This window comes from Saccopteryx leptura, chromosome 3 (genome assembly GCF_036850995.1).
Source record: "Saccopteryx leptura isolate mSacLep1 chromosome 3, mSacLep1_pri_phased_curated, whole genome shotgun sequence".
Taxonomy (NCBI): Eukaryota; Metazoa; Chordata; class Mammalia; order Chiroptera; family Emballonuridae; genus Saccopteryx; species Saccopteryx leptura.
Genome location: NC_089505.1, coordinates 211,732,871 through 211,850,952, shown reverse-complemented (window position 1 = coordinate 211,850,952; position 118,082 = coordinate 211,732,871). Strand labels below are relative to the sequence as shown.

Below are 118,082 nucleotides of genomic sequence, written 5' to 3'. Positions count from 1 at the left end.
GAAGGGCTCACTGCCCACAGGATGCCCTGTATGGACCCTTCCTTTGTCAGATCCGCCTCAGAGCCTACAGACCAACATCTTAGCAACTTCACTGTAGATCTCAGTTCCTCCACATATTAACTAGTGAGGGATGAACTGCCAGTTCCATCAACAAGGAAAGTCAGGGCAATATATAAGATATGACCTGTGAAAGTCCTTTAAAAAAATATAAGTATTGTCCTCTAGGGCTAATTATTAAATATAATAATAAATATCCAACGCATTGCTTGGCATATGGTAGGCCATAATAACCACAAAATGAATAAAAATCTCTGGCACAGAGGAGAAGGGTGGGGTGGGGGGAAGAGCCCCTTTCCAAGAGATGTCTCAGGGTGAAAGTGTTAGCAAAATTTGTGGTATTGGAATGGTCTTGGCTTTTTCTGGTATCAAATAGAGGAGGGGGCTTCCCTCTTCTCCTTTATTCCCCTATCCCCTAATCCAGTGATATTCCTCTTAACCTCTTTTCATTTACCATACTAATTAATTACTCTATATTAGACATATAGAAATTTATCCTTTCAAAATACTTTTTTTATTTCTTTAAATCTTTAGTGCTACCTTGTAAGGTATATAGAAGAAATAAGGACATACAAATTAACTGACTTATGCAAGTTTCCACAGCAAGTTACTGGGTAAATGGATTAGAATCCAGGTTTTCTGATTCTAGTTTACTGTTTAGGCTTCACACACACACACACACACACACACACACACACACACACACACCCATACACCCACACACACCTTCTTCCCTTCCCACTATCTCTTTCCTACCCTCTCTGTTTATAGTGATTTTAAAAGAATGAGAAAATCCATCATATCTTCATAAATGAGGAAGCAAAATGCCTTAATGAGTTGATGGGAAAATGAGCCTACAATGATCTTTTGAGGACTTGATGGCCAGGCAGATAGGAGTGTTTGGATTTATAGTTTCAATAGATTCTGGTTTTGGGGGGAAAAGTATGTAATTCATGACTTGCACCATCTTCCTCCTTTGCCCTCCTTTTAGTCAACAACTGTTTGAGTGCCTCCTCTCTGTGAGGTGCTGGGATCCTGGTATGCTGTAGCAGGCAGGGGCTGCAGCTTTGTGGAACATCAGACAGAGAGAGGGACTGCTAGAATATCAACTCTCCAAAGTAATTTTCAGATTCCAGAACAGATGCATGTGGGCTGGAGAACCTTCCCTGCCTATCTGCTCCTTAAGATGTTACATAAATCTGTTTTATTTCCTTCCCCCTCTTTCTCTCTCTCTCAACCTGCATTGCTGCACTGCCTCCTCATCCTGCTCTGACCTTCCCTCACTGTGCATCCTTTTGTCCCATTTCTCACTTCTCTTTCCATACTCCATACTCTTGCCCTGGCCTGTTCTTCAAGCTGACTTCTCTCTCACCAGGAGAACCTCATGGCATCTGAATGGGGATCTATGAATTGGGACTGTTTCCAGCGACAAATTCTGAAGTGAGAAATCTCATTGTAAGAAGTTATGGGTTCCTTTACACATATTCATAACACTGTCTCCTTGGTGAGTTTGACACTTCCACACACACAAACCACAAGGATAACTCAAGTCATTTTTTCTTCGGTGGAGATAAGATACTGGGAGGACTTGTGATGGGGTTACTCCCTACTGCATCACCATCGATAAGACACAACTGCCAGCAGCTTTATTCTCCAGTTGACTACTTTAGAAGTAACTCCTCGTAAGGGAGGGAGAGGGGTGCTATCAGAGATAAGGACTTGTGAATTGCTGCTTGCAAGTTTACTGGACAGGAAAAATTATCCAAACATTTGTTTAGCTAAAAACAAGTACCTCAGCTTTTATAGAATATTTGGGACATTGAAGTCTTGACCAGGGCATTTCAATCTATGTAAGAGAGGTTATTCAAAGCATATGGAACTTTAGTTAAAATGTTTTTAAAGGGAAAATTAAAGGGCTAGTAATAATGTAATTAGCTCAGTAAATCTTAAATAAAAATGTGAGTCTGTGACCCTTATACAAAGAAATGCCCACTTCTGCCATCCAATATCTGAGGGTAAGACTCATTGCTTAGATTCCTTAGTTGGGTAGGCAAATAATGAGAAAAATAATACAAGAAGTCATTATTATTATTCCAAACAGTTATTTTGCCAAAAGGAAGGGAAGCACAGATACCCCTGCTTGGAGAAGGGGGTTTCTTTCTATTTGAAAGACTATATAACTTATAAATGTTGCATTCAAAATACTGCCTCCCTAAGTAGAGGCTGTTTTACTATTATTAAAAAACGAATCACCCCATTAAAATTAATTTTAAAAAAAGAATTTTTAAAAAGTATCTAAATGGACCACAACAAAAAGAAAACAAGTTAGATCTTAGCTATAATAATGATAAAAACCTAGGGCTTCCTATGAGTGGAAGGTAAAGAAACAGCTAGTTAGTGCAGTTGGAAGGTTAACAGAAGTCCAACAATTTTGAGTGGTGATTTTGTATCACCAACTTGGAGGAGGAATAAGTCGTATTTACTATTATTAGTTAATTTCATTGAGTGTTTAGATGTTCTAAGTGCTTTATATGTACTATCTGTCTCATTTAATCCTTATAATCTGATGAGGAAGGTACTTTATTACTTGTTTTATATTTGAGGAAACTGAGCCACAGAGGCTAAAATGACATGCCCAAAGCCACATAAATGTGATACAGATTGAAGGCTGGCTATCTGATGCTTAAGGATGTTTATCAACATAAAAGAAAGGTTAAAAAATATAAAAGACAGAGAACCTGGGGGGGGTTGTGCCCTGGTTTTTGCTATGATTTGAGGATGCCATAAATTGCTGGCATTAATGGCATTGTCACTTTCCATTGCTTTCAAGAGAAATGAAATTGACACCAGAATTTATTATTTGCGTTGCACACTTTAAATACCCCTTGGGTAGAGGTGATGCCTTCTCCATGTTTGGTGTAAAACCAGCGCATGCCTCGTTCATGGATTCCCATAAATAGTTATTAACCCCAAAGAAACAAAAACAAGTCACTTGTATCTTTTCACAAAATGGATTTCTTTTTATTGTAGTCATACAGTTTCTCAATGCACAGAAAATTGCAATGTAGGAACAAGTTTTGGATGGCTCTCTACAGAAACATGGTGAGTTTTCAGAAATGACTTGTGCAGGAATGTGGTTAATGAAAAGTAAAAGGGGTCCAGAGGAGAGAGGGTAGCATGTACATCAAACAATCACTTTTTAAAACTCCTCTCAGCTCTCACCACTCTTTTGTCAAGTAAGAGCCCAACAAAATTCATCAGGAACAGAATCATGATTGTGGTATTAAATACAAGGACTACATTTATTTATTTGGTAAAGAAACCATGAGAAAAGTGGGTTGGAATGGGCTTAGACTTATTGTCCACTCCACTGGGAGGCTTGGTGTCTGTGTTCAGGAACCAGAAGGCTGCCCGGAGATGGGTTATAAGGACAAGCACATAACCCGAGGCTCTTCAACTCCAGCGCTTCTGGCCTGTGGGAGAGCCTGCACCAGGCAGGAGGGGAGCTGCGCCGTTCTCCTGGCCCTCCATCACCCCTCACCTTCTGCTTGCTGACCTTGCTGTAACCTGAGAGCTCTCCTTGCTTCGGCTGTGCAGTCCAGAAGACAGAACTTCCTCTAGGAAACTGACCAGTAGATTGGAGGTTACTCAAAGGAAAAAATTAAAAAGCATCTTCCAAAATAAAGTATCTTCCTCATGACATCTAACTAGATGGAAAGATATGAGTAGTATGCCAGATGTACTGGTCTGATATTGAGTGTGGAAGAGAAGCATCAGTTGAGGATCCAACATCCAGACAGGAGGGAGAGCCTCCCCAGGGTCCTCACTGTGCTTTTGAGCATTAAACTCATATAAGATCCAGTAAGACTATTATTATTTCAAGTTTCAAATTTCTAATTAGAGAGTCAGAATGTTTAAGGGCAAGGCTACTATATTAGCTGAGAACCATGTTACATCAGCACCTCTTATCCATATGTACTCTTGTAACTGCCTCAGAGCTTGTATTGGGCCTCTAGTCTCTTCTCTGTCCAATCTACTTTCCAAAGTGGCACTATGGTTAATTTTCTACAATGCAGACTATAACATATTGAATATGCTCCCCTCATTTTATTCTTTTTTTAAAAATTTTTATTTTTTTGTATTTTTCTGAAGTTGGAAATGGGGAGGCAGTCAGACAGACTCCCGCATGCACCTGACCGGGATCCACGTGGCATGCCCGCCAGGAGGCGATGCTCTGCCCATCCGGGGCATTGCTCTGCCACAACCAGAGCCATTCTAGGGCCTGAGGCAGAGGCCACAGAGCCATCCTCAGCGCCCAGGCCAACTTTGCTCCAATGGAGCCTTGGCTGCAGGAAGGGAAGAGAGAGACAGAGGAAGGAGAGGGGGAGGGGTGGAGAAGCAGATGGGCGCTTTTCCTGTGTGCCCTGGCCGGGAATTGAACCCAGGACTCCTGCACGCCAGGCCGACACTCTACCACTGAGCCAACCGGCCAGGCCCCACATTTTCTTCTTTTAAAATATTTTTTAAAAATATTGACTTTAGAGAGAGGAAGGGGAGAGAGAGAAGGAGAGGGAGAGAAAAGAGAGAAAAAGAGAGAGAGAGATGAACATCAATTTCATCCATCCAGGCACTCACTGGCTAATTCTTGTATGTACCCTGACTGAGGATTGAACCTACAACCTTGGCAATATCGGGATGATGCTTTAACAATTGAACTATCCAGCCAGGGCTCCTCTCTTCTCCTTTAAAACCTTTCTTTTGCTTATAGAATAATGTACAGCCTGGCCTGTGGTGGCGCAGTGGATAAAGCGTCGACCTGGAAATGCTGAGGTCGCCGGTTCGAAACCCTGGGCTTGCCTGGTCAGGGCACATATGGGAGTTGATGCTTCCAGCTCCTCCCCCCTGTCTCTCTCTCCTCTCTCTCCTCTCTCTCTCTCTGTCTCTCTCCTCTCTAAAATGAATAAATAAAATAAAAAAAATTAAAAAAAAAGAATAATGTACAGATTAAAATCAAGGCCATTCATAATGTGGCCTAATAATAAGTAATACTTGTATTTATTTTGTTCTGAGAACCATTTTAAGTCATTTGTGTGTGTATGTATATATGTATGCAATAGATACTATTATTCTTATTTAAGAAACAAAGAAACTAAGCTATAGAGAGGTTAAGTGACTTGCCAAGGTCACAACAGCTAGTAAGTGGCTTAGCTGGGATTCAAACCCAGCCTCCAGAATCCGCATCCTTCAGCATCACACAATACCGCCTCTCACTGGTCTGGTTCCATCTCCCACCATGCAGCCCACATACTGTCCATGCCCAGCTTCTCATTGTTTCTTAAACGTGTTGTGAGCTTTCATACCTTTATGTTTTTGCTCTTATTATGTCCCATGTCCAAAATGATAGACTACCCATCTCTGTTGGATGAAATCCTTTTTATCCTTTAAGCTGAGGATTAAAAGCCACCTTTTCTATGAAGCCTTCCCAGACTCCTTCATGCTGGCCTAATCATGGCCATCATGGCCATCACTTAGCCCTAGTGCTATTTTAACATTGTATTAATATGAATGAAGTGGTCTACATATTATTGTTGCCAAAATAGGGTGGGACCATTGCTCCTTAGGGGTCTTGTTGACTAAGACTTACTCAGCTTGGATCTCCAGGGCTTAGCACAGAGGTGACACCTAGTAGGTGCTCAGTAAAGGTATGCTGAATAAATGAATTAATTAAAATAGCTACCTACTGGCAAGAGAGTCTTCTTTATGATGAGTATTTTGGGCAGTCTTTTTAAGGACTTACTCTAAGGAGACAGATTTATAGCAAACAGAGTGTTGGAAATGTGACCAAGTACCTTGTTATTATCATTGTTTTGCAGTTTTAGATCTGGAAGATTCTGAGCTAAGAGGATTTAAATTCCAAACTCCTTTGCAAAAGAAAAAAAATGGTGGAATACAGAGAAAAAAGTAGAAGCTACATTTATTTATTTCTCTACAGATATACGAGCACCTTTGTCTGGCCTAGCTTTTTGGCCAGTTGGACTGGAGACCCTTGGAAGTCAGAAAATGACTTTTGGTAAGAATGAAACAAGTTCTGGGAAATGCTCTAGGAACTTAACAGGGGATCTTTGCTTTACCGCAGACTCTGCCACCTGTAAAAAGGAGAGGAGTAACATTCCTGAAATTATACTTAACCCTCCTCTGTGTATCAACAAGACCCCACATTCTTGACTGCTTGACTGCAGAAGAAACACTATATTTTCCAAGCCTAATTTTGTTTTCTGGGGCCATTGTAGCTTTTTAAAAAGTATCTGTTTGGGAACTTTGATGAATCATTGCAGAATGCTTCAAAAAATGATTTCTTTTTCTAGGGTTGTTTTAAATCAGTCTCACTTAAAAAGCAGAGTCAAAAATCCCCTTCTCCTGTGGTACTATCATCCAATTCAATTCTGCTCAGTTCAATTTAACAAGTATTTACTGAACATCTATTATGAAGTAGGCACTGAACTAGGTGAACGAATGAACACATTGTGATTCCTTCCTTTAAGGGGCTCTCAGTCAGAGACATACACACAATCACAACTCAGTGTGAGACATGGTATAAACAGACGCACCAAGAGTTAATGTAGTGCATTAATGCTATTGCTGGTCTTGGTTTGTGCTGTCATCACGGTGCTTTCCCAATACGATGGAAGGAAGGAAGGTCAGCAGAAAAAAGCCCTGGTTTTTAAGTCCAGCTCAAAAAAGTCTCACATCACACATGGAAAAACAGGTTTCACTTTTAAGTTTTTGTCCAAGACTAGACACTAACACTTATAAGATTTTAAATTTTAATTACTTAAGTAATTGAGCTGAACAACTGTGTATTACTTAAGTAATTGAGCTGAACAACTGTGTTCCTAAACAAAGCTATATATTATAACAAGACAAAACTACATCTATTTATCTCTTCCTCTCTTTTTGACTCTACTCCACAGACAGAAATTACATGTGAGTTTCTTATTATACCAAAGATAACAAAGAAATCTAGACTCAAATCTGAATAGTGCAACAATGGGGAAAAATGAGAGAATTTCCGGGAAACAGAAAAATAGAAGACTTTCAGAAAAATAATGAGAAGGCTCCTTCCCAAATACTAATTAACAACCCTTTGCTAGAGATGCTGGAATATGGGAGTGAGTGAGAGGAGGGTAGGATAAAAGGTGTCATAGTCATAGCTTAAAATACTGAAAACTCCTCTCAGTTCCCACTGTTTCCAGTTTTCAAAGTCACTGCATTTCCTACCCCTCTGCTTTTGCCCAAAACTATTTCCTCTGCCTAGAAGGCTGCCCTACCCCTCTTGTACTTTAAGTAGTGAAAATCTGCATATATTTTTTATAAGGAAGAGAGAGAGAGAAAGAAAGAGAAAGAGAGAGAGACATATCAATTTGTTGTTCCACTTATTTATGCATTTGTTGGTTGATTCTTTTTTTTTTTTTTTTTTTTTCATTTTTCTGAAGCTGGAAACGGGGAGAGACAGTCAGACAGACTCCCGCATGCGCCCGACCGGGATCCACCCGGCACGCCCACCAGGGGCAACGCTCTGCCCACCAGGGGGCGATGCTCTGCCCATCCTGGGCGTCGCCATGTTGCGACCAGAGCCACTCTAGCGCCTGAGGCAGAGGCCACAGAGCCATCCCCAGCGCCTGGGCCATCTTTGCTCCAATGGAGCCTTGGCTGCGGGAGGGGAAGAGAGAGACAGAGAGGAAAGCGCGGCGGAGGGGTGGAGAAGCAAATAGGCGCTTCTCCTGTGTGCCCTGGCCGGGAATCAAACCTGGGTCCTACGCACGCTAGGCGACGCTCTACCGCTGAGCCAACCGGCTAGGGCTGTTGGTTGATTCTTATATGCGCCCTAACCAGGGATCAAACCTGCAACCTTGGCATATCAGGATGATGCTCTTACCAGCTGAGCTACCTGACCAAGGCCAATTCTGCATCTTTAAAAATCCAATTTTATATTATTACTCCTCTAAGGAATTCATTTGTCTGTGTGACCATTTTCATGTGAGCCTATGAGTTTTTCAAGGGCACAAACACTATATGGATACATTCTTTTTGTTAAAATTTTAAAATAGTATATACAGAGATCAGGTCTTCCTTAATTCTTCTCCTCATTACTCAGAGATAATAATTTGATCAATAAATATTTATTAAGTGCCTACTATGTGCCAGACACAGTTCTAGAAGCTGAGAATATACTAATAAGGAAAGTAAAAAAATATTGTCCTCAGATAATTTATATTCCAATGGAGGAGGGAAGAGAAACAAAATTAACAATTAAAATATAACAATAATAACACAATAATAATGGTGAACACATTTCACTGTATGCGAAGTACTAACAAAACAAGAAGAAATCAAGGCACAGAGAAGTCAAGGTCTTATAGCTTTTTGTGTGTGTGTGTGTGTGACAGAGACAGAGAGAGGGACAGATAGGGACAGACAGACAGGAAGAGAGAGAGATGAGAAGCATAAATTCTTCATTGTGGCATCTAGTTGTTCATTGATTGCTTTCTCCTCATATGTGCCTTGACTGGGGGGCTACAGCAGACCGAATGACCCCTTGCTCAAGCCAGCGACCTTGGACTCAAGCTGGTGAGACTTGCTCAAACCAGATGAGCCCATGCTCAAGCTGGCGACCTTGAGGTTTCGAATCTGGGTCCTCTAGGTCCCAGTCTGACGCTCTATCCACTGCGCCACTGCCTGGTCAGGCAGTCTTATAGCTTTAAAGTGACAGAGTTGGGATACAAACCCAGACAATTTGGCTTCAGAGTTTGTTCTTTTTATAAAAAAATATTAAAGTTATTAGGGGGGGTGACACTAGTTAATAAGATGATATAAGTTTCAAGTCTACAATTGTATAATTCACAGTTTGTTGTCTTAACTGTGATGCTTACACTGCCTGTCAGTAGTATGTTAGATGGAAGAAAATGCTATGGAGACAAATAAGGCAGGTTTGAAGGGCAGTTGAAGGTGTTGGTGGTGTGAGATTTTTAAATTTAGTAGTCAAGGAATGCCTCACTAAGAAACTGACATTTGAGCCAAGAGCTGAATGAGGTGACAGAACATAATCTGGGGAAGAGCAAGTGCGAGGCCTGGTATGTTCAGGGACAGAAACAAGGCCAGTGTGGCTGGAGCGAAGTGAATAAGGGGCTGGGTAGTAAGAGATGAGATTAGAGATGTTAAGGATGGAGATGGAGGGAAGTGTGAAGAGAATAGTCCAGGATTCCAAAAATAGGAGAAATAAGCAAGAGAGACAAAAAATGGCCAGTGAGGTAGGAACAAGTAGAGCTTAGTTTCTGGAAGCTAAGTGATAAAAGTGTTTCAAAATAAAGGGACTGATCAACTGTGTCAAATGCTTTATAGGTCAAGTGAAATGAGTACTAAAAGCTGACTCTGGGATTAGCCAAGTGGTGGCCCCTGTGGACCACAAAAAGTACAATTTTGGGGAGTGATGGGGGTGAAAGCCTAAAGGGAGGGGCTTAAGATAAGAGGCAAGGTTTAAAAGAAATGTGGGTTTAGGAGAATATGCAAGCAGAAGAATTAAAGACAGGGAGTATAAACATTTAGTTATAAAGAGAACAGAGAAATGCTGCATGTGGCTAATAGACGGTTTTAAAGCTGGGGAGAAATAGCATAGAAATAGCCTAATTTTCCCTATAGAGTAGGGAAAACTGATTCAGGAGAGAGGGAAGGTTGGAGTGACCTCAGGGAGTACGTGAGGGGATGAGATCTGGTGCCAAGGGGAAGGGCTGGGTTTAGCTAGGAGCATTCATCTACTGTGACCAGATGGAAGGCAGTGGGCAAGAGCAGAGGTAGGAGCTGTTGAAGTTCTCTTCTAATGGCTGCTCTTACCAGTTAATGCACATTTTGAATTAAATATTTGCTGAATGAATACATGAATCATACTCATATTTTTTAAAGAAGTTGAGACCCCAGCTTAAGTGTCACCTTTCATGCTAAGGTTTCCTGAATACCCAACAGCAATTTTATTAGGAACAAGGCAAAAAGTTGGCATTCAACATCTATGTCTGGAAAAACTAGGAATCTCATGCTCAGAGATCATATTGCTTCTCACTGGATGTCTACTTTAACTGTAAAGAACTTATTATTTCTCAAATATGCTGTACCATTTTTCCTTCCTTCCTGTCCTTAATTATGCTGTTTCCTCAGCCCTGACTGCTCTTTCCTCCTATGAAAATCCAGCTTATTCTTTTAAGGTCTAGCTCAAATCCTCTTTCCTTTGTGAAGCATTTCCTGATTAGTCTGCCAGAATTAATTATTTCTATTTAGGACATGTTTTATTTAACTCACATACATTAACACTTCCAAATCTTTGTACCTAAAAATCCCTAACAGAAGAGTGAATTTATTAGTCTTGAGGATATAGTCCAAATTGGTTTATGGCTTACATCTTTCTTTTTGGTCTGGTATTCTGTTTTGAAAATGCACAACAATTTTATTTTTCACAAAAGAACCTTTAAAAAATTTTTTTAAGTGAGAGGAGGGGAGACAGAGAGACAGACTCCCGCATGCGCCCTGACTGGGATCCACCTGGCAACCCCTGTCTGGAGTTGATGCTTGAACCAGCTGAGCTATCCTCAGTGCCTAGGGCCCATCCTTAAACCTATTGAGCTACTGGCTGCAAGAAGAGAAGAGAGAGAGAAGGGGAGAGGAAGGGGAAGAGAAGCAGATGGTCGCTTCTCATGTGAGCCCTGACCGGGACTTCCGCATGCCAGGCCAATGCTCCATCCACTGAGCAAACTGGCCAGGGTTGGAACCTTTAAAATGTTGAGATAAACATATTTTAAGGTATTTAGTTAAATTATTTAATTCCACCCCTGAAAATCCACCCAGATTATATGAAAATGGACACTCTAAAACATATATCATGTTCATTTTGTGCCTTTGTGAATCCCTGTGACTAATTATATCCAAATTTGAGAAATACAAATTTGTTTGACTCCCCCACTGGACCATAAGATCATCAAAGATAGGGACATCTTATTTTCTGCTTTTGTGGCCCTACTTCCTCTCCTACTGAGAATAGGATAAAAAAAAAAAAAAAAAACAACCAATGGGATTCTGCATGTAACCAGCATTGTGGATATATCATTCACTGAAGTATCTCATGTGAGTGGAAAGGATTACTCAGAGTCCACAGGGCAAAAGATTCATTCCTCAGGTGTAGACCCACCTGTACTATCAGTTACACAGAGGTCTGAAAGGAGGTTATCATCTGAGACTAAAAAGAGATAGAGATGTACTTTCTCACCACTGGGAACTTTTGTTGCACTTTGTCAGAGCAACCACAATTACAGGAATAGAACAGTGACCACCCTAAAAAATATACAAGAAAGAAAGCCCCAAATAACCTAACTGTAGAAAGCCTGGAGGCTGATGACTCTACACAAGTCTGTGAATTATAGAGGCACTGACTCTGGGGGCCTCAAAGGGGAAATTTTAAATCAGCACAAATAGAAATTGAACTACTAAATAATTTCTCCTCACAGACTACAAAGTCATCTGGCAACTGGACAACCTTCAGAGTAAATTTTATCACTTCCCCAATATATTCCTACTTGGGATACTAATATAATTAATTCTGCTCTTGAACTATGTGAGAGTGTGGGTTTTCAGAACAAGTTATATAGAAGTACAAGCGATGACACAGGTGGCGATGATGAATATCCAAAGCCTTTTTTACTTCGTTTCCTCCAAATGTGATGTGAATGGCGGCTGTAACAAGTAACATGTGTTGAGTGCTAACCCTGCGCCAGATTCTCCTCTAAACATTTGGTATATATTGAGTCATTCAATCATCACAATAATGATATGAAGAAGCTATTATTATCTCCATTTTACAGTTGAAAAAACTGAGGCACAGAGAAGTTAAATAATTTGCCTAAGGCCATACAAGTGGGACTTAACAAGTCCCAATGAAACCCTGGCAGGGTAGCTCAGTTGATTAGAGCATTCTCCCAAAATGCCAAGGTTGTGGGTTTGATCCTCGGTCAGAGCACATGCAAGAATCTACCACTGAATACATAAATAAGGGAATATCAAATTGATGTATCTCTCTCCCCTCCTCTCTAAAAAATAAAATAAAATAAAAATCCTAATTAAGAGCACTAAGAGCCCATGCTCCTAATTGCTATACTACATTACCTTTTAAAAGGCCAAAGAGTATGGAAAGGTAATTTATAAATAACTGATCTCATTCTAGCCCAGAAGCTCTAGTGATGATCTGAGTGAAGGAACATGTGTCCTGAGGCACGCACCATTCGGTAGGGAAGGTAATAGAGTTTGGCAAAGGAATGACAACTCAGGGCTGTGCTGAGGACAGGTACTTTCCTATTTAATAATCCCAGTGGCAGCACATTGACGACACTTAAAAATTTGTAAAACATTATTTTGTGATCATAAAAAAACATGGGAATGTAGATAATATAGGAAATAAAGAAGTTATTGAGTCACTTTTTTGTCACTATACAGCATTTTGAGCTTTTCCTTCCATTTTTACCTTCTTTTTTTTAACACAACAAATCCTAAAACAAATATGCATATACTGTACTGGGTCTTACATACTACACTAAAAGGCATAGCCCACAGACTTGTAAGAGATGACAACATTTTCCTAACAGGCAATGTTCCTGCTGCAAGAAACAGAAACCCATTCAAACTAGCTTAAGCAAAAGAAAAACGTGTATGGATGGCGTGATGGTTGGGGTGGAGTCTGTCACTGAACTAAAGTTAGAAGGAGATCAGTGGCCTGACCAGGCAGTGGTGCAGTGGACAGAGCGTCGGACTGGGATGCAAAAGACCCGGGTTCGAGACCCTGAGGTCGCCAGCTTGAGTGTAGGCTCATTTGGTTTGAGCAAAAAGCTCACCAGCTTGGACCCAAGGTCGCTGGCTCAAGCAAGGGGTTACTCAGTCTGCTGAAGGCCCACAGTCAAGGCACATATGAGAAAGCAATCAATGAACAACTAAGGTGTCTCAAGGAAAAACTGAGAAAGCAATCAATGAACAACTAAGGTGTCGCAAGGAAAAACTGATGATTGATGCTTCTCATCGCTCTCAGTTCCTGACTGTCTGTCTCTGTAAAAAAAAAAAAAAAAAGAAGGAGATCAGTGCCCCATAAGGGCCTGGGATCTGGAGCCAAAGCTGCTTTGAAACCAGACAGTACCTCTCTGACTTCTCTTCTTTGTCTCTCATTTATTGGCTTCTTTTAGTTTCATACTGTTTATCTGTTTTGTTTTTTTCTGCATTTGAGTTGAAGTGACCTTTTTAAACCAACCTTTCCCATACAAATTGATGATTTTTAACTTTAAGTTGAATTTTAAGAATTAGAGGAGGCCCTGGCTGGTGGCTCAGCATTGATACGGAGTATGGATGTCCCAGGTTCAGTTCCCAGTCAGGGAACACAGGAGAAGCGAACATCTGCTTCTCTCCTCTTCCCCTTCCACAGCTAGCTCCATTGGTTTGAGCATGGTCCTGGGCGCTGAAGATAGCTTGGTTGTAGAGCCAGCTTCAGGCACTAAAAATATCTCAGTACTCTAGCTTCAGCTTGAGACGGGGTTGCCAGGTGGATCCTGGTCGGGGTGCATGCAGTAGTCTGCCTCACTATTTCCCCTCCTTTCACTTAAAAAAAAAGAATTAGAAGCAGCTCACCTAAGGGTTGACAAGGTCATGATTTGACAGTACAAACTGGTAAAGCTTTTCTGGCTAGCAAATTGGTAATTTACATCTTAAAAGTGCTGCAGCAATTTCATCTCAACATTGCTAGTGATGCACGGAGTCTGGGATCACCCAAATTTGAGCTTGGATTCCAGCTTTGCACTTCCTTGCTATATGACTTAAGGCAAATTACTTAATTTCTCCATGTTCCAGTTTCTTCTTTTGAAAATTGGGATTATAACAATATCACCTCTTGGATCATGAAGATTAAGTGAGATAATATATGTAACGAAGTCAGCAGACTATCTGGAATAGAGTATATGCTCTATTATTAGTGTCCCAAGTGAACTGAAAAAGTATATAAAGTATATATACAATATGTTTATTGTATTATTATTTATAAGAGCAAAAAATTATAAACAATGAATATCAAACAGTATTTGTTTTGGTCACCACTGTATATCTAGTCTCAAGATAGCTCCTGGAATATAGTAGGTGCTCAATAAGTGTTTGTTGAGTGAACATACTGAGGACTGGTTAAATTGTGGTATAATCAGACAAGAGAATGCTATTCAGTCACTAAAAATGACATATGGGAAGTATTTTCATTGAAAGTACATGAATAGTATATTCCTTTTATTTAAAAATATATGTATAATACTAATAGAAAAAGGTCTAAGAGGCTATATATAGAGATGTTGATAATTCCTATGGTGAGATGAAAGCAACATGGATATTTATATCATTTTTTGCTTAGCTGTAAAATTTTCTCCTACAGGGATTATGCATTGATTTTGTATGAAGATCTATTGAAAAAATGTATGTTCCAGCACACAAATAAATTAGAATCCAGGGACACATGTAGATTTGAACCATGGGTTAAATTAAAAAAAAATTAAGTATCTTATTAGAGTTATTCATTTTTATGCCTACTTTCCCATTAGACACTGAGATACTTAAAGATATATAACACATCTTCATCTTTCTAGAACTTTGCACAGAACCTTCACATAATCAGCCCTCAGTAAATGCTTGCCAGGGACAGTGATACACTCCATCATAGCCCTTGCAATGTGTCTAATACTTTGGTTGCAGGAGGGAAGCAAACGTCCCCCCAAATCTCTACAAAGATGGCGATGATTCCAGGTTTCACGACTGATCCTGAAATGCCCATGAGTGAAGAAGAGTCTCCTCTAGATTCCTCTTCCTTTGAAATGCAAATTCTGTCACAGGATCCTAATTTTTCTGTAAATAATTCAGAGATCGTACCAACTCATGGTTACAGGAGAAGGTCCAAGTTTCTAGTGTTACCTGTTTAGGTAGAAATCTGTAAGTACCTGTTGATAGTATCAATCAGTCCCTTCCCAGCTTCAAATTTATTTAGAAAAATTCAAAGTGACAACTGTTTTCTAAGCCCTAAACTGTACTCTCTACCAAAACATTCACATTACTGACTGACTTTGTTAGAATTTGTAAGATCATCAGCACTTAGGTATCATCTCAGGTAGTGATAAAACTAACAGCTGTCACTAGTTAATCAAGTTAATTTTTATTCAAAGAGCAATATTGCCTTAAGTCTCATTCTTAACTATCTTTGGGTGGCAAAAATCTTAAAACTAAATGGATTCCTCACTTTTGTACTATTTTTTTCTCTGCTTTGATTTACAGTACTTCCCAGTAGGCAGAAGCTTCACATATTGGTCATTTGGTAAAACATATTTTGCCAATCTTATAAATGATATTTATAAGCAAGGGATTGAAAAAAAATTATAGCTAGATAAAGCTGCCTAAAATATTATTTCAACTAAGTGCTTAGGTGCCCAGAGACTGGAAATTCTTAATATTGAACTTGAGTTCAATTTCAGTTTTACCACTTATCAGCTCTACAACTTTGGACAAGGTACTTAACTTCTTTATACTTCATTTTCCTTATCTGAAAAATGAGGTTGATAATAATGTCTGCCTTGTGAGAATTAAACAAAACTGAATGAATAAATCAGCACTACACAATAGAAATGTAAAACAAGTCACATATATGAGCTGCTATGTAATTTTAATTGTTTTAATGACCATATAAGATAAAAAGAAATACGTAAAATTAACTTTAATAGCATATTTTATTTAATCCATATATCAAAAACATGAGCAATTTAAAAAAATGATTAATGAACTATTTTACACTTTTTGGGGTACTAAGTCTTTGAAATCCAGTATGTATTTTATATTTGTAACACACCTCAAATTAGCTACATTTCAAGTGCTGAATATGTGGGCAGGGGCCACCTTATTAGAGAGCAAAATTATTCAGTATTAAAATAGTGTCTAGCACACAGTATGTGCTAAATAAATTTTAGTTCTTAGTATCATCATAACCCTGCCCCCTTAGAAAATGCTGTGGATCAGTGTTTCTCAAAGCATGTGGCTTATGATACCAGCTAGTATCAGGAAGTTCTAGAGCACGGCATTAAATAACACTGAATTACATAGTGAAAAACTATTCCTTTTTAAATTCTCTTATCATTCTGACTATATCAAGGAAAAAGTATTAGTTTGGTACTACAGTGCTTTGTTCTTGTTACCTTTTTTTATTGAGATATAATTCACAGACCATAAAACTTACCAATTTTTAAGAATATTGTTTGATGATGTTTTTTGGGGGAGAAAGCAGATGTTTGATCTGGCACAATTAAATATATTTATATATCTCATACTGGAAGGTTCCTTTTGAACTATAGGAAGTTAGAAATTACAAGTCAATATATGCTTCCTATATTCAGATAAATTAGTTTCTATTAATTATTTAGATTCCAGATAAAGAGAAACAACTTTGGGGGAAATTGCAGCTATATTACAGCAGATAGACATGACAATACCATTTAGGACACAAACAATGTATTGGCATCTTTCTCCCCATTCAGCGGGTCACTTTCTTATTCAATGTTTGAGATGTCACATCTATTTAGGATGAGAATGGTGTGCAGGAGTGAAGGGGATGGATGTTCCCCTTTGTACCCAACCCTAAAATGAAACCCACAGGGCACAGAGCTGCCTTCTTAGATGTGATCGCTGTGAATTGAATGAAATGAATTCTGTTTCTGGGGTGGGGTGGCCAGTCAGACGCTCACGTCATTTTGGCAAATCCTAACCACCTCTATCTGCTCATGTCTGCATGATGTCAGACAAGTGGTCAACCTGTGACCCAGGCTCTGAGCCCGGAGAGGCCCTGGGCTGTCTCTGTCTCACCCTCACTTCCTCCCAGGAGTGGGTGAAAGCATTCATGGTCTTCCTCTGGATGCCAGCACAGCCCAACATGCCCCCAGAGGGACCACTGGTGCCTGACGGGACCATGAGCTCTTTGATAATTTTGACAATATTTTTGTTTTTTGTTTTTTTGTATTAAGTGAGAAGTGGGGAGGTAGAGAGACAAACTCCTGTATGTGCCCGACTGGGATACACCCAGAAAGTCCACTAGGGGGCGATACTCTGTCTATATGAGGGTTTTGCTCTGTTGCAACTCGAGCCATTCTAGCGCCTGAGGCAGAGGCCATGGAGCCATCCTCAGCGCCTGGGCCGACTTGCTTCAGTGGAGCCTTGGCTGTGGGAGAGGAAGAGAGAGACAGAGAGGAAGGAGAGGGGGGAGGGTAGAGGAGTAGATGGTCGCTTCTCCTGTGTGCCCTGGCTGGGAATTGAATTCTCGACATCCACAGCCAGGCCAACCCTCTACCACTGAGCCAACCGATTTTGACAAATATTAACAGTCATTTAACCACTTCCCAAATCAAGATAGAGAACATTTTCAACACCTGAGCCAGGACTTCTTAAAAATCAAGAAACTAACAAAACCTTAATAGCAATAAGAGGCAGGAAACCAACCCATATCTTTGAATACATAGTGTCAAACTGCCTTCCAGTACAGTTATGCCAGTTTATACTTCTAGCAATATTTGAGGCTGCCTCACTGCACATTTATCTTAAGGAACTGACCAGAGATGGAACAAGGGTTTATCAGTATACAAGATGTTTACTGCAGCATTATTTATATCAAACAAAAATTATAAATAATATGGGTCCAATAGTAATGGTTAAAGACACATCCTTAAAATGGAAATTATAAGCCCTGGCCAGTTGGCTCAGCGGTAGAGCATTGGCCCAACGTGTGGATGTCCCAGGTTCCATTTGTGGTCAGGGCACACAGAAGAATCAACCATCTGCTTCTCTAACCCTCCCTCCCTCACTTCTCTCTCTCTCTCTCCTCCCCTCCTGCAGCCATGGCTTGATTGGCTTGAGCAAGTTGGCCCTGGGTGCTGAGTATGGCTCCATGGCCTTGCCTCAGGTGTTGAAATAGCTCGGTTGCTCAGTTGCTGAGCAACAGAGCAGCAGACCCAGGTGGCAGAGCATCACCTGGTAGGGGGCTTGCCAGGTGAATCCCAGTTGCAGTGCATGTGGGAGTCTGTCTCTCTGCCTCCCAGCCTCTCAAAAATTAGAAACAAAAAAATTGAAATTATAGAACCATTAAGGTTATTTTAAATAATTATTAATTACATGGGGAAATGCTCTCAATATAATTAAAAGTGAGAAAAACAAGTCTAGACAGTGTGATTCTCATCATGGCAAACACAAAATATAAACAAAATTCAAAACCTTTAGGTTAAAAAAATAATTAGGAGGAAGTATACCAAAATAGTAACAGTGGTTACCTTTGAGTTGAGGTATTATGAATAATTTTTATTTTTATATTTAATTTTTTAAAGGAAATAAACATGAATTACTTGGGGGAAATGCTCCTTTATCTTCATTTGATTTTGCTACTTAGAAAAATAACTGAAAAATGGGACCATTAGTGATCGTGCAGCCTTAGCTCTAATGCGGGCTTACAGAGGACCTACTATGTGCAGTCATTAGTACTGGTGGAAAGGAATCTGGCGGTGAGAGGACTGTTGATCTGGAGTCACCTTCTAGCAGGATGCATCCCCCTCCTTGTCAAAAATGTTAAGAAGTACTGAACCGACAGCACTGTAGACCCAGGTGCTCTCTTCACCTACAGTTCAGGTGGGGCTCAGGCAACTGCAGCGCTGTTGGCTAATACATTCGCCTTGCCTCCTTTTTCTTCTCCACTTCTATCCTGAATTTCCAGAAGGCAGAGAGATTTCTTCTACTGGGAAAACAATTCCATCCATATGGGTCTGTTTCTTGGCCTCTCCACTCACACAGCTAACTTAACGTGTCAACTGCTGCCAGCAGGGACTAGAACGCTTTAATATTGATTACCTTGTGAAGTGATAGGCAGGCGAGCTCAAACCAAGATAGATGCTCATTTATTTGCAAGGCAGGATCATGTACATCAGAAATATAACTAGATTAAGAGCTCAGTCTACTGTAGGTGAATAAATAATGGGGATACTTCATTTATATACATCTAAGAACTTGCTTTTCTATAACAATATAGTTCATTTTGAACATTTAAGAGAAATAATACTCTTAGTTCATATTAGCTTTGATAACCAAGGTGATTCTGCTAAAATATAAGTCAGCTGTCATGGTTCTTCTCACAACTCCACAATACACACAAAAACTTGTACACAAAGGTTTATAGCAGCATTACTCAAGACAGTCAAAAGATGGAAACAGTTCGAATGCCCATCACTGACAAATGGATAAAGAAAATATGCTATATGCAAATATACCATTCAACTACAAAAAGAAACGAAGTATTGATACAGGCTACAACATGGATATAGCATGAAAACATTTTACTAACTTAAGACTAACGGGTCTAGAACAGGGAAATCTACAAAGACAGAAAATTACGTTAGTGGTGGCTCAGGGCTGGGTGGGGGGAAGGAGGATTCTTTCTGAAGTGATAAAAATGTTCTAAAATTGACTGTGGTTATGGTTGCAAATGTCTTTGAATATGCTAAAAATGACTGAACTGTATACTCTAAAGGGTGAAGGGTATGATATATGAATTAGATCTCAATAAAGCTGTCTGTAAAAGACCCAAATCCTACAATGCTTCCTAACTCATAGTGAAAACAGGTTCTCATAGTCTACAAGGCCCTCCATGACCAGGCCCAGATGCCTCTGACTGCATTCCCTCTGCTCACTGCACCCCAACTCTTGTCTCCTGGACACACTGCATGACCCTGCCTTAGGCCACAGCTCTGCTGTGCCCAGGATACTCTTTTCCCTGTTTGTTTGGCTTGCTCCCTCACTTCCTCCATGTCTTTGCTCAAATCTCTTCTTCTTCTTTTTTTGTGATAGAGACAGAGAGAGGGAGAAATAGGGACAGACAGGAAAGGGGAGAGATGAGAAGCATCAGTTCTTCGCTGTGGCATCTCAGTCTCACATGTGCCTTGACCAAGTGGCTACAGCAGAGTGAGTGACCCCCTGCTCAAGTGAGCGACCCTGTGCTCAAACCAACGACCTTGGGGGCTCGAACCTGGGTCCTCTGCATCCCAGGCCAATGCTCTATCCACTGTGCCACCACCCAGTCAGCCTCAAATCTCTTTTTAATGAGGCCTTTCCTGATACCATATGGGTAGTGTGACTTACCTCCCTCCCCTATTACCTGCCCATTCCCCTTTACCTTGCTCTGCCTTTTTTCCCCATGGTATTATTACCTTCTGATTTGCTACCACATTTTCTTATTTATTAAGTTTCTTGTTTATTTCTGTCTCCCTCTGCATGAAAATGTAAGCTCACAAGGGTTAGGATCTTTTTTTATTCAGAGGTCTTCCAATGCTCAGTAAATATTTGAGGAATGAATAAATTAACTATTGAGTTTTATGCTGTTCTTATTTTTTTCAATATTTACCTATTCTAGAACTGATAACTTGGCAATATGATTTCTGACTTTTCCACATGGATGTTGGTGAAAGTATTTGTGGTGCTATAGAACTCATCTCATATATAATTCCCATAAATTGAAATCTGACTTATTCCTCCTCAATGTAGGATATATTAGGCCCATATAACTAATGAGAAAAGTTGTGAGGAGGAAAGCAATTTCATAAGAAGTGCAACACATGAGGCAGGAGACGACAGTCCACACACTACAAACCTGCGTGGGCCCCAGAGACAAATGGACTGACTGCTTAACTGGGCATTGCTGAATCCATTACCCACATCCTTTTCTAGGGTAGTTTCTCTGCCTTCAAAAAAGCATGACAAGCCCTGGCCAGTTGGCTCAGCGGTAGAGCATCGGCCTAGCGTGCGGAGGACCCGGGTTCGATTCCCGGCCAGGGCACACAGGAGAAGCACCCATTTGCTTCTCCACCCCTCCGCCGCGCTTTCCTCTCTGTCTCTCTCTTCCCCTCCCGCAGCCAAGGCTCCATTGGAGCAAAGATGGCCCGGGCGCTGGGGATGGCTCTGTGGCCTATGCCTCAGGCGCTGGAGTGGCTCTGGTCGCAACATGGCCACGCCCAGGATGGGCAGAGCATCGCCCCCTGGTTGGCAGAGCGTCGCCCCTGGTGGGCGTGCCGGGTGGATCCCGGTCGGGCGCATGCGGGAGTCTGTTTGACTGTCTCTCCCTGTTTCCAAGCTTCAGAAAAATGAAAAATGAAAAAAGAAAGAAAAAAAAAAAAAAAAAGCATGACAGTTATCCCTTAAAGAGGTCCCTGTACTATCTTTTATTTCTTTGAATCATGTACAAAAGGAAAAGGGAAAGCAATAAAAAAATTCATATTAAATTGTATATGGCTATGAAGAGAGAAGAAAACATTGACTGCCTCTTTATTCATAAGGCAATTTTATTAAGAATGTTGCTAAGGAGAGGGAGGCCCTGGTCGATTGGCTCAGTGGTAGAGAGTTGGACTGCGTGTGGAAGTCCCGGGCCTGATTCCCGGGCAGGGCACACAGGAGAAGCGCCCATCTGCTTCTCCACCCTTCCCCCTCTCCTTCCTCTCTGTCTGTCTCTTCCCCTCCCGCAGCCAAGGCTCCACTGAAGCAAAGTTAGCCCCGGCACTGAGGATGGCTCCATGGCCTCCGCCTCAGGTGCCAGAATGGAAGAATGGAGCCGATTGCAGTGGAGCAACGTCCCAGATAGGCAGAGCATCGCCCCCTGGTGGGCATGCCACGTGGATCCCAGTGGGGTGCATGCGGGAGTCTTGCCTCCCTGCTTCTCACTTCAGAAAAATACAAAAAAGAAAAAAAAAAAAAATAATGTTGCTAAGGAGATAATTAGCTTCTGCAAAGTTCCTTGGTGTCTTAGCAGCAAATAAACACCTTCTATTTTAAATAGTATTTAAATCTAAACAAAGATAATCACAATTACATCTAATCAGAGGAGGCCCTCCCTATAATCAAATCAAATGACTGCAGAAGGCATATAGAACTCTGCTTCATTGTGACAAGTGCTAGAATCACTGAAAAGTATTGTCATAAAAGACTGGTTTTAAGGGAATACGGTACTTAAGAAAGAGCAGCTTAAATTATAAACATAAGCAATAAGTTGAATTTCATATTCAACTATATATATTTCCTTTTAAAATCTAAGAGATTTATGCCCTGGCCGGTTGGCTCAGCGGTAGAGCGTCGGCCTAGCGTGCGGAGGACCCGGGTTCGATTCCCGGCCAGGGCACACAGGAGAAGCGCCCATTTGCTTCTCCACACCTCCGCCGCGCTTTCCTCTCTGTCTCTCTCTTCCCCTCCCGCAGCCAAAGCTCCATTGGAGCAAAGATGGCCCGGGCGCTGGGCATGGCTCTGTGGCCTCTGCCCCAAGCGCTAGAGTGGCTCTGGTCGCAACATGGCGACGCCCAGGATGGGCAGAGCATCGCCCCCTGGTGGGCAGAGCTTGGCCCCTGGTGGGCGTGCCGGGTGGATCCCGGTCGGGCGCATGCGGGAGTCTGTCTGACTGTCTCTCCCTGTTTCCAGCTTCAGAAAAATGAAAAAAAAAAAAAAGAAACCATCCATGTGTTACATAGGAAATTGCATAAATAAATTCCTCACAAAAAATAAACACTAACAATTCACAGAAATAAAACACTCAACATTTCTCCCCTGTAAAATGTTTTCATTGCTAGCTCACAGCAGCCCCACTATACCCAGGTATAAAACTGATTATTTATTTATCTATTTTTGTTTTTAGAGAGAGAGACAGGAAGGGAGAGAGAGGAGGAGAGAGATGAGAAGCATCAACTCGTTCATTGATTGCTTCTCATATGTGCCTTGACTCAGAAGCTCAAGCTGAGCCAGTGACACTCTGCTCAAGCCAGTGACCTTGGGCTTCTAGCCAGCGTCCTTGGGCCCAAGTCAGTGACCTTGGGCTCAAACTAGAGACCTTGGGATCAAGTGGATGATCCTGTGCTCAAGCTAGAGGCCCTGTGCTCAATCTGGCAAGCCTGTGCTCAAGCTCATGAGCCTGTGCTCTAGCTGGTGACCTCATGGTTTCCAACCCAGGGCCCTCAGCGTCCTGGGCTGATACTCAATCCACTAAAGCTACCACTTGTCAGTCTAAAACTGTTTTTTAAAAGTCCAGGTATAAAACTGATTAAAAAAAATTATTACTGGTATAGGATTTCAATATGTATTAAGAGTTGTGAGCTTCTTCAAAACACTATTAACATCCAAGGTAGCCCAATTGGGCATTTCCACTAAAAGCTGAAACTATGCTGCTTTCAACTCTGAAATATAAAATCCACAATAGTTTTATTGATTTAATTATGACTAATTTCATTGTTTACTTATTGGCTGGAGGTGAAATATTTATGAAACTAAATTATAAGAAACTGATATTGGGTCATTTATGCATTGCAAACATTAACTTTTTCCAGATGGCAGTTATAGCAACTCCCTCTTCCTAAAACTTTCATTGGTCAGGGGCCGGTGAACAATTAAAGATTTTAGGCCCTGGCCGGTTGGCTCAGCGGTAGAGCGTCGGCCTGGCGTGTGGGGGGCCCGGGTTCGATTCCTGGCCAGGGCACATAGGAGAAGCGCCCATTTGCTTCTCCATCTCCCCCTTCCTCTGTCTCTCTCTTCCCCTCCCGCAGCCAAGGCTCCATTGGAGCAAAGATGGCCCGGGCGCTGGGGAATGGTTCCTTGGCCTCTGCCCCAGGCTCTAGAGTGGCTCTGGTTGTGGCAGAGCGACGCCCCGGAGGGGCAGAGCATCGCCCCCTGGTGGGCAGAGCGTCGCCCCTGGTGGGCGTGCCGGGTGGATCCTGGTCGGGCGCATGTGGGAGTCTGACTGTCTCTCCCCGTTTCCAGCTTCAGAAAAATACAAAAAAAAAAAAAAAAAAAGATTTTATTGACCCTTCTATTGCTAAGGATATCTACTCAAATGTAATTCAGTAAACTACTATTTAGTATACCGTTAAGTCAAACAAAGATATACCAAAGCTGGCTAGTTAGAAGAATCTAGATTAAAGCTTTTGCAAAACTGCTGTATTTTCTGTATTTTTACATAAAAGATTTTCTCAGGAAGTAGGACATTAATTTAAGGAAAAACCTAGATGTTTAGGCTTTTTTCCATTTTTTTAAATGGCAAAATGCAATTTTATTTACAATACTATTAATTAGCCAAATACATCTAAAAATATATGCATTTTTTGTTTAAATGTAATCTATCTTTCCATCTAAATCCAACATTTTTTTTTTTTTGTATATTTCTGAAGTTGGAAACGGGGAGGCAGTCAGACTCCCGCATGCGCCCAACCGGGATCCACCCGGCACGCCCACCAGGGGGCGATGCTCTGCCCATCCGAGGCGTCGCTCTGTTGCGACCAGAGCCATTCTAGTGCCTGAGGCAGAGGCCACAGAGCCATCCTCAGCGCCTGGGCCATCTTTTGCTCCAATGGAGCCTTGGCTGCAGGGGGTGGGGGGAGAGCAAATGTGTGGATGAATCTAAACAAATATTGACTATTGAAAATAATAATAATGATTAATTTGGGGGTTGTAAAAACAAGGTAGACCCAAAATGCTGGACAATGATAGCTTGGAAATTGGGAGGAAGGTGATTAGAAATCCTTTTAAGGGTTATTCTAAGATTCTTGTATTATTTGTGAGAAAGAGAGAAGTAGATTAATTTTAACCTGTTTCTTCATTCATTCAACAAGTATATTTTAAGGAAAGGTAAAACTGTAGTCACAGATGCCATAATAGCAATTACTTGTGAGAAGAAGGGGGCCTGAGGCCTAAGATGGGCTCCAGGATTTGCTGGTCATGTTGTATTACTTGATCTAGGTGATAGTTACATAGATGTATTAACTTTGTGACATTTCATTGAACTATCTGCTTATCATCTGTCTACTTTTCTGTATGTAATGAACTATGTGTGTATATGCAATATTTCTGTAAAAGTTATGAAACTACTGCACAGTTTACACCAAAATAAATTTTTTTGTATTTTTCTGAAGTGGGTAGGCAGTGAGACAGACCTCTGCATGTGCTGGACCGGGATCCACCCAGCATGCCCTCCAAGGGCGATGCTCCGCCCATCTGGGGTGTTGCTCCCTTATAACCAGAGCCATTCTAGTACCTGAGGCAGAGGCCACGGAGCCATCCTTAGCACCCAGACCAAATTTGCACCAGTGGAGCCCTGGCTACGGGAGGGGAAGAGAGAGAGAGGAAGGAGAGGGGGAAGGGCGGAGAAGCAGATGGGTGCCTCTCCTGTGTGCCCTGGCTGGGAATAGAACCCAGAACATCCACAAGCTGGGCCAATGCTCTACCACCAAGCCAACTGGCCAGGGCTCAAAATAAAATTTTGATAGAATATAAAGATATAATTCGGTGACGTCACGGAAATGGCGCCGTGAGCAGTGTGTCCGACAGATCTCCCCAAAATCTCAACAAATTTATCAACTAGAAACAGAAAAATTTATCCTTGGAGCATTCCAGAGTTCCACACAAACTGAAAGCGAAAGGACTGTTATCACTTGAATCTGAGAGACGAGTCAGAGCTGAGGGTGTGGAGGAAGCTAACTACCGCACGGACGTTCATTCAAGCCGCGGAGGGAGTGCGCCTGTGGTGAGTCGGCCCACGCGTGCAGCTGCCCGCCCACACTCGGGGAGCGGCAGCCTGGGCGCTGCGAGCAGCTGCCGGCGTGTGGTGAGGGACTGCGTGTGCGCGGTGCCACGGTCCGGTCGCAGAGTGAGCTCCCTTGCACCGCCAGCGTCCCCAGCGGCCTGCGCACTGCGAGTGAGAGTCCCCAGCCACCGGTGCCCGGAGCACCCCATTCGCGCACGTGCCCTGGGCATCCCACTGGCCCGCACACCCAGGGTGCCCCATTATCCCGCGCACCTGGTGCGCCCCAGCCGCCAGCGGTGGGGCGAGCGGGAGAGGCGCCAGGGCTGTCTTTTCTATTCTGGAGATTCTCTCCGTGGGCGGGGCGCCTCACCCAGCCATTCAAGCTAATAATCAAGTGTTGGGGGAGGGGCGCGTGGGCAGCCTGAAATACCTTCTGGAGCACAGCTGCAGATCCAATCACTGAAATTAGCTTAACCCACGAAATCTGCGCACCCACGGGGCTCTAATTGATAAGATCTCTCTCAGTTCAGCGATCCAAGACAAGAGGCGTGATATTTTTTAGTGCCTCTCGCTAAAGGGGCGGGGGCAACTTCTGATTGACAGAGCCTTCATATTCAGGGATATACGCTAACAAGAGGGACTTGGCAGATATTAAGATCTATACAGCAAGCAGCGACTAGTGCCTCTTCTTCCCAGCCAAAACAGGCTACAAAGTGTGGAAAGCCTGGGTTGAGTGGTTCCAACTGAATGCTAGGCGCTGAACAGTCACCTTGACAACAATTGACTCCCAGCTCCGCCTGATTACGCTGGAGGCTCTGACTGCCAGAGCCTTTCCCAAAGCCTTGCGCTGAGTGGGGATAGAGTGGGGATTTCCTAGCTCTTTGAGCCTCTTACTCCCCAGGCAGAAGCAGTAGCAGCCTTATAGCTGGATCACCAGGCTGCTAATTCAGGAAGGGGAGACTAGGAGAGAGATTCCAGGAAAGCAAACTCTCTCATTGTTGGACCCTGCAAACGCCAACAAGCCTTGACTACCAGCGAGACTAAAGCCAATTATATGACATTGCCATAGAATCCCATCAACTGCAAATCCCTACCTAAGTGTGACACAGGGGCAGAGCCTGGGGTACAGAGTCACCGAACAGGAAGAGGGAGAGAAAAGAAAAAGGAAGAAGTTAACCTCTCAAAATCAAGAAAAATCCACAGACTTTATAACTTGTTCCACTAATTTTTCGTTGTTGTTGTTTGTTTCTTCTATCTTATTGCCTTTATTATTATTATTTCTATTTCCTCCACCTCGGTCCTTTTATTCTCTGCCCATCTTATGCTTCCCTTTTCTTGAACTACACTACCCATGAGTGTTACATTTTATTTCTTTTCTTCATCCTCACTCTCCTTTAGGGTTACACTCCAAAACCCTTAACTCTCACTCTCTCCCCTTTTGTTTTTTTTCTCTTCCTTTTTTTCTTCCTTCGTTTTTCTCTTTTTCTTATTTTTTCCTTTCTATTCGTTTCTTCTTTTCTCCTTTTACTTTTCCTCCCATTCAATCCTCAATCACAAACAAATTATTTAATTTGGGACTCAAGTTTTTATTTCTTTTTGCTTTTGTTTGTTTATTTTTGTGGCATTTTGGGTACTTTTTACGTTGCTTTTTAACTCACTAGCATTCCTCCTAACCCAAGGTCTCCATTGTATTTAGTCTTCGCTCCACTTAATACAACAGATTTTTACTTATTATTTTTATTCTTTTTTTCTTTCTTCTTTATTACTTTTTTCTCCTTTTTTCTGTTTCCCTCTTATCCCTCTCATTATATCTCTTAGTCGACCATCATTTACAAGCAAATCATTTTATGCTTGTCTAAGATTTTCTTTTTTTTTTTGCATTTAGTAGGTCCCTACTCCCTTTCTTTGCCCCTTGAACTCTTCACCCCAAATCAGGCCCTCCATTATAGGCAGTTTTTGTTCCATTTAGCATAATATAATTCACAGGTCATCACAATATTTCCCTGAGGAGGGGAGAGGAGGGGAAGAGAAGAAAGAAAAAAGGGGGAAATAATAAATTATTACTGTTTTTTTTTTTTGTGGGGTGTTTTACCTTTTTTTTTTTTTTTTACTTTTTACTCTTTATTAATTCTAAGTAGTGCTATCAACAAGACCACCCTCAGATGCCAATAAGGAAGAGGAAATCGAATATTATGGATACAAAAGATAGAGAGGTAACACAAATAGATGTGGAAAAAAATCTATGGAGAAAAGATTTAACATATTGGAAGCCTTGGAGCTAAATGACAGAGAATTTAAAATAGAAATCTTAAAAATACTCAGAGATATACAAGAAAACACAGAAAGGCAATTTAGGGAGATCAGAAAACAACTCAACGAACACAAAGAATATATTACCAAGGAAATTGAAACTATAAAAACAAATCAAACCACCTATGGCCATACCACCCTGAACGCATCTGACCTTGTCTGATCTCAAAAAACAAATCAAACAGAGATGAAAAACTCAATTCATGAGCTGAAAAACGAGGTAACGAGCTTAGCTAACAGAACAGCCCAGATAGAAGATAGGATTAGTGAAATAGAAGACAAGCAACTTGAGGCACAACAGAGAGAAGAAGAGACTCAAAAATAATAAAAACCGAGAAAGCCCTACAGGAATTGTCTGACTCCATCAGAAAGAATAACATAAGAATAATAGGTATATCAGAGGGAGAAGAGAAAGAAAATGAAATGGAGAATATACTCAAAACAAATAATAGACGAGAACTTCCCAAGCCTGTGGAAAGAACTAAAGCCTCAAATTCAAGAAGCAAACAGAACACCGAGTTTTCTTAACCCCAACAAACCCACTCCAAGGCACATCATAATGAAGATGACACAAACCAATGACAAAGAAAAAATTCTCAAGGCAGCCAGGGAAAAGAAGAGTACAACATATAAAGGAAGGCCTATTAGATTATCATCAGATTTCTCAGCAGAAACTCTACAAGCTAGAAGAGAGTGGACCCCAATATTTAAAGCCCTGAAAGAGAGGAACTTTCAGCCAAGAATATTATACCCATCAAAGCTATCCTTCAAGTACGAAGGAGATATAAAAACATTCACAAATACAGAAAAGATGAGAGAATTTATCAGCAGAAAGCCCCCACTCCAGGAAATACTAAAGGGGGTTTTCCAACCAGATTCAAAGAACAAAAGAAAACAAAACCACAAGTAACAGCTCCACCAAGAACACAATAAAACCAAACTTAAACTGTGACAACAAAAGAAAAAAAAGGGGGGAGAGGATGGAGATTAACAGTAGCAAAGGACGATGAAGTGCAGAAATACTCATAAGATAGAGTACTACAATGAATATGGTAGGTACCCTTTTCATTACTTAATGGTAACCACCCTTGAAAAAACCACCACAAAAACACTTGACTTAAAAAAGGTAGCAACAGAGGAAAGAAGTATGGAATACAAACAAACAAAAACAAATGATAGAAAAACAAAAGAGAAGAATCAAACAAAATACAAAACTAACAGAAAGCAATTTATAAAATGGCAATAGGGAACTCACAAGTGTCAATAATTATAATAAATGAAAATGGATTAAACTTACCAATAAAAAGACACAGAGTAGCAGAATGGATTAAAAAAGAAAATCCAACTATATGCTGCCTACAAGAAACACATCTAAGCAACAAGGATAAAAACAAATTCAAAGTGAAAGGCTGGAAAACAATACTCCAAGCAAACAACACCCCAAAAAAAGCAGGTGTAGCAATACTCATATCTAATAATGCTGACTACAAGACAGAAAAAGTACTGAGAGAAAAATGGTCATTTCATAATGATTAAGGGGACACTAAATCAAGAAGACATAACAATCCTTAATATATATGCACCAAACCAAGGAGCACCAAAATATATAAGACAGCTAATTATTGACCTTAAAACAAAAACTGACAAAAATACAATCATACTTGGAGACCTCAATACACCGCTGACGGCTCTAGATCCGTCATCCAAACAGAGAATCAATAAAGATATAGTGGCCTTAAATGAAATACTAGAACACCTGGATATGATAGACATCTACAGGATGCTTCATCCCAAAGCGACAGAATATACATTTTTCTCTAGTGTACATGGAACATTCTCAAGAATTGACCATATGTTGGGCCACAAAGACAATATCAGCAAATTTAGAAAAATTGAAATTGTACCAAGCATATTCTCTGATCATAAAGCCTTGAAACTAGAATTCAACTGCAAAAAAGAGGGGGAAAAACCCACAAAAATGTGGAAACTAAACAACATACTTCTAAAAAATGAATGGGTCAAAGAAGAAATAAGCGCAGAGATCAAAAGATATATACAGTACAGACAAATGAAAATGAAAATACGACATATCAGAATCTCTGGGATGCAGCAAAAGCAGTAATAAGAGGAAAGTTCATATCACTTAAGGCCTATATGAACAAACAAGAGAGAGCCCAAGTAAACCACTTAACTTCACACCTTAAGGAACTAGAAAAAGAAGAACAAAGACAACCCAAAACGAGCCGAAGAAAGGAGATAATAAAAATCAGAGCAGAAATAAACGAAATAGAGAACAGAAAAACTATAGAAAAAATCAATAAAACAAGGAGCTGGTTCTTTGAAAAGATCAACAAAATTGATAAACCCTTGGCAAGACTCACCAAAGAAAAAAGGCACAGGACTCAAATAAATAAAATCCAAAATGAAAGAGGAGAGATCACCACAGACATCATAGATATACAAAGAATTATTGTAGAATACTATGAAAAACTATATGCAACCAAATACAACAATCTAGAAGAAATGGATAAATTCCTAGAACAATACAACCTTCCTAGACTGAGTCATGAAGAAGCAGAAAGCCTAAACAGACCAATCAGCAGGGAGGAAATAGAAAAAACTATTAAAAACCTCCCCAAAAATAAAAGTCCAGGCCCAGACGGTTATACTAGTGAATTCTATCAAACATTCAAAGAAGACTTGGTTCCTATTCTACTCAAAGTCTTCCAAAAAATTGAAGAAGAAGCAACACTTCCCAACACATTTTATGAGGCCAACATAACCCTCATACCAAAACCTGGCAAGGATGGCACAAAGAAAGAAAACTACAGACCAATATCTCTAATGAATACAGATGCTAAAATACTAAACAAAATACTGGCAAACCGAATACAACAACATATTAAAAAAATAATACATCATGATCAAGTGGGATTCATCCCAGAATCTCAAGGATGGTTCAACATACGTAAAACGGTTAACGTAATACACCATATCAACAAAACAAAGAACAAAAACCACGTGATCTTATCAATAGATGCAGAAAAGGCTTTTGATAAAATACAACACAATTTTATGTTTAAGACTCTCAACAAAATGGGTATAGAAGGGAAATATCTCAACATGATAAAGGCCATATATGATAAACCATCAGCCAACATTATATTAAATGACATAAAACTGAGGACTTTCCACCTTAAATCAGGAACAAGACAGGGTTGTCCACTCTCTCCACTCTTATTTAATGTGGTGCTAGAAGTTCTGGCCAGAGCAATCAGACAAGACAAAGAAATAAAAGGTATCCATATCGGAAAAGAAGAAGTAAAGGTATCACTTTTTGCTGATGATATGATCCTATACATCGAAAACCCGAAGGACTCCACAAAAAGATTACTAGAAACAATAAACCAATATAGTAAGGTCGCAGGATACAAAATTAACATACAAAAGTCCATAGCCTTTCTATATGCCAACAATGAAATATTAGAAAACGAACTCAAAAAAATAATCCCCTTCACGATTGCAACAAAAAAATAAAATACCTAGGAATAAACATAACAAAGAATGTAAAGGACCTATATAACGAAAACTACAAGGCATTATTAAGAGAAATAGAAAAAGACACAATGAGATGGAAAAATATTCCTTGTTCTTGGATAGGAAGAATAAATATAATTAAAATGGCCATATTACCCAAAGCAATATATAAATTTAATGCAATTCCCATCAAAACTCCTATGACATTTTTTAAAGAAATGGAACAAAAAATCATCAGATTTATATGGAACTATAAAAACCCCCGAATAGCCAAAGCAATCTAAGGAAAAAGAATGAAGCTGGGGGCATTACAATACCTGACTTTAAACTATATTATAGGGCCACGATAATCAAAACAGAATGGTATTAGCAGAAAAATAGACACTCAGACAAATGGAACAGAATAGAAAGCCCAGAAATAAAACCACATATATATGGTCAAATAATCTTTGATAAAGGGGCCAACAACACACAATGGAGAAAAGAAAGCCTCTTCAACAAATGGTGTTGGGAAAACTGGAAAGCCACATGCAAAAGAATGAAACTCGACTACAGCCTGTCCCCGTGTACTAAAATTAATTCAAAATGGATCAAAGACCTAAATATAAGACCTGAAACAATAAAGTACATAGAAGAAGACATAGGCACTAAACTCATGGACCTGGGTTTTAAAGAACATTTTATGAACTTGACTCCAATGGCAAGAGAAGTGAAGGCAAAGATAAATGAATGGGACTACATCAGAATAAAAAGTTTTTGCTCAGCAAGAGAAACTGATATCAAAATAAACAGCCAACTAAATGGGAAATGTTATTTTCAAACAACAGCTCAGATAAGCGCCTAATATCCAAAATTTACAAAGAACTCATAAAACTCAACAACAAACAAACAATCCAATAAAAAAATGGGAAAAGGACATGAACAGACACTTCTCCCAGGAAGAAATACAAATGGCCAACAGATATATGAAAAGATGCTCAGCTTCATTAGTTATTAGAGAAATGCAAATCAAAACTACAATGAGATAGCACCTCACCCCTGTTAGATTAGCTATTATCAACAAGACGGGTAATAGCAAATGTTGGAGAGGCTGCGGAGAAAAGGGAACTCTCATCCACTGTTGGTGGGACTGTAAAGTAGTACAACCATTATGGAAGAAAGTATGGTGGTTCCTCAAAAAACTGCAAATAGAACTACTTTATGACCCAGCAATCCCTCTACTGGGTATATACCCCAAAACCTCAGAAACATTGATACGTCAAGACACATGTAGCCCCATGTTCATTGCAGCACTGTTCACAGTGGCCAAGACATGGAAACAACCAAAAAGTCCTTCAATAGAAGACTGGATAAAGAAGATGTGGCACATATACACTATGGAATACTACTCAGCCATAAGAAATGATGACATCAGATCATTTACAGCAAAATGGTGGGATCTTGATAACATTATATGGAGTGAAATAAGTAAATCAGAAAAAAACAAGAACTACATGATTCCATACATTGGTGGAACATAAAAACGAGACTAAGAGACATGGACAAGAGTGTGGTGGTTACCAGGGGTGGGGGGAGGGAGGACACAGGGGGGAGGGAGGGAGAGAGTTAGGGGGAGGGGGAGGGGCACAGAGAACTAGACAGAGGGTGACGGAGGACAATCTGACTATGGGCGAGGGGTATGCAACATAATTTAATGACAAGATAACCTAGACATGTTTTCTTTGAATATATGTACCCTGATTTATTAATGTCATCCCATTAACATTAATAAAAATTTATTAAAATTAAAAAAAAGATATAATTCAAATACAAGCCCTTAAAATAAGGAAAAAAACAAATTTTAGTATTTATAATATACTGGGGAAAAAACTTTCTAAGCATGACACAAAAGGCAGAAATCACTGATAGATTTTACTACATAGCTGTAAAAAAATAAAATAAAACTTCTGTAGAACAAAACACTGTGAATAATATAAAACAAAAACATCAAACAGAGGAAAGGGATTTGCAAACTATATATCATATCAGTATCCTTAAGTTCACAGATATAATTCTTAAAAATCATTAGAAAAAGAATAATACAATTGTAAAATAGGTAAAGAATATGAACTAGCAAGTGACAAAAGAAATACAGAAATGTCCAGTGAGCTCTGGAAACTGACTAAGAAGTTAATTAAGTAGGAGGGTGGGCAGCAATGCGAAGGGGCGCTGGAGTTGGGAGGAGGATGAACCAGAGAAGGGGCAGTGCCCAGTGAGGGGGCAGGGTGCTACGAGGGGGGCAGAGCCTAGAAATGAAGGATGTTCTATGCCAGTGATTCTCAAACTTTTTGAAGTTGGGGCGCATTTAAAACCCTACAAATAATTGTAGGCACACTATATACAAATTTCTGAGAAATATGTTATAATAATTAAGTCAAATATTAAAGAAAAAAATAAAGTCCAAGCGTGCTTTTATGGTAATTAAATGAAATAAATACGACAAAATTAAATTTATTCTGACATTAGAAAACATTTTTATGTTATATTTTTTGTTATGCTTTTTAGAATTCGTAAAAAAAGAGGGGTTAAAAAATAAAAAAAACAACAAAAAGTTTATCTTAGTAAGATTTAGTAAATTTGGCAAGTCCTGGTGTGAATGTGTTAAGTTTATTCATTCTTGTGTTTATGAGAAACAAGAACCTGATGTGTCCTAGTGATTTCTTCAATGTTTGGGCATATATTGAAAGGCAAACGCTCATTTCCTCGTCAATACATTGAAGAATTCCTCTCTTTTTACTCTTGTGTTGAGTGCAGAAAACCCCCACTATACGTATCATCTTAACTTTACACCAAACAAAGGATAGAAGAAACTTGCCTCCAGTCTTTCCTGGGAACATGGGGGGTAGTGTAAACAATCCAGCACCACAGCTTAACAGCCTTTTGCAACTTAATCAGGCAAGTGAGGTGGGGGGTTGGGCAATCAGCTTACAGCCAATTCCCCACATCTCTGTCCCCCCAAAATCTAAACTCCAAAAACTCTGTTGGATTTTTGGTCCCCAACAGGCATATATTTCTCTGGAATACCATAGGACGCACCTGGAAATCTAGGGTGCACCAGTGTGCCCTGGAGCACACTTTGAGAACAACTGTCCAGAGAACCAACTGTTCAAGGGCCAGAGCTACCAGGGTTGATTGACACTGAGGCCTACCCAGGGAGAGGCAGGGCCAAGGCCCAGGCCTGACTAAACCTCAAGACTAGGGTAGGGGTGGCCAAGGTGCTTCATCTCAGCTGAGGAGGAAAGAGCTGGTGCCACTCAGGGTTTTTAGAACTTCAACTATAAAAATGAGCAGAATTTTCCTTGATCATATCGGTGGTACTCATCTATTTTCTTGTGCATACTATGATACAATTCTGACCAACGGCTCAGAACTCATCTCGACTTGGTTCACTGATGCCACTGGCAAAGCATTTCTTTTTAACCTGCAGTACAGTGAAGTTCAAGGCCAGGTCATGCCACTGGCCACCATATGGTTCGAGGTGTTAACTGTGAAAACCGCAATGGCAAACTCGGATGGATCTATATATAAGTGTGCCACTGAAGATTGCCAGGGTTATAAGGAAGGCCATGTGATCCTGGAACTGCTCCAGTTTGGGAGAGTGAGGATTTGGGGGAGCATATACCATCTGATAGCTTTTGAAGAAAAAGTGAAAACTTCATCTTCTCCCAGGTCTCCTTCACTGAAAACAAAAATCTACTTACATACACTATAGCCTTAGTATCAGGGTTGGATTAATGAACAAGAATTTATGAGAATCTAAGATAAAACCTTTCTTTCTTTTTTTAATTTTCTAGTTTCTAATCAACAACAGTAGAGAGATATAATGCAGATTCTGTTCATTTTTCCCCTACTCTTACATCTCAAAGCGTAACAGTCAATCTGCAGCTACATGGTGGGCTCTGTGAGGGAAAAAAATGTGGGTTATTCGAGTGGAAAGTGTGTTTTACGTAAATTTTGAAAGGAGAATGCGTCAGAGCATGATTTTTAAACTTATTTCAGCTTCATTTTAAAGAACATTTAAAAAAAACCCAGTTATTAAAAAAAAAAAAAGGCCTGACTGGTGGTGGCACAGTGGATCAAGCATCAACCTGGAACGCTGAGGTCACTGGTTCAAAACCCTGGGCTTGCCTGGTTAAGGTACATATGGGAGTTGATGCTTCCTGCTCCTCTCTCTCTCTCTCTCTCTCATCTCTAAAATGAATAAAAAAAAAAACCCAGTTATTTTACTTGATCTGCTAGCTTCAGAGAGATCCAAATTTGTGAGCAGCGTGAAAGGCTCAGCATTAGCATGGCTCAGGCTGGCCACTGGGCCATATTCTTGTTGGAGGTGAACGCAGCACCAGACCCCATTCATTCTTCTTTGTCAGTTTCGACCCAAAAATATCACCCTTCTTAGTTATTTGTCATCATGTAATTGGCATTGATTGGAAACTTTTCCTGAAATGGGGCAGAACTGTTTGGTTGTCTTTTCCATGTAATTTAAGCATTGTAATATAATAAAGTAACAGTTAAATGTTAAAAAGAAAAAGAGGTTAAGTAATTTGGCTAAGTTCACAAAAAGAAAGTCAGAATTCAAACCCAGGCAATCTTACCTTTTAGTTAATATTTAAGGAATGAAGATGATATATTTAACACTACAAGATGTTTACATTATAGACTACAAAATGCAGGTTATAAGACAGAATGTACAATGAGATCCCTTTCTGTCCACACACTCACATAAAGGTTTATAGAGGCTTAGGAAAACAGTCTGAAAACATCAAAATGTAATAGTAGTTAGATTATGGGGCCTTTTTTATTTTGTGGGTTTTTTTTTTTTTTTGTATTTTTTGTATTTTTCTGAAGCTGGAAACGGGGAGGCAGTCAGACAGACTCCCGCATGCGCCTGACTGGGATCCACCCGGCACACCCACCAGGGGGCGATGCTCTGCCCCTCCGGGGCATCGCTCTGTCGCGACCAGAGCCACTCTAGCACCTGGGGCAGAGGCCAAGGAGCCATCACCAGCGCCCGGGCCATCTTTTGCTCCAATGGAGCCTTGGCTGCGGGAGGGGAAGAGAGAGACAGAGAGGAAGGAGAGGGGGAGGGGTGGAGAAGCAGATGGGCGCTTCTCCTGTGTACCCTGGCCGGGAATCGAACCTGGGACTTCCGCACACCAGGCCGATGCTCTACCACTGAGCCAACTGGCCAGGGCCTTGTGTTTTTCTTTTTGAATTAAAAAAAATTTCAGAATAAATATCTATTATTTCCATAATAAAGGGGAAAATTATGTTTATTTATTTATTTTTTTTTTTTTAAAGATTTTTTTTTTTGTATCTTTTTTTCTGAAGCTGGAAACGGGGAGAGACAGTCAGACAGACTCCCACATGCGCCCGACCAGGATCCACCCGGCACGCCCACCAGGGCGACGCTCTACCGCTGAGCCAACCGGCCAGGGCAGAAAATTATGTTTAAAAGCCAAAAAATAATACAAAATGAAAGAGTACACAGTACCTCTAATGAATTCCCAATGAATCCAAGTATACATGGCTCAGCACAGATCTCTCAGGGTCCCCAGTCTTTATTTATTTGTATTTTTCTAAAGTGAGAAGCAGGGAGGCAGAGAGACAGACTTCTGCATGTGACCAACTGGGATCCACCTGGCAAGCCTACTAGGGGGTGATGCTCTGTCCATCTGGGGCATTGCTCCATTGCAACTGAAGCCATTCTAGTGCCTGAGGCAGAGGCCACAGAGCCATCCTCGCACCCAAGCCAATTTTGCTCCAATAGAGACTTGGCTGTGGGAGGGGAAGAGAGAGAGAGAGAGAGAGAGAGAGAGGAAGGAGAGGGGGAAGGGTGGAGAAGCAGATGGGTGCTTCTCCTGTGTGCCCTGGCTGGGAATCAAACCTGGGACTTCCACACGCTGGGCCGACGCTCTACTGCTGAGCTAGCTGGCCAGGGCCTTCAGGGTCCCCAGTCTTTAGATTCAACTACCATGCTATGGTTCTCTAGTCTCCTCTTCCTTCCCTGTCTTTCCTACCTTTAGCTTCCAAATGAATCTACCTAAAATTCTGTGATCCTCTTGTAATTTTACTACTTAAACTTTCAATGATTCCTCATTTTCTACAGAACAAAGCAGAAATTCCTCAGCCTGAAACTCAAGGCCATCCACAATTATGACATTCAATTAATATTTAAATTTTTAAAGATTAAATTTATTGGAGTAAAATGGTTAATAAGATTATATAGGTTTCAGGTGTACAATTCTATTTAATTAATTTATTGTTATTTTTTTCCAAGTGAGAGGAGGGGAGATAGACAGACTTCCACATGCATCCAGACTGGGATCCACCTGACAACTCTCATCTGAGGCCAATACTATGCCCATCTTGGGCCATGCTTGCAATGGAACTATTTTTAACACCTGAGGCAGAGGCTCCACAGAGCCATCCTTAGCACCTGGACCAATGTGCTTGAACCAATTGAGCCATGGCTGCAGGAGGGCAAGAGAGAAAGAGAGAAAGAGAGAAAGAGAGAGAGAGAGAGAGAGAGAGAGAGAGAAAAGGGGAGGAGAAGCATATGGTCACTTCTCCTGTGTTCCCTGACAGGGAATCAAACCCAGGACATCCATACGTGGGGCCAATGCTCTACCACTGAGCCAACCAGCCAGGTCTGAGGTGTCCAGGTCTTAATACATTAACCGAATATTGCATTGTGTGTTTACCACCCAGTCAAGTCTGTTTCCGTTGCCATTTTTCAAACCCCTTTACCATCTTTTAACTCCCGGCCCCCTTTCCCTCTGGTAAACATCATACTCGTTACAATCAACTTTTATTATGCACATTCCAGCTAGCTGACTGCTCTTTTATTTTATTATAATAAAAGTTATATTTATTCATGATGCTACATTTATTGCATTCCCCTAGAAAAATGGAGAACTGTATATGTACCCAATTTGCACATACGTATAAAACTTTATACAAATTATGTGTAGCATACAAAGGCCTCTGGTAAGCTGAAACCTTGACACTACAATCTGGGTAACCCTCCTGCAAAGTCTCCAGTTTGTCAAATTTGTCCACAGAAAATTAAAAACTAGAATTATAGTCAGTCTTGCTGCTCACATTTAGAAATTATTTTAAAATATAATAATATAAAAAATTTCAATTTCTCTAAAACTCATAAAGGTAAAAACTGGAAGGGGATACAATTTCAATTTAACAGCATGACAAATTCACAGCTTATTTTGGCTGGATCTTTTGAAAAAAACCAAAAAAAAATCATCTTAGTTTTTTTTTTTTTTTTTTTTTTTTTTGTATTTTTCTGAAGCTGGAAACGGGGAGAGACAGTCAGACAGACTCCCGCATGCGCCCGACCAGGATCCACCCGGCACGCCCACCAGGGGCGATGCTCTGCCCACCAGGGGGCGATGCTCTGCCCCTCCAGGGCGTTGCTCTGTTGCGACCAGAGCCACTCTAGCGCCTGGGGCAGAGGCCAAGGAGCCATCCCCAGCGCCTGGGCCATCTTTGCTCCAATGGAGCCTCGCTGCAGGAGGGGAAGAGAGAGACAGAGAGGAAGGAGAGGGGGAGGGGTGGAGAAGCAGATGGGCGCTTCTCCTGTGTGCCCTGTCTGGGAATCGAACCCGGGACTTCTGCACGCCAGGCCGACGCTCTACCACTGAGCCAACCGGCCAGGGCCTCATGTTAGTTTTGACATTATCTTTCTAAGTTGTGGCTGCTTCAGAAGGTAATTTATCAAAATTCTTACCAAACAAAGATAAATATACTCCTCTTACAAAATAGTACAATAACACCCTAGGAACCAGAAGTTAGTAAATGTATCTATACAACTAAAAGGCCATTTTCCCAACAGAATAGGGCACGTTTACCTCAGAACCAACTGCAGAAACAGAAAGCAGAACAGAATGACTGCTTGCTCTTCTTTTCTATGTATGTTGTCTGTAGCTTTCTACAACTTGCTCATGTAGTTAACTCTGCCTCCATTTTCTACCCAAGGCTCAACTTCAAAACCTTCGTGAAATGTTTGCTAAAGCAGTGGTCCCCAACCTTTTTTGGGCCACGGAAAAGGTTTAATATCAGAAAATATTTTCACGGACTGGCCTTTAGGGTGGGACGGATAAATGTATCACGTGACTGAGACAAGCATCAAGAGTGAGTCTTAGACGGATGTAACAGAGGAATCTGGTCATTTTTAAAAAATAAAACATCGTTCAGACTTAAATATAAATAAAACGGAAATAATGTAAGTTATTTATTCTTTCTCTGCGGACTAGTACCAAATGGCCCATGGACCAGTACCGGTCCGCGGCCCGGGGGTTGGGGACCACTGTGCTAAAGCCATTCTGAGAATCCAGGGCTTCTATATACCTCTCCAGGCACTTAATGTTCTTTTTAAAATGTTCTTTCTTTTCTAAAGATAATGCCTTATTTGAGATAGTATCTTTATTTATTTATCTCTGTATTCTTCTTACTAAATACGTACTAAACGAATGTGATTAATCAACAAAATAGAAAAAAAATCACAGAATTCAATATTATCATATCTAGGTATTTTCAAAGTACCAGTTTGTGGCAATTAGATTCCTCATTCTCCGAACATAGATAGGAAAAAGAAGTTAATAAGTGCAGGCAGGTTTTTACTCTTTAGGTCTCTGACCTAATTAAGTGATTTATGAACCTCATGGAGTATAGATCTCTCATCTCACACAAACTCTCAGTTAATCTATGAATTGATGTATTTTGGTCTTCAGCAGTCTGGTCAGCATTGACCTTACTTTTCCCACATAAAGGCAATTGAAGCTTTACTCTCTGGGAAAGGAGACAGAGCTATGGCACTGAAATGTTCTCTGTACCTTTTCGTGTTGTGCACGGTGGTCCCCCCCAGGACGAGCCTCACTCCAGTGGTGGTGCGGTTGAGGTTGTACACTGTCAGGGCTTCTTCATAGGTGGCTCCTCCAATGACAAACACAATGATATCCTGAGGTCTGCAACAACGAAGACATTTAATAGCATGGGGGGTAATATTTGTTGTTAGTATTATACACACAGGTTTTTTTTTATTTTTTTTTATTTTTAGATTTTACTTATTAATTTTAGAGAGAGGAGAAAGAGAGAGAGAAGGGAGAGAGGAGCAGAAAGCATCAACTCCCATATGTGCCTTGACCAAGAAAGTCCAGGGTTTCGAACCGGTGACCTCAGTGTTCCAGGTCGATGCTTTTATCCACTGTGCCAATGCAAGTCAGGCTATAGACACAGTTTTGATTTCTGAATCTTTCTCTTTTGGTGGAGGACGCATAATTAAAGCAGAACAGAATAAAAGGTTTAAAAAAGTTTTAATTAGCTGAAATTGGCAGGAAACAGCAAGAAATGCTGAATAGTGATTTGCTTTCTGTTTATGAGCAGATGTCTTATAATTTCTGTGCTGTGAATTTCAGAATAGCACAATAGTGTTTGCTGGAACCAAATGTAGAAATACTCTTATATTCAAGAGGCTGCAGAGTACTTCACTGTGACATGATATCAACATAGCAGTAATTTATGTTTGTACCACACATCTGGTTTCATGTGTAAGACCTTTGTTAAATATTTAGTACCGTGTCATTACAATGGCCTCTGTCCAAGGACCTCAGAGTGTTTTGGGAAGTACTGGTACATTTGGAAGTCCTATAACACGGGAAATGGAAACAGTATGTTGAGTGTAAAAAAAGAATGAGACACAGAAATTAATGACATTTCTAGGAAACTCCACGTCTTTAAAAAAAATCTTTGTTCCTAAGTTCTTTGATAAACCGAGAAAAAGAAACCATGGAAACAAACAAACAAACAAAAAACCCGTCAGTGTCATTTTGATGCTGGACATGCTGACACACCAGCTCAGTCACCAGCCTCAATTGGGTAGCTCTGTGCAGTTTCACTGTGTTTCAGTCTTTATCAAAATGGCTTCATAACAAAAGTGATAGGTCCTCCTATTAGCCCTTCTTTAGATAACAATAAGAAGGAGAGCATATTATTTTCCAAATTGCTATAAAGTTTGCATTGTTTCTTTTCTTATGACATCAAAAGAAGATGCAGCCCTGGCCGGTTGGCTCAGTGGTAGAGCGTCGGCCTGGTGTGCAGAGGTCCCGGGTTCGATGCCTGGCCAGGGCACACAGGAGAAGCGCCCATCTGCTTCTCCACCCCTCCCCCTCTCCTTCCTCTCTGTCTCTCTCTTCCCCTCCCGCAGCGGGGCTCCATTGGAGCAAAGATGGCCCGGGCGCTGGGGATGGCTCTTTGGCCTCTGCCCCAGGCGCTAGAGTGGCTCTGGTCACGACAGAGCATCGCCCCCTGGTGGGCAGAGCATCGCCCCCTGGTGGGCGTGCCGGGTGGATCCCGGTTGGGCGCAGGAGGGAGTCTGTCTGACTGTCTATCCCCGTTTCCAGCTTCAGAAAAATACAAAAAAGAAAAAAAAAAAAAAAGAAGATGCAATTACTTAACCTTAGTAGGCAATTAATTTTGTTACATCACTTATTGGCCAATATTTAGAACTACATCAAGCAGATGCATATATTTTGGTGGTTACAGCTCAAAACTAAACAGAAACATCTTTAAAGGATATACATACTTATGAATAAACCATGTTTGTCTACATTTCCTTTCTGTTCATCTCTTTCTAAAAAACCTTGATGAAATAAAACAAGAGTATTTGTTCTTGTTGGACTTCTTGGTAACAGAATCAGATACTGTGTCAATTTTAAAATGTTCAGATACTCTCTGAATTGCAGATATCCAATGAAAGACTCCCAATACAGAAGAGATGGTATTTTGCAATTAATTAGAATCATTATGACATTTCTATGTGAACCTGGAACTTAAAATCAGGCCTCTGAAACACTACATTTACTTTTTTAAAGATAAAATAAACTTCATTCAAGACTGAAACAACAGATTCATTAGCATCACGATGTTTTAAGAGTTACATACTGAAAACAGTAGCCAGTTCATGCTGTGTATAGATACACAAGGACACCTTGAGAACCCAACAATTTACATCTTATTTTATTAGAAAAATAAACAAAATTTCACATGTAGTGTTTCTGGAAAGCATTCCTTCTATACATGGATAAGGTAAGCAGAAAAACTTAAATCTTTTTAAAAATTAAATTTATTGGGGTGACAATGATTAATAAAATTATATAGTTTACAGGTGTACAGTTCTATATGATATCATCTCTATATCGTGTTGTGTGTTCACCACCCCAAGCCAAGTCTCCTTCCATAACCATTTATCCCTGTTACACTTCTGACTAAAATTCAAATTTTTGAATATATTTACAGATGATAAAGATTTCATGAGCTTTACTGTAAGAGAAAGGGCCAAAGAAAAAGGACTGCTGCTTTTACAGAAACAAAAATGAGCTGCTGCAACAAGATTCTACTAAATTTGTGTAAATGTGAAAAAGTACTCTCCCTTTTTGAATTAACTGATTCTGAAATGCATGACCACATAGTTGCATTTTCTCACCAAATGTTTAAGTTGCTTGTTTTTATCAGGGAGAAGAAGCAATTCTGGAGTGAGAAAAACCATTAACCTGATAAACAGGATGTGTGGGAGTCCCAGATGCAGGGGAAAACCAAAGTCAATTTGTGCATATAGTCATATAGCCAAGCACTAATTTAATAGCTAAGGGCTAAAACATTTCTAGAAGCATATCTGGTTTTGAAAAATTGTGTTTTTTCTGCATCTCCTCTGATACTTTCTAATATTACAATAATAATAAAACCAAAAAGTTCTATCATAATGAGACTTAAATCATAATAAAGATGACTAAAATTAATGATGCTTCTTAATGTAATAATCTAGGGCCAAGATAGCAGCTAGAACTGAGAGTGAGGCCAAGTGGATGCACAGCCAAAATATTGTATAAGGTTACTGGCAAATGGCAAAAATATAAAATTTCTGGTTACATGAACCAAATTTATTCTCTAGTTTAAATTTTCCAATTGTAAATCTGATCATATCAAATGTTATAGATGCCTAAATTTGATAAATATCTATTGAGCAACTACTATTTGTAAGGCACTGTGTTGAATATTGTGAAAAACCCAAATATTAACAAAGTTCTTACTTCAAGATTACAATACTTAATAGGAAGGATAGATATGTATACAACTACTGTCTCAATAGCCAGAGGTAACGACTATTAACCATTTCTTGTTTATTCTTTCAGAACTATTTACTGTATACATAAACATATATATGCTTGCATATATTATATAAATACAATATATATATGTAGTCAAGCAGAGGCTTATTTATAAACAAACACATATATAACCACATTTATGCTTATATGCAGTCTTTTTACACAAAAGGGATGGTATAGTATTTTGCTTTTTTATCCAATATATCTTAGAAAATGTTGATATCACTCCATGAGAGTTATATCACTCCATGAGAGTTATGCCATTTTTAAAGAAGAATGCAGAGTATTGTAGTATAATATCAATAACTAGCCCTCTATTGATGGATATTTCGCTTGTTTCCATTTTTTCACTACTACAGATAATGTATTGGCTGATATCCTTGTTTATATGTTTCTGAACATGTGCAACTACATATATCCATATGGCAAACTTTTAGAGGCAAAATTGCTTAGTGGGTCTTTTCAAGTTCTCTTAAGTTTTCCTTTTGTTAAGCAGGACCAACCAGTAGTGGTGTCCTTCACTGTAGTTTTCTAACCATTTGTCTGCTTTCTTCAAAATTTCCACTATATCAGAAGCTCATCATATATTTGTACTGTTTTCTCTTGACCTCTGTCCCTGGTCACTCTCATTCCCTGAAGAGTTCAGCTCTGGTTTACTGTTCTCCTTTTCACTCCTGCTCCTTTCAAGATTTTCAATGACTTTAACATCAATGTGGGTTACCCACTTCACACCCTGGTCTCCTCACTCACCCTGATCTGTTCTATCCCTCACAACCACCATGGTTATAACAAACTTTTCTATTACTATGTGCACTATGAAATCTTGACAAGATCTCTTTCCACAATAACCTCTTCCATTAATTCACTTACACTAAGATTCCTACTGTAGTAATTCTTTGACCTCATCAAGACCTCCAATACTTTTTTTTCACTATCCAATTTTCATCCCTCCAAATCTTTCTTATTTAATCTAGTGCAGCTAAACCACATAACCAGGCTCATGGGTTGTATTTTAAATTAATGACCATAGATTTGAAATGGGCATCCAATCTTTCCCAGAAGTCCTACTTACATTTCCCTAACAAATTTGATTTCTAGCCTACAAGATGACAATTTCATGATGTTTCTTTTCTCCCCTCACCTCTGCTACTTTAGCTGATAACTCGACATATCTTACGGAGAAAATAGAAGCAGTCCAACAAGACGGCCGCCATATTCTCACCAACAAAACTTAAAATGAAAGAAGTCCTTCTGCTCCTTTCCAAGGTTCCTCTCAGTATGCTCTGGGTCCCCTAGACTTTGCTTCCACAGCTCCTTTCTCTTCCTCATTATCTACTTCTCTTTTAGGATAATTCTTGTCAGGTTACATTATCCTCTAGAACAGGGGTCTCAAACTCGCAGCCCACGGGCTGCCCGCCGAACAATTTTGTGCGGCCCGCAGACTAATCCACGAAGTTCAAAATATTTTGGATAAAATTAAGTAAGCCTAGGGGCCTACTTGTATTTTTCATTTCTCTAGCATCCTAGCTAGATATTAGATTAGTTAACAGCAGTTGTGATGCGAACTACAGTTTCTGGTCGTTTTGTGACACTGAGTAAACTGCATGTACGATTATGTTTGTTGTACTGATTTTTTTTTGTTTTCAACTGCAGTGAGAAAAGTGTTGCGTAACAGTTGCCTTTTGTAGACCTAGTGCGGCCCGCCGAATGGCTGTGATCTTGCTCTGCGGCCCACATGCTGAGTTTGAGACCCCTGCTCTAGAATTTCTTACCCTTGAGCCACAATCTCTTCTCACTATCATTTCTTTTCTCTCATCCCTTCATGCAAAACTTCTTTAAAAATGTTATATATATCTATTATCTCAACTTTAGCTTACATCCTGTAACACTCTCTAATTTGGTTTCTGACCTCACTGAAATAGAGAATAAGGTCACCAAAGACCTTCAGGCTGCCAGATCTGATGGATTCTTCATTGTCTTCACCTTATTTATGTCTCAGAAGACTGGACTCAGGTGACTACTTGCTCCTTGGTCTTTATTCTCCTAGTTTTCTTCCTACCTTTCTGTCTACTCCTTAGTCTCCACTTCTGGCTCCACATACTTTATTCAATGGTTGGTCCTGGCTCTCCTTTTCCCTTTCTATGTTCTCTTCCTCTAGTGCCATGGCTTTAAATATCACCCAAATCTTGTCGACTCCCAATTTAGTATCTAACATTTCCACTTGGCTGTCTAATAAACCTCTGCAACTTAACAACAGAACTCTTGATTTCCCCCTAAAACCTAAGAGTTATTCCTGACTTTCTCTCTTACTTTTGTCCCATCAGTTTATTCCATTAAATAAGTTTCTTGATTCTACCTTCTCTCTCAGCCTCCTTATCCAAACCACTTCCATTTCTTACCTGGACTATTGCAGCTGCCTCCTAAGTGGCCTCCCTGCTTCTATTTTTGCCTTCAATAATCCATTCGCCCCACAAGGTAATCTTTTAATAAATAATTCAGTTCATGTCACTCATATGCTTAAAGTTCTTCAACAGCTTGCTATGACATTAAAACAAACTTCTTTGCCAGGGACTATGTGACTCTATGTCAGGGGTTGGGAACCTTTTTGGCTGAGAGAGCCATGAACACCACATATTTAAAAATGTAATTCCGTGAGAGCCATACAACAACCCGTGTACATTACGTATTATCCAATAAAAATTTGGTGTGGTCCCAGAGGACAGCTGTGATTGGCTCCAGCCACCTGCAACCATGAACATGAGTGGTAGGAAATGAACGAAATGTAATACCTGAGAATGTTTTATATTTTTAACGTTATTATTTTTTTATTAAATATTTGTCTGTGAGCCAGATGCAGCCATCAAAAGAGCCACACCTGGCTCGCGAGCCATAGGTTCCCGACTCCTGCTCTATATGATCCAGCCCATACTTGTTTTTTCAGCTTCTTGTTTCCTCCTTACTCACTAAGCTCCAACCACTCTGGGGTGCTCTGTGCTCCATGAACTGGCCCAGTTCTCTTTCTTGAAGGCCCTTGCTCTGGTTTTCCCTCTACTTGGGATGCTCTCTCTCCTCATCATTATGTAATTGGCTCTTTCTCATAATTCAAAACTCATCTCAAATATCACTTCTTCAGAGAGGTTCTTTCCATCTAAAGTAGCCTTCCCCACCTCTACAAAGTTTCTTTGAATCTTATTACCCTATTTATTTCCTCAGTAGTACTTATTTCATTCAAATTGTCCTTTATTTGCTTACTAGTTTACTGTCTGTCTCCTTCATGTAAGTTCATTGAGGGCAGGTATCTGTCTTTCCTGTCACTTCTATCTTCCCATTATCTACAACAGTTCTTGACATATTGAAGGCTTTCAATAAATACTTGTTACATAAAAGGATGAAGCAATTGAGTTATTAACTATATCTGTATTTTTGTAATAGTGACAAGTGCTAACAGATGCTGACAACAAATGTGCATTTTGAGCTCTGTTTGCAAAAATGAATCATCCAGATTAGAAAGGTTTGCTGTCATAAACTATTCACATACAACATACTCTTCTGGTGGTCTATGGTGTCCCTTTAGCAATAAATAGCTAATATTTTGTTCAGTATTTCTTATACAAAATTCCTAAGAAAATGAATACTTTCACTTTTATCATAGCAATTTAATAGAGTTATGCTGTTTTTCAAAGAACCTCTAAGACAGGTGAATAGCTTAGGGCTGTTTTTGATTCTTCTTACTTAGCTGGCATTTCTGAACCTTGATGCCAAGGTCCTTAAATATTTTATCTGATGAGTGTATGCTCTGAATTTAACTCCAGATGTTTTGCATCTCAACCTTGGATTTTTTGAAAGATTTTTTTTTTTTCCTGCTGGCTGGTTGGCTTAGTGGTTGAGTGTGTGGATGTCCCAGGTTCGATTCCTGGTCAGAGCACACAGGAGAAGTGAAAATCTGCTTTTCTATCCCCCCCCCCCCCCCCTTCGCCTTCTCTCTCTCTCTTTTCCCCTTCTGCAGCCATGGCTTGATTAGTTCAAGTGCATTCTCTCTGGGAGCTGAGGATGGCTCTGTGGAGCTGTGCTTTAGGCGCTAAACATAGTTTGGTTGCGAGCATGGCCCAAGATGGGCAGAGCATCAGCCTCAGACAGGGGTTGCTGGGTGGATCCTGGTTGGGACGCATGTGGGAGTCTATTTCCCTTCCTCTCACTTGAAAATGAAGACCAAAAAAAAAAGGTATTTTTTCCTGTTCTGTTATCAAATTATAGAATTAAAAAAAAATAAAGTGAAAAATATATATCATATAAAACAGTCATCTAGTCATCTAGATACCTCAAAACATTATTCTCCGTTCAGAAATTAATTATACATATAAAACTCTATTCTTCCACAGCTCTTAGATTATGATTAGCTGAAATTATAGAAGAATTTTACCAACAGTAACAATTCTCACATCAATCCATTCAATAGGGTTCACCTACATATATTAGATTGTTTAGAACATGTGGGTCTAATAAAAAAATACACAAAAATAAACTTATAACTAGGTAGATCTTGTATATCTTTAAAATTTCAGAGTGGCTTTAGGAAGTTGTTCTGGACAAGTTTTCTATTTATTAAAACTAACATAACACTGGATTAAAGTGACAATTATTTGCTTCTTTCAGTTAATACCCAAAAAGAAAACCATCCTTTTCTTCTTTGTGACAAATGGTCTTTATTAATTAGGTCTCAGTCTGTATGCTGGCCACATTTGGCAAAGTCCAGTCTTTACCAAAAATAATAACAACCTGCTCTGGCTGGCAATCAAGCAGCAAAGCTATTTTTGGCTTTAATGTTTGAAACTCCAAATGCTAGATGCTGTGGAACTGAACCTTAAATGGCATAAGCAAACTGGTCTGATACTAAAGGACAGAATGTAAGTATTTGGGTTGTTCCAAAACACCTGTTTCTTTATTACCAAAGAAGCAATGTTTCAGGTTTCGCAGGTGAAATTTATATCTAAACTCAACACATGTAAAACCAAAAGAATCTTAGAACTGAAACTATAGGGGAAAGGAATAGAATGATATAATCGGAGTTGTAGTCCCTAACGTTACTCTAAATTTCCTATTTTCTTAGTGTTTCTGGTTTCTATTATTAATATCTTTATGTCTTACCTGTCTCTGAGTGTACTGGGACCTAGATAAGGGTACAAGTTTTCTTTAAGCTTTCCTTTAATGAGATGGTCCAGGGTCTCATGTAGGAAAGGTTGATGCTGAGTATACACATTTTCTATTCCCTAAGACAGGAAAAAATAGTTCTTATGTCATTTTTGGAAACTTGCAATATAATGATTTATGATATTCTTATCAGAAAAAGACATGCACTCAACAGAGATTTCATGAGATAGGTTCAAATAGGAATTTTAGGAGAATCTTATGGTTAAATAATTTAAAATTTTTACTCATCAATTAAAAATGTTCCAATCTCATAACAACACTCTGAAATTTAAGGCTAGCATTATAATTTTAAAAATAAAATTCTTAAATCCTTTATCATTAATGTACTGACTCTCATCTTTTTGTGAAAATGTTATATGACAGAAAAAGTAAAAGGAAGCATTATGTAGAAAAGGAGATTAGATACACTCAGGAAAACGGAAAAGTTTTAGGCAACATAAGAAAGTCTAGCCGATTAAAACTGACTTTTGACCATTTTAAGAAAATAGGTATTTTTAAAAGAGCTAAAATTGTTTGCTTCATTTTTATTTTCCTTCAAAGAAAAACTACCCAACAAGTCTTTAATGATAAACAAGAAATGGAGCAAAATAGTGACGACTAACAAAACTGTCTGTCTTTTCACTCTTGGATATTTCCTGGAAATATCCTGTTATGTTATTCTCCGCTCAGCTACTTGGTCCGATGCTGATGCTGCTCCAATATAGAATGCATTTTTAAAAAAGTTCTCAGGAGGATGTCTGCTGTAATGTCACTTAATTGACATAGTACCAAGCCAGCAGCAATCCAGGGGTTACTTTGATCATATTCATGCACTCTCAGCCTCAGGGGTGCCACTGTCATCCATTTAGGCACAGAGATGTCATACCTTCAGGCCTTTGAGGAACTGTTTGGTAATAGCCACCGCATCTTTGGGACTGAAGAGGTCACTTCCTCTGGCCCGTTTACCACCATATTCAACAATTGCAGACACAAGCTATTAAAGAGAGAGAGAGAAAGAAACAACCTCTTATTGCTTGGGGATCAGGAAACTCATTTCATAAGAAAATAACTTTATTAAGGAAATGAAGACATGAGAGAACAAAATTACACATTTCTGTGAATAGAAACAGTATGACATCATTTGCCAGAGTAAAAATAGAATAATAAAGCTGGTTCCTGTTTGGTGGGATTACTGTATAAATTTTGTTACCTTTCGATATTTCTCACAGACACCTTTATTCCTGAGGTCCATCATTAGTCCTGGCAGGCTGTTGTTGCTGTGTCGCTCGTAATGTAATGCGTAGAGCATCACCAGGCGGGCAGCATCAAACTCTGTCACTTTGGGGTTCTGCAGGAGCCTCTTTAAATTCTGAAAATAGAGAGAACTGATATTTATCACCCCTTCACTTGCATAATGTTGTATAATATCTCAGCTCTAATAATTATTGAATGGCAGTGATACATCTGAGTTCATGACTAAGATTACTACTATGGCAAGGTATAGTCATAGGTTTAGCAACTGTTTCAACTACAAAAAATTTGATGCCTTTTGCCCAAAAATTAAATAAGGAAACAAATTTCTATTGTAATTGTTTTAGGACAAACATGAATTAACTATGGATAGTTCTTTTCTTTCCTTTGATGAGATGGTCCAAGGTCTCATGTACGGAAGGCTGCAATTTCCTTGCTGAAATGGGGAACAACATATACTATTTCTACCGCTTCAATCATTACAGCACACAAAAGAACTGACCAGCTGACTTGCAAAATTCCACTGCTTTCTCTTAGTGACTGACCAATGAAATGGAGACAGATTGGTAGATTCCACAAAAGTGAACTGGGCTTAATCTCAGAAGCATCAGATATAACAGTATGTTTCAACATTGTTTACAGGACATGAGTACATAAACAGCAGCAGAGCAGGTTATGACAGCAGGGAAAGTTAGAGAAAATCATTTTTTTTTTTAATAAATAAATTTTTATTTTAATGGGGTGGCATCAATAAATCAGGGTACATATATTCAAAGAAAACATGTCCAGGTTATCTTGTCATTCAATTCTGTTGCATACCCATCACCCAAAGTCAGATTGTCCTCCATCACCTTCTATCTAGGTTTCTTTGTGCCCCTCTCCCACCCCCTCCCCCTCTCTCTCCTTCCCTCCCCCCACCCCCTGTAACCACCACACTCTTGTCCATGTCTCTTAGTCTCATTTTTATGTCCCACCAATGTGTGGAATCCTGCAGTTCTTGTTTTTTTCTGATTTACTTATTTCACTCCGTATAATGTTATCAAGATCCCACCATTTTGTTGTAAGTGATCCGATGACATCATTTCTTATGGCTGAATAGTATACCATCGTGTATATGTGCCACATCTTCTTTATCCAGTCTTCTATTTTTTTTTTACAGTGATTAAAGCCTTTAAGCAAACTCTTGGCCAATACAGCAAGAATTCATAAAAGAGTAGTGTCCTTAACATGTTCACCAAGTCCAAGTTGGCCCCAACACCATGCCAAATCCCTGAAAAATGCAACCCAACCCCAGTTCAGTCTGTTAGGAGCTGTCACAAGGAGCAGGATTCCAGGAAAAGTCCACATCCAGGAAAAGTTCGCATGGCACTGGAATTGTTGTCACAATTCTATACTTTGCAGCTCATGTCCCAAGTCCCAATGACCGCTGCTTCTAGCTGGTAATGATTCAGGTAGACTGGAAAAGCCATCTGCAGCATGTGTGGAGATGGAGCTTCTGTTCTCCTCTGCCTGGAAAGATGAGACCAGGTTGCTTTTCCTTGGAGCTCTGCGACTGTGGCTTGGTAAAGAGAACCTTGGGATACACTAAGCTGGGTGGCAAAGGTAGATTCATAATAGAAGTTGGCAAAAGGGGGAAAGAGAGCTCTAAATTAGGACTAGGTCCCAGCCTGAAATATGAATGGGGCATTGAGGTAGGAGGAATAAAGGAAACACTATATATTAAACAAAGCAGCAGAAAATAGGACTATCAACACCCACAACAGAGATCTTTGAGGGAAGAATAAAAAACCTGACTATTCAGGCAAAACATAGTTAAGTGGCCCTTGTGCAAATGAGATCAGTTTACCTGCTTCTTGGAAGAAATACCCTAGGCTCGTCCACAGTGTCGTAGATGGGGCCGACGGCCCTGGGCACCTTCAGCCTTCAGTGGCAAACCCCAGCTTTCTGGGCAAGGTTAGGTCATAGGTGGCTGGAGCAGGACTGGAAGAGACTGAACCCTCCCTTAGAGGAGCGAGGGAGAAGCCTACCTTCCAGTGTCCCTGTTTCCTCACAGCAGAGGCATGTAAGTCTGGCAGGCTTTAGCTTAATGACCTTCCTTTCCACTATTGAAGCAGGACCAGATGGCATCCTATGAGACCCCCTTGGGGCGTTGGAGCCTTTAAGGATGTATCCTAAAAGCTGGTAGTTCCCCTGATCTCTATTGGGCTTTTTCTGCCTCTTGGTATCTTAAAGGCCATGCTCAGATCTCGCTGAGGGGTTTGAGGATCCCCATCCACCTATATAAATCTTTTCCATATATCTGGAGCTATTTGGAAAAAGACAAAACAGTGTTATTAGCTGGATCAAATAAAGACCCGTAGGAGTTCCAGGATATGACTCCCCCCTTTTAAATTTTTTTTAAATTGACCTTAAAATATTTGCTGGGTACACTTTAATAATACCTTGACTTTAAAGATTGTAAGAATGACAAAATACAGTAAATGCTTTTGCTCCATAAGCAGGAGCATTGTCAGTTTAACCAGTTTAGGAAATCCAATAATAGAACAGTATATATAGACAATGAGCTATAACATGCTTAGCAGCCTCTCCTGTTCTGACAGAGGTTACTATAAATCCAGAATATGTATTCACTGTAACATGGACATAGGACTGTTTGCCAAATGAAGGTATATGAGTAACATCCATTTGCGAAAGTTGTCCTGGTATGGGTCCTTGAGGGTTAACTCCAAATGAAGGGGCAGATTGTATTCAATAGTATAGGACCCTTTGGACAGGATTTCCCAATCTGCCATGCTGCTTCCCGAGAAAGTTGAAACTGTTTACACAGGGCTGCAGCATTCTGGTGATGAGACTGAATTGCTCGATCTGTCATGGTTGCTCCAAATAATTTTCTTTTGGGTAGCTTGATCAACAAGGGCATTCCTAGGCCCTGGCCGGTTGGCTCAGAGGTAGAGCATCAGCCTGGTGTGCAGGAGTCCCAGTTTCGATTCCCGGCCAGGGCACACAGGAGAAGCGCCCATCTGCTTCTCCACCCTTCCCCCTCTCCATCCCCTCTGTCTCTCTCCTCCCCTCCTGCAGCCAAGGCTCCATTGGAGCAAAGTTGGCCCGGGCGCTGAGGATGGCTCTGCGGCCTCTGCCTCAGGCGCTAGAATGGCTCTGGTTGCAACAGAGCAACACCCCAGATGGGCAGAGCATCCCCCTCTGGTAGGTGTGCCAGGTGGATCCTGGTCGGGCGCATGCGGGGAGTCTGAATGCCTCCCTGTTTCCAACTTCAGAAAAATACAAAAAAACAAACAAACAATAAACAAAAATCCAAAAAAAGGGCATTCCCTTGTGCTAAAGCTCCAGGGAGCATGGAGTGAGCTCGAGTATATTCTGTAAGACATGGAGCTCTATGTTGACATACAAGTCTTTGAAGAAGGAGGAACTGTTGAAATAGTTCATCAGCATTTGTCCCTAAGACAACAGTCTTTATAGTGGAAACACCATAAGTAAATATTTGCTGTCTGTATATAGATTAAAGGGGGAATATGGCAAATGCTGAAAAGCTATGATCATGGCATATAATTCTAGACTTTGAGCTGATTTTAAGTTGACAGTTTCAGTATAAAGTTGTCCATTGATTTGTAAGAGCGATTTGCCATTTAGTGGAAGTTTCCCAGAGCCATTGTTGTTGATCCTTTGAAAAAAAGAACAACAATAATTTTGAGGCTCAAAACCTATAAGCTGTAAGGGTCGCCTATGCCCCTTGATAATCCAGGAGGCAACAAGATCAAAATATGGAAATGTATTCCATGGGCTATTAGATGGTTCAATGTGCCCAACCTGTAGCTGCTCTTGTACCAATTGAGCAGCTGCCCTAAGTTTCTCCTGAGAAAGGGGCCATTGGTCTACCCATGCAGGATTATCTGATTTCCAAGTAACTGGGTCTGCACAATGCATTATTGAGGTAGCAGGAGCTACCAAGGCCACTATGCTAAATTTTGATATCCTAATCCACACCTTCTGGTATTGGGTGCCATTTCTATGGGGGTGAGAATTCCTCGCTGTTCTTTCCCTAATCCCTTGGTGTGCAAAAATCCCCGATCAAACATCTGAGTACTGACTAAACCATTAGGACTGACAAGCAATGCTCCCATATTTTTCAAAACATCTCTACCCCACATTTTAACTGGCCATCCAGGGAGCACATAGAGGAAATCATCTTAGGTTTTGTCAATCCTCACATTAAGGGATAAATGCCGATTTCTATTTATCATGCAGAACAAATTAATTCAAGACAACAAGTAATTTTTGAGCCCCTTTCATTTTAAGACACTATGCCAGCCTGACCAGGCGGTGGATAGAGCGTCGGACTGGGATGCGGAAGACTCAGGTTCGAGACCCCAAGGTCACCAGCTTGAGCGTGCGCTCATCTGGTTTGAGCTAAAGCTCACCAGCTTGGACCCAAGGTCGCTGGCTCGAGCAAGGGGTTACTCGGTCTGCTGAAGGCCCACGGTTAAGGCACATATGAGAAAGCAATCAATGAACAACTAAGGTGTCTCAACGAAAAACTAATGATTGATGCTTCTCATCTCTCTTCGTTCCTGTCTGTCCCTGTCTATCCCCCTCTCTGACTCTCTGTCTCTGTAAAAAAAAAAAAAAAAAAAAAAAAAAAAAGACACTATGCCAGACACTGGAAGGGATACAGAGATGAGTTAGAAACAGTTTCCGTCCTCAGTGAGTTCACAGATAATGGGTACAGGGGGATAAATAAAGTATAGCCCATTCTGCTATGAAGCGTGTTTTTAATGTACTTTAGCTCAGTGAGATTAGTAAATATGGAAATGGTGTCAGTTTAACACAGAAGGCATATTGGTGTATATGTAATTTTCCCAGCATGTTAAAATTTAGAAGAGACTGGGGACAAGCTTCCTCTTTAAAGAGGAAATTTAACCAATATGTTAAAGAAAAAAACATTAAAAATCCCACAAAAGGGTTTTCTGCAAGAAGTAGCTTTAAGCACTACTGCATTTTCCACTATTTTAAGAGTGGATTTGGGGAGAGGACAAGCACAGATGAAAAGGATGCAAAGATAATTCTTTGTGCTAAAAAGCAAAACAAAACAACAACCAAAAAGTAATTGATATCCTCATATTGTATTTTTAATTATGATGAAAATAGTCTCTATGAGAAGTAAATGTTTTTGAGATCTTATATTTTGAATAAAACATGAGCCCCAGCAATAAGGCCACAATGGATGGACTGACTATATTCCTAGGTGCAAATGCCAGTGGAGATCTAACAGTGTTGCTATGTTTTTTTTGAGAGAGCAGCAGAGAGAGAGAGAGAGACACACACACACACACACACACACACAAGAATATCAAGCTGCTCCTGTATGTGCCCTTACTGGGGAATCTAATTGGCAACCTCCACACCAGGACGACACTCCAACCCACCGGTACGACGACCAAGGCTTAATTTCTTTTTTTTTTTTTTAAGACTTTATTTATTTATTTTAGAGAGGAGAGAAGGAGGAGAGAGAGAGAGAGAGAGAGAGAAGAGGGGAGGAGCAGGAAGCATCAACTCCCATATGTGCCTTGACCAGGTAATCCCAGGGTTTTGAACCAGCGACCTCAGCATTCCGGGTCGACGCTTTATCCACTGCACCACCATAGGTCAGGCAAGAATTAATTTCTTTTTAAATTATTTATTGATTGATGTTTAGAGAGATAGAGAGAGGAAGGGAGGAAGGGAGAGTGGGGAGAGAGGAAAAAGAGAAGGGAAGCATTCATTTGTTGTTCTACTCAGTCATGCATTTATAGGTTGCTTCCCATGTGTGTCCTGACCAGGGATCAAACTTGCAACCTCATCATTTCAGGACAATGCTTTTGACTGATCTAAAGCAGTGGTCCCCAACCTTTTTTGGGCCACGGACCGGTTTAATGTCAGAAAATATTTTCACGGACCGGCCTTTAGGGTGGGACGGATAAATGTATCATGTGACCGAGACAAGCGTCAAGAGTGAGTCTTAGACGGATGTAACAGAGGGAATCTGGTCATTTTTAAAAAATAAAACATTGTTCAGACTTAAATATAAATAAAACAGAAATAATGTAAGTTATTTATTCTTTCTCTGCAGACGGGTACCGGTCTGCGGCCCAGGGGTTGGGGACCACTGATCTTAAGTGCTAGTATTTTTATTAGGATTGTTATTATATTTGTTGGGTTATGCTTACAAAGTCAAATTTTTTCTTTTTTGGTTATACAGACTTTAAACAATCTGCTTATAACCATATTTCCCATAACCCTAGTTTATTTTTAACATATGATTTTGCAGAATGTGAGGTTTTACAGGAACACGTCTATAGTATTATAACAGAAACATATGTATGCAAACAAAACAAAAACCAAAAACTGAAAATCAGTGTGATGGAGGGAAGGAGACACAAAGGGAAGTACATCTGGATACTGAAGACTCAAGAAAGACTTCATGAAGAAGGTACATTTGCAAAATGCCCTAAAGAATATTAGGATTAGTCTAAGAGACTGAACTAGGAGATGCTACTGACAAGAATATGGAAATCAGAGAAAGAAATGGTTTGGGTTGAAAGATTGGCAAGAATCTTGGGAGGGCACAGATTCAGAGCACATAATAACTAACATCTATATGGTACTCAACAACCTACAAGATGTTTTCACTTACATGACCTTCTTAGTCCTTCACAACAATTAGGTCTAATGTCTAAGAACTCTCCCAGGAACCTCCCAGGTAACTCCCAAGTAGAAAGTTCTCTGAATAGGATTCCTATTGTGGCTTCTCTGGTTGAACATTTCACTACCATGATTCTTAAGGAATCAAAAGGAAGATATTTCTCTTCTATAAATTTAAACCCTGCAGCATAAGAATTTCCTTACTATTTTCTTTTTTCATTTTGTGGTACCTTTTCTACAGAGCAGTCACTGAATACAGGCTATTTAGAATATCTGTTCAAATGTTCCACCAGCTTTTATTATAATAAGAAACTTCAGGATATAAATTATCAAGTAAAAATACACAATTTCAGGCCCTGGCCGGTTGGCTCAGCGGTAGAGCGACGGCCTGGCGTGCGGGGGACCCGGGTTCGATTCCCGGCCAGGGCACATAGGAGAAGCGCCCATTTGCTTCTCCACGCCCCCCCTCCTTCCTCTCTGTCTCTCTCTTCCCCTCCCGCAGCCAAGGCTCCATTGGAGCAAAGATGGCCTGGGCGCTGGGGATGGCCCCTTGGCCTCTGCCCCAGGCGCTAGAGTGGCTCTGGTCCCGGCAGAGCGACGCCCCGGAGGGGCAGAGCATCGCCCCCTGGTGGGCAGAGCGTAGCCCCTGGTGGGCACGCCGGGTGGATCCCGGTCGGGCGCATGCGGGAGTCTGTCTGACTGTCTCTCCCCGTTTCCAGCTTCAGATAAAAAAAAAACAAAAAAAACCCCACACAATTTCATATGTATTTCAATTAACTTGGCCTAAGTTTAAAACAGCTATCTAGGACCTCTGTTGTCACTTTTCTTATAAGCACAATGTTTCATATTCTGCCTTTGCAGTCAGTCTTTTTACTTTAAATCTACCCAATTTCTAGCTGACCTGTCTGTACTTTTAAGCAAATCTGAGTTACAAATAACCATATACCCATAAAACTGGTATGGAGATAGTAAAAAACTTTGCAGCAATTAGCGTTTAACTTTCTTACTTTCTAATTACGTTCACTTGGATCTTGACTGGGCTCTGTTTCCCACTAAAGAATCCATTTGTATTCCTAGAGATTTGATACTGGTATTTAGAGTCCCTGGCTTGACTCTTAGCCTTCCCTTGAGGACTTGGCCCAGAGCTGATCTAAGAGTACTTTGAGTAGACTACTTTGCTTACTTTTGAGCCCTTAGGACCCAACCCATGGTTCAGGTGAGTGTTCTAGCTAGACTTAATCTATTTCATCATGAAAAGAAACCTGTAGGTACAAGTTAAGTTCTTTCTTCTCTTTCAGCTATGTAAGCGCTGAAAGAAGCAAAGCATTTTTGTCTGCCTTGACCCCATGTTATTCTTTGACTTACTTCTAAACTATTTCCCTCACGGCTACTTGACTCATTAACTTTACTCACAGTGGCATGCATCGTATGGAGATTCCAGGGTATTAATCAGAGAAGAGGAAAAAAAGAATCTGAGAGATTTCTAATTACGAAGCAGGTATATGCTTGCTACATGGTGGCATTTATATGTAAGCAATATGACTGAATTTTATAATAAACTTTTTGGTTTCTCTTATTAAAATTTTCATAAGCCAGAAACTATCAAAAGACAAAAGAAGTATACTGTCACATTAACAGTAGCTAAGGAAAGAACAAAACAAAACTGTTGTCTGCTTAAGGAGACGAGTCAATAATCTTTCACTGAATTCTAACATTTGTGGAGGCCAAATTAAAAAATAGGATAAGAAAAGCAAAAAAGCCTGTCTTTGAAGGTCAAGTTTCAAAAAGGAGCTAACAGTTATTCAAAACACATTAATTGAAAAACAATTATTTTTTAGTATTTAGAGCAGGGGTCCCCAAACTTTTTACACAGGGGGCCAGTTCACTGTCCTTCAGACCGTTGGAGGGCCGGACTATAAAAAAAAACTATGAACAAATCCCTATGCACACTGCACATATCTTATTTTAAAGTAAAAAAACAAAACGGGAACAAATAGAATATTTAAAATAAAGAACAAGTAAATTTAAATCAACAAACTGACCAGTATTTCAATGGGAACTATGCTCCTCTCACTGACCACCAATGAAAAAGGTGCCCCTTCCGGAAGTGCGGCAGGCCGGATAAATGGCCTCGGGGCCGCATGTGGCCTGCGGGCCGTAGTTTGGGGACCCCTGATTTAGAGATTCTTCCATTGTTTTGGGATGACTGTTTTTCTGTTTTTTCTATCAAAACTACGATGAAGCAGCAAGGAAAAAAAAATAATGACATACCTACATTTTAAACCACTGTACAAATTACAGATGAAGGCTGCAAATAAAGATTGCTCCATTTCTTTTTTTTTAAGTGAGAGGAGGAGAGATAGAGAGACAGACTCATGCATGCACCCCTACTGGGATTCACTTGGCAACCCTTGTCTGGGGCTAATGTTCAAATCAACTGAACTATTTTTCGTGCTTCAGGCTAATGCTGTGACCCACCAAGCTATCCCCAGTGGCCAAGACTAATGCTCAAACCAACTGAGCCACTGGTCACAGGATGGGAAGAAAGAGAACGGGGAGGGAAGGGGCAAGAAGCAGATAGTCACTTCTCCTGTGTGCCCTGACCAAGAATTGAACCCAAGATGTCCATACATCAGGCTGATGCTCTATCCACTGAGCCAGCCAGCCAGCCAAGGCAAGATTGCTCCATTTTTTGCTTTAATTTAACCTAAAGAACAGGAGCTCTACCTGTTACCTACTATTACATTAATGTAGTAAAAACAGTCAATGAACAGCATTATTCATTGATCAGATTAGAATAGCAAGGTGGAATTGGTAGAAGCCTTTAACATGCCGATATGATAAAAAATGAGTCTAATCTAACAGTTTGAGAGAACAGTATTTGGGGACTATAAAGAGCTTATTGAGGAAAAATGATAGAAAGTAAAGTAGGCAGGACCCAGTTCCACTGATTGGTAAATAGTCTAGTCAACATAAAATTTAGCTTTGCTGTATGTAGATCTTCTGGTTAACATTCTTTCTGAAACACTGGTTAAACATTGGTTTAGAAAGAAAAGGACCATTTTTACTCTTAACTGATGAAAGTAAAATTGTCAGCTCTATGTGTCCCAAACAATTTTCTTATAAATTTAATAAAAAGCAAAACAAGACAAAACAACAACAAAACCCTCCTGAAATCAGGGAGAGATCCAAGGTTACGAGTGAACTAAAAAACCATGCCCTGGATGCCATAAAGAAAATACTGTATCATCAAATAATATAACTGATGATGGCAAGAGTTAATACTTGTTGAATGTTATAAGTACCAGGCATCACCTGAAGTGCTTTACACATATTAGCTCATTGCACCCTCACAAAAATCTTAGAAGTACTATTTGTCCCCCTCATTTTACAGACAAAAAGAATAAGACTTAAGTGATTAAGGATCATTTTCAAAACCAAAGCCATCAAAGGCCCAAGCTCTTAGCCACTACTCTATTTTGCTTCAAATAAAGCTCTCCATCTTCATTTTTCTAACAAATATTTATTGTGTTATTAATAGGATGATTTAAGTCTCTGACCCAGAGTCAGGAAAGAAGAATGTAAAATACACTAGTTCCTCCTTCCAAATAAAAAGTAATATGACAATATGGGGTGAAGGTGAGAAAACTGTTTATTTACTGAAGATGTTTCTCTTCATGGTATGAAAAAAATCTTCCTTACTAATCAAATGTATCTTTTCTGAGACTACCAATATGTTTCAATGGTAGTACACGGCAGTTCCCTTCTAATGAAATTCTTTCTAAAACAAGTTTTTGTTAGCCTATAGAATAACTGGTTAGAAGTGGCAGCAATTTATAGGTTAATTTTTGGCAATATATAAGCCTTTTTTTTCTCTCACCATTTTACAATTACTATTGAATAAGGCAAACCCCATCTCTACTCAAAAACCTCAATTCATTGCTTCATGATGTATTATCATTCAAGGTCAAGCCAAGGAATGCTCACCCATTGAGGGGTAAGGCCCCTGGCATCTACTCATTATCAAACAAAAGTTCCCTTTATAGACTATTTAAATCATGTTGCCAAAGAAATCCTTTATGATGGGGAGTACAAATCAATTGCTCACTGTAAAACCCTAAAAGCATGGGCAAGAAAACCTTCAAAAGATAATTTAAAAAATATAAAGTGGATCACAAAAGGAATTTATACATTAAAAGTACTTTCTTTTAAAGTGATCCTCCTCCTCCCCAAAAAAACCATTTTAAACAAGGAGTTAGTAATTTTTGCAACTGCTTACCATATGGTAGAGAGATACAAATAAAGACATTAAAATTGGCTAGTGATTAAGTTTGATTCTATTGTTTTAAAGGAAAAATAATAAAACATGAAAATTTAAATCTAATTACATGGCAAAATTTTGTTTTTATTTAGTTAGGGAAGAAAAATAGAGAAAAATAAAATGTTTTCATAGGAATGTTTCTATGGGCCCATAAAACAACTATCAACTGTCATTAGTAGTGTTGTTTAAACTTTAAAGTAAGTTGGTCAAGTTAAATAGATTGTGATACATCTTTATAAAGGAATACTATTTAGTAATTAAACCCAATGAGTCTAGGTTTTGATCTGAAACCATCTCTGACAGCCATGGTTAAGTGAGAAAGTAAATATACAACTGTGTGTACAGTATGATATCATTTGAATTGAAAATGAGAGACACTCAAACAGGTTTGCAAATACACAGAATAACTGTAAGAATGCATGTGAAAGTAGTAACAGATTCCGCTTTTACATATATCTCTTTTCCTAAGTATTTGTATTATGTAAGAATCAGAATTTAGAATAATTGAAAAATAATAACCTAAGTTTGTTGTAAAGATATAAGAACACAGGGGTAAAATTAAAAGTGATGACAAAGGTATTTTCATAAACATAAAGGAAATAGCATCTTTGTGGTTTTCAAAATGACTGTGTTTTCAGAGCAAATTTTGATAAAAAAAATTAAAAACCAACAACTATAAATCCCAGTAAAGACCTTGGTATATAACTAGAGCAACCACAGGTCAACACAGTTCTTTTTTCTGGTTGTAGCGTATATTTTAAAAATTATGCTTACAGGAAGAAAACCAATGTTTACAAAGCACTAATTATATATAAATACATTTACATATTTCATTGAATCTTCATAACAATCTAAAAGTTTATAATCATTATCCCCAAGGCTTGGGCAGAGTAAGTAATTTTCCCCAAGAAACTCTGGTATGTAGAGACAGGCTATAGGCAGGACAGTCTGGCTCCAAAGCCTGTTGTTTTCATTATACCATGCTCACTTTATTTTATAAAGTAAAATCACAACAGGGAAAGAAAGAGACTAAGTTTTAAGATATAGGGTTCTTATTCACAAGGAAACATGCTTTCTATAAGGAAATCTTATTCCCAAGTTAATTAACTGTCAGTGATACCACATTATGTCATTTCTCAGGAATCCTGGAATTATCTGATTTTTTCTGTCTTACTGTCCTTAAATCCAATCCGTCACTAAATCGATATTTTCTCCCTTTGAAATGCCTCTGAGATTTTCCCTTATTGTACATTTTTTTACTGCTATTGTTTTGAGTCTACTCACCTCTCTGACTTCTGTATTTTCACCCCCCAAAAAACCTAACCAGATTACATTTCCTAAAATACTGCTTTCATCAGATCAACTTTCCTTTATCTTTAAATTAAAATTTTTTTAAATTTATTCATCTGAGAGAGAGAGAGAGAGAGAGAGAGAGAAGGGGGGAGGAGCAGGAAGCATCAACTCCCGTAAGTGCCTTGACCAGGCAAGCCCAGGGTTTTGAACCGGCGACCTCAGTGTTTTCCGGTTGATGCTTTATCCACTGTGCCACCACAATATCAACTTTCTACATGAGACCATACATTGGGTCTCTCTGTCTATGCAGCAAGTACAAATTCCTCTTACAAGCTTCTTCATAAACTGGTTCCTGCTTACCCATTCAATTTTATCTCCTTATTCTCTTCCACCCCCATTTCACCAGGTCACACTATTTATTATTTTCTGCATACCTCTGCATCTTTGCTTTTGCTGCTATTCCTGACCAAAATCCTCCTCCAGATTCTATTCATTCTTTTTTTTTAAATTAATTTTAATGGGGTGACATTGATAAATCAGGGTACATATGTTCAGAGAAAACATCTCCAGGTTATTTTGACATTTGATTATGCTGCATTCCCATCACCCAAAGTCCAATTGTCTTCCATCACCTTCTAACAGGTTTTCTTTGTGCCCCTCCCCTCTCCCAACCCCCTCCCTCTCCCCCCCCCCCCATAACCCCCACACTCTTGTCCATATCTCTGAGTCTCATTTTTATGTCCCACCTATGTGGGACTATATGGAATCATATAGTTCTTAGTTTTTTCTGATTTACTTATTTCGCTCAGTATAATGTTATCAAGGTCCATCCATGTTGTTGTAAATAATACAATGTCATAATTTCTTATGGCTGAGTAGTATTCCATAGTATATATATGTACCAAAGCTTTTTAATCCACTTGTCCACTGACCGACACTTGGGCTGTTTCCAGATCTTCGCTATTGGGAACAATGCTGCCACAAACATGGGGGTGCATTTCTTCTTTTGAAACAGTGCTATGGTGTTCTTGGGGTATATTCCTAAAAGTGGGATAGCTGGGTCAAAAGGCAGTTCGATTTTTAATTTCTTGAGGAATCTCCATACTGTTTTCCACAGTGGCTGCACCAGTCTGCATTCTCACCAGCAGTGCAGGAGGGTTCCCTTCCTTTTCTCCACATCCTCGCCAGCACTTATTCTGTGTTGTTTTGTTGATGAGTGCCATTCTGACTGGTGTGAGGTGATTATCTCAATGTGGTTTTAACTTGCATTTCTCTAATGATTAGTGATGTTGAGCATTTTTTCATATGCCTATTGGCCATCTGTATGTCCTCTTTGGAGAAGTGTCTATTCATTTCTTTTGCCCATTTTTTGATTGGATTGTTTGTCATCCTGGTATTGTGTTTTACAAGTTCTTTATAAATTTTGGTTATTAACCCCTTATCAGATGTATTGTCAAATATGTTCTCCCATTGTGTAGTTTGTCTTTGTATTCTGTTCTTATTGTCTTTAGCTGCACAAAAGCTTTTTAGTTTGATACAGTCCCATTTGTTTATCCTGTCTTTTATTTCACTTGCCAGTGGAGATAAGTCGGCAAATATATTGCTGTGAGAGATGTCAGAGAGCTTACTGCCTATGTTTTCTTCTAAGATGCTTATGGTTTTACAGCTTACATTTGTTTTTTATCCATTTTGAGTTTATTTTTGTGAATGATGTAAGTTGGTGGTCTAGTTTCATTTTTTTGCAGGTAGCTGTCCAATTTTCCCAACACCATTTGTTGAAGAGGCTGTCTTTACTCCATTGTATGCTCTTACCTCCTTTGTCAAATATCAGTTGTCCATAGTGCTGTGGGTTTATTTCTGAGTTCTCTGTTCTGTTCCATTGATCTATGTGCCTGTTCTTATGCCAGTACCAGGCTGTTTTGAGTACAATGGCCTTGTAGTTTAACTTGACATCCGGAAGTGTGATACCTCCCACTTTATTCTTCCTTTTTAAGATTGCTGCGGCTATTCGTGTTCTCTTTTGGTTCCATATAAATTTTTGGAATATGTGTTCTATATCTTTGAAGTAAGTCACTGGTATTTTAATTGGTATTGCATTGAATTTATAAATTGCTTTGGGTAATATAGACATTTTAATGATGTTTATTCTTCCTAACCATGAGCACGGTATATGCTTCCACTTGTTTGTATCTTCCCTGATTTCTTTCATCAATGTTTTATAATTTTCCGAGTACAAGTCTTTTTTTTTTTTGTATTTTTTTTTTTCTGAAGCTGGAAACGGGGAGAGACAGTCAGACAGACTCCCGCATGCGCCCGACTGGGATCCACCCGGCACGCCCACCAGGGGCGACGCTCTGCCCACCAGGGGGCGATGCTCTGCCCCTCCGGGGCGTCACTCTGCCGCGACCAGAGCCACTCTAGTGCCTGGGGCAGAGGCCAAGGAGCCATCCCCAGCGCCCAGGCCATCTTTGCTCCAATGGAGCCTTGGCTGCGGGAGGAGAAGAGAGAGACAGAGAGGAAGGGGGAGGGGTGAAGCAAATGGGCACTTCTCCTATGTGCCCTGGCTGGGAATCGAACCCGGGTCCCCCACATGCCAGGCCAACGCTCTACCGCTGAGCCAACTGGCCAGGGTCCGAGTACAAGTCTTTAATCTCCCTGGTTAAGTTTATTCCTAGGTACTTTATTTTTTTGGTTGCAATGGTGAAGGAAATTGCTTCCTTAATTTCTCTTTCTGACAGTTCATTGTTCGTGTATAAAAATGCCTCTGATTTCTGAGTATTAATTTTGTATCCTGCCATCTTGCTGAATTCATTTATCAGGTCCAGTAGTTTTTTGACTGAGACTTTAGGGTTTTCTATATACAATATCATGTCATCTGCAAATAATGATAGTTTTACTTCTTCTTTTCCAATTTGGATGCCTTTTATTTCTTTTTCTTGTCTGATTGCTGTGGCTAGGACTTCCAGAACTATGTTGAATAAGAGTGGTGAAAGGGGGCACCCCTGCCTTGTTCCTGATCTTAAGGGGATTGCTTTTAATTTTTACCCATTGAGTATGATGTTGGCTGTGGGTTTGTCATAGATGGCCTTTATCATGTGAGGTATGTTCCCTGTATTCCCACTTTGCTGAGAGTTTTGATCATGAATGGGTACTGGATTTTTTCAAATGCTTTTTCTGCATCTATTGAAATTATCATGTGGTTTTTCTCCTTCCTTTTGTTTTTGTGATGAATCATATTGATTGATTTACGAATATTGTACCAGCCTTGCCTCCCAAGAATAAATCACACTTGATCATGGTGTATGATTTTTTTCATATATCGCTGGATCCCTTTTGCTAATATTTTGTTGACAATTTCAGCATCTAAATTCATCAGGGATATTGGCCTATAATTTTCTTTCTTTGTGTTGTCTTTGCCTGGTTTTGGAATCAGAATTATGCTTGCCTCATAAAAGGAGCTTGGAAGTCTTCCTTCCTCTTGAATATTTTGAAATAGCTTGAGAAGGATAGGAGTTAGTTCTTCTTTGAATATTTGGTAGAATTCACTTGTGAAGCCATCAGGCCCAGGACTTTTCTTTTTTGGGAGTTTTTTGATAACTGTTTCGATCTCATTTGTTGTAATTGGTCTGTTTAGGTTTTCTGATTCTTCCAGATTAATTTTTGGAAGATTATATGTTTCAAGGAATTTGTCCATTTAATCTATGTTGTCTAGTTTTTTGACATACAGTTCTTCATAGTATTTTCTTACAATATTTTGTATTTCTGTTGTGTCAGTTGTTATTTCTCCACTCTCACTTCTAATTTTATTTATTTGAGTCCTCTCTTTTTTTTCTTGGTGAGTTTGGTTAAAGGTTCATCAATCTTGTTTATCTTCTTCTATTCATTCTTTATGGTCTTACTGGCACCTTCTCTCTGAAACTGTCCCTAATAACCTCAACTTTTATAGTCAGTATCACAATTTTGATTTAATTAAATGTTATCTTGAAACACTCTGCCATTGTTTTTTGTGCTTCACTTCTGTCTTTTCAAACAGACTATAATTAAAAAGTTTTTTATTGAATTAATTGGGGTGACATTGGTTAATAAAATTATACCAGTTTCAGGTATACAGTTCTACAATAGCCTGTAAATTTCTTGAGACCAGGGTCTGATTACATCATTTTTCTTCCAAAATTCTTTGGTGGCTCCCATCATTTTAAGATTACAGCCCAACCTCCTTTCAAAGCCATCATCTGGCCACAATACGGTTTATCTGAGACCACTTCTTACCTGTAACCTGCACTAGCTACACTGAGTTATTCTGGCCCCCACCACCTTTTCTTTCTTTTATTTTTTTTAACATCTCCATGCCTGTACTCTCTGTTGAGAACTTCCTCCTTTTCTCTGGTTGCTGCACTCCTCTACTTATCTAGTTGACCAGACCCACATTTAATGTTATTTCTCTAAGGAGCTCTATGAAGCCTCAACCTTAGGGAAAACTATTGCATTTTCTCTGTGTTTCCATAGCCCTTTGGAAATAACCTAGAATAGCACTTATTGTGTGGTATTATAAATCCTAGTTTAAATTTCTTTCTTCCCTACTATCATGTGAGCTCTTTGAAAGAAAGATCTTACTGATCTTTGTATTTCTAGATCCTCATAGACCATATACAGGTAGTGGGCATCATGTGTTTGTGGAATGAAAAACAGATGTTCAATAATTTTTTTAAAATGTAGATAAAATATTTTAATATATATCTCTTAAAATCTTCCTAAGAACCCTGTGAGATAAATATCATACCTATTTTTCAAATGAGGAAACTGGTTCAGAAATTATGCCAACAGCTCCAAGTTACAAAGCCCATAAGTGGTAAACCAGACACTAAATTCCAGGTCTTCTGATTTTAGTCTAGTATTCTTTCTAGTAGACCAGGCTGCCTGCCTAAATACTCAATTAATTGCCTGAACCCTTTGGAATTGCTCATTATTCTTCTGTGGCTCTTATCATGTTTATCTTAATATTAAATTGTGTTCTTGTCTCACCGTCTTATTAGACTGTAAATTCCACATTGGTGAAAAATGATTACTTGCCTTTATATCTCTTGCTCTGCCTGGCACAGTGCCTTACACAGAGTAGGTGCTCATCAAAGCGGACTGAATAGATACCTGGAGAGCACTGGAATGGTCATTCTGGCAGGCCAGCTCTTGTTCAACCTCTGAAACCTCCAGCAGACTCCGCTCACCCACCAGCCGGGACAGTTCCCCAACCACTGTCACGTGTTTTGATACAGTCCCAGACATCTTCTTGAACTGTGGGTAATTCTCAACAAAGGCCTGCCATGGGAAAAATATCAATTGGGGGTTCTGTAAGTTCTTGACTTATGATAGACATATTAGAAGGGAAAAAAAAGCAAGAATTGTTCTGCTGCCCAGAAAAAGGCACCTACAGCTTTCAGTCATGAGGCATCTCGTTATGCCTAGGAAGAGATCTGGTATATGTCATAGACTGAGTCTTTTAATAGTCCAAATGGGACTGAAAAATGGAAAGAAGTTTATGACTTATCTTTTTTCTTTTGTGACAGAGACAGAGAGGGACAGATAGGGACAGACACACGGGAAGAGAGAGATGAGAAGCTTCAATTCTTTGTTGCGACACCTTAGTTGTTCATTGATTGCTTTCTCATATGTGCCTTGACCAGGGGCTACAGCAGACCGAGTGACCCCTTGCTCAAGCCAGCGACCTTGGGTTCAAGCTGGTGAACTGTGCTCAAACCAGAGCCTGTGCTCAAGCTGGCAACCTCAGAGTTTTGAACCTGGGTTCTCTGCAACCCAGTCCAACTCTCTATCCACTGTGCCACCGCCTGGTCAGGAAGAAGTTTACGACTTACTATGAAGGTTTCATTATATTGTTTCCTAAAGAAAAATAGTATAGCCCTGGCCGGTTGGCTCAGTGGTAGAGCATCGGCCTGGCGTGCCGAGGTCCCGGGTTCGATGCCTGGCCAGGGCACACAGGAGAAGCGCCCATTTGCTTCTCCACCCCTCCCCCCTCTCCTTCCTCTCTGTCTCTCTCTTCCCCTCCCGCAGCCGAGGCTCCATTGGAGCAAAGATGGCCCGGGCGCTGGGGATGGCTCCTTGGCCTCTGCCCCAGGCGCTAGAGTGGCTCTGGTCGTGACAGAGCGATGCCACGGAGGGGCAGAGCATCACCCCCTGGTGGGCAGAGCGTCGCCCCCTGGTGGGCGTGCCGGGTGGATCCCGGTCGGGCGCATGCGGGAGTCTGTCTGACTGTCTCTCCCCATTTCCAGCTTCAGAAAAATACAAAAAAAAAAAAAGGAAAAAAAAGAAAAATAGTATAGATATTACTTCAAACCAAACAAAATGACCCAGAATATTCCAGAAATGTTGCTTACATGAAGAGTTCCAAAACTTTCATGTTAGCCATCCATGTATCCATGTGCATATTCAATTTACCTTCATGTCTGCTATTGATTCTAGTTTTTGCTGTTCTTTTGGTTTCTTCTTCTGAAAGTCTTCCATGAGATTCTTTATATTGCTACCAATCTCAGCAAAGTTCAGGTACATATTCTGTGAAAAAGAAAGTTGGAAACACAGTTCTATCAACTAGTCTGACTTTCAGACAATTTAATTTTTTTTTTATTTTTTTTTATTTTTCTGAAGCTGGAAACGGGGAGAGACAGTCAGACAGACTCCCGCATGCGCCCGACTGGGATCCACCCGGCACGCCCACCAGGGGCTACGCTCTGCCCACCAGGGGGCGATGGCTCTGCCCCTCCGGGGCCTCGCTCTGCCGCGACCAGAGCCACTCTAGCGCCTGGGGCAGAGGCCAAGGAGCCATCCCCAGCGCCCGGGCCATCTTTGCTCCAATGGAGCCTTGGCTGCGGGAGGGGAAGAGAGAGACAGAGAGGAAGGAGGGGGGGGGGGTGCAGAAGCAAATGGGCGCTTCTCCTATGTGCCCTGGCCGGGAATCGAACCCAGGTCCCCCGCACGCCAGGCCGACGCTCTACCGCTGAGCCAACCGGCCAGGGCCCTTTCAGACAATTTAAAAGAAGTGAAAAAGAATTCTGCATACAGTTAAAATTGAAGATTCTATTATAATCACCAAATCTGAACCTTGGTCAGCACACTGGTGATGAATACCATTTCCATTCTCACAAAGGGCTATAGAAGGGAGGGAAGTAAGTAAATTGGGTTCTAATTTTTAAAGTAGAAAACCAAGTATGTGATTTCTATGAAAATGTATTCTATTTTTTTCCCTTCTTTTACAAGTGAGAGAAGGGGAAATAGAAAGACTCCTGCATGCACCCTGACCAGGATCCACCAGGCAACCCCTGTCTGGGGTTGATGCTCTGCCCATCTGGGTTCATGCTGGCAACAGAGCTATTTTTAGCACCTGAAACTCCACAGAGCCATCCTCAGCGCCTGAGCAGATGTGCTCGAATCAACTGAGGCATGGCTGCAGGAGGGGGAGAGAAAGGAAGAAAGGGGGAGCAAGGGGAAGAGGGGGAGTGAAGGGGGGAGGAGGAGAGAGGGGGAGAGGTGGTGAGAGCAGATGGTTGCTTCTCCTGTGTGTCCGGACGGGGAATCCAACACGGGACATTCACACTCTATACTAAGCCAAATGACCAGGGTGAAAAAATATTCTTAAAGGGGGTCTGAATACAAGTTTTTTGCCTTCTCTTGAGTTGCAGTTTATCCACATGATGCTTCTATCATCCTTTCACAAGAGTTCAAACAAGTCAGTATTGACCTTCTTACATAAAACAATTAAACTCAATTTCAGAAACGTAAAAACACTTACGTTAGCATAGAATTCATCATTTTCAGCAGACAGGACCACCTCTCTTAAGTCTTTACTGATCCCTGGCACTCTGGAAAGATCAATCCGATTGTTGTTTATGCCCAGTAGTTCATGGACCATGGCCTGATATGTCCACTAAATAAAGAATTATGACAAAAAAATTGGTAACTGACAAAACATGGAAATTAAAATGTTCAGAAAAACAAATAAAAATGAGTAATATTCTTAGTAACTAGTCTTTACATGGAGATTCTCTATATAGTTCAAATTTTATTAATACTTTGTGCTATACTAAGCATTATCATTTTAATTGGTTAAATATCCAAAAGGTCAAATACTTTTTAGATTTTACACTTTTGGAAGAAGGGCAGCAAAATTAATATTCCTGATAAAAAGAAAACAAATTAGAGGTTTCATTAATGCCAGTTTTGCCCTGCGAATGAAGAGTATATTTTTGGCTTCCCAGATAGGGCTATACTGGTACTATAGTTATAAGCTGTGCCATTTCCTGTGTGCATCTGTGGTTTTCTGCAGCATAAGAAGTGTGTTCTTGCAGGTCTGGGTGGTGCTATATTTATCCTGGGGACACTAGTATTGGTAGAAAGAACCTTGTGAGTTGATGAAAACACATATTCAGAAGCTTTATATTTTTACTCTATATGATTTGTGAAGAAGGACTGGTTTCCAGTCTTACAAATGTGAATTTATTTGGTAAAACTGGAGAGACCCCAAATTTTGCCTTCTCACTATTTATGGAGAACAGGATCCTTTTAATCATAGGTCCACTAGACAAAAAAACTAAGTATTCTCCAGCAAATTACCCTCTAAATCTAGAGTCAAATGCTAGAAATATTAATATATGTACATTTCATCTTTAAAAAAAAATCTAGTTTGATCAAGAAATAACTTGAGGTTATAAAAGATGTTTCATTCCCTTGCCAAATGAATCCTCGAAACAGCAAGTCTCATTAATGCATTTAAAATAAGCACAAAAATAGCAAATAAAATAAGCACAACAAAATATTTTATGCTTCTATAGACAGTATCCTGTGCATGCTTCTACAATCAGCACTTACTCTATAATTAAATTATGTTTGCTTCTCTCCTCATTGGACCATGAACTCTTTGAGAGCTGAGATTGTATCTTTTAGCCTGTTATCTCCAGGACTTAACACAGTACCTGGTCCTTAGTGAAAGTTGCTGAATGAATGTTGCTTTTCTTTGAAAAATAGGTTTATAGGCAATCATTTCTCATTCTAATTCTTTTTAAAGATTTTATGTATTGATTTTACAGAATGGGGGTGGTTAGAGGTAGTTGCTTCACTCTAGCTGTTCACTGGTTGCTTGTCATTTATGTGCCTTGACCGGGCAAGCCCAGGATTCACATCAGCGACCTCAGCATTCCAGGTCGGTGCTCTATCCACTGTACCACCACAGGTCAGGCTCTTTTTAATAATTTTAATATTATCAAAATTCCTTAGCGAACAAATACTACTTTGCATTTTAGGAATATAAACCTATCATACCATAGAGAAGTTGTGTTCCACAGTCACAGATTTCCCCAGCATTCACATAATTATAAGCAGAAATACAGACTGTGCCTTCCCCTGAAAGTTCAGTCACTGTTAACAAAGCACCTGCTATGTGCAAGGCTCTGTGCTTGCACTCATAGAACAAGGGCTGGTAAGGCACAGTCTTCCCTGAAGGAATGTGTAACCTAGAAGAGTGTGAAAACAACGGTTCAGCCTGCAAGTGCACACGAGACATAGGAGAGACACAAAGCTCTCCAGTAATTTCAGGGGAAAATATAGAGCATGTCTGACTAAAAGAAAACAGGCTTCAAGATGTTTAGAGTGATTTTAAAGAAGAATTCTGGTGAAGTTAGGAAGAAAAGGTACTCCTAATATTCCAGAGTTTAAACAGCGGTTACAACATGAGTAAAATGATGGCAGGAAACCATGTGGCACATCTGCACAGCTGTAAGCTGCAGGTATTATATAAGGCTGGGCCCGTACTGTGAAGGTTCTTGAATGTCAAGATCAAGAGTCTGTATTTAACTGAGTTGGCAAATGGGAACCAATAAACTTTTAAGCCAGGAGTAAACAGTGTCAGAACTGTGCTTTGGGAGAATTAATGCAACAACATTCTGTCTGAAATATATTATTGTGGGAAGATATGAAAAGTGGGGATGAAGTAGATGACTATTTCAGTATTCCCACAAGTGACTGGGGTCTACACCAGAGTAATGGCAGTACAGTGGACAAGAGCAGACAGACACTGGGAAAGTAGGATCTACAGAACCTAGAAGTGGCCCTAATTGGGAATGGCGGTGGTGGTAGAAAGGACAGGAAGGATAAGGCAACAGAAAGAGTCAAAGATTACTGCCAGCTAGAAGAATAGTGATATGGAAACACCAGGAAGTACAAGACAAAAATAAGATCAGCTGAAAATAAGCAGGCAAATAAATGGATCATGCTGTTCACTCCCACATCTGCATTTTGATGACTAGCACTTGAAACCATCCTTCTGTTAGGCTAACAAAGTATTTTGCACCTGGTTTAGCAATGGGGTGATGGCATCATCGCAGCGATCTAAAATAAGTAGCAATGGAGGAACCTCAGTCCGCCGGAATTCAAACAGCTCGTATTCTTTAGTTATCACTTGCTGTGGGTGAGAGAGAAAGATGGTTTGGTCAACCAATTAGTTGCAATAGAGATGATATAAATAGGAAATTAAAACATAAAAACCACATTTAACAAAAATTATTTGTACTTTCATAAGCCTTCCATAAAAGGATTCAGAAGCTTGAAAAGGTTTAGTACCATTCTATTTAAGAGGATAGGGTTTGAAACTATTTTACAAGTGGTTTGATTGAATTAAAAGAAGTTTGGAAATGTTTATTGGGTTAAATCTAAAAATTTTAACTTTAATTTGTTGCCTTTTTTTTTTTTTAGAAACAGAGGAAGAGAGAGATGAGAAGCATCAACTCGTAGTTGCAACACTTTAGTAGCTCATTGATTGCTGCTCATCTGTGCCTTGATGTGCGTGTGTGGTGTATACGTGGGGGGCTTAAGCTGAGCCAGTGAACCTAGTGACCCCTTGCTCGAGCCAGCAACTTTGGGATGTTGATGATCTTGTGCTCAAGCCAGTGACCTCAGGGTTTCAAATTGGGACCTCAGTGTCCTAGGCTGATGTTCTGTCCACTGTGCCATCACCACAGGTTTGTAGCTTTTGGTTTTGAATTACAAAGAGCTACCTCTTTGCCAGTAAACCTAACACATCACCTCCGTGGTTGTAGATAAAATTTTCCTTTAGTTTCTGAAATATGATAAGGAAATGAATAGTCTTGATGTTCTGGAACTAGGGACAGGGAATGCTATACCTTAACAGATTCTGCAAGTCTCTTTGCTGCCTCTGATGAAAGCTGGTAACGAATCATGGGACATTTCTTCAGGGATAAAAGGAGAGCTGTCAGTCCTTGAGTTGTTCTGGATAGCTGGGCTGGATCCCAATTTCGACCCTTTTTTAGATATTTAGAGAAAATACTTAAATTTTTTCTTATTTGCGGAATTAACTCCTACCTGACACATGAACTTAAAAAACAACAACAACCCTTTTCTTCCATACCTGGCAGCAACCCAGAATATTGAGGGAAAACAAATGTGGATTCACAGCAATGTAATCACCATAAAATTCCTGCAAACAAAGCACCAAAATCAGTCATTCCATAAACTCCAGCTGTGTCATGAAGTAATATTTTGATATGTGGTTTAATACTAAGTGATAATAGTCAAATTTGAGGAAGTGCAAGTGTAAAAGATACAAAAATTGATCAATTAACAATTAACAAAAGTCAATGTGGAGGAATTAATAATTATAAAACAGCAGCAATAATAATAAATCTTAAAGAAATGAAAAACAAAAGTTGTAGAAGTATATATATACTGCTCACAAAAATTAGGAGATATTTTATAGCTTCATATTCATTTTGAAGTATCCCCTAATTTTTGTGAGCAGTCTATTATATCTCTGGAGACCTCTAGGCACACTTATCAATTAGTAAAAGTAAAACACTGCTATAGGCTGTACAATGTTACACTCAAATGAAAAAGAACTTTGCTTTCCAGTGCATTCTCATGAGGGAGAATATGATTCAAAACAGGTCGTTCTTTTTTATACATTTTTCATCTAGTATATCCTTCTGAATACCCAAACCTTGCTTATTTGCTGTCCTGAAGACAATATTCTTCAATTATTTGATAAATGTATTCAAATGTTTGTGATAAATGTATTTGAGAACACTAAACTGTTTTAAGAAGGAAAGGGTAACTTGATATGTTCTAATGTGATGAATTATATAGCATGCAGAATAAATATTTAGGAGTTTCCAAGTTTTAACCTAATGACAAGTATCTGCTTATTATCCCCAAAGCAAGATAACCACAAACAGAACTTTAATGAACCTAAGTCCATCCTTAACTCCCTATTCTCTCCCAATCAGACATAGTCCTATAGATGAATGTTCTTAGTGAGTGCCTCATAAAACCATCACAATACATATCTGACTCTGAAATTCTTCCCACCAATCTAGTAGGATGTAGTACCAGTTCCAACTCCTTATTCCTACTGGCTGCTTTAATTCTGTTCTCATCCAATTTGATACCTCTCCCAGAACTTTCTAAATGTGAGTACAGTCTGGTGCAATGCACATTTATTGTGTCTGATGAATAGCCTCCATTCTTTTGAGACAACACCTTCCCTGTTTTCAGGCTCAACTCTTTAAAAAATGGCCAATACAAGAGATGAGCTGCAGTGTTTTTCAACCACTGGTCCTTGGACGGGTCTCCCAGAAATTTCATGTGTTCAGTGAAAGAGTTAACCACTCTGATGTTGTAAAGATTATAGACCCAACAAACTTAGCCGAATTTGCTTATGCTCAGGGTGATTTCTGCCTTAGTGGTCCCCGAAATAATTATGTTTTCACCAGTCTCCAAGTGCAAAAAGGTTAAAAAAACAAACAAACCACTGAAAGGACCAATATGTTTACCTGAACCTCAGCCACAACTTCCTGTTCATCAGCTTCAGCTAATGACTTCACATCACTCTTGCTGATCACATTACTGAAATCTAAAACAGACATATGAGTTGTTGACTAAAAGGAGATCATCCTTGCTGCAATTAGACATAACTGGGCCTGACAGTTAAAGACTAATGACTAAGGGAAGTTTAGTATACACTGTAGTGTATGTCAAAGTCAAACACCTTCAAATTGGAATGAGTAGCACAAATATGTTTAAATTCATAAATTCATAATAATAGTTTTTAGAAAAGGACCACCATTGTAGGCATTGGAGGATGCTAGGAAACCAAGTCTTATGCTGGAAATAATAAATAAAGGAGAAGAAGAAAGCTTTTATCCTTTTATATACAAACTGTACCACCAGATAGCCAAACAGTAGATGAGGGGAAATTTCTCTTTATAGAGATATCCCAGCTAAAAAAGAAAGAAATGATAATGACAGAATTAAAAACATCATTTTATTTCAACCCCTAATAATCAATGCCTGGACCTAAGCACTGAGCATCAACCACTGCTAATATCACAAACAGAGATGATCAATGGAAGCCCAGAACACTACCTATAAAGTATTCTTGCCAAAAAGAAATCAAATCCAAATCTGATTAAGCCTCTATATCCAGGTACCAACTTACAGAAACTGGAGGATAGAGAAACATTTTAAATGGTAAGGAACATTTTAAACTGCAAAAAAACATGTTAAACTGCCCTTATGGGGATATAATCAACAAGATCCAGGCTGTAGGAAACTTTAACAGAATGTGGTTTCTTCAATAAATACATTGCACAGGAGAGATAACCAATAGAAGAGTAAAGAAACTTAAATAACATATCAACCAATAGCAACGTGTGGACTTGACTATGATCCTGATCAAAACAAACCATGGTGGGGAAAAGACATGAGAGAATTTGAACGCTGAATGAGTATATAAAAATAGAAATTAGTTTTTATTATTTGGGTGTAATAATAGTGTTTTAAAAAACAAGTCCTTATCTTTTAGAGATGCATGCTGCAATACTATGGATAAAATCATGTGATTTCTTACATTTCCTTCAAAATGATATTGGTGGGGAAGTAGGAGGCAGTATGGCTAAAACAAGATTGGCCTTAACACAGTAATCACTAAAATTGGGGGCCTTGGCCAGTGGCTCAGTAAATAGAGCATTGGCGTGTGGATGCCCTGGGTTCGATTACTGGTCAGGGCACACAGGAGAAGTGACCATCTGCTTCTCAGCCCCCTCCCTCTTGCCCTTCTTCCCCTCTTCCTCTCCCGCAGTCAGTGGCTCTATTTGTTCGAGCATCGCCCAGGAGCTGAGGATAGCTCCCTTGGAGCGTATCCGTCTCAGGTGCTAAAAATAGCCTGGTACTGAGCACTGACCCCAGACGGGGGATCCCAGTCATGGAACATGCAGGATTCTGCCTCACCATCTCCCTTCCTCACATTAAATAAATAGATAAGAAACTGGGTGATGGGTATATTGGAATTTATTATACTATGCTGTCTACTTTTATATACACTTTGAAAGGAGCCTGTTATATAAGATATTCAGTAGACATAAAAATACACACAAATAAAAATATAAGATATGAGCAAAAGGCAAGTTTAGTGCTAAAATCAATTGTGCTGAAAGTTTGTAATAAATAAAATTGTTATATACTAATATACTTTAGTTTATTTCAATCTAAATAACTAAATTAAATTGTGAAATTTATTGCTGTACCCAAGAAATTTCAAGTTTATTTTTAATAGGCTTTAAAGCTAACAACCACTTTAACATATGTATTTATATAAAATACTTTTCTTCTCCGTAAATTTAGAGCTCAAGTCAAATAATCTTTAGAACCTAAAGAGTAAATATTAGATTTATTATTTATTATTCATCTTAATTGCTGTATCAAAGAACTCTCTTTAGAGGAAAAGGGGTCTTTTACCTCGTGACATTTAATTTTTAGCTAAGACACAAAGCAAAAGAGGGATTCTGTTAGGTGTTCACTTATATTTAAATTTGGCAGCAAAGGACATCAGTCTCTTTATCTATCATCTATCTATCTATCTATCTCTAAATACAAAAGTATCTATAGTTTCCTAAGTACCTAGTTTGTGAACAGACTACACATTTCTCAGAATAGCTAAAATAAAAAATAGAGACAACGCCAAATGCTTGTAAAAATACAAAGAAATAGGATCACCTGTACATTGCTGGTAGAAATGTAAAATTGTATAGTCACTCTAGAAAACATCTGGCAGTTTCTTAAAACACTAAACATGCAACCAGAACATAACCCAGCAATTGCTCTCCTGGGCATCATTTATTACACGGAAATAAAGACTTATGTTCACACAAACACCTGTACACAAATGTTTTTGACAGCTTTATCTGTAGTAGTCCAGCCTGGAAACTCAGATGTCCTTCTTCAAAAAGCAAATAGTTATACAGTGTGCATCTATACTGCAGAAAACCACCTAGTAATAAAAATGAACTACTGATAGAGGGAACAACTTGGATTAATCTTTACAGAATTATGCTCCGAAAAAAAAAAATCTAAAAAGGTTATATAAACTGTATGATTCCATTTATATAACCTTCTTGAAATGACAAAATTTCAGCAATGGAGAACAGATTATCATTGCCAGGGGTTAATGAAGGGATTGGGGTGGAAGGGAAGTGGATGTGGCTAAAATAGGGCAATAGAAGGGATCCTTATGAAAATAGAAATGTTTTACATTCTGACTGTATCGATGTCAATATCTTGGATATGAGATGCTACATTGGAGGAAACGAAATAAAGGATAATGGGATCTCTGTATTAGTCTTAAAACTATATGTGAATCTATAATTATCTCAAAATAAAAAGTTTAATCAAAAAAGAAAATCTGTCTTGGGGCTGATTCCCAGTCAGGACACACAGGAGAAGTGACCATCTGCTTCTTCCCCCCTCTCCCCCTTTCTTCTCTTTCTCTCTCTCTCTCTCTTCCTCTCCATAGCCATAGCTTGATTGGTTCCAGTTCATCAGTCCTGGGTGCTGAGGATGTCTCCATGGAGTCTCCACCTCAGGTGCTAAAAATAGCTCCATTTCAAGCATGGCCCCAGAAGGGCAGAGCATCAGCCCCAGGTAGAGGTTGCCGGGTGGATCCCGGTCTGGGCTCTTGTGAGAATCTGTCTCTCTATCTCCTCTCAGTTGGAAAAGAAGATGAAAAAGAAAAAAAACTCTGTGACTATTAGCCAAAACAAAGAAACCAACAAACCAAAACAAAACCAGAAATACTGAAACTAATAAAATTGTCTATTTTATTAATTAGGCCAAATGAAATGATACATATGTATATATATAAGAAAGCTCTTTATAAAATGTAGTCTTATCATAAATGTTAATTTTTGGTACCATTATTAAATTGTAGTATATACTGAAGAAAGCAGTTCATTGTAGACTATAGCCTAAATCCTAAAAGTCCAAAGCCTTTAAGTAAGCTTTAAAACTTTTCAAATGCCCTACATACTGAGTATTAAGTTTTGCCCTTGGTTTTGGAAATGGCACCAAATCAACTATACTAGCCTATAAAGATCAATAATGACATCTAGAGGAGAATAGATGCAACTTCCAAAGTAGAATGTATTACATTTTTAAAAATCTATGTAATTTAATTGTATAGTAACCACAAAACTAGTTTATTTCCAGGCTCCTCTATCCCCGATCCCCTAAAAGTTAGGCATGTCAAAGGTATCTACCTGATGACCTGTACTTTCAAGTACTACATAAAGTCGCAAAAAGAAGTGTAATGTTTCCATCTGGTATGCAAAGTAAATCTCTGCCTTTCCAACAAACTCAAGTGTATCCTCCTTCCAAGTAAATAAATCAGCTTCTGTGCCTCGGTTCATAAAAGTGTAAAACAGAAATAATAGCATACACTTTGTGAAATTTGGCTATTCACAACCTTTGCCTTACAAAGAATTTTGAAAGGCAAAGTTAAACAAAAATATTTTTACCTAAGCAATCAATGATAAATGGAAATCACATTGAGCTTCCTGAAATAGAACACTGGCTACAAGATTTTTAAAACTCTGAAAAGACTTAAAAGAAAACTAGACTCTTTTAGTAATGGATTCAATTAACTTATTGATAATACAAAGTACCCCATATTAGCTAGGATATTGTTACATGAAATAACATACTTACAAATAAAATATATACTGTATTTGGGTCTTCGGAGCTCCTGAATCAGATAATCCACATTCTCCTAGAACAAACAAACAAAATATGAGGATTGCTTAAGTGAAAAAGTAATAAATATCATCCATTGATTTAAGTATTTACTGAGAGTTTACTGTGTGCTGAGGTCCAGATTAAGTATGTGTATGTTGGGGAGGGTGTGGGATGGGAATGAAAAAGAAATACATTAAATATAACGATCAAGAATCATATGTAGCCTGACCAGGCGGTGGCACAGTGGATAGAGCGTCAGATTGGGATGCGGAAGACCCAGGTTCAAGACCCCAAGGTTGCCAGCTTGAGCGCGGGCTCATCTGGTTTGAGCAAAAGCCCACTAGCTTGAGCCCAAGGTCACTGGCTCGAGCAAGGGGTTACTCGGTCTGCTGAAGGCCCGAGGTCAAGGCACATATGAGAAAGCAATCAATGAACAACTAAGGCAGCGGTTCTCAACCTGTGGGTCGTGACCCTGGCGGGGGTTGAACAACCAAAACACAAGGGTCGCCTAAAGCCATTGGAAAATACATCTTTCCGATGGCTTTAGCTGCTGAGAAGCCACGCTACCATCTGCAGCAGCGCTATTCAGCTTGAACAGACGCTGTTATGGACTCGTTCCAAACTGAATGCCTGCGGTCATGGGCAGACGTGATTGTCCATAGCAGTGCATTACGTGTGTCCGGTGCTTGCTGACGTCATCAGTGGGCGGGTGCAGCAAGCGCCAGAGGACAGAAGGCAGAGAGCCAAGAGAGCCTGCGAGATAGCCTGCTGGTGTAAAAAAAAGGTTAATGTAAAAACAGTACACACACCATACACACAATACTGTGTAAGTGTAAGGTGCTTTGTGTGTAATCATTACACAGTACACAAAGCAGCTTACACTTACACAAAGCACCATACATTTACAAAGCATCGGTCTTATACTATAAGAGACCACTATAAGATGTAGTTTACATTGTTCCCCAATGTATAATTATCTCCCATATCTCCCACTATTTTCCCATATTCTGAATGAGGAAACTGCTGAAATCAGTGTTTTGCATAATTACCTGATTTTGCAGAATCAGGTAATCGCAGAACTACCAATTTTATATTGCATTGACCCCAATAAACTGAAAGAGGCCTCACACTGAGGAATCTGCTGTGCAGATTCTACAGTGTAAAAGATCTGCCTGACCAGGCAGTGGCGTAGTGGATAGAGCGTCGGACTGGGATGCAGAGGACCCAGGTTTGAGACCCCGAGGTCGCCAGCTTGAGCGCGGGCTCATCTGGTTTGAGTAAAGCTCACCAGCTTGAATCCAAGGTCGCTGGCTCCAGCAAGGGGCTACTCGGTCTGCTGAAGGCCCGCGGTCAAGGCACATATGAGAAAGCAATCAATGAACAACTAAGGTGTTGCAACGCCCAATGAAAAACTAATGATTGATGCTTCTCATCTCTCTCCGTTCCTGTCTGTCTGTCCCTGTCTATCCCTCTCTCTGACTCACTCTCTGGCTCTGTAAAAAAATAAAATAAAATAAAAAAAATTTATAAAAAAAAAAAAAAAAATTTATAAAAGATCTGCTTCCTATAGAAGTCTATTAGGGGTGGCAGATTCCACCTTTGGAATTTTTCTGTTCTAGGAAAAGTTCTAGCGTGGAAAAAATTAAGCAACATGCTCTATATTTGAGTGGAATCTGCTGCGGCCTCCCATTGACTTGAATAGGAGAGGAAGAAATGTGTCGGAACTGCATTTCTGCTGTACAGGGGATCTCTCTTCTGCGGAATCCAGGGGTCTCCCATTGAAGTAAGTGATATGTGGATTCCACCGCAGAAACGGCTGCTTTATAGTGTGAAAGAGCCCTGAAAGATACCATGCTGTGCAGAAACTGCAGTGTATCCTATGACGTAGTTCACACTGTTCTATATAGAAAACTTGCCACTAATCTGGAAAAAACAGATCCATTAGTTAAGCAGCTATTTACGGAATGGTAGCCCCAATACACTAGGTAAGGAGGTCCATTAGTAATAAATATTTCTCAATATATAATTAAATATTTTTTTGTGATTAATCACTATGTTTAAATTATGTTTGACTTGTAGCAATGAGAATACATAATGCATATCAGGTATTTACATTTCAAATCATAACTGTAGCAAAATTACAGTTATAAAGTAGCCACTAAAATTATTTTTTGGTTTGGGGTCACCGCAACATGAGGAACTGTATTGCGGGGTCACGGCATTAGAAAGGTTGAGAACCACTGAACTAAAGTGTTGCAACGTGCAACAAAAAACTAATGATTGATGCTTCTCATCTCTCCGTTCCTGTCTGTCTGTCCCTGTCTATCCCTCTCTCTGGGATAAAAAAAAAAAAAAAAAAAAAAAGAATCATATGTAATACTGTGTTATGTTGATCAAATTAAAATTTTAAAATGTATATAAAAAACACAGATGTTGAAATGCAATATAAAATTGGTAATTCTGCAAATTTGCCTCAAGCTGCTTATCTATAAATTATGTTAATCTGATCAAAATTATTATATAGAATATCAAAATGTCTAATCCTCTAAAAACCAACAGTCAAGATAAAATATAGTTAATTATATTCACTTTGGCTTTTAACCTCATTGGGACCTAAGACTGCACAACTGCAATGTTTGTGAAGTATTTGCAAAAAGCTGGCTAAGGCCTTTACTATATTTATATTATTTTATAATAAAATATAAAATTTAGAAGTAAAAACAGTTAATTTTTAAAGGGTCAAAACATAAGAATTCCAGTTATATAAGATCATATGCAGGTCTTATCTATTTTTGATACTATAACACAGGGTTAAGTTTCAGTATAAATTTGGTTTCCAAACTACCTATATATGACATAAAATATCATTTTTTGAATGTTGAAAAAAACATAATCACCTTACAGAATTAAAAGTAATGTAAGCAATGCATACTGCTTGTTAAATGGGAAAAAGTTTTTAAACACTGTCATTTAGATTAAAAAATACATTAAAATTAATTTTATAATATAATCTTAAGGAAAAATTATTTTTAAGAACATATTTTGCACATATATATATGCACATATATATACTCTCTCATGTGTATATACATACTCTCATATTCACTATATAATATATACATTATACATAATACATATTCACACATGCATATATATATGTGAAAGAGTTTCTTCTGTAATAAAAAGTGTTAGGATATGATGCACTAGATGATCTCTAAGATCACTCTCAAAACCAGAATTTCATGTCTAAAAGCTACAAATGTAAAACAATCATAAACCACTATATCAATTAATATATTCATTAATTCAGGAACTGTTTACTGAGTATCCACCATGTGGCCGGCATTGTGGACATAATAATGTGAAAAACAGACCCATCTCTGTTCTCATAGTACTTATTGCTGTTAGGTGAGATATTAATTAATCACACAAATCATATGAAACTTCAACCATGACAAGCAATAGGGAGAGGAAGATGGTTCAGTAAGTGCTCATAACAGAAGGGATAGGTGTGTGTGGGGGGGGGGGGGGCGGGTAGAGGGGAACAGTTTGACCTGGTCAGCAAAGAGCAAAAGGGGAAATGGTTTGAAATGAAGATGTAGAAATGACAGAAACTAGACCACACAGGGCCTTGTAGGCCACAATTAAGGAGTTTTGTCTTTATCATAAAAGTAATGAGAAGTCATTCAAGGATTTCAAGTAGGGGTAACATGATCAGATTTGTATTTTGGAAGATACATAATATACAAGCATGGTAAAAGAGTGCATTGGATGGCCCTGGCCGGTTGGCTCAGCGGTGGAGCGTCGGCCTGGCGTGCGGGGGACCCGGGTTCGATTCCCGGCCAGGGCACATAGGAGAAGCGCCCATTTGCTTCTCCACCCCTCCCTCCTTCCTCTCTGTCTCTCTCTTCCCCTCCCGCGGCACCATTGGAGCAGGGATGGCCCGGGCGCTGGGGATGGCTCCTTGGCCTCTGCCCCAGGCGCTGGAGTGGCTCTGGTCGCGGCAGAGCGACGCCCCGGAGGGGCAGAGCATCGCCCCCTGGTGGACAGAGCGTAGCCCCTGGTGGGCGTGCCGGGTGGATCCCGGTCGGGCGCATGCGGGAGTCTGTCTGACTGTCTCTCCCCGTTTCCAGCTTCAGAGAAATACAAAAAAAAAAAGAGTGCATTGGAGTTGAAGAACAGAAATATAAAGTAAGAGAATATACAAAATAACATTGAAATAGTTAAGGCTTTTTAAAGGAAAACTCAAGATTTAGATGCTGGACAACAACTGATAGAAGCCTAAGGAATCTCTAATTAGGGGAAGAGAACAGAGGGCCGGAATGTGAATACAGAGAGATGACAAAAAAGTCTAATTGGCTGTAGTGGAGGAGCAGAGGTTGGACACTGGAGGTTGGATTAATAAAGGCACAGCAGACCAGCTAGAGGAGTGCTTTGAGGGCTAGGCTACTAAGTAGAGATTTAATCATGAAAGTAAAATCGAGCCATTATAGGTTTCTGAGCATAAGGTGAATAAAATGATAAAGACTCAAAACACTGATATAAATATGTAAGATTAAATGGCAACGGTGTTCAATGTGAGGAGGTTAACCCAGGAATAAAGTGGATCTCTGTCAGGGTAGTTAGTGGCTTTGGAAGTAACTGAGAACTTAAAAGACATTTTGAAGCTAAAAACTGACTGTAAGGAGTGAACTGAGATATGGGAAGGAGGAGAGTCAAGGTTATAATTCTGATAAACCAGGATAATTATGATGTCACAAATGATGATAATACAAATTTATTTTGCCTCCTTAATGTTTTCAGATCATAACCTTCTGCATTTGCCTAGGCAGATGGCAGTTTAGTTAACGTAGTACCTTCGTAGGTCGAAGAAAACAAATGGCTTTCAGGTGTTTCATGATCTCTCGATTTGGAGAATCAATGCGTTCAAAAAGGTACACTTCCTTCTGAAGAATCTCCGATTGTGTGTATACCATACTCACTATACCAGTCTGTAAAGAAAAATGAATTACTAATATTATGATGGTCCAGAGTAATAAAAACAAGCAACATTACCTAAGACTTAAATTTTTTTTCATTAATACATAGCTGGATACCTTAAATATTAACATGTCATAACATTTACTGAGCATCCAAAACATGTAGTAATGTACCAGAATGCTCTCTCTAAACACGAACAATCCATACATCCCTCACCGCAATTTTTCTATCCCTTAAAGTTTTTTTTTAATTCTGTGATCAACAATTAATATATTACCTGTCATCTCAGCTTGAGCCCCAATAACTTTACTGTAAAAACACAACGCTGAGTAGAAATAACAGGACCATTCCAAAGTCTTCCAAGTGCTGTCTCATATATTTCTTGGCAGTAACATTTAGAAAAGGATTTCTGATTCCAAGAAATTGCCCCGGTAGAAGAAAAATATCTCTGGCAATGGTTAAAGCCATTTAGTCTGAAAACCTACTGGGCAAGGTTTATATAACCTTTCAGTTCCGTACAAAACTGACCCCCGTTTAAAAATCTTGAATTAAATTCTATATCCCACAGTGGAACGGGACCGGCTATTGTAAGAGCGGGAGGATTCCCTCAAAAACAAATATTAAGCAAAAGCAAACTCACCGTCTCCTTATCCATGAGAAGTACTTTCATACCTGGTCCGCTGTCCTCTATCATTTTGGTAACGTACTGCTTCACCGCGAAAACCACGTTCATGGTGGCGAACTGACAGATTAGCCCCCAACACTCCCTACCCCCTTTTATCTTGCTAAATGAACACGGGACTCTCCGCCAGGTCTCAGCTGCTTCCTCCCCGCCCAGCTTCGGCTTCCGGGAGCCCGGGCAGCGGCGCTGCTGGGAGTTGTAGTTTCGGGGCGCCGCGCGGTCGGGGGGACCAGACCTGTCCCCTGGGTGCAAAACACTGGCTGCGACACAGGGGCAGCCCCGCCGGACGGGGTTACCGACCTGCCTCCCGCCTGCAGGTGTTGGACTTGCAGACCGCTGTCCCGGGGTGTCCCGGCCGCAGCCAGGCCCCTCCTGCTGGCTCGGGGAGAGAAGGAACTCGGCGTAAAGGCTCGGAAGTAAGAAGAGAGTGACCCTGTCCATTCGCTGCGGGTAACGCCTTCTTGGGTGGCAGTGAAAGAGGAAGGGGAAGGAGGCGGCGTGACGCTGGAGGGCCGCTCCGGGTCGGGAGGGACGGCACGTGATACATCTCACGCGGTACCTGCTCGGTAGTGGCCGAGGTTCGTCCTCTCCAGCGTCGCCGGCCAGTGAGCAAGGCGGGTGCCGCTGCCAAGGGAGACCCAGGTCGGCGTTCCGAGGACCGAGAGCATCTGAAATTGAACAAATGTTTGTTGAAGGAATGAACAAAGGGAACACCCTTTAGGGATACTGGAAGAGGTCTTGATCTCCCGGGAGGGCCTAGACTTCGGGTCGCCTCCGGGACTTGCAACCCGCGGGTCCCGCGGAGCCCTAAGCGACCCCGGGTTTGGCGCCCTGGGGACTGGACACTGCGGGCTCCATCTCGAGCGGGGTGAGCGGGACCTGCGACGCTGAAACTGCGGGAGGACACGAGATAGAAGGGCGAGAAATGGGTAGGGGCCTGTATCCGCCCGGGCTAAAGCTAAGTAGCGTGGGGATTTTAAAGGAAAACTCACAAATTTTGATTTAAGAAACGACAAAGGCTTAGCAACAAAATAAATTTTAAAGCCATCAACTTCAAAATGTCTGTATTTGTGTTTATACCCCATAGGTCTTCTCTCCACGCCATTTTTAGAAAAGGAAGATCAGTGTTAGCTTTCCCGCACCTCTAAATTGGGGAATTGTAAAATCAGGAAGATAACCAGAAACAACTTCAAGAAATCAGTGACTGCAACTGCCTGTGAATATTTCCACCAAAACAATGATCAGTGTTTGTTGGGGTCAGTTTAATCAATAGGTTCAAAATTTCCAAATCAATCTTTCATGGTATTTTAAGAAGCATACAATTGAAACTAGGTCCAACGCACATTAACATTAATCTAACTGTTACGATTGCTTTATAAAACATTATATACAATTTTCAAGTCCTTTAACAGAGATGAGAAGCCACATGAAATAAAGATTTTTGTCACTTCTGAGATTATGAAGAATGTGTTTATTTTCTCTTCTCAATTTTCCTACCAAGTAAACAACTTCCTATTGGGCATTTTATGTTCTATTTTTGAGATTTGTTTTTAAAAAGAAGTTGTAGTAAAATAAAAATGTGAATCTTTAAATGGATACAAAAGAGAAAAATGTTATATGAAAATTTTATGCTTATCAATTTAAAGTGTTCATATATTACAGAAAACAAAACCCGAGGGCTAATGAAAAATGAAACACCTGCAAATCCTTTAAGTTAACAATATTTGAAAATTCACCACTCACCTGTTGCTTGGTTTTTGTTTTTTCTCACCTGTAATTTGTATAAGGCTGTTTTCCATGTTATACATTTTTTAAGCAAGAACAAGGAGAGAAAGGCTTGTCCATGGAATTCATGGGGTTTTTTTTTTAGACAATAGTCGACCTGTGAGTAATATATGGAAAGAAGCTGCATCCTTTTGGTTATTTATACTTTATAACATTTTAAAGGAGGAAAATGCCCATTTTGACAAGGCTTACTAAATCATTCCATTGCCCATAAAATTCCATTGATATCAGGGGTAGTGTTATTTTATACATTGATAAGATGGGGAATGTAAACATTTTGTACAAAATAGTTATGTATTTAAAGGATGCTGTGATGGTCTTAAAGTTTGACACCTATTTTCTTTCTGAAGGAAACAAAAGCCATTTAAAATGTCTCCAGTTGAAGAACTTCTTTTGTGTCCCCATACTTCTAAAAAATAGGACTGAAACATGATAAACTCCAAACTCTTGCTTTTTGACTCATCCAGTAAACATCCAGAGTGACTTGTTTTGTTGTAGGTAAGACATAGGTTATGCAGAAGCCAATATGAAGTATCTTACTTATTTTTTTCAATTTAAGCTGTAAATAAACATCATATTTTTAATAAAGAGCCTAAATTTAAAAAATAAATCATGACATTCTTCAAATATAGGTGATTATATCAATTGTAAAAGTTTCTAATACAGTTACTTGAAAATTTATTTTCACTAGGTCCAAGAAATCTGTGCTTTAAGAATAGAAAACAGGAAGTTAAAGAATATAGTATTTACATTTATACATTTTATTTAGACTTGTGTGTGTAAATGAAAAAAATCAAGAATGGTTTAACTGAATAATTACATGTCCTTCAGCTTTTTACAAAGTTGTATCCTATTTAGAGGTTTGTATCCATTTAATTTTTAATCAAAATCATGTTTTTCTACCATAAGAATTCAAAGCTTGATCTAATACAAGGGTATATAAATAAGTTTTAGTATAATAATAACAATATGACCAATACTTAGTTATCTTAGATAATTAATTATCTACCCTTCTTGTTGCTGTGTGTTAACATTTCTACAACAAGCCTTGGATAGGAAGGAAGTAAAGATGAAATTCAGTGAAACTGAGAGTTCCTACTTGTTAACAACTGAAAAAATATTTAGACAAAGAATGATGAAATTACTAGTGTCAGACAATCAGTCCTTGTACAATAGTCTTAACTTTTCTAACCATTTCCTTGTGTGGTAGATGATGATAATAGGTATAACCTACCTTATGAAATTGTGAGAATTACAAAATAATGTGTGGGAAAAAATGTGCCTGGCATATAGTAAATGCTCAAAAATATCAGCTTTAATTATTTGAAATTTAAAAAGAAGACATAGTTGTGGTTTTTTTTAACTTATGACATATTTTATTCCCCTTTGACAAGAAAATTTAAAAACAATTGATTCAGAACTTGTAAACTATCGTTCTTAAATATAATTTTCATAATAACTTTATCTTGCATTACTATATAATAGTAGAGAGATTCGTAGTTAGATTTGCCTGCTCCATCCTAATTTGTAAAGCATACAATTTTCAAAAAGACAAAAATATGCTTCAAGTGCTTTTAGAAAAATATGCTTACTATCTGCCAAGGTGACAATGAACTTCCCGGAGACCAGATGCTGGGAGGGGAAGAGGGAGGCAACAGCCCCTGTCCACAGATTGAAGGACTGAAGCCCCGTGCCCAGACTTACTCAGATTATTTATTAGCCAGTACAAATAACTTAAGGATACAGAAGAAGTTTTCAGGGAGTGAAGGAAAGGACAAGGAACATGCTGATTTCTAATAGCTTAAACATTTTTTTTGTTGCTGAATCTTATCCTGCTGTCTTGCTGTTTCCAGTACAGGGTTAGAGAGGCCCCTGGACTCTCATGCACTCACGGCTTTCACCCTAGGGCACCTCTCTGCCTCTAATTGTTTACCCTAACTCTGCAGGTCTTCACAGCATATTCCTACAACTGTCCACCCAGTCTCAAATCAAACAGAATTTGTTAAATTTTTGTCATAGTTGGTGGTGAAGTACTAAACTTTACGGTAGCAGAAGCATTGAATAGCTTTAAATCATTTAGTAAAGATTATTCACATAAACAGTTTTGTCTGCACATTCAATTTCAGTGATTCTACCTTTCTGTTGTCATGTCAACTTTGATCATTGGTTTAGGTGATGTCTGCTGGGTTTCTCCATTGTAAAATTACTATTGTTCTCCTTGTAATTAATAAATATCAGATGCTTTGATGTGTTGCTGATATCCTGTTTTTCACCATCCTTTCACTTTCTAATTTAAACTGGAATCTATTGATGGTTTTTGCCTGCAACAAATGATGTTTTACCTAATGGTAATTATTTTTCTCATTGCTTCTACAATTATTATTTGGAATTCTTCTGTAAAAAAGAGCTAATATTCCCCCCCCCACACACACACACACATTTATTTTTTTCAAGCACTTATGTCAATATAGACTTATAGATATTTAAGAAAATTATGACTTTTAAGTAACAGGGAGCATATACCGAGACAGAGACTGCAGGCTCTGGAATGGGGCGGCCTGGATTTGCTTCTGCTGTGTACTAGTTGCAAGACTTTGTCAAGTTATATGACCTCTCTGTGTCTTGGTTTCCTCATTTGTAAATGGAGAAGATGACACGTACCTCAGGTTGGTGTGAGAATTAAATGAGATACTACATGTATGTAGTCTTTAGCCTAGCTTTAATTATTTTTTCTTAGCAAATAGTTTGTACCAAGCTTAGTTTTACTATTTATGTTTTCCTACTTACAAACTGAGTATTAAAATATTTGTCATGTACTTGCCTCCCTGAGACGTTATTAAAAATTCACAAAATTGAGCCTGACCAGGCGGTGGTGCAATGGCTAGAGCGTTGGACTGGAATGCAGAAGGGCCCAGGTTCGAGACCCTGAGGTTGCCAGCTTGAGCGCGGGCTCATCTGGCTTGAGCAAAAAGCTCACCAGCTTGGACCCAAGGTCACTGGCTCGAGCAAGGAGTTACTCGGTATGCTGAAGGCCCGCAGTCAAGGCACATATGAGAAAGCAATCAATGAACAACTAAGGTGTTGCAAAGCACAGTGAAAAACTAATGATTGATGCTTCTCATCTCTCTCCGTTCCTGTCTGTCTATCCCTCTCTCTGACTCTCTCTCTGTCCCTGTAAAAATAAATAAATTCACAAAATTGAGTTAAAAGTGCTTTGTAATGTTAAAGAAATACACAAGTTCTTTTTTGTAAAAAACAAATAGAACTAGGATATTATTAAGATCCTTTTTATGGTCCTGATTCTGTTCTTGGGTTGCTCTTTGTGTTAGAAATGTAGATAAATGTGAAATGTGATGAACTTTAACATTTTGGATGTTTTAAGAAATAGGCAAGCTATATGAAGTAAGTACCAAAGAAATGCATGTTTTATAAATTCTAAAGTTAAAACTTGTTAACTTTAGAAATGGCTCATTATTGACCTGAACAATCATTTGATAAGCATCACTTGTTTTTCTTCACTAGAAAGAATATTTACTGTTGAAAAAAATAAGATACAAAATATCTTTCCATTTGAAGCAAGTAAAATTGCATGGTGGGATGTTGTTCTTAATGGTATTAATAAAAAAAAAAACAAACCCAGCCACTTATTACTGAGCTTTTACTATATGCTGAGCCCTTTTACAAATATCTCAGTTAACTCTTGTCACTTTCATTTGAGGTATTATCTCCATATTACAGAACTGAGGTTCCAATAAATTAAATAACTTTCATTGGATGACACAGAAAGCAGAAAATAGAGAAAAGCATCTTTTCCAGTGAGCATCTTACCATGTGTTTTTTCATATGCGTTGTTTTTATTACTTTTTAAAGAAAGTACATTGTTATTTCTTTGAGGATAAAGAATGCTTTATTTTCCCCCCCATCCTTTTCACCCGTGCAGTGCCCTGCACACAGCAGATACCCAATAAATATTTAATGTTGGTGAAACTCATTATTGGGCAAACTGCTACAAAGGCATGTTAAATAAAATATAAAGTTTTACATGCACACAACAAAGAAAGAAATACACTTATCTAGGTGGTTCACATCAATAATTTTACTGAATAATATGGAATAAATTCTGGGGAAGTATCATGGGTTTTCTTTCCAAATTTCCAGGTAAAGTACGGGAATGTAGACTTGACTATTCTGGAGCTCTTGTAACAAATGACATTTGTTTTTCCTGTCTGCTAGCAGTGATTAAAGAGAGAATTAATGTCGTAGAGTCACTTGAGAAAACAAGTTTTAAAAAGTATTTATCTTTGAATTTCTTTCAGCAGACAGAGGGCGCCCTTGGACCATCAAGAAGGCTCTTTGTGACATTGGGTGCTGGCTCACCAGTAATGATTATATGAATAAGGGAAAATACTGTACATTGTTTTGGCCAAAATAGATTATACAATGTTTGTTTAATGTTCAGTTTAATCTGTTCTTGGCTTTAAATCTTATTGAGGTGTTTCATGAAGTGACTGCTTTATTTATAATTTTTCATTTCTTGAGGAGCTAGACAAGAGTAATTGCTGTAAGGTTCAAATCAACAAGCATTCTAATTTGGGAGATTAGTTTAATAAGTATGAAATATCTAAAATTTGAAGGGTGGGAATTTGATTATATCTTCTATTCACGCTTGATTGCAATCTACAGTAAATCTGTCAATATGAATATATGTATATGCTGGGTCATGTACTAAGTATGTACTTTACTGCATTATTCTCACAAACAGCTCAATGACCTAAGTAGTGATGTTACCCTTTTATTTATTTTTTGAGAGAGAGATGGGAAGGGAGACAGGAAGGAGAGAGATGAGAACCATAAATTCCTAGTTGTGTCACTTTAGTTATTTATTGATTGCTTCTCATATGTGCCTAACCCAGGGGGCTTAAGCTGAGCCAGTGTCCCCTTGCTCATGCTAGCAACCTTTGGACTCAAGCCAGTAACCATGGGATTGTGTTGATGATCCCACACTCAAGCCTGCAATCTAGCGGTCAAGCTGGTGAGCCTGTGCTCAAGCTGGTGACCTCGGGGTTTGAACCTGGGACCTCAGCATTCCAGGTCAATGCTCTATCCATTGTGCAACCACCGGTCAGACCTATTACCCTCTTTTATTAAATGTGAAAATCAAAGTTTAGAGAGGTTAAGAAGATTTCCACTAGTAAGTGACACAATTGGGGCTTGAACCTGGAGATGTGAACACCAGAATCTATACTTATACCTAGAACACTATATTGCAAATGACAGTTTTCTCTATGACACAAAATATATAATTAATAGTGAAATTGTATTTTTTTAAAAATTCCTGTTACTATCAAAAGAATAACATCTAGACTCACCACAACTTAATTTAGGAATAATATTGGGAAATTAGATTATTTTATTTCCTGGTGATGTAGTAATTTAAACTCAGATGCTATAGAATGATTCAATTCCTGGTCAGAGAAACACTCAAGTTTAGGAAAGACCTTGATCAAATAAAAGAACACTGAATTGAGAGCCAGATAACCTAATTTATAGTATATTTTACTACTAATATCTGGGTGAGCTTTCGAAATGATTTAAGCTCACTAGAACTCTGTCTTTCAATTGAAGGAAATGGACTGGAAAACCCCAGTTCATAAACCTCTGTGTTATTTTTTGCATTGAGAAGTTTTACCTATTGTATATGTCTTGTTCAATTTCTGGGAGCAGCATATTAGTATAAATCTAACAATAGCATGATCTGCTTTAGCACTGGTTTGGAGTCCCCAAAATGGTATAATGCACAGATGTCATTTGCTTTTGACATTTCTTAGCAATAGGCTCTCACTTTTTCTCTATCCATGAATAGGTTCCTGGGGATAGTTTGTTCATTTGTTCTTTGATTTTGTTAAAGCATTCATTAAGTGGGGGAAGAAAAAGGCTTTATCTCCTTTCTTTTATTCCTGAGGGAGGTGTGTGGATTTTATAATTTTTCTGAGGGAAGACTGCATACATGTAAGGACCGAGTATCTCAATGTTTCTTTGCTTGCCCCTGTGGAGTATTTAGGAACTATTCCTTTCTGGAAGTAAAGTGAAGGCATTAACCTTAAGATAGGAAAGAGGCAAAGAGAATGATGGCGTGGTTTTTATGTCAATGTTTAATGCTGCTATTTTAAATTGAGTTTAAACATCAAAATTGAATGACACTTAACTTCCACAAAGTCATTTTTCTATGTAGTTCTTAAAGGAAAGTGGCTGGGTCACCTATGTAGACATCTAGCCCCTGACACTGGTTACTAGAGGATTTGTGGAGAGTATTCATTATTTCAACAAGCATTTACTATGTACTAGCCATGGAAGTATAACATTGAACAAAACAGAAAGAATTCCTAATATCATGGAGCTTACAATCTAGTGAGGCCATTCAGACAAACAAAATAAGTAAAATTTATGGTAATTAGGTGGTGATAAATTCTACAGAGAAAAACAAAACAGGTTTAAAGAAGGGTGATAGGAGAGTATTGGAATGTGTAAGGTGTGCAGTTATAAACTGGATGGTCAGTGAATCATTCACTGAAGGTTGATTGACCAAAAACCTGAAGGAGTTGTAAGGAATAAGCCATGTCATATCTAAATAAAGAAACTCCTGGGTGAATGGAAGAGCAATTGCAAAACTCTGAGGTAGGAATGGCCTGTTTATAAAAGAGCAAAGGGTCTAATAAAGCTGGAGCTGAGGCAGTTTGTGTGTGGGAGGGCATACCGGAGAACAGTTTGTGAAGGCATTGACTTTTGTTTTGAATGAGATAGGAAGGCACGGAGAGCTTTGAGGAGGGGATCAATATGACTACTGTGTTGAATAAACTGCAGAGGGCAAAGACAAAAAGCAGGGCAATGAGTTAGGAGTTTTTACAGTAATACAGGTAAAGACATGGAGGTCTTAGCCTCGGAAATGGAGAAGGTGAGGGAGTAGTTGGATTCTGGAAATATGACAGTACTTGCATGGAGGATATATGAAACAGAGAGGAGCCCTAGTAACACACTCAGTTTTTAGCCTGACCAGCTGGCAGGATGAAGCAGTCATTAACTGAGATGGAGAAAACGCAGGAATAGAGGGTTTGTGGGGTAAGACTGCCTTTTCCTCTTAAATTCCACTTACCACCTATGCCACACCCCTAGAACTCTCCATCACCCAATCTTTAGCTTCTTCCTTTTCCAATCCACCCTGCATGCCATAGAAATTAAGACTAAGTTGTTTAGATTGGGAAATAGCAAATGCTAGATCCATAGCCAAAGATTGAGCATATATTGCATTTATTTTATATCTGTAATAGGGATTTGCCTTTGTTTTTAATAGTTCAATGAACTGAATAGAACTACAAGCCATACTACATTCCTCTGCTTTATTAGAAATGCTTTTGTAATCATATTAATTATATTGCTTTTAATGATCTTTTCTTTATAGTTGATGTTTATATATCTTTCATAAAATAAAGACCTTTGTTAACATTTTTACATTCTTGAGGACTTGCTGTAAGATTTCATAGTTTAAAAAATTAGAAGTGGAGCGATAACTTCATATTATTAGTTTGATCTTAATGTTGTAACATACTGATAGTGCAAAATATATCATTTTTGTTATTTAACATATGCAGGACTGTAACAACATAAACTAGATAAGATGACAAAGTATAAGAAAGCAAGTAAATTACTATCCAATTGAAACATTTAATTCTAATATTAGAAGAATTCTCTAGAAAATAAGTTAACTTTCTCAGTGCTTTTTTTGCCTTTTATTCAAAATTTTCCTCAACTCTGGTATGTGTTTGTTCAATAATATTTTTTCTGATATTAAGAGTTTAGTTTAAAAACAAAATGTTATCTTTTTTCAAATAGATAACAGGTAAAGACATTGAAATCTGAATGTCATAATTCTCTATATCATTACTGATACCCTTGGCACCACTGGACAGTTTTCTTCTTAGGGACCTTGGCTACAACTACTACAGAAACGTATATAATTTATTTTAAGATTGGGGGTTTATTTTCTGTCAATATAAGGCACACAACCAAAGAACCATTTTCACAGGTTAATATATCTTGTCTCTGCTTCATATTTTAAACTTTTATGGAGATGGCTATAGATGAGTTATTTTATAGGCATTATATTACTGGGTTGGTATAGTTTATTTGACACATATCTTTTATTTTCAGGTTAGCAATAAATGAGTTTATTTGGTCATTGCACACCTGATTTTGATGAGTTTTTAGTTCTCACATATATGTGAGGAAATATGATCTAAACTAAACCTTTAACAACTCTTAAATTTGAAAAAAAACATAATTGTGTGAACTTTTATTTACTTAGACCAATTTTGTATACACTCTATTAAATCACCAAATATGTTTGAATTCTTGACTATGGAGATATAGGCTGCAGGAATCCTGAGAGTTGGAAGGAAATATGGAAATCATCAGGCCTGATGTAAATGTGTCTCTCTTCATTATCTCTGGAACAAAGTTGTCCAGTATCTGAATATTTTCAAATAAGAGTAAACTCAGTAACTCACAAGAAGGCCATGCCATTTTTGAAGAGTTCAAATTGCTAGAAATCTATTCCTTTTCTTACAGCCCAAATCTATCTCCCAGTAATTTTTACCCCTTGGACTTACCCTCTGAAAACTACAGAGAATAAATTTAAAGTATCTCTCATAAGAGTGGCATCTCGTGTTCTTCTCACAATGTATTTTTTCTGGCTTTAAAAATCCCAGGTTTCTCATAGGCAGTAAAATCTCTGCCATTTCTCTTAGCAATATTTCTTCTGACATCTCTCCTCAGACAAGGGAAACAAAAGAAAAAATAAACAAATGGGACAATATCAAACTAAAAAATTTTCCACAGCAAAGGAAACCATCAACAAAATGAAGACAACCCTTTGAATGAGGAAAGATATTCACCAATGATACATCTGACGAGGGGTTAATATCCAAAATTCACAAAGAGCTCAGACAACTTAACACACGCGCGCACACACACACACACACACACACACACACACACTCAATAGACACTTCTCCAAAGAGGATATACAAATGACCATTAGACATATGAAGAGATACTAAACATGACTAATCATCAGAGAAATGCAAATTAAAACCAGAATGAAATATCACCTCCCATCTGTCAGACTATCAGTAAATCAACAAACAACAAGTGTTGGCAAAGATGTGGAGGAAAGGGAACCCTCGTGCAGGTAATGAGGCCAATGGTATAGCTTCTATGGAAAACAGTGTGGAGGTTCCTCAAAAATTAAAATGGAACTACCATGTGATTCAGTAATTCTACTTCTGGGAATATATCTGAAAAAACCCAAAGCACTAATTTAAAAGAATATGTGTACCTCTATGCTTATTGTAGCATTATTTATAGTAGCCAAGATATGGCTAACCAACCCAAGTGCCCATCAATAGACAAGTGGGTAAAAAGTGGTGGTACATATATACAATGGAATATTACTGCCCCATAGAAAAGAATGAAAGCTTACTATTTGCAACAGCATAGATGAACCTAGAGGGTATTATGCTAAGCAAAATGAGCCAGACCAAAAAAGACAAATTCCATATGATTTCACTTATATGTAGACTCTAAAGAACAAAATAAACACACAAAATAGAAAAAGACTTATAGAAAACAGACTAATGGATGGCAGAGGAGAGGGGAACTGGGAGACTGGGTGAAAAAGCTGAAGGAATTAAGAAGTACAAATTGGTAGTTACAAAATAGGCATGGGGGTGTAAAGTAGAGCATAGGGAACATAGTCAACAATATTGTAATAACTATGTATGGTGCCAGATAGGTCCTCAAAATATTGAGGTAAATACTTCGTAAAGTATTTGAGTGTCTAACTGCTATGCTGTACACCTGAAACTAATACAAAATAATGTTGAGTGCAAACTGTAATTTAAAAAATAAAATTAAAAGAGAAAAGTTCTATTTTTTTTAAAAAAATTTGCAATTTTGATAAATTAGTCTTTTTTTATTTTTTATTTTATTTTTTTACAGAGACAGAGAGAGAGAGAGTCAGAGAGAGGGATAGATAGGAACAGACAGACAGGAACAAAGAGAGATGAGAAGCATCAATCATCAGTTTTTCGTTGTGACACCTTAGTTGTTCATTGATTGCTTTCTCATATGTGCCTTGACTGTGGGCCTTCAGCAGACTGAGTAACCCCTTGCTTGAGCCAGCGACCTTGGGTCCAAGCTGGTGAGCCTTTGCTCAAACCACATGAGCCCGCACTCAAGCTGGTGACCTCGGGGTCTCGAACCTGGGTCTTCCGCATCCCAGTCCGATGCTCCATCCACTGCGCCATTGCCTGGTCAGGTGATAAATTAGTCTTTGAATAAACAATGAGTTCATGTAAAAAAAAAATCCTAGGTTTCTTCAGTATTCTTTATATGACATGGTTTCTAAGACCTTTCCACCAAGTTGACTTGCTCTGTACTTAGTGAAGATTATCAGGGTGTCGTGTAGAGCAATAGCTGTTAAATTCCAGTGTGCTAGAATAGACTCACCCTGGTGCTTGTTAAAAATGGAGATAAATGGACCCCAGCCTCAGAGACTCTGACTTAATAGAGCTCAGGTGGGGTTCTGGAAGTTTTAATTAATGCCACCTGATAATTCTGATGCAAAAGGTGTCTGGACTTCCCTTTTGAGAAATATTACCTAAAATGTAGTACTAACGGATCTCTGAATTCCTTTCCAAAAGGCCTCAGCGGGTGATAAAGACAACTGTGTAACACAACACACAGCAGGGTGAATTGAGTTTCAGGGACCACAGGCTGGGGAGGGCATGCCAACCTTTAGCACAATGGATGGGGCAGGGACAGGTTTGGGGGGGTCTGCCCTGAACTGGGGGACTGGTTCACTGGGTGGAAAAGAGTGTGAAGGGAGGAGGGGTGGAAGGAAAACAGTAATATATACTACTAACAACAAGCTAAAGAAATAACTACCTGTTTCTAAGGTAAAAAGAATGCTTGTAAATAACTTTTGGGTTCAAAAAAAATCGAAATTGATATTAAAGACAATACTGAGAACATTACATAGCAAAACCTATAGCATACAGAAAGTAGTACTAAAAAAAAAACCCACATAGCTTTAGATATGCTCTTTGAAAACATGAAAGATTGAAAATCAATAAACCAAATATTAAACTAAATAAGTTAGACAATATCAACAATAACCCTAAAAAAAGATGGAATTAAAAGAGAAATGAAATTGGAAACAACCAATTAAAAGTATACTTGATTATATATCCAAACACCAACTCTTTGAAAGACCAATAAAACAGACACATTTTGGCAAGTTTGATAAAAAGAGAAGGAATGACAAAGAAGGAAAGAAAATTCAAAACAACATTGGGGATGAAAAGGGGATGTAATCACAGAAAGAGTGAAGATTTAAACAGCATAGGAATGTTTTGTATAACATTTTATAGCAATAAATTTAAAATCTAAGCAAAACTGAGAAATTTCTATAAAAATACAAACCAAAATTGACTCAAAGGAGGTAGAAAATCTAATAGCCTAGTAACCATAAAAGAAATTGAAAAAGGTAGTAAAGAAACGTATTCAAAAAGGAAAGGAGCACAATGTGTACACACTTAACTTTACTGAACTGTAACATAAAGATGGTTAAGATGGTAAATTTTGTGTTATGTGTATTTTTCAACAATTACAAAGATTATCTATAAAAGATAAAAGATCTCAGGTCTCAGTGATTTTATGGGCAAGTTATAGAAAAACTTGAGATAAATTTATTTGTTACTTATACAATCCTATAACACAAAAAGTAATGAAACACTTGCAATATATTTCTACATGGTTAACCTAACCTTGACAAGGAAAACAAAAAGTATAGCACAAGAAGGTCTTACATCAATCTCACTTGTAACTATAAAAATCAAAATTGAAATATTAGCAATTTAAATTCAGCAATGGGTTAAAAGAAAAATACATCTTAGACATCTGCTAGACTATTCTGCTAGACAATATGCTCCACAAGGAGTTATTGTCAGTTCCTTAATACATGCCAAGTGCCCAGAAAAGTTCTTGACATATATTAGGTACATAAATTTTTGTTGAATTAAATGAACTAAATTAACCAAATAGTATTAATTCCAGTAATGCAAGTATGGTTGACATTAAGGAATATGCTCACTAAGAACAAAGAATAAAGATAATCCTATAAGATGCTGAAAAGAGTTCAGTGCCTGTTCCTGATCAAAGCTATTATAAGCTAGGAAAAGGAAATTGCCTTAATTCGATGAGGGCTTTCTGTTTAAAATCTTAATGGAACATCATACTTTATTATGAAACATTGGAAGCCTTTTTACTAATAAGACAAGAACACCTGCTGTTAGTAACCGTTGTTCTTCAATAATATACTAGAGGTCTTAGACAAATATAAGAAATAAAAGAGGTAAATACTGGAAAGGAGGAGACAAAATCATTACAAGCAGGCAATCTGATTGCCTATTTAGGTGATATAAGACAGCCAATGAAACACTAGTTAGAATTAATAAAAGAAGGCAATTAAATGGCTTAAAATAACATACACAAAATCAAATTCTTCCTGTATGCCAGCAATAAATAATGAAACATAGAATGGAAATTTCTTATATATAAGAAAAAAAAGTGTAAACTCATTGAGAAATGTATAAGACATATGAAAAAATTGTACATATTTCTTGAAAGATAATTGAAAACATTTTTAATAAATGAAGAGAAAAGGCAATCTTGGATGGAAAAATTCAACATTATAGTGACGTCAATCTCTCTTATTAATTTCTAAATTCAATGTAATCTCAATCAAGACCCAAATGAAAATTTTAGGGAGGGTAGAGACTTGACATATAAAGAGAGAATATAGACAAAATAGACAATTAAGGAAATATTTTCTTCTAAAGAGTAATGGGTAGCAGATGGAACCGGAAGGTCTTGCTCTACCAGACATTAGACTGTCAAGAGGAATTAAAATAGTTCAGTAAGACTGACCAAGCAGTGACGCAGTGGATAGAGTGTTGGACTGGGATGCGGAGGACCCAGGTTCGAGACCCCAAGGTCACCAGCTTGAGTGCGGGCTCATCTGGTTTGAACAAAAGCTCACCAGCTTGGACCCAAGGTCGCTGGCTCCAGTAAGGGGTTACTCGGTCTGCTGAAGGCCAACGGTCAAGACACATATGAGAAAGCAATCAATGAACAACTAAGGTGTCGCAACGAAAAACTAATGATTGATGCTTCTCATCTCTCTCCGTTCCTTTCTATCTGTCCCTGTCTATCCCTCTCTCTGACTCTCTGTCTCTGTAAAAAATAAAAAAATAAAAAAAATAAAAAAATAAATAAAATAGTTCAGTAATGGTAAAGGAAAGACAAATAGATTGGAACAGAGTAGAATGTACAGAAATAGATCCTTGTTTAAATGGAAGCATACTCTATGATAAAGATCATATTTTAAATCAATGGAGAAAAAAAGGACAGTGTATAAAGAGGTTGAGACTATCAAATATTCTTTTGAAAAGTAAAGACAGATTCTCTCCCTGAAGTCTTTCTCAGAAAAAATTATAGATGAATTAACAAAATGTACAATAAAAATGGTAAAAGTACTACAAAAAGAAAGAATATTATCATTCTTAAACTGATAATAGCTTCCCTAAGCAAAACATAAAATTAAAAAGCCATAAAGCACCAAAATTTTAGACTTTGCAAATTGAGTATGCATAAGTTATTAGAATAATGTTTTAATAAATGGAAATAGAATAACTGAGAAAGTAAATCAGGAGAAAGAAGAAACAAGGACACCCAGTCAATCCACTAGAGAGCAGGAAATGAGGGGAAAAGGCATTGAAATGAAGTCTAAAGAACAAAAGGATAAGGTGGTGGAAAATCACTAGTCAGAAAAAATGGATTAAACTCACTAGTTTGAAAACACCTTGATTTATTGCATTAAAAAAAGAGCTATATGCTGTTTACAACAGACACATGTAAAATATAAAGATTTTATTTTAAAAAATAACAAAGAATTTTCTAAAATAAAAGCATAGGAAGGAGAGACAAGATGGCGCTGGAGTAGGCGGACGTACCAACATCCACCTCCCAGAACCAAAGTGGATTACAAACTAATTTTAAGAACTATCATCTGGAAAAACCAACTTTGGACTAAACTAAGAGGACACTTCAACCAAGGAACACTGAAGAAGCCACACCGAGACTGGTAGGAAAAGCGGAAACGTGAAGAGGGCTGCCCAGCTCCCCGGAGCAAACGGCAGCCGGGAGAGACTCACGTGGCGGGAAGTGAGTTTAGCAGAGAGGGGAGGGTCCTGAGTCCCAGGAACAAAGCCCCAGCCTGCAACCCCAGAGCCCAGAAGAGGCGTAAGGACAGTATTTAGCTGGAAACAAGTCAGGATACTGTTTGTGAGAAAGAGAATGATTTCTCAAACTCAGGATTCTTCTTAAAGGGACCGCGCAGAAAACCTCTCTCATAACCACTCACCCGGGGTTCCGGGGATGGGGAGAGAGGAGAATACCAGAGTAGCAGGAAGAGAGTGTAATCTAGGAGGCACAGGGAGAAACATTTTGGGAGATAGCCACCCTAACCCCTGGGATGAGTCATTCCCCAAATCTGAAGTGAATATTTCCGCCAGAAACAGCAATACCAGCAAAGGGAAGCAGGAGAGCAGCCAAACAAGCTCCCCCGCGGCACTCAGAGCAGAGTTGTTTAGAAGGAGGGAGTTTTCAGGGCTACAGTAGTGAGTGTTAGGGTCTGAGCTGCAGTGCCCGCACCCACGCGGCTGAGGGCTCGCAGGAGGGCGGGCAGCAGCGGGAGACAGAAGCGCGGTTCTGTTGGCAGGGGCGGAAGCAGGCTGGTCACCACTGGGCTCAGGTGTGAGCTCAGTCTTGCCCGGCTGGGGAGGAGGGGGCGTGCAAAAGCAGTCAAGCCCAGCTGCCGGCAGCCTATAATCCAGCCTGCAGGAGAAGGGCAGAAACCCCAGAAAGGGTGGAGACCAGCCCCTGAGCAAGGGCACAGGAGCACAGCCTTGCCCCGCCAGTGCAACCCAGGCTTGTGGTCTGACTTGGGAGCCAGCTCCTCCTGCATGGGTGGAGCCAAAAGCCCAGAACAGGCGAGTTCTGCTACTGAGCTGAGCGTGGGCTCAGTAGAGCCAAGACTAGCAGCTGTTCCTCCAGCGGGCTCCTCCTGCAAGGGCGGAGCAAAGGCCCGGAAAAAGACGGAGACCCAAAGCTGAGCAAAAGTGCTCGCCAGTACCCTCAGGACTGAGCATAATGTCACCCACAGGGGCGGAGCAAAGGCCAACGCCACCAAGGCTCGTGCACCCGAGCACGTGATCACAGCCACTCCCGTGAAGAGAAAATGCAGAGGCAGAGAAATGCAACACAAATGAACCAAGAGAAATCCCCAGAAAAGGACCTAAATGAATCAGATATAACCAAATTACCAGATGCAGAGTTTAAAATAACAATTATTAGGATGCTCAAAGATATTAGAACAACAATAAATGTTTATTACAAACACCTAAATAAAGAGATAGCAAATATAAAAAAGGACATTGAAATAATAAAAAAGAATCAGTCAGAAATGACAAATACAATATCTGAAGTAAAGAACACAATGGAAGAAATTAAAAGCAGGATGGATGAAGTGGAGAATCGAATCATTGAGTTAGAGGACATGATAAATAAAAGCACGGAAGCAGAGCAGAAAAAAGAAAAAGACTCAAAAAGTCTGAGGAAACTCTAAGAGAGCTCTGTGACAACATGAAGAGAAATAACATCCGCATCATAGGGGTTCCTGAGGAAGAGAAAGAACAAGGGATAGAGACTTTGTTCAAACATATCATAGCTGAAAACTTCCCTCAATTAAGGCTGGAAAACATCTCACATGTTCAGGAAGCACAGAGAACTTCATTAAGGAGAAACCCAAATAAATCAACACCAAGACACATAATAATTAAAATACCAAAGCTAAGTGATAAAGAGAAAATATTAAAAGCTGCTAGAGAAAAAAAAGACTATCACCTACAAAGGAGCCCCCATAAGGATGACTTCTGACTTCTCAACAGAAACACTTGAGGTCAGAAGGGAATGGCAAGAAATATTCAAAGTAATGCAGAACAAGAGCCTACAACCAAGACTACTTTATCCAGCAAGGCTATCATTTAAAACTGAAGGAGAAATAAAAAGCTTTCCAGACAAAAAAAACTCAAGGAATTCACTGCAACCAAACCAAGGCTGCAAGAAATGCTAAGGGACCTGTTGTAAACAAATCAAAGGAGAAAAAGAATATAGCAAAAGAAGAATATAGTTTTAAAGAATAAAATGGCAATAAACAATTACATATCAATAATAACCTTAAATGTAAATGGATTAAATGATTCGATCAAAAGACATAGGGTAGCTGTGTGGATAAGAAAACAGGACCCATACATATGCTGTCTACAAGAGACACACCTTAAATCAAAAGATGTACACAGACTGAAGATAAAAGGATGGAAAAATTATTTCATGCAAATGGAAATGAAAAAAAGCTGGGGTAGCAATACTTATATCAGACAAAATAGACTTTAAAACAAAGGCCATAGTTAGAGATAAAGAAGGTCACTACATAATGATAAAGGGAGCAATCCAAAAGGAAGATATAACCGTTATAAATACCTACACACCTAATATAGGAGCACCTAAATATATAAAGCAGACTTTGATGGACTTAAAGGGCGAGATCAACAGCAATACTATAATAGTTGGGGATTTCAACACCCCATTAACATCATTAAATAGATCCTCAAGAAAGAAAATTAACAAAGAAACAGCAGAATTAAAGGACATATTAGATCAACTCGATTTAATAGATACCTTCAGAACCTTTCACCCTAAAACAGCAGAATATACATTCTTTTCAAGCGCTCATGGTACATTCTCTAGGATAGACCACATGTTAGGGCACAAAAGCGGTCTCAACAAATTTAAGAAGATTGAAATCATATCGAGCACTTTCTCTGATCACAAAAGCATGAAACTAGAAATCAACCACAACAGAAAAACTGAAAAATACTCAAACACTTGGAAACTAAATAGCACGTTATTAAATAACAAATGGGTAAACAATGAGATCAAAGAAGAAATTAAAAAATTCCTAGAAACAAACGATAATGAGCATACATCAACTCAAAATTTATGGGACACAGCAAAAGCAGTCCTGAGAGGGAAGTTTATAGCATTACAGGCATACCTCAAGAAGCTAGAAAAAGCTCAAATAAACAATTTGACCCAACATCTAAAAGAACTAGAAAAAGAACAGCAAGTAAAGTCCAGAGCTAGTAGAAGGAAGGAAATAATAAAGATCAGAGCAGAAATAAATGACATAGAGGCTAAAGAAACAATACAGAGGATCAATGAAACCAGAAGCTGGTTCTTTGAAAAGGTAAACAAGATCGATGAACCTTTAACCAGACTCACCAAGAAAAAAAGAGAGAGGACTCAAGTAAATAAAATTAGAAACGAGAGTGGAGAAATAACAACTGACACAACAGAAATACAAAATATTTTAAGAAAATACTATGGAAGAACTGTACGCCAAAAAACTAGACAACCTAGATGAAATGGACAAATTCCTTGAAACATATAATCTTCCAAAAATTAATCTGGAAGAATCAGAAAACCTAAACAGACCAATTACAACAAATGAAATTGAAACAGCTATCAAAAAACTTCCAAAAAAGAAAAGTCCTGGGCCTGATGGCTTTACAAGTGAATTCTACCAAATATTCAAAGAAGAACTAACTCCTACCCTTCTCAAGCTATTTCAAAAAATTCAAGAGGAAGAAAGACTTCCAAGCTCCTTTTATGAGGTGAGCATAATTCTGGTTCCAAAACCAGGCAAAGACAACACAAAGAAAGAAAATTATACACCAATATCCCTGATGAATTTAGATGCAAAAATCCTCAACAAAATATTAGCAAACCGATCCAGTAATATATGAAAAAAATCATACACCATGATCAAGTGTGATTTATTCTTGGAAGGCAAGGCTGGTACAATATTTGCAAATCAATCAATGTGATTCATCACATAAACAAAAGGAAGGAGAAAAACCACATGATAATTTCAATAGATTCAGAAAAAGCATTTGATAAAATCCAGCACCCATTCATGATCAAAACTCTCAGCAAAGTGGAAATACAGGAAACATACCTCAACATGATAAAGACCATCTATGACAAACCCACAGCCAATACCATACACAATGGGCAAAAATTAAAAGCAATCCCCTTAAGATCAGGAACAAGGCAGGGGTGCCCCCTTTCACCACTCTTATTCAACGTAGTTCTGGAAGTCCTAGCCACAGCAATCAGACAAGAAAAAGAAATAAAAGGCATCCAAATTGGAAAAGAAGAAGTAAAACTATCATTATTTGCAGATGATATGATATTATATATAGAAAACCCTAAAGTCTCAGTCAAAAAACTACTAGACCTGATAAATGAATTCGGCAAGGTGGCAGGATATAAAATCAATACTCAGAAATCAGAGGCATTTTTATACACGAACCATGAACTGTCAGAAAGAGAAATTAAGGAATCAATCCCCTTTACCATTGCAACTAAAAAAATAAAGTACCTAGGAATAAATTTAACCAGAGAGATTAAAGACTTGTACTCAGAAAATTATAAAACATTGATAAAAGAAATCAGGGAAGATACAAACAAGTGGAGGCATATACCGTGCTCATGGTTAGGAAGAATAAACATCATTAAAATGTCTATATTACCCAAAGCAATTTATAAATTCAATGCAATACCAATTAAAATAACAATGACTTACTTCAAAGATATAGAACACATATTCCAAAAATTTATATGGAACCAAAAGAGAACACGAATAGCCTCAGCAATCTTGAAAAGAAAGAATAAAGTGGGAGGTATTACACTGCCGGATATCAAGTTATATTATAAGGCCATTGTACTCAAAACAGCCTGGTACTGGCATAAGAACAGGCATTTAGATGAATGGAACAGAACTGAGAACTCAGAAATAAACCCACACTTTTATGAACAACTGATATTTGACAAAGGAGGTAAGAGCATACATTGGAGTAAAGACAGCCTCTTCAACAAATGGTGTTGGGAAAATTGGACAGCTACCTGCAAAAAAATGAAACTAGACCACCAACTTACACCATTCACAAAAATAAACTCAAATTGGATAAAAGACTTAAATGTAAGCCGTGAAACCATAAGCATCTTAGAAGAAAACATAGGCAGTAAGCTCTCTGACATCTCTCACAGCAATATATTTGCTGATTTGTCTCCACAGGCAAGTGAAATAAAAGACAGAATAAACAAATGGGACTGTATCAAACTAAAAAGCTTCTGCACAGCTAAAGACAATAAGAACAGAATAAAAAGATAAACTACACAATGGGAGAATATATTTGACAATGTGTCTGATAAGGGGTTAATAACCAAAATTTATAAAGAACTTGTAAAACTTAATACCAGGAAGACAAACAATCCAATTCAAAAATGGGCAAAAGAAATGAATAGACACTTCTTCAAAGAGGACATACAGATGGCCAATAGGCATATGAAAAAATGCTCAACATCACTAATCATTAGAGAAATGCAAATTAAAACCACAATGAGATATCACCTCACACCAGTCAGAATGGCGCTCATCAATAAAACAACACAGAATAAGTGCTGGCGAGGATGTGGAGAAAAGGGAACCCTCCTGCACTGCTGGTGGGAATGCAGACTGGTGCAGCCACTGTGGAAAACAGTATGGAGATTCCTCAAGAAATTAAAAATCGAACTGCCTTTTGACCCAGCTATACCACTCTTAGGAATATACCCCAAGAACACCATAGCACTGTTTCAAAAGAAGAAATGCACCCCCATGTTTATGGCAGCATTGTTCACATTAGCAAAGATCTGGAAACAGCCCAAGTGTCCATCAGAGGATGAGTGGATTAAAAAGCTTTGGTATATATATACTATGGAATACTACTCAGCCATAAGAAATGATGACATCGGATCTTTTACAACAACATGGATGGGCCTTGATAACATTATACTGAGCGAAATAAGTAAATCAGAAAGAACTAAGAACTATATGATTCCATACATAGGTGGGACATAAAAATGAGACTCAGAGACATGGACAACAGTGTTGGGGTTACAGGGTGGGGAGGAGGAGACGGAGGGGGTTGGGGGAAAGGAAGGACACAAAGAAAATCAGTTAGAAGGTGACAGAAGACAATTCTATCAATGTCACACCATCAAAATTAATCAAAAAAAAAAAAAAAAAAAGGATTGTGTCTCACGGCTAATTCACACAGTTAGAAGAATAGTATAAGGATGCTAATTCTGCTTCTCAGGCCACACCCTGCAAAAGGAGCCCCAAGCAAATTGGTGATCTGGCTCCTCTGATTTTGCCAATTGTATTAAAAAAAAATAGGTCAGGAACACCCTGAAATGGAACTAACAATACATGAGCATAAATTTAAAGGACTTTTAGATACTGGGGCTGATGTATCTGTTATTGCTAAGCCACATTGGCTTCCTTCCTGACCCTCTCATGCAGCAGCCACAGAATTACAAGGTATAGGGCAGAGTAAATCCCTTAACAAAGTTCTAGTTTTCTACATTGGGAAGATTAAGAAGGTCATTCTGGATTTTTTAAACCTTATGTGCTCTCTGGATGACCAGTTAATTTGTGAGGTAGAGATGTTTTGAAAAAATATGGGAGCGTTGCTTGTCAGTCCTAATGGTTTAGTCAGTACTCAGATGCTTGATCGGGGATTTTTGCACACCAAGGGATTAGGGAAAGAACAGCGGGGAATTCTCACCCCCATAGAAGTGGCACCCAATACCAGAAGGTGTGGATTAGGATATCAAAATTTAGCATAGGGGTCTTGGTAGCTCCTGCTACCTCAATAATGCATTGTGCAGACCCAATTACTTGGAATTCAGATAATCCTGTATGGGTAGACTAATGGCCCCTTTCTCAGGAGAAATTTAGGGCAGCTGCTCAATTGGTACAAGAGCAGCTACAGGTTGGGCACATTGAACCATCTAATAGCCCATGGAATACACTTCCATATTTTGAGCTTGTCGCCTCCTGGATTATCAAGGGGCATAGGCGACCCTTACAGCTTATAGGTTTTGAGCCTCAAAATTATTGTTGTTCTTTTTTTCAAAGGATCAACAACAATAGCTCTGGGAAACTTCCACTAAATGGCAAATCGCTCTTGCAAATCAATGGACAACTTTATACTGAAACTGTCAACTTAAAATCAGCTCAAAGTCTAGAATTATATGCCATGATCATAGCTTTTCAGCATTTGCCATATTCCCCCTTTAATCTATATACAGACAGCAAATATTTACTTATGGTGTTTCCACTATAAAGACTGCTGTCTTAGGGACAAATGCTGATGAACTATTTCAGCAGTTCTCCTTCTTCAAAGAATTGTATGTCAACATAGAGCTCCATGTTTCATAGGACATACTCGAGCTCACTCCATGCTCCCTGGAGCTTTAGCATAAGGGAATGCCGTTTTTTTTTTCTTTTTTCTTTTCTTTTCTTTTTTTTTTTTTTTTTTTTTTTTTTGTATTTTTCTGAAGTTGGAAACGGGGAGGCAGTCAGGCAGACTCCTGCATGCCCCCGACCGGGATCCACCCAGCACGCCCACCAGAGGGATGCTCTGCCCATCTGGGGTGTTGCTCTGTTGCAACCAGACCCATTCTAGCGCCTGTGGTGGAGGCCACAGGGCCATCCTTAGCGCCCAGGGTGGCTTTGCTCTAGTGGAGCCTTGGCTGTGGTAAGGGAGCGGGGAGAGATGGAGGGGAGGGGGAGGGGGAGGAGTGGAGAGGCAGATGGGTGCTTCTTCTGTGTGCTCTGGCTGGAATCGAACCCGGGAGTCCTGCAGGCCAGGCCGATGCTCTACCACTGAGCCAACTGGCCAGGGCCTAGGAATGCCCTTGTTGATCAAGCTACCCAAAAGAAAATTATTGGAGCAACCATGACAGATCAAGCAATTCAGTCTCATACTATTCATCACCAGAACACTGCAGCCCTGTGTAAACAGTTTCAACTTTCTCGGGAAGCAGCTGGGCAGATTGGGAAATCCTGTCCAAGGGGTCCTATACTACAATCTGTCCCTTCATTAGACTCTAAATTTTAGAGTTAACCCTCAAGGACCCCTACCAGGACAACTTTGGCAAATGAATGTTACTCATATACCTTCATTTGGCAAAGAGTCCTATGTCCACGTTACAGTGGATACATATTCTGGATTTATAGTAACCTCTGTCAGAACAGGGGAGGCTGCTATGCATGTTATAGCTCATTGTCTGTATGCATTGTTCTATTATTGGATTTCCTAAACTGGTTAAACTGACAATGTTCCTGCATATGGAGCAAAAGCATTTACTGAATTTTGTCATTCTTACAATCTTTAAAGTCAAGGTATTATTAAAGTGTACCCAGCAAATATTTTAAGGTCAATTTTAAAAAATTTAAAAGGGGGGAGTCATATCCTGGAACTCCTATGGGTCTACCATATCATGCTTTTTACTTTAAAAAATTTTAAATTTCTTTTGAATGCTGATGAACAAGAGACGCCAAATATTTTTTGCCTGCAATCTACTACCTTCTTTATTTGATCCAGCTAATAACACTGTTTTGTCTTTTTCCAAATAGCTCCAGATATACGGAAAAGGTTTATATAGGCAGATGGGGATCCTCAAACCCCTCAGCGAGATCTTCTGAGCATGGCTTTTAAGATACCTAGAGGCAGAAAAAGCCCAATAGAGATCAGGGGAACTACCAGTCTTTAAGATATGCCCTTAAAGGCTCCAACACCCCAAAGGGGTCTCATAGGATGCCATCTGGGTCCTGCTTCAATAGTGGAAAGGAAGGTCATTGAGCTAAAGCCTGTCAAGCTTACATGCCTCTGCTGTGAGGAAACAGGGACAGTGGAAGGTAGGCTTCCCTCTCACTCCTCTAAGGGAAGGTTCAGTCTCTTCCAGCCCTGCTCCAGCCACCTATGACCTAACCTTGCCCAGAATGCTGGGGTTTGCCACTGAAGGCTGAAGGTGCCCAGGGCCATTGGCTCCATCTACAACACTGTGGACGAGCCTAGGGTATTTCTTCCAAGAAGCAGGTAAACTGATCTCATTTGCACAAGGGCCACTTAACTATGTATTGCCTGAATAGTCAGGTTTTTTATTCTTCCCTCGAAGATCTCTGTTGTGGGTGTTGATAGTCCTATTTTCTGCTGCTTTGTTTAATATATAGTGTTTCTTTACTCCTCCTACCTCAATGCCTCACTCATATTTCAGGCTGGGACCTACTCCTGATTTAGAGCTCTCTTTCCCCCTTTTGCCAACTTCTATTATGAATCTACCTTTGCCACCCAGCTTAGTGTATCCCAAGGTTCTCTTTACCAAGCCACAGTCGCAGAGCTCCAGGGAAAAACAACCTGGTCTCATCTCTCCAGGCAGAGGAGAACAGAAGCTCCATCTCCACACATGCTGCAGATGGCTTTTCCAGTCTACCTGAATCATTACCAGCTAGAAGCAGCGGTCATTGGGACTTGGACGTGAGCTGCAAAGTATAGAATTGTGACAACAATTCCAGTGCCATGCGGACTTTTCCTGGAATCCTGCTCCTTGTGACAGCTCCTAACGGACTGAACTGGGGTTGGGTAGCATTTTTCAGGGATTTGGCATGGTGCTGGGGCCAATTTGGACTTGGTGAACCTGTTAAGGACACTACTCTTTTATGGTTTCGTGCTGTATTGGCCAAGAGTTTGCTTAAAGGCTTTAATCACTGAAAAAAAAAACACCAGAAGACTAGATAAAGAATATGTGGCACATATACACCATGGTATACTATTCAGCCATAAGAAATGATGACATCAGATCACTTACAACAAAATGGTGGAATCTTGATAACATTATACGGAGTGAAATAAGTAAATCAGAAAAAAACAAGAACTGCAGGATTCCATACACTGGTGGGACATAAAAATGAGACTAAGAGACATGGACAAGAGTGTGGTGGTGTTGGGGGGCGGGGGGAGGGAAGGAGGGCAAAGGGGAGGGGGAGGGGAAGGGGCACAAAGAAAACTAGATAGAAGGTGACGGAGGACAATCTGACTTTGGGTGATGGGTATGCAACAGAATTGAATGACAAGATAACCTGGATATGTTTTCTTTGAATATATGTACCCTGATTTATTGATGTCACCCCATTAAAATAAAAATTTATTTATATAAAATATGTATATATATAAAAAATAAAAATGAAAGGCACACACACAAAAAAAGCATAGGAAAAGATATAGCTGGAAATACTAACCAAAAGAAAGCTATACAATGCATTTTAAAGCAAAAAAAGAATTAGGAACTTAATATGAAAAAAAAAGTAAAACTTAAAAATTTGAATTCAAGGCCTGACCTGTGGTGGCGCAGTGGGATAAAGCATCGACCTGGAAATGCTGAGGTAGCTGGTTCGAAACCCTGGGCTTGCCTGGTCAAGGCACATATGGGAGTTGATGCTTCCAGCTCCTTCCCCTCTTCTCTCTCTCTGTCTCTCCTCTCTCTCTCTCTCTCTCTGACTCACCCTCTCCTCTCTAAAATGAATAAATTAAATAAATAAATAAATAAATAAATAAATAAATAAAAATTTGAATTCAAGATGGGGAAGATTTTATTTTTACTTTTTAAAATCTTTTTTATTTGCACTTCTTTACAAAACAACTGTATAGCCCTAGCCAGGTAGCTCAGTTGGTTAAAGTGCTGTCCTGATATGCCAAGTTGTGGGATTGATTCTTGTTCAGGGTACATACAGAAATCAACCAATGAATGCATAAATAGGTGGGACAACAAATTACTATTTCTCTCTCTCTCAAATCAATAAATTAAAAAAAAAAAAAAACCCAAACCCCACAACAATCTACATTCTCTTCCAAATAGAAAATCCTAAACTAAATGTAGTTCCATTTTTCGTAGTAAGGATTTAGTCAATACCAAGAACAGACAGATTACTTACTAGGTTTTACATAGGGGAAGATGTTCTTAAATCAAATACAAAGAGCACAAACTTTACAGAAAAAAATCCATTAATTTTGCAACATTTTTAATTTTTTACAGGGACAGAGAGAGACAGAGAGGGATAGATAGGGACAGACAGACAGGAACGGAGAGAGATGAGAAGCATCAATCATCAGTTTTTTGTTGCAACACCTTAGTTGTTCATTGATTGTTTTCTCATATGTGCCTTGACCCAGGGCTACAGCAGAGCGAGTAACCTCTTGCTTGAACCAGCGACCTTGGGTCCAAGCTGGTGAGCTTTTTTGCTCAAGCCAGATGAGCCCGCGCTCAAGCTGGTGAGCTTGGGGTCTCGAACCTGGATCCTTCTGCATCCCAGTCCGACGCTCTATCCACTGAGCCACTGCCTGATCAGGCTAATTTTGCAACATTTAAATTGAAAACCTCTACAACAAAAGCAACATAAACAGAGGAAAGAAAGCCACAGACTAGAAGACAGTATTGTGGGATGTGTTTAGGGTTGTGTGTGTTTATATCTGAAAGCATTTGTACCCAAGATATCTAAAGCACTTTATGAAACAGGTAAAACTTAAAATGGATAAATGTATAGAATCCTATGCTTAATTTTGGTGGCTGAGGATGGGGAATAGCTGATTTAGGAGCAATTCTGAGGCAAAGGACCACAAATTTAGCTACAAGTCAGTAACATGATCTGGTTTACAGAAGAGAAGCAGATGCAAACCTCAGTAAACCTCAGTCACAGTAAGAGAAGAACAACGCTCAAAACTGTGTGTTCTCCCCTGCATGGTTTTGTGAGCCAATGTCACTCCAATAGTATTAGGATTTTCATAATTAGCAAAAATTCATGTAAGTTTTTTAACCACAAAAATGTATGGTGAGGCTTGAAATATGTGGTGAAGTGTCGTCAGTTCTGCTAAAATAGTTATATATTGTATTATCCAACTTTCAAAATTCTGTTGCTGTTATCTTCTCTCCCATTCTGTTTGGTCCTGGAGACATATGCCTTTATCATCATATTAGTGGGTTTTACATGAGGTAAACGTTTGTGTTTCATCCACTGTCTATAAAGTTTTTTTTCTTCAGATTAAGGAATGAGCAATAGAATAAACAGATTTAAAACCTTTTTTTTTTTTTAAAGAATGGGTGGTATTTTGTACTACTTCTTGAACATTTTGAGATTTGTCAAGGACAGCTAGCCTGTTTTCTTAGAAATTGATCTTTAGGATCACTTTCATTAACATAACACTGAGTTGTCTGGACTATATGTAATCTAATTTTTTCTAGCTCTTATTTTCTCCTATATGCTTTAAAATAGCCATAAATAAAAAACATTTTATTTAAAAATTTATTGTATTTTGTGTTTGTAGGATGAATATGAGTGATAGAATAGCAGTTTACCGTATTATTATTTTTTTTAAATGAGAGGAGAGGAGATAGTAAGGCAGACTCCTGTATGCGCCCAGATCAGAATCCACCCGGCAACCACCTCCTCCCCTGTCTGGGGCAGATGTTTGAACTAACTAACCTGTCGTCAGCACCTGACGCTGATGCACTCAGACCAACTGAGCCACTGACTGCAGAAGAGGAAGAGGGAAGGAAGGGAGAGAGGGAGAGGAGGAGAAGCAGATGGTCACTTTTCATGTGTGCCCTGACTGGGACATCTGCACATCAGGCCAACGCTCTATCCACTGAGCAAACAAATCAGGGCCTCTTTTTAAAATTAATTTTAGAGAGACAGGAAAAGAAACAGAGATAGAGAAACACTGACTTTTTGTTCCACTTATCTATGCATCCATTGGTTGATCCTTTTATGAGCCCTGACAAGGATCAAACCCACAACCTTGGTGTATTGGACCACTATTATTTTTAATGGTTTGGACAACAGAGTGTTTGTGTTCCTTCAATTTAAATCTTTTTTTATTATAAATAAATTTTTATTAATTTTACTGGGGTGACATCAGTAAATCAGGGTACATATATTCAAAGAAAACACATCCAGGTTATCTTGTCATTAAATTGTGTTCCAAACCCATCACCCAAAGTCAGATTGTCCTCCGTCACCTTCTATCTAGTTTTCTTTGTGCCCCTTCCCTTCCCCCTCCCCCTCTCCCTTCTCCCACCCCCCATTAACACCACACTCTTGTCCATGTCTCTTGGTCTCGTTTTTTATGTCCCACCAATGTATGGAATCATGCAGTTCTTGGTTTTTTCTGATTTACTTATTTCACTCCATATAATGTTATCAAGATCCCACCATTTTTTGTAAATGATCTGATGTCATCATTTCTTATGGCTGAGTAGTATACCATAGTGTATATGTGCCACATCTTCTTTATCCAGTCTTCTACTTTTTTTTACAGTAATTAAGGCCTTTAAGCAAACTCTTGGCCAATACAGCAAGAATCCATAAAAGAGTACTGTCCTTAACATGTTCACCAAGTCCAAGTTGGCACCAACACCATTCCAAATCCCTGAAAATGCAACCCAACCTCAGTTCAGTCCGTTAGGAGCTGTCACAAGGAGCAGGAGTCCAGGAAAAGTCTGCATGGCACTGGAATTGTTGTCACAATTCTATACTTTGCAGCTCACGTCCAAGTCCCAATGACCGCTGCTTCTAGCTGGTAATGATTCAGGTAGACTGGAAAAGCCATCTGCAGCATGTGTGGAGATGGAGCTTCTGTTCTCCTCTGCCTGGAGAGATGAGACCAGGTTGTTTTTCCCTGGAGCTCTGCGACTGTGGCTTGGTAAAGAGAACCTTGGGATACACTAAGCTGGGTGGCAAAGGTAGATTCATAATAGAAGTTGGCAAAAGGGGGAAAGAGAGCTCTAAATCAGGAGTAGGTCCCAGCCTGAAATATGAGTGAGGCATTGAGGTAGGAGGAATAAAGAAACACTATATATTAAACAAAGCAGCAGAAAATAGGACTATCAACACCCACAACAGAGATCTTCGAGGGAAGAATAAAAAACCTGACTATTCAGGCAATACATAGTTAAGTGGCCCTTGTGCAAATGAGATCAGTTTACCTGCTTCTTGGAAGAAATACCCTAGGCTCGTCCACAGTGTTGTAGATGGGGCCAATGGCCCTGGGCACCTTCAGCCTTCAGTGGCAAACCCCAGCATTCTGGGCAAGGTTAGGCCATAGGTGGCTGGAGCAGGGCTGGATGAGACTGAACCCTCCCTTAGAGGAGCGAGGGGGAAGCCTACCTTCCACTGTCCCTTTTTCCTCACAGCAAAGGCATGAAAGCCTGGCAGGCTTTAGCTCAATGACCTTCCTATTCACTATTGAAGCAGGACCCAGATAGAATCCTATGAGACCCCTTTGGGGTGTTGGAGCCTTTAAGGGTGTATCCTAAAAGGTGGTAGTTCACCTGATCTCTATTGGGCTTTTTCTGCCTCTTGGTGCCTTAAAAGCCATGCTCAGAAGATCTTGCTGAGGGGTTTGAGGATCCCCATCTGCCTATATAAACCTTTTCCGTATATCTGGAGCTATTTAAAAAGACAAAACAGTGTTATTAGCTGGATCAAATAAAAGAAGGTAGAAGTTTGCAGGAGAAAAAGATTTGGCGTCTCCTGTTCATCAGCATTCAAAAGAAATTTAAAAATTTTTAAGTAAAAAGCATAATATGGTAGACCCGTAGGAGTTTCAGGATATGATTCACCCCTTTTAAATTTTTTTTAAATTGACCTTAAAATATTTGCTGGGTACACTTTAATAATACCTTGGCTTTAACAATTGTAAGAAATACCCATAATTCGAAAGTTTTGACAAAATAAAGTAAATACTTTTGCTACATATGCAGGAACATTGTCAGTTTAACCAGTTTAGGAAATCCAATAATAGAAAAATGTATACACACAATGAGCTAAAACATGCTTAGCAGCCTCTCCTGTTCTGACAGAGGTTACTATAAATCCAGAATAGGTATCCACTGTAACATGGACATAGGACCGTTTGCCAAATAAAGGTATATGAGTAACATCCATTTGCCAAAGTTGTCCTGGTAGGAGTCCTTGAGGGTTAACTCCAAATGAAGGGACAGACTGTAGTATAGGACCCCTTGGACAGAATTTACCAATCTGCCGTGCTACTTCCCAAGAAAGTTGAAACTTTACACAGGGCTGCAGCGTTCTGGTGATGAATAGTGTGAGACTGAATTGCTCGATCTGTCATGGTTGCTCCAAATAATTTTCTTTTGGGTAGCTTGATCAACAAGGGCATTCCCTTGTGCTAAAGCTCCAGGGAGCATGGAGTGAGCTCGAGTATGTCCTATAAAACATGGAGCTCTATGTTGACATACAAGTCTTTGAAGAAGGAGGAACTGCTAAAATAGTTCATCCGCAATTGTCCCTAAGACAGCAGTCTTTATAGTGGAAACAACCATAAGTAAATATTTGCAGTCTGTATATAGATTAAAGGAGGAATATGGCAAACGCTGAAAAGCCATGATAATGGCATATAATTCTAGTCTTTGAGCTGATTTTAAGTTGACTGTTTCAGTATAAAGTTGTCCATTGATTTGCAAAAGCGATTTGCCATTTAGTGGAAGTTTCCCAGAGCCATTGTTATTGATCCTTTGGAAAAAGGAACAACAATAACTTTTCTTTTTTGTATTTTTCTGAAGTTGGAAATGGGGAGGCAGTCAGACAGACTCTCGCATGCGCCTAACCGGGATCCACCCGGCATGCCCACCAGGGGGCGATGCTCTGCCCATCTGGGGCGTTGCTCTGTTGCAACCAAAGAGCAACAGAGCAACGCCCTAAGGCAGAGGCCATAGAGCCATCCTCAGCGCCCGGGGCCAACTTTGCTCCAATGGAGCCTTGGCTGCAGGAGGGGTAGAGAGAGAGAGAGAGAGGAAGGAGAAGGGGAGGGGTGGAGAAGCAGATGGGCGCTTCTCCTGTGTGCCCTGGCCAGGCATCGAACCCCGGACTCCTGCACACCAGGCTGATGCTCTACCATTGAGCCAACCGGCCAGGGCAGATCAATTTAAATCTTACTTGATGAACTTGATTAGTCAGTGGCATAGTCGATAGAGCATCAGCCTGCCATGCTGAGGACCCAGGTTCCAAACCTCAATGCTACTGGCTGAGCTCAGGGTTGCCGGCTTGAGCAAGGGGTCACTCACTCTGATGTAGCCCTTCCAGTTAAGGTACATATGAGAAAGCAATCAATGAACAACTAAGGTGCCACAACTATGAGATGATACTTCTCATCTCTCTCCCTTCTTGTCTGTCTGTCTCTCACTAAAAAAAAGAAAAAGGACAGAAAAAGAAAAATCTTACCTGATGAATAATTCAATTCTAAGAATGAATTAAAGGCATACATGAGCTCAAATTATTCACTTTTGTGGGTGTTGTTAAATTGTTGTGAGACAAATATTTGTTTTGTTAAAAACAAGAAAGCATATCTAAATTTCATAATTTTACTTTCTAGATTTACTCCCTTGTGGATCATTCTATTAAAATAATTTTCCTTATATTCACCATAGCTTTATTAATGATCATAAAAATTTCAGCAATGGGAAAATGAATACATAAAGATGACTTCACTTCTTGGAATGTTGAGCTGTCGTAAAAATTATAATGAAGAACATAATAACATGTTAAAGTCTTATAAGAGAACAATATATCAGCAAGTAGCAGGCAACCATATTTCATGGGGGGAGGAACGTGATATTATAAAAAGACACTGATTTTGAACCCAAAGCAGCCAGGGTTTCAACCTCAGATTTACCTTCTTACCAGTTGTGTGGCTTAACTCCCTCGACGTCAGTGTTCCCATCTGTCCAGTGGGAATATTGTTAGCTACTTCACAAGCTTATTGTAAAAGTGATAATTAAACCAACCCTTACCAAGCACATAGTGGTACCATTAGTTGA

At 39.2% G+C, this 118,082-nt stretch overlaps 1 protein-coding gene, 1 long non-coding RNA gene and 1 pseudogene across 6 annotated transcripts; 2 read left to right on the top strand and 1 right to left on the bottom strand.

Moving 5' to 3' along the window:
* Window positions 1-3,456: 3,456 nt before the first annotated feature.
* On the bottom strand, window positions 3,457-85,718 carry VPS45 (vacuolar protein sorting 45 homolog). 5 transcript variants are annotated; one of them, XM_066377370.1, is made up of 15 exons: window positions 85,236-85,718; window positions 84,472-84,606; window positions 79,589-79,649; window positions 75,382-75,461; window positions 73,962-74,030; window positions 73,717-73,854; window positions 72,888-72,998; window positions 70,335-70,469; window positions 68,987-69,100; window positions 67,685-67,852; window positions 50,189-50,347; window positions 49,865-49,972; window positions 48,937-49,058; window positions 40,462-40,593; window positions 3,457-3,682 (listed from the first exon to the last, which is right to left on the bottom strand). In XM_066377370.1, exons 1-15 carry the CDS (start codon window positions 85,716-85,718, stop codon window positions 3,595-3,597), a joined length of 2,103 nt encoding a protein of 700 aa, XP_066233467.1. In that variant the 3' UTR covers window positions 3,457-3,594. The 5 variants fall into 5 exon arrangements, with proteins under 5 accessions (XP_066233467.1, XP_066233471.1, XP_066233470.1 ...); XM_066377373.1 differs by lacking the exon at window positions 3,457-3,682 and adding an exon at window positions 14,264-15,012; XM_066377372.1 differs by lacking the exon at window positions 3,457-3,682 and adding an exon at window positions 37,164-37,387.
* LOC136397348 (protein yippee-like 5) lies at window positions 34,896-35,251 on the top strand (annotated as a pseudogene).
* Window positions 85,719-86,008: 290 nt separating the features above from the next.
* On the top strand, window positions 86,009-89,309 carry LOC136400536 (uncharacterized). Its single transcript, XR_010750332.1, has 2 exons — window positions 86,009-86,145; window positions 86,365-89,309. It is a non-coding gene; the product is annotated as an uncharacterized lncRNA (long non-coding RNA).
* The last annotated feature ends 28,773 nt before the right edge of the window (window positions 89,310-118,082 follow it).

Coding starts and splice junctions, on each gene's coding strand:
- VPS45 (XM_066377370.1), bottom strand. CDS start 85,718: ATGGACAGGGTCACTCTCTTCTTACTTCCGAGCCTTTACGCCGAGTTC. Junction 69,101..70,334: donor ATGATGAATTCTATGCTAAC/GTAAGTGTTTTT, acceptor TCTTTTTCACAG/AATATGTACCTGAACTTTGC. Junction 50,348..67,684: donor ACCATTCCAGTGCTCTCCAG/GTATCTATTCAG, acceptor CTCTATTTTCAG/AATTTAAAGAGGCTCCTGCA.